Raw genomic sequence first — 144,179 nt, 5'->3', positions numbered from 1 at the left:
ATTTGTTGGGAAGATCCTGGGTTTTTTCTGGTTTGGATCCCGTAGTAATGAGGTTCCACACCGAAACAGTCAATTAAACCTGGTTGCGATTAATATTTTAGAGGATAACGCCGGTTATATCTCGGTTAGGTCTGGGATTTGCCCTCATCTGGCCCGTACTTTCGCATTTTTGCATTCTTGTTGGCCAGATCCTAGGCTTTTTGCTGATTTGGATCACGTAGTTATGTGGTACCACACTGAAACAGTCAATAGAAGATGGTTCCGAATAGTATTTTAGAGGATAACGCTGGCTATGTCTGGGTTAGTTCTGGTATTTGCAATCATCTGGCCCATACTTTCGCGTTTTTCGCATATTTGTTGGCCAGATGCTGGGTTTTTTCTGGTTTGGATCCCGTAATAATGACGTTCCACACCGAAACAGCCAATTAAACCTGGTTTCGATTAATATGTTAGAGGATAACGCCGGTTATATCTAGGTTAGATCCGGGATTTGCCCTCATCTGGCTCGTACTTTCGCATTTTTCGCATACTTGTTGGCCAGATCCTGGGCTTTTTCTGGTTTGTATCACGTAGTAATGTGGTACCACACTGAAACAGTCAATAGAAGCTAGTTCCGAATAGTATTTTAGAGGACAACGCTGGTTATGTCTCGGTTAGGTCTGGGATTGGCCCTCATCTGGCCCGTACTTTCGCATTTTTCGCATACTTGTTGGCCAGATCCTGGCCTTTTTCTGGTTTGTATCACGTAGTAATGCGGTACTACACCGAAACAGTCAATTAAACCTGGTTGCGATTAATATTTTAGAGGATAACGCTGGTTATGTCTCGGTTAGGTCTGGGATTTGCCCTCACCTGGCCCGTAGTTTCGCATTTTTGCATTCTTGTTGGCCAGATCCTAGGCTTTTTGCTGATTTGGATCGCGTAGTAATGTGGTACCACACTGAAACAGTCAATAGAATCTGGTTCCGAATAGTATTTTAGAGGATAACGCTGGCTATGTCTGGGTTAGTTCTGGTATTTGCAATCATCTGGCCCATACTTTCGCGTTTTTCGCATATTTATTGGCCAGATCCTGGGTTTTTTCTGGTTAGGATCCCGTAGTAATGAGGTTCCACACCGAAACAGTCAATTAAACCTGGTTGCGATTAATATTTTAGAGGATAACGCCGGTTTTGTCTCGGTTAGGTCTGGGATTTGCCCTCATCTGGTTCGTACTTTCGCATTTCTCGCATACTTGTTGGCCAGATCCTGGCCTTTTTCTGGTTTGTATCACGTAGTAATGCGGTACTACACCGAAACAGTCAATTAAACCTGGTTGCGATTAATATTTTAGAGGATAACGCTGGTTATGTCTCGGTTAGGTCTGGGATTTGCCCTCACCTGGCCCGTAGTTTCGCATTTTTGCATTCTTGTTGGCCAGATCCTAGGCTTTTTGCTGATTTGGATCGCGTAGTAATGTGGTACCACACTGAAACAGTCAATAGAATCTGGTTCCGAATAGTATTTTAGAGGATAACGCTGGCTATGTCTGGGTTAGTTCTGGTATTTGCAATCATCTGGCCCATACTTTCGCGTTTTTCGCATATTTATTGGCCAGATCCTGGGTTTTTTCTGGTTAGGATCCCGTAGTAATGAGGTTCCACACCGAAACAGTCAATTAAACCTGGTTGCGATTAATATTTTAGAGGATAACGCCGGTTATGTCTCGGTTAGGTCTGGGATTTGCCCTCATCTGGCCCGTACTTTCGCATTTTTGCATTCTTGTTGGCCAGATCCTAGGCTTTTTGCTGATTTGGATCACGTAGTTATGTGGTACCACACTGAAACAGTCAATAGAAGCTGGTTCCGAATAGTATTTTAGAGGATAACGCTGGTTATGTCTGGGTTAGTTCTGGTATTTGCAATCATCTGGCTCATACTTTCGCGTTTTTCGCATATTTGTTGGGAAGATCCTGGGTTTTTTCTGGTTTGGATCCCGTAGTAATGAGGTTCCACACCGAAACAGTCAATTAAACCTGGTTGCGATTAATATTTTAGAGGATAACGCCGGTTATATCTCGGTTAGGTCTGGGATTTGCCCTCATCTGGCCCGTACTTTCGCATTTTTGCATTCTTGTTGGCCAGATCCTAGGCTTTTTGCTGATTTGGATCACGTAGTTATGTGGTACCACACTGAAACAGTCAATAGAAGATGGTTCCGAATAGTATTTTAGAGGATAACGCTGGCTATGTCTGGGTTAGTTCTGGTATTTGCAATCATCTGGCCCATACTTTCGCGTTTTTCGCATATTTGTTGGCCAGATGCTGGGTTTTTTCTGGTTTGGATCCCGTAATAATGACGTTCCACACCGAAACAGCCAATTAAACCTGGTTTCGATTAATATGTTAGAGGATAACGCCGGTTATATCTAGGTTAGATCCGGGATTTGCCCTCATCTGGCTCGTACTTTCGCATTTTTCGCATACTTGTTGGCCAGATCCTGGGCTTTTTCTGGTTTGTATCACGTAGTAATGTGGTACCACACTGAAACAGTCAATAGAAGCTAGTTCCGAATAGTATTTTAGAGGACAACGCTGGTTATGTCTCGGTTAGGTCTGGGATTGGCCCTCATCTGGCCCGTACTTTCGCATTTTTCGCATACTTGTTGGCCAGATCCTGGCCTTTTTCTGGTTTGTATCACGTAGTAATGCGGTACTACACCGAAACAGTCAATTAAACCTGGTTGCGATTAATATTTTAGAGGATAACGCTGGTTATGTCTCGGTTAGGTCTGGGATTTGCCCTCACCTGGCCCGTAGTTTCGCATTTTTGCATTCTTGTTGGCCAGATCCTAGGCTTTTTGCTGATTTGGATCGCGTAGTAATGTGGTACCACACTGAAACAGTCAATAGAATCTGGTTCCGAATAGTATTTTAGAGGATAACGCTGGCTATGTCTGGGTTAGTTCTGGTATTTGCAATCATCTGGCCCATACTTTCGCGTTTTTCGCATATTTATTGGCCAGATCCTGGGTTTTTTCTGGTTAGGATCCCGTAGTAATGAGGTTCCACACCGAAACAGTCAATTAAACCTGGTTGCGATTAATATTTTAGAGGATAACGCCGGTTATGTCTCGGTTAGGTCTGGGATTTGACCTCATCTGGCCCGTACTTTCGCATTTTTGCATTCTTGTTGGCCAGATCCTAGGCTTTTTGCTGATTTGGATCACGTAGTTATGTGGTACCACACCGAAACAGTCAATAGAAGCTGGTTCCGAATAGTATTTTAGAGGATAACGCTGGCTATGTCTGGGTTAGTTCTGGTATTTGCAATCATCTGGCTCATACTTTCGCGTTTTTCGCATATTTGTTGGGAAGATCCTGGGTTTTTTCTGGTTTGGATCCCGTAGTAATGAGGTTCCACACCGAAACAGTCAATTAAACCTGGTTGTGATTAATATTTTAGAGGATAACGCCGGTTATGTCTTGGTTAGGTCTGGGATTTGCCCTCATCTGGCTCGTACTTTCGCATTTTTCGCATACTTGTTGGCCAGATCCTGGGCTTTTTCTGGTTTGTATCACGTAGTAATGTGGTACCACACTGAAACAGTCAATAGAAGCTAGTTCCGAATAGTATTTTAGAGGACAACGCTGGTTATGTCTCGGTTAGGTCTGGGATTGGCCCTCATCTGGCCCGTACTTTCGCATTTTTCGCATACTTGTTGGCCAGATCCTGGGCATTTCTGGTTTGGATCACGTAGTAATGTGGTGCCACACTGAAACAGTCAATAGAAGCTAGTTCCGAATAGTATTTTAGAGGACAACGCTGGTTATGTCTCGGTTAGGTCTGGGATTGGCCCTCATCTGGCCCGTACTTTCGCATTTTTCGCATACTTGTTGGCCAGATCCTGGGTTTTTTCTGGTTTGGACCACGTAGTAATGAGGTACCTCACTGAAACGGTCAATAAAAGCTGGTTCCGATTAGTGTTTTAGAGGATAACGCTGGTTATGTCTGGGTTAGTTCTGGTATTCACAATCATCTGGCTCATACTTTCGCTTTTTTCGCATACTTGTTTGCCAGATGCTGGGTTTTTTCTGGTTAGGATCCCGTAGTAATGCGGTACTACACCGAAACAGTCAATTAAACCTGGTTGCGATTAATATTTTAGAGGATAACGCTGGTTATGTCTCGGTTAGGTCTGGGATTTGCCCTCACCTGGCCCGTAGTTTCGCATTTTTGCATTCTTGTTGGCCAGATCCTAGGCTTCTTGCTGATTTGGATCACGTAGTAATGTGGTACCACACTGAAACAGTCAATAGAAGCTAGTTCCGAATAGTATTTTAGAGGACAACGCTGGTTATGTCTCGGTTAGGTCTGGGATTGGCCCTCATCTGGCCCGTACTTTCGCATTTTTCGCATACTTGTTGGCCAGATACTGGGTTTTTTCTGGTTTGGACCACGTAGTAATGAGGTACCTCACTGAAATGGTCAATAAAAGCTGGTTCCAATTAGTGTTTTAGAGGATAACGCTGGTTATGTCTGGGTTAGTTCTGGTATTTGCAATCATCTGGCCCATACTTTCGCGTTTTTCGCATATCTATTGGCCAGATCCTGGGTTTTTTCTGGTTAGGATCCCGTAGTAATGAGGTTCCACACCGAAACAGTCAATTAAACCTGGTTGCGATTAATATTTTAGAGGATAACGCCGGTTATATCTCGGTTAGGTCTGGGATTTGCCCTCATCTGGCCCGTACTTTCGCATTTTTGCATTCTTGTTGGCCAGATCCTAGGCTTTTTGCTGATTTGGATCACGTAGTTATGTGGTACCACACTGAAACAGTCAATAGAAGCTGGTTCCGAATAGTATTTTAGAGGATAACGCTGGCTATGTCTGGGTTAGTTCTGGTATTTGCAATCATCTGGCCCATACTTTCGCGTTTTTCGCATATTTGTTGGCCAGATGCTGGGTTTTTTCTGGTTTGGATCCCGTAATAATGACGTTCCACACCGAAACAGCCAATTAAACCTGGTTTCGATTAATATGTTAGAGGATAACGCCGGTTATATCTCGGTTAGATCCGGGATTTGCCCTCATCTGGCTCGTACTTTCGCATTTTTCGCATACTTGTCGGCCAGACCCTGGGCTTTTTCTGGTTTGTATCACGTAGTAATGTGGTACCACACTGAAACAGTCAATAGAAGCTAGTTCCGAATAGTATTTTAGAGGACAACGCTGGTTATGTCTCGGTTAGGTCTGGGATTGGCCCTCATCTGGCCCGTACTTTCGCATTTTTCGCATACTTGTTGGCCAGATCCTGGGCTTTTTCTGGTTTGGATCACGTAGTAATGTGGTACCACAGTGAAACAGTCAATAGAAGCTAGTTCCGAATAGTATTGTAGAGGACAACGCTGGTTATGTCTCGGTTAGGTCTGGGATTGGCCCTCATCTGGCCCGTACTTTCGCATTTTTCGCATACTTGTTGGCCAGATCCTGGGTTTTTTCTGGTTTGGACCACGTAGTAATGAGGTACCTCACTGAAACGGTCAATAAAAGCTGGTTCCGATTAGTATTTTAGAGGATAACGCTGGTTACGTCTGGGTTAGTTCTGGTATTCGCAATCATCTGGCTCATACTTTCGCTTTTTTCGCATACTTGTATGCCAGATGCTGGGTTTTTTCTGGTTTGGATCCCGTAGTAATGAGGTTCCACACCTGAACAGTCAATTAAACCTGGTTGCGATTAATATTTTAGAGGATAACGCCGGTTTTGTCTCGGTTAGGTCTGGGATTTGCCCTCATCTGGTTCGTACTTTTGCATTTCTCGCATACTTGTTGGCCAGATCCTGGCCTTTTTCTGGTTTGTATCACGTAGTAATGCGGTACTACACCGAAACAGTCAATTAAACCTGGTTGCGATTAATATTTTAGAGGATAACGCTGGTTATGTCTCGGTTAGGTCTGGGATTGGCCCTCATCTGGCCCGTACTTTCGCATTTTTCGCATACTTGTTGGCCAGATCCTGGGTTTTTTCTGGTTTGGACCACGTAGTAATGAGGTACCTCACTGAAACGGTCAATAAAAGCTGGTTCCGATTAGTGTTTTACAGGATAACGCTGGTTATGTCTGGGTTAGTTCTGGTATTCGCAATCATCTGGCTCATACTTTCGCTTTTTTCGCATACTTGTTTGCCAGATGCTGGGTTTTTTCTGGTTTGGATCCCGTAGTAATGAGGTTCCACACCTGAACAGTCAATTAAACCTGGTTGCGATTAATATTTTAGAGGATAACGCCGGTTTTGTCTCGGTTAGGTCTGGGATTTGCCCTCATCTGGTTCGTACTTTCGCATTTCTCGCATACTTGTTGGCCAGATCCTGGCCTTTTTCTGGTTTGTATCACGTAGTAATGCGGTACTACACCGAAACAGTCAATTAAACCTGGTTGCGATTAATATTTTAGAGGATAACGCTGGTTATGTCTCGGTTAGGTCTGGGATTTGCCCTCACCTGGCCCGTAGTTTCGCATTTTTGCATTCTTGTTGGCCAGATCCTAGGCTTTTTGCTGATTTGGATCGCGTAGTAATGTGGTACCACACTGAAACAGTCAATAGAATCTGGTTCCGAATAGTATTTTAGAGGATAACGCTGGCTATGTCTGGGTTAGTTCTGGTATTTGCAATCATCTGGCCCATACTTTCGCGTTTTTCGCATATTTATTGGCCAGATCCTGGGTTTTTTCTGGTTAGGATCCCGTAGTAATGAGGTTCCACACCGAAACAGTCAATTAAACCTGGTTGCGATTAATATTTTAGAGGATAACGCCGGTTATGTCTCGGTTAGGTCTGGGATTTGCCCTCATCTGGCCCGTACTTTCGCATTTTTGCATTCTTGTTGGCCAGATCCTAGGCTTTTTGCTGATTTGGATCACGTAGTTATGTGGTACCACACTGAAACAGTCAATAGAAGCTGGTTCCGAATAGTATTTTAGAGGATAACGCTGGTTATGTCTGGGTTAGTTCTGGTATTTGCAATCATCTGGCTCATACTTTCGCGTTTTTCGCATATTTGTTGGGAAGATCCTGGGTTTTTTCTGGTTTGGATCCCGTAGTAATGAGGTTCCACACCGAAACAGTCAATTAAACCTGGTTGCGATTAATATTTTAGAGGATAACGCCGGTTATATCTCGGTTAGGTCTGGGATTTGCCCTCATCTGGCCCGTACTTTCGCATTTTTGCATTCTTGTTGGCCAGATCCTAGGCTTTTTGCTGATTTGGATCACGTAGTTATGTGGTACCACACTGAAACAGTCAATAGAAGATGGTTCCGAATAGTATTTTAGAGGATAACGCTGGCTATGTCTGGGTTAGTTCTGGTATTTGCAATCATCTGGCCCATACTTTCGCGTTTTTCGCATATTTGTTGGCCAGATGCTGGGTTTTTTCTGGTTTGGATCCCGTAATAATGACGTTCCACACCGAAACAGCCAATTAAACCTGGTTTCGATTAATATGTTAGAGGATAACGCCGGTTATATCTAGGTTAGATCCGGGATTTGCCCTCATCTGGCTCGTACTTTCGCATTTTTCGCATACTTGTTGGCCAGATCCTGGGCTTTTTCTGGTTTGTATCACGTAGTAATGTGGTACCACACTGAAACAGTCAATAGAAGCTAGTTCCGAATAGTATTTTAGAGGACAACGCTGGTTATGTCTCGGTTAGGTCTGGGATTGGCCCTCATCTGGCCCGTACTTTCGCATTTTTCGCATACTTGTTGGCCAGATCCTGGCCTTTTTCTGGTTTGTATCACGTAGTAATGCGGTACTACACCGAAACAGTCAATTAAACCTGGTTGCGATTAATATTTTAGAGGATAACGCTGGTTATGTCTCGGTTAGGTCTGGGATTTGCCCTCACCTGGCCCGTAGTTTCGCATTTTTGCATTCTTGTTGGCCAGATCCTAGGCTTTTTGCTGATTTGGATCGCGTAGTAATGTGGTACCACACTGAAACAGTCAATAGAATCTGGTTCCGAATAGTATTTTAGAGGATAACGCTGGCTATGTCTGGGTTAGTTCTGGTATTTGCAATCATCTGGCCCATACTTTCGCGTTTTTCGCATATTTATTGGCCAGATCCTGGGTTTTTTCTGGTTAGGATCCCGTAGTAATGAGGTTCCACACCGAAACAGTCAATTAAACCTGGTTGCGATTAATATTTTAGAGGATAACGCCGGTTATGTCTCGGTTAGGTCTGGGATTTGACCTCATCTGGCCCGTACTTTCGCATTTTTGCATTCTTGTTGGCCAGATCCTAGGCTTTTTGCTGATTTGGATCACGTAGTTATGTGGTACCACACCGAAACAGTCAATAGAAGCTGGTTCCGAATAGTATTTTAGAGGATAACGCTGGCTATGTCTGGGTTAGTTCTGGTATTTGCAATCATCTGGCTCATACTTTCGCGTTTTTCGCATATTTGTTGGGAAGATCCTGGGTTTTTTCTGGTTTGGATCCCGTAGTAATGAGGTTCCACACCGAAACAGTCAATTAAACCTGGTTGCGATTAATATTTTAGAGGATAACGCCGGTTATGTCTTGGTTAGGTCTGGGATTTGCCCTCATCTGGCTCGTACTTTCGCATTTTTCGCATACTTGTTGGCCAGATCCTGGGCTTTTTCTGGTTTGTATCACGTAGTAATGTGGTACCACACTGAAACAGTCAATAGAAGCTAGTTCCGAATAGTATTTTAGAGGACAACGCTGGTTATGTCTCGGTTAGGTCTGGGATTGGCCCTCATCTGGCCCGTACTTTCGCATTTTTCGCATACTTGTTGGCCAGATCCTGGGCATTTCTGGTTTGGATCACGTAGTAATGTGGTACCACACTGAAACAGTCAATAGAAGCTAGTTCCGAATAGTATTTTAGAGGACAACGCTGGTTATGTCTCGGTTAGGTCTGGGATTGGCCCTCATCTGGCCCGTACTTTCGCATTTTTCGCATACTTGTTGGCCAGACCCTAGGCTTTTTCTGGTTTGGACCACGTAGTAATGAGGTACCTCACTGAAACGGTCAATAAAAGCTGGTTCCGATTAGTGTTTTAGAGGATAACGCTGGTTATGTCTGGGTTAGTTCTGATATTCGCAATCATCTGGCTCATTCTTTCGCTTTTTTCGCATACTTGTTTGCCAGATGCTGGGTTTTTTCTGGTTAGGATCCCGTAGTAATGCGGTACTACACCGAAACAGTCAATTAAACCTGGTTGCGATTAATATTTTAGAGGATAACGTTGGTTATGTCTCGGTTAGGTCTGGGATTTGCCCTCACCTGGCCCGTAGTTTCGCATTTTTGCATTCTTGTTGGCACGATCCTAGGCTTTTTGCTGATTTGGATCACGTAGTTATGTGGAACCACACTGAAACAGTCAATAGAAGCTAGTTCCGAATAGTATTTTAGAGGACAACGCTGGTTATGTCTCGGTTAGGTCTGGGATTGGCCCTCATCTGGCCCGTACTTTCGCATTTTTCGCATACTTGTTGGCCAGATCCTGGGTTTTTTCTGGTTTGGACCACGTAGTAATGAGGTACCTCACTGAAACGGTCAATAAAAGCTGGTTCCGATTAGTGTTTTAGAGGATAACGCTGGTTATGTCTGGGTTAGTTCTGGTATTCACAATCATCTGGCTCATACTTTCGCTTTTTTCGCATACTTGTTTGCCAGATGCTGGGTTTTTTCTGGTTTGGATCCCGTCGTAATGAGGTTCCACACCTGAACAGTCAATTAAACCTGGTTGCGATTAATATTTTAGAGGATAACGCCGGCTTTGTCTCGGTTAGGTCTGGGATTTGCCCTCATCTGGTTCGTACTTTCGCATTTCTCGCATACTTGTTGGCCAGATCCTGGCCTTTTTCTGGTTTGTATCACGTAGTAATGTGGTACTACACTGAAACAGTCAATAGAAGCTGGTTCCGATTAGTGTTTTAGAGGATAACGCTGGTTATGTCTGGGTTAGTTCTGGTATTTGCAATCATCTGGCTCGTACTTTCGCATTTCTCGCATACTTGTTGGCCAGATGCTGGGTTTTTTCTGGTTTGGATCACGTAATAGTGACGTTCCACACCGAAACAGTCAATTAAACCTAGTTTCGATTAATATTTTAGAGGATATTGCCGGTTATATCTCGGTTAGGTCTGGGACTTGCCCTCATCTGGCTCGTACCTTCGCATTTCTCGCATACTTGTTGGCCAGATCCTCGCCTTTTTCTGGTTTGTATCACGTACTAATGTGGTACTACACTGAAACAGTCAATAGAAGCTGGTTCCGATTAGTGTTTTAGAGGATAACGCTGGTTATGTCTGGGTTAGTTCTGGTATTTGCAATCATCTGGCTCGTACTTTCGCATTTCTCGCATACTTGTTGGCCAGATGCTGGGTTTTTTCTGGTTTGGATCACGTAATAATGACGTTCCACACCGAAACAGTCAATTAAACCTAGTTTCGATTAATATTTTAGAGGATATTGCCGGTTATACCTCGGTTAGGTCTGGGATTTGCCCTCATCTGGCTCGTACCTTCGCATTTCTCGCATACTTGTTGGCCAGATCCTGGCCTTGTTCTGGCTTGGACCAAGTAGTAATGTGGGACCACACTGAAACAGTCAATTAAACCTGGTTGCGATTAATATTTTAGAGGATAACGCTGGTTATGTCTCGGTTAGTTCTGGGATTTGCCCTCATCTGGCTCGTACTTTCGCATTTTTCGCATACTTGAATGGCCAGATCCTGTGTTTTTCTATTGTTAGGATCACGTAGTAATGTGGTACTACACTGAAACAGTCAATTAAACCTGGTTGCGATTAAAATTTTAGAGGATAACGCAGGTTATGTCTCGGTTAGTTCTGGTATTTGCAATCATCTGGCTCGTACCTTCGCATTTTTCGCGGACTTGTTGGCCAGATTCTGGGCTTTTTCTGGTTTGGATCACGTAGTAATGTGGTACCACACTAAAACAGTCAATAAAAGCTGGACCCGAATAGTATTTTAGAGGACAACGCTGGCTATTCCCGCGTTAGTTCTGGTATTTGCAATCATCTGGCTCATACTTTCGCGTTTTTCGCATATTTGTTGGCCAGATCCTGGGTTTTTTTCTGGTTAGGATCCCGTAGTAACGAGGTTCCACACCGAAACAGTCAATTGAACCCGGTTGCGATTAATATTTTAGAGGATAACGCCGGTTATGTCTCGGTTAGGTCTGGGATTTGCCCTCATCTGGCTCGTACTTTCGCAATTTTCGCATACTTATTGGCAAGATCCTGGCCTTTTTCTGGTTTGTATCACGTAGTAATGCGGTACTACACCGAAACAGTCAATTAAACCTGGTTGCGATTAATATTTTAGAGGATAACGCTGGTTATGTCTCGGTTAGGTCTGGGATTTGCCCTCACCTGGCCCGTAGTTTCGCATTTTTGCATTCTTGTTGGCCAGATCCTAGGCTTTTTGCTGATTTGGATCGCGTAGTAATGTGGTACCACACTGAAACAGTCAATAGAAGCTGGTTCCGAATAGTATTTTAGAGGATAACGCTGGCTATGTCTGGGTTAGTTCTGGTATTTGGAATCATCTGGCCCATACTTTCGCGTTTTTCGCATATTTATTGGCCAGATGCTGGGTTTTTTCTGGTTAGGATCCCGTAGTAATACGGTACTACACCGAAACAGTCAATTAAACCTGGTTGCGATTAATATTTTAGAGGATAACGCTGGTTATGTCTCGTTTAGGTCTGGGATTTGCCCTCACCTGGCCCGTACTTTCGCATTTTTGCATTCTTGTTGGCCAGATCCTAGGCTTTTTGCTGATTTGGATCACGTAGTAATGTGGTACCACACTGAAACAGTCAATAGGAGCTGGTTCCGAATAGTATTTTAGAGGATAACGCTGGCTATGTCTGGGTTAGTTCTGGTATTTGCAATCATCTGGCCCATACTTTCGCGTTTTTCGCATATTTATTGGCCAGATCCTGGGTTTTTTCTGGTTAGGATCCCGTAGTAATGAGGTTCGACACCGAAACAGTCAATTAAACCTGGTTGCGATTAATATTTTAGAGGATAAAGCCGGTTATGTCTCGGTTAGGTCTGGGATTTGCCCTCATCTGGCCCGTACTTTCGCATTTTTGCATTCTTGTTGGCCAGATCCTAGGCTTTTTGCTGATTTGGATCACGTAGTTATGTGGTACCACACTGAAACAGTCAATAGAAGCTGGTTCCGAATAGTATTTTAGAGGATAACGCTGGCTATGTCTGGGTTAGTTCTGGTATTTGCAATCATCTGGCCCATACTTTCGCGTTTTTCGCATATTTGTTGGCCAGATGCTGGGTTTTTTCTGGTTTGGATCCCGTAATAATGACGTTCCACACCGAAACAGCCAATTAAACCTGGTTTCGATTAATATGTTAGAGGATAACGCCGGTTATATCTCGGTTAGGTCTGGGATTGGCCCTCATCTGGCCCGTACTTTCGCATTTTTCGCATACTTGTTGGCCAGATCCTGGGCTTTTTCTGGTTTGGATCACGTAGTAATGTGGTACCACACTGAAACAGTCAATGGAAGCTAGTTCCGAATAGTATTTTAGAGGACAACGCTGGTTATGTCACGGTTAGGTCTGGGATTGGCCCTCATCTGGCCTGTACTTTCGCATTTTTCGCATACTTGTTGGCCAGATCCTGGGTTTTTTCTGGTTTGGACCACGTAGTAATGAGGTACCTCACTGAAACGGTCAATAAAAGCTGGTTCCGATTAGTGTTTTAGAGGATAACGCTGGCTATGTCTGGGTTAGTTCTGGTATTTGCAATCATCTGGCCCATACTTTCGCGTGTTTCGCATATTTATTGGCCAGATGCTGGGTTTTTTCTGGTTAGGATCCCGTAGTATTGCGGTACTACACCGAAACAGTCAATTAAACCTGGTTGTGATTAATATTTTAGAGGATAACGCTGGTTATGTCTCGTTTAGGTCTGGGATTTGCCCTCACCTGGCCCGTAGTTTCGCATTTTTGCATTCTTGTTGGCCAGATCCTAGGCTTTTTGCTGATTTGGATCACGTAGTAATGTGGTACCACACTGAAACAGTCAATAGAAGCTGGTTCCGAATAGTATTTTAGAGGATAACGCTGGCTATGTCTGGGTTAGTTCTGGTATTTGCAATCATCTGGCCCATACTTTCGCGTTTTTCGCATATTTGTTGGCAAGATCCTGGGTTTTTTCTGGTTTGGATCCCGTAGTAATGAGGTTCCACACCGAAACAGCCAATTAAACCTGGTTTCGATTAATATGTTAGAGGATAACGCCGGTTATATCTCGGTTAGATCCGGGATTTTCCCTCATCTGGCTCGCACCTGCGCATTTTTCGCATACTTGTTGGCCATATCCTGGCCTTATTCTGGTTTGTATCACGTAGTAATGTGGTACCACACTGAAGCAGTCAATAGAAGCTGGTTCCGAATAGTATTTTAGAGGATAACGCTGGCTATGTCTGGCTTAGTTCTGGTATTTGCAATCATCTGGCTCATACTTTCGCGTTTTTCGCATATTTGTTGGGAAGATCCTGGGTTTTTTCTGGTTTGGATCCCGTAGTAATGAGGTTCCACACCGAAACAGTCAATTAAACCTGGTTGCGATTAATATTTTAGAGGATAACGCCGGTTATGTCTTGGTTAGGTCTGGGATTTGCCCTCATCTGGTTCGTACTTTCGCATTTTTCGCATACTTGTTGGCCAGATCCTGGGCTTTTTCTGGTTTGTATCACGTAGTAATGTGGTACCACACTGAAACAGTCAATAGAAGCTAGTTCCGAATAGTATTTTAAAGGACAACGCTGGTTATGTCTCGGTGAGGTCTGGGATTGGCCCTCATCTGGCCCGTACTTTCGCATTTTTCGCATACTTGTTGGCCAGATTCTGGGCTTTTTCTGGTTTGGATCACGTAGTAATGTGGTACCACACTAAAACAGTCAATAAAAGCTGGACCCGAATAGTATTTTAGAGGATAACGCTGGCTATGTCTGGGTTAGTTCTGGTATTTGCAATCATCTGGCCCATACTTTCGCGTTTTTCGCATATTTGTTGGCCAGATGCTGGGTTTTTTCTGGTTTGGATCCCGTAATAATGACGTTCCACACCGAAACAGCCAATTAAACCTGGTTTCGATTAATATGTTAGAGGATAACGCCGGTTATATCTCGGTTAGGTCTGGGATTGGCCCTCATCTGGCCCGTACTTTCGCATTTTTCGCATACTTGTTGGCCAGATCCTGGGCTTTTTCTGGTTTGGATCACGTAGTAATGTGGTACCACACTGAAACAGTCAATGGAAGCTAGTTCCGAATAGTATTTTAGAGGACAACGCTGGTTATGTCACGGTTAGGTCTGGGATTGGCCCTCATCTGGCCTGTACTTTCGCATTTTTCGCATACTTGTTGGCCAGATCCTGGGTTTTTTCTGGTTTGGACCACGTAGTAATGAGGTACCTCACTGAAACGGTCAATAAAAGCTGGTTCCGATTAGTGTTTTAGAGGATAACGCTGGCTATGTCTGGGTTAGTTCTGGTATTTGCAATCATCTGGCCCATACTTTCGCGTGTTTCGCATATTTATTGGCCAGATGCTGGGTTTTTTCTGGTTAGGATCCCGTAGTATTGCGGTACTACACCGAAACAGTCAATTAAACCTGGTTGTGATTAATATTTTAGAGGATAACGCTGGTTATGTCTCGTTTAGGTCTGGGATTTGCCCTCACCTGGCCCGTAGTTTCGCATTTTTGCATTCTTGTTGGCCAGATCCTAGGCTTTTTGCTGATTTGGATCACGTAGTAATGTGGTACCACACTGAAACAGTCAATAGAAGCTGGTTCCGAATAGTATTTTAGAGGATAACGCTGGCTATGTCTGGGTTAGTTCTGGTATTTGCAATCATCTGGCCCATACTTTCGCGTTTTTCGCATATTTGTTGGCAAGATCCTGGGTTTTTTCTGGTTTGGATCCCGTAGTAATGAGGTTCCACACCGAAACAGCCAATTAAACCTGGTTTCGATTAATATGTTAGAGGATAACGCCGGTTATATCTCGGTTAGATCCGGGATTTTCCCTCATCTGGCTCGCACCTGCGCATTTTTCGCATACTTGTTGGCCATATCCTGGCCTTATTCTGGTTTGTATCACGTAGTAATGTGGTACCACACTGAAGCAGTCAATAGAAGCTGGTTCCGAATAGTATTTTAGAGGATAACGCTGGCTATGTCTGGCTTAGTTCTGGTATTTGCAATCATCTGGCTCATACTTTCGCGTTTTTCGCATATTTGTTGGGAAGATCCTGGGTTTTTTCTGGTTTGGATCCCGTAGTAATGAGGTTCCACACCGAAACAGTCAATTAAACCTGGTTGCGATTAATATTTTAGAGGATAACGCCGGTTATGTCTTGGTTAGGTCTGGGATTTGCCCTCATCTGGTTCGTACTTTCGCATTTTTCGCATACTTGTTGGCCAGATCCTGGGCTTTTTCTGGTTTGTATCACGTAGTAATGTGGTACCACACTGAAACAGTCAATAGAAGCTAGTTCCGAATAGTATTTTAAAGGACAACGCTGGTTATGTCTCGGTGAGGTCTGGGATTGGCCCTCATCTGGCCCGTACTTTCGCATTTTTCGCATACTTGTTGGCCAGATTCTGGGCTTTTTCTGGTTTGGATCACGTAGTAATGTGGTACCACACTAAAACAGTCAATAAAAGCTGGACCCGAATAGTATTTTAGAGGACAACGCTGGCTATTCCCGCGTTAGTTCTGGTATTTGCAATCATCTGGCTCATACTTTCGCGTTTTTCGCATATTTGTTGGCCAGATCCTGGGTTTTTTTCTGGTTAGGATCCCGTAGTAACGAGGTTCCACACCGAAACAGTCAATTGAACCCGGTTGCGATTAATATTTTAGAGGATAACGCCGGTTATGTCTCGGTTAGGTCTGGGATTTGCCCTCATCTGGCTCGTACTTTCGCAATTTTCGCATACTTATTGGCAAGATCCTGGCCTTTTTCTGGTTTGTATCACGTAGTAATGCGGTACTACACCGAAACAGTCAATTAAACCTGGTTGCGATTAATATTTTAGAGGATAACGCTGGTTATGTCTCGGTTAGGTCTGGGATTTGCCCTCACCTGGCCCGTAGTTTCGCATTTTTGCATTCTTGTTGGCCAGATCCTAGGCTATTTGCTGATTTGGATCGCGTAGTAATGTGGTACCACACTGAAACAGTCAATAGAAGCTGGTTCCGAATAGTATTTTAGAGGATAACGCTGGCTATGTCTGGGTTAGTTCTGGTATTTGGAATCATCTGGCCCATACTTTCGCGTTTTTCGCATATTTATTGGCCAGATGCTGGGTTTTTTCTGGTTAGGATCCCGTAGTAATACGGTACTACACCGAAACAGTCAATTAAACCTGGTTGCGATTAATATTTTAGAGGATAACGCTGGTTATGTCTCGTTTAGGTCTGGGATTTGCCCTCACCTGGCCCGTACTTTCGCATTTTTGCATTCTTGTTGGCCAGATCCTAGGCTTTTTGCTGATTTGGATCACGTAGTAATGTGGTACCACACTGAAACAGTCAATAGGAGCTGGTTCCGAATAGTATTTTAGAGGATAACGCTGGCTATGTCTGGGTTAGTTCTGGTATTTGCAATCATCTGGCCCATACTTTCGCGTTTTTCGCATATTTATTGGCCAGATCCTGGGTTTTTTCTGGTTAGGATCCCGTAGTAATGAGGTTCCACACCGAAACAGTCAATTAAACCTGGTTGCGATTAATATTTTAGAGGATAACGCCGGTTATGTCTCGGTTAGGTCTGGGATTTGCCCTCATCTGGCCCGTACTTTCGCATTTTTGCATTCTTGTTGGCCAGATCCTAGGCTTTTTGCTGATTTGGATCACGTAGTTATGTGGTACCACACTGAAACAGTCAATAGAAGCTGGTTCCGAATAGTATTTTAGAGGATAACGCTGGCTATGTCTGGGTTAGTTCTGGTATTTGCAATCATCTGGCCCATACTTTCGCGTTTTTCGCATATTTGTTGGCCAGATGCTGGGTTTTTTCTGGTTTGGATCCCGTAATAATGACGTTCCACACCGAAACAGCCAATTAAACCTGGTTTCGATTAATATGTTAGAGGATAACGCCGGTTATATCTCGGTTAGGTCTGGGATTGGCCCTCATCTGGCCCGTACTTTCGCATTTTTCGCAAACTTGTTGGCCAGATCCTGGGCTTTTTCTGGTTTGGATCACGTAGTAATGTGGTACCACACTGAAACAGTCAATGGAAGCTAGTTCCGAATAGTATTTTAGAGGACAACGCTGGTTATGTCACGGTTAGGTCTGGGATTGGCCCTCATCTGGCCTGTACTTTCGCATTTTTCGCATACTTGTTGGCCAGATCCTGGGTTTTTTCTGGTTTGGACCACGTAGTAATGAGGTACCACACTGAAACAGTCAATGGAAGCTAGTTCCGAATAGTATTTTAGAGGACAACGCTGGTTATGTCTCGGTTAGGTCTGGGATTGGCCCTCATCTGGCCCGTACTTTCGCATTTTTCGCATACTTGTTGGCCAGATCCTGGGTTTTTTCTGGTTTGGACCACGTAGTAATGAGGTACCTCACTGAAACGGTCAATAAAAGCTGGTTCCGATTAGTGTTTTAGAGGATAACGCTGGCTATGTCTGGGTTAGTTCTGGTATTTGCAATCATCTGGCCCATACTTTCGCGTGTTTCGCATATTTATTGGCCAGATGCTGGGTTTTTTCTGGTTAGGATCCCGTAGTATTGCGGTACTACACCGAAACAGTCAATTAAACCTGGTTGTGATTAATATTTTAGAGGATAACGCTGGTTATGTCTCGTTTAGGTCTGGGATTTGCCCTCACCTGGCCCGTAGTTTCGCATTTTTGCATTCTTGTTGGCCAGATCCTAGGCTTTTTGCTGATTTGGATCACGTAGTAATGTGGTACCACACTGAAACAGTCAATAGAAGCTGGTTCCGAATAGTATTTTAGAGGATAACGCTGGCTATGTCTGGGTTAGTTCTGGTATTTGCAATCATCTGGCCCATACTTTCGCGTTTTTCGCATATTTATTGGCCAGATCCTGGGTTTTTTCTGGTTAGGATCCCGTAGTAATGAGGCTCCACACCGAAACAGTCAATTAAACCTGGTTGCGATTAATATTTTAGAGGATAACGCCGGTTATGTCTCGGTTAGGTCTGGGATTTGCCCTCATCTGGCCCGTACTTTCACATTTTTGCATTCTTGTTGGCCAGATCCTAGGCTTTTTGCTGATTTGGATCACGTAGTTATGTGGTACCACACTGAAACAGTCAATAGAAGCTGGTTCCGAATAGTATTTTAGAGGATAACGCTGGCTATGTCTGGGTTAGTTCTGGTATTTTCAATCATCTGGCCCATACTTTCGCGTTTTTCGCATATTTGTTGGCAAGATCCTGGGTTTTTTCTGGTTTGGATCCCGTAGTAATGAGGTTCCACACCGAAACAGCCAATTAAACCTGGTTTCGATTAATATGTTAGAGGATAACACCGGTTATGTCTTGGTTAGGTCTGGGATTTGCCCTCATCTGGTTCGTACTTTCGCATTTTTCGCATACTTGTTGGCCAGATCCTGGGCTTTTTCTGGTTTGTATCACGTAGTAATGTGGTACCACACTGAAACAGTCAATAGAAGCTAGTTCCGAATAGTATTTTAAAGGACAACGCTGGTTATGTCTCGGTGAGGTCTGGGATTGGCCCTCATCTGGCCCGTACTTTCGCATTTTTCGCATACTTGTTGGCCAGATCCTGGGCTTTTTCTGGTTTGGATCACGTAGTAATGTGGTACCACACTGAAACAGTCAATGGAAGCTAGTTCCGAATAGTATTTTAGAGGACAACGCTGGTTATGTCTCGGTTAGGTCTGGGATTGGCCCTCATCTGGCCCGTACTTTCGCATTTTTCGCATACTTGTTGGCCAGATCCTGGGTTTTTTCTGGTTTGGACCACGTAGTAATGAGGTACCTCACTGAAACGGTCAATAAAAGCTGGTTCCGATTAGTGTTTTAGAGGATAACGCTGGTTATGTCTGGGTTAGTTCTGGTATTCGCAATCATCTGGCTCATACTTTCGCTTTTTTCGCATACTTGTTTGCCAGATGCTGGGTTTTTTCTGGTTAGGATCCCGTAGTAATGCGGTATTACACCGAAACAGTCAATTAAACCTGGTTGCGATTAATATTTTAGAGGATAACGCTGGTTATGTCTCGGTTAGGTCTGGGATTTGCCCTCACCTGGCCCGTAGTTTCGCATTTTTGCATTCTTGTTGGCCAGATCCTAGGCTTTTTGCTGATTTGGATCACGTAGTAATGTGGTACCACACTGAAACAGTCAATAGATGCTGGTTCCGAATATTATTTTAGAGGATTACGCTGGCTATGTCTGGGTTAGTTCTGGTATTTGCAATCATCTGGCCCATACTTTCGCGTTTTTCGCATATTTATTGGCCAGATCCTGGGTTTTTTCTGGTTAGGATCCCGTAGTAATGAAGTTCCACACCGACGAAGGCGGATCGTCTCGCCCAGAGGCTCCGGGAGCAGCTGGGCGAGCGAGGTGTCCGGGTCGCCCGGCCCACGAAGCGCACGGAGATGCGCATTTGTGGGTTGGACGACTCGGTCAGCGCACAGGATGTGTCCCGTGCCCTTGCGAGGGCGGGGGACTGTCCTGTGGAGGACCTGCGGATCGGAGAGATCCGCAGGTCGCCCTCCGGCCTCGGGTCGGTGTGGGCCCGGTGCCCCCTCTCCGCCGCCCGTAAGGTGGCGGAATCCGGGAGGGTGTTGGTGGGGTGGGTTTCGGCGCGAGTGGAAATCCTCGCGCCGCGCCCGCTCCAGTGTCACCGCTGCCTCGAATTGGGGCACGTGAGGCAGTGGTGCACCTCGCCGGTGGACCGCAGCGGTCAGTGTTACCGCTGCGGTGCCAAAGAGCACCGTGCGAGCCAGTGCTCGGCGGCCCCCCACTGCCCGCTGTGTGCGGACATGGGGAGGCCAGCCGATCACAGGGTGGGGAGCAAGAAGTGCTCCCCCCCCTCCCGGAAGGAGAGGAAGAGGCGGGCTGCACCGGCTCCGGTGCCGAGGGCGGTGGCATCGTCCTCCATGGAGGTGGACGGTGCTACGGGGACGGACGGCCGGGAGGAGGCTGGCGCGGCCATTAATTAATGCCGCCCCGCCTCCTCCTCCAGGCCAACCTCAACCACTGCCGCGCGGCACAGGACTTGATGTCCCAAGTCCTCGCGGAGTGGGGGGTTGGCCTGGCGGTCGCCGCCGAGCCGTACCGCGTCCCTGATCACCCTCATTGGGTGGGCGACGCGGACGGCTTGGTGGCGACGGTATGGGGAGGGGGCGACGGGTCCCCACCGTTCTCCTTGTTGGAGCGCGGTCGGGGATTCGTCGCCGTGGACTGGGGGGGAGTCGCTGTGGTGGGGTGCTACATTTCGCCCCGTAGCGGTCACGCTGCGTTCGAGCTGTACTTGGCCGAGGTCGCGGCATGCGTGCAGCGCTACGCGGCCCGGCCGGTGCTGGTCCTGGGGGATTTTAATGCCAAGTCGGTGGCTTGGGGATCCCCCAGGACCTCCGTTCGCGGCGGGATCCTGGGCGATTGGGCGGCGGGGCTCGACCTCCGGGTATTGAACCGGGGGTCGGAGAACACATGCGTGCGGCGATATGGGGGGTCCATCGTGGATGTTGGATTCGCGACCCCCAACGCCGTGCGCATGGTGTCGTGTTGGCACGTGGTCGCGGGGGCAGAGACACTCTCCGATCACCGGTACATCCGGATGGAGGTCTCTGCCGCCGCGAGTGCATCCCGACACGGCCGCCTGCGTGGCACCCCACCACGCCGCTGGGCGCTTCGGCGCCTGGACAAGGACGCCCTGATGGCAGCTGCCCTCGCTGCAACTTGGCCGCAGGGAGCGGCCGAGTTGCCGAGCATAGAGGGGGAGGTCGCCCGGCTCGGAGCATTGGTCGCGGGTATTTGCGACGCGGCGATGCCTCGGGTCGGGCGGGCTTCTCCTCGCCGGGCGGTGTACTGGTGGTCGGACGCGATCGCGGAGTTGCGAGTCGCGACTGTCCGCGCCCGACGCCAGTACACCCGCGCGCGCCGTCGTCAACGTACAGGCGACGGCGTGGCGCGAGCGAGGGCAGCTGATGACCTGTATGGAGCATACCGCGTGGCGCGGGTTGCTCTGCAGGTCGCCATCAAACGGGCCAAGACCCAGGCATGGAAGGAGCTCCTCCAGACCCTTGATGACGATCCATGGGGGCGCCCATATAAGGTGGTGCTGAATAAGCTCCGCCCGTGGGCGCCCCCCGTCACCGAGGGTCTTGACCCCCGGCTGCTGGAGGACGTGGTCAATACACTCTTCCCAATTGGGGAGAGGGGACCGCGTCCTCCGGCGGCGGCGGCTGTCCCAGTGGAGTGGACGGCCGAGCTGGGGGTCACGCAGGAGGAGCTGGCAGCGGCCATCAGACGGCTCGGGGTTCGTAACACGGCCCCGGGTCCGGATGGTGTGCCCGGCCGGGTTTGGGTCTTGACCCAGGGCGTCCTTGGGGCCGACCTCAGGCGGTTGTTCGACCGCTGCCTGAGGGACGGGCGATTCCCCCCCAGTTGGAAGGTGGCGAGGATGGTCCTCCTCCGGAAGGAGGGTCGGCCCGCGGAGTCTCCCTCCGCATACCGGCCCATTTGTCTCCTCGACGAGGTGGGCAAGCTCTTCGAGCGTGTGATTGCTGCCCGCCTCGTCGAGCACCTGTCGCGGGGTGATCCCGGTCTGGCCGACTGCCAGTTCGGTTTCCGGGGGGGCCGATCGACTATCGACGCGATAGGTCGTGTGAGGGCCCTCTCGGAGGCGGCCGTCTCCCGGGGAGGGGTGGCATTGGCAATATCCTTGGATATTGCCAATGCCTTTAACACCCTCCCCTGGGAAGAGATAAGGAGGGGACTCGAATATCATCGAGTCCCCCCTTGTCTCAGGGCGGTCGTCGGGGATTATCTCCGCGGCAGGTGGATCGAGTATCCGGGCCGGGATGGTGATATGCGGAGGGAGGTGTACTGCGGTGTTCCGCAGGGGTCGGTCCTCGGGCCACTCCTGTGGAACATCGCGTACGACTCGGTGTTGCGGGCCGGCCTCCCCGACGGCGTCAGCACGGTGTGTTATGCGGATGACACACTGGTGCTGGCCGTCGGGGCGCACTGGGGGAGGGCCATGCGTCGCGCGGAGGAGGGGTCGCAACGCGTCGTCGACCGGATCAGGGGGATGGGGATGACGGTGGCGGTCCATAAGACCGAGGTGATTGCGTTTCATTCACCTCGGCAGGATCCGCCACCCCCTCTGATTCGGGTGGGTGGGGCTGACATCGAGGTGAAGCCCCAGATCAGGTATCTAGGGCTGATCCTCGATAGCCACTGGCGTTTCGAGAAGCATTTCCGCTGCCTGGTCCCCCGGTTGGAAAGGATGGTTGCGGCTCTGGGCCGGATCCTGCCCAACCTGGGGGGCCCGGCGGGCCGAGTTCGTCGCCTCTATGTGGCAATGGTCCAGTCGGTGGCCCTATACGGGGCCCCCGTCTGGGCGGACGACCTGGCTGCCTCCCGGCGCAGCATGACTATGCTGCGTCGGGTGCAGAGGCGCATGGCGCTCAGGGTCGTCCGCGGGTATCGGACCGTGTCACATGAGGCGGCGACGGTTCTAGCGGGGATGCCGCCCATGGACCTGCTCGCGCGGTCGCACGCGGTGATGTACCGGCACCGCGTCGACCGTCGCGCGGGGGTGGGGGCGGTCCCGGGCGGGCAGGAACCTGCTTGGGGCGATTTGAAGCGCCAGGCCCGGCAGTCCGTGTTGCTCGCGTGGCAGGAGCGGCTGGCTCTGCCAACCGCGGGGCACCGAACTGTCGGGGCTGTTCGGCCACTCCTGAAGGAGTGGCTGGACAGAGGCCATGGCAGCCTCACCTACCGGCTGGCACAGGTATTTTCCGGGCATGGCAGCTTCGGAAGATACCTGTGCCGGATAGGGAAGGAGCCGACGGCGCGTTGCTGCCACTGCGACGCTGAGCAGGACACGGCGGATCATACCCTGGAGGTATGCCCCGCGTGGGAGGGGGAGCGCCGTGTCCTGGTCGGCGTCGTCGGGCGGGATGTCTCGCTGCCGGGCGTGGTGCGCGCCATGCTCGGCAGCGAGGAGAAGTGGAGGGCCGTGGCCTCCTTCTGCGAGAACGTAATGTTGCAGAAGGAGGCCGCGGGGAGGGAGCGCGAGCTTCAGCGGCGTGCTGAAGCGCGCGCTCGTGCGGTGGCCCGAGGTCGTCGCCCGGTCGCGAGGCGTCGCGGGCGGCCGCCTCGGCGTGGCGGATGACCTAGGCTGGGAGGGGGGTCCTGAGGGGACCCTCCTCCCGCCAGGCGGCGCCGGGTCGGACCGGTTGGGGGTAGGAGTGTCTTCCCCTACCGGTCCGACGCAAGGGGAGGCACCCTCGGCGGTCTGGTGCGGCCATGAACGCCCGACCGCCGAGGGATGGAAACGGGGTCGCGGGCGGTTGCGAGTTGGGGCTCGCAGCCGCCACTAAACGCGGCCCCGGGACGGATAGCGGCGGGATGGAGTGGCCCCGTCCCGCCGCTATGAGGCAGTGTGTCTACTGGGGGGACCGATTGTCCCCCCGGGGGATGGGCGCGAAAGCGCGGGCACGGGGAGGATACCGGAAGAATGCTTCGAGCGATTCCCGGTATCCTCCCAAAGCGTGCCGAAGGGTCACCGTGGGGTTTTTAGTGGGTAGGTCCGGCGCCTGTCGTTGTACGGGCGCGGGGAATCCCACACACGCCTCCCACCTCTCCCCAAGGAGGTGGGAGGGAGTCTTTCGAAGATTTTCCCCACGACAAAAAAAAAAAAAAAAAAAAAAAAGTTCCACACCGAAACAGTCAATTAAACCTGGTTGCGATTAATATTTTAGAGGATAACGCCGGTTATATCTCGGTTAGGTCTGGGATTTGCCCTCATCTGGCCCGTACTTTCGCTTTTTTGCATTCTTGTTGGCCAGATCCTAGGCTTTTTGCTGATTTGGATCACGTAGTTATGTGGTACCACACTGAAACAGTCAATAGAAGCTGGTTCCGAATAGTATTTTAGAGGATAACGCTGGCTATGTCTGGGTTAGTTCTGGTATTTGCAATCATCTGGCCCATACTTTCGCGTTTTTCGCATATTTGTTGGCCAGATGCTGGGTTTTTTCTGGTTTGGATCCCGTAATAATGACGTTCCACACCGAAACAGCCAATTAAACCTGGTTTCGATTAATATGTTAGAGGATAACGCCGGTTATATCTCGGTTAGATCCGGGATTTGCCCTCATCTGGCTCGTACCTGCGCATTTTTCGCATACTTGTTGGCCATATCCTGGCCTTATTCTGGTTTGTATCACGTAGTAATGTGGTACCACACTGAAACAGTCAATAGAAGCTGGTTCCGAATAGTATTTTAGAGGATTACGCTGGCTATGTCTGGGTTAGTTCTGGTATTTGCAATCATCTGGCCCATACTTTCGCGTTTTTCGCATATTTATTGGCCAGATCCTGGGTTTTTTCTGGTTAGGATCCCGTAGTAATGAAGTTCCACACCGAAACAGTCAATTAAACCTGGTTGCGATTAATATTTTAGAGGATAACGCCGGTTATATCTCGGTTAGGTCTGGGATTTGCCCTCATCTGGCCCGTACTTTCGCATTTTTGCATTCTTGTTGGCCAGATCCTAGGCTTTTTGCTGATTTGGATCACGTAGTTATGTGGTACCACACTGAAACAGTCAATAGAAGCTGGTTCCGAATAGTATTTTAGAGGATAACGCTGGCTATGTCTGGGTTAGTTCTGGTATTTGCAATCATCTGGCCCATACTTTCGCGTTTTTCGCATATTTGTTGGCCAGATGCTGGGTTTTTTCTGGTTTGGATCCCGTAATAATGGCGTTCCACACCGAAACAGCCAATTAAACCTGGTTTCGATTAATATGTTAGAGGATAACGCCGGTTATATCTCGGTTAGATCCGGGATTTGCCCTCATCTGGCTCGTACCTGCGCATTTTTCGCATACTTGTTGGCCATATCCTGGCCTTATTCTGGTTTGTATCACGTAGTAATGTGGTACCACACTGAAACAGTCAATAGAAGCTGGTTCCGAATAGTATTTTAGAGGATAACGCTGGCTATGTCTGGGTTAGTTCTGGTATTTGCAATCATCTGGCTCATACTTTCGCGTTTTTCTCATATTTGTTGGGAAGATCCTGGGTTTTTTCTGGTTTGGATCCCGTAGTAATTAGGTTCCACACCGAAACAGTCAATTAAACCTGGTTGCGATTAATATTTTAGAGGATAACGCCGGTTATGTCTTGGTTAGGTCTGGGATTTGCCCTCATCTGGCTCGTACTTTCGCATTTTTCGCATACTTGTTGGCCAGATCCTGGGCTTTTTCTCGTTTGTATCACGTAGTAATGTGGTACCACACTGAAGCAGTCAATAGAAGCTAGTTCCGAATAGTATTTTAGAGGACAACGCTGGTTATGTCTCGGTTAGGTCTGGGATTGGCCCTCATCTGGCCCGTACTTTCGCATTTTTCGCATACTTGTTGGCCAGATCCTGGGCTTTTTCTGGTTTGGATCACGTAGTAATGTGGTACCACACTGAAACAGTCAATAGAAGCTAGTTCCGAATAGTATTTTAGAGGACAACGCTGGTTATGTCTCGGTTAGGTCTGGGATTGGCCCTCATCTGGCCCGTACTTTCGCATTTTTCGCATACTTGTTGGCCAGATCCTGGGTTTTTTCTGGTTTGGACCACGTAGTAATGAGGTACCTCACTGAAACGGTCAATAAAAGCTGGTTCCGATTAGTGTTTTAGAGGATAACGCTGGTTATGTCTGGGTTAGTTCTGGTATTCGCAATCATCTGGCTCATACTTTCGCTTTTTTCGCATACTTGTTTGCCAGATGCTGGGTTTTTTCTGGTTTGGATCCCGTAGTAATGAGGTTCCACACCTGAACAGTCAATTAAACCTGGTTGCGATTAATATTTTAGAGGATAACGCCGGTTTTGTCTCGGTTAGGTCTGGGATTTGCCCTCATCTGGTTCGTACTTTCGCATTTCTCGCATACTTGTTGGCCAGATCCTGGCCTTTTTCTGGTTTGTATCACGTAGTAATGTGGTACTACACTGAAACAGTCAATAGAAGCTGGTTCCGAATAGTATTTTAGAGGATAACGCTGGCTATGTCTGGGTTAGTTCTGGTATTTGCAATCATCTTGCTCATACTTTCGCTTTTTTCGCATACTTGTTGGCCAGATGCTGGGTTTTTTCTGGTTTGGATCACGTAATAATGACGTTCCACACCGAAACAGTCAATTAAACCTAGTTTCGATTAATATTTTAGAGGATATTGCCGGTTATATCTCGGTTAGGTCTGGGATTTGCCCTCATCTGGCCCGTACTTTCGCATTTTTGCATTCTTGTTGGCCAGATCCTAGGCTTTTTGCTGATTTGGATCACGTAGTTATGTGGTACCACACTGAAACAGTCAATAGAAGCTGGTTCCGAATAGTATTTTAGAGGATAACGCTGGCTATGTCTGGGTTAGTTCTGGTATTTGCAATCATCTGGCCCATACTTTCGCGTTTTTCGCATATTTGTTGGCCAGATGCTGGGTTTTTTCTGGTTTGGATCCCGTAATAATAACGTTCCACACCGAAGCAGCCAATTAAACCTGGTTTCGATTAATATGTTAGAGGATAACGCCGGTTATATCTCGGTTAGATCCGGGATTTGCCCTCATCTGGCTCGTACCTGCGCATTTTTCGCATACTTGTTGGCCATATCCTGGCCTTATTCTGGTTTCTATCACGTAGTAATGTGGTACCACACTGAAACAGTCAATAGAAGCTGGTTCCGAATAGTATTTTAGAGGATAACGCTGGCTATGTCTGGGTTAGTTCTGGTATTTGCAATTATCTGGCTCATACTTTCGCGTTTTTCGCATATTTGTTGGCAACATCCTGGGTTTTTTCTGGTTTGGATCCCGTAGTAATGAGGTTCTACACCGAAACAGTCAATTAAACCTGGTTGCGATTAATATTTTAGAGGATAACGCCGGTTTTGTCTTGGTTAGGTCTGGGATTTGCCCTCATCTGGCTCGTACTTTCGTATTTTTCGCATACTTGTTGGCCAGATCCTGGGCTTTTTCTGGATTGTATCACGTAGTAATGTGGTACCACACTGAAACAGTCAATAGAAGCTAGTTCCGAATAGTATTTTAGAGGACAACGCTGGTTATGTCTCGGTTAGGTCTGGGATTTGCCCTCATCTGGCCCGTACTTTCGCATTTTTCGCATACTTGTTGGCCAGATCCTGGGCTTTTTCTGGTTTGGATCACGTAGTAATGTGGTACCACACTGAAACAGTCAATAAAAGCCGGTTCCGATTAGTGTTTTAGAGGATAACGCTGGTTATGTCTGGGTTAGTTCTGGTATTCGCAATCATCTGGCTCATACTTTCGCATTTTTCGCATACTTGTTTGCCAGATGCTGGGTTTTTTCTGGTTTGGATCCCGTAGTAATGAGGTTCCACACCTGGACAGTCAATTAAACCTGGTTGCGATTAATATTTTAGAGGATAACGCCGGTTTTGTCTCGGTTAGGTCTGGGATTTGCCCTCATCTGGTTCGTACTTTCGCATTTCTCGCATACTTGTTGGCCAGATCCTGTCCATTTTCTGGTTTGTATCACGTAGTAATGTGGTACTACACTGAAACAGTCAATAGAAACTGGTTCCGAATAGTATTTTAGAGGATAACGCTGGCTATGTCTGGGTTAGTTCTGGTATTTGCAATCATCTTGCTCATACTTTCGTTTTTTTCGCATACTAGTTGGCCAGATGCTGGGTTTTTTCTGGTTTGGATCACGTAATAATGACGTTCCACACCGAAACAGTCAATTAAACCTAGTTTCGATTAATATTTTAGAGGATATTGCCGGTTATATCTCGGTTAGGTCTGGGATTTGCCCTCATCTGGCTCGTACCTTCGCATTTCTCGCATACTTGTTGGCCAGATCCTGGCCTTTTTCTGGTTTGTATCACGTAGTAATGTGGTACTACACTGAAACAGTCAATAGAAGCTGGTTCCGAATAGTATTTTAGTGGATAACGCTGGCTATGTCTGGGTTAGTTCTGGTATTTGCAATCATCTTGCTCATACTTTCGCTTTTTTCGCATACTTGTTGGCCAGATGCTGGGTTTTTTCTAGTTTGTACCACGTAGTAATGAGGTACCTCACTGAAACAGTCAATAAAAGCTGGTTCCGATTAGTGTTTTAGAGGATAACGCTGGCTATGTCTGGGTTAGTTCTGGTATTTGCAATCATCTTGCTCATACTTTCGCTTTTTTCGCATACTTGTTGGCCAGATGCTGGGTTTTTTCTGGTTTGGATCACGTAATAATGACGTTCCACACCGAAACAGTCAATTAAACCTAGTTTCGATTAATACTTTAGAGGATATTGCCCGTTATATCTCGGTTAGGTCTGGGATTTGCCCTCATCTGGCTCGTACCTTCGCATTTCTCGCATACTTGTTGGCCAGATCCTGGGCTTTTTCTGGTTTGTATCACGTAGTAATGTGGTACTACACTGAAACAGTCAATAGAAGCTGGTTCCGAATGGTATTTTAGAGGATAACGCTGGCTATGTCTGGGTTAGTTCTGGTATTTGCAATCATCTCGCACATACTTTCGCTTTTTTCGCATACTTGTTGGCCAGATGCTGGGTTTTTTCTAGTTTGGACCACGTAGTAATGAGGTACCTCACTGAAGCAGTCAATAATAGCTGGTTCCGATTAGTGTTTTAGAGGATAACGCTGGCTATGTCTGGGTTAGTTCTGGTATTTGCAATCATCTTGCTCATACTTTCGCATTCTTCACATACTTGTTGAACGGATCCTGGGTTTTTTCTGGTTTGGATCACGTAGTAATGTGGTACCTCACTGAAACATTCAATTAAACCTGGTCTTGATAAATATTTTAGAGGATAACGCAAGTTAGGTCTGGGATAGGTCTAGGATTTGCCCTCATCAGGCTCTTACTATCGCATATTACTCATACTTCGTGGCTAGATCCTGGGCTATTTCTGGATTGGATCACGTAGTAAAGTGGTACCACACTGGAACATTCAATGAAACCTGTTCTGGATAAATATTTTAGAGGATAACGCATCTTAGGTCTGGGTTAGGTCTAAGATTTGCCCTCATCAGGCTCACAGTTTCGCGTTTTTCACATACTTGTTAAACAGATCCTGGGTTTTTTCTGGTTTGGATCACGTAGTAATGTGGTACCACACTAAAACAGTCAATTAAACCTGGTTTCGATCTATATTTTACAGGATCACGCAAGCTCGGTCTGGGATAGGTCTGGGATTAGCCCTCATCAGACTCATACTTTCGCACACTTCACATACTCGTTGACAAGATCCTGGGTTTTTTTCTGGCTTGGATCACGTAGTAATGTGGTTCCACACTGAAACAGTCGATTAAACTTGGCTTCGATCAATATTTTAGAGGATAACGCAAGTTAGGTCTGGGACAGGTCTGGGATTTGCCCTCATCAGGCTCATACTTTCGCGTTTTTCACATACTTGTTGAACGGATCCTAGGTTTTTTTCTGGTTTGGTTCACGTAGTAATGTGGGTCCACACTGAAACAATCAATTAAACCTGGTCTTGATAAATATTTTAGAGGATAACGCATGTTAGGTCCGTGATAGGTCTGGGATTTGCCCTCATCAGACTCACACTTTCGCACACTTCACATACTCGTTGAACAGATCCTGCATTATTTTCTGGTTTGGATCACATAGTAATGTGGTACCACACTGAAACATTCAATTGAACCTGGCCTTGATAAATATTTTGGAGGATAACACAAGTTAGGTCTGGGATAGGTCTGGGATTTGCTCTCATCAGGCTCATTCTTTCGCATATTTCTCATACTTGATGGCTAGATCCTGAGCTTTTTCTGGATTGCATCACGTAGTAATGTAGTACCACACTGAAACAGTCAATGAAACCTGGTTTCCATCAATATTTTAGAGGACAACGCAAGTTAGGTTTAGGTAAGGCCTGAGATTTTCACTGATCAGACTCATACATTCGCATTCTTCACATACTTGTTGAACGGATCCTGGGTTTTTTCTGGTTTGGATCACGTAGTTATGTGGGTCCACACTGAAACAATCAATTAAACCTGGTCTTGATAAATATTTTAGAGGATAACGCGTGTTAGGTCTGGGATAGGTCTGGGATTTGCCCACATCAGACTCATACTTTCGCACACTTCACATACTCGTTGAACAGATCCTGGGTTATTTTCTGGTTTGGATCACATAGTAATGTGGTACCACACTGAAACAGTCGATTAAACCAGGTTTCGATCAATATTTTTGAGGATAACGCATGTTAGGTCTAGGTTAGGCCTGGGATTTTCACTCATCAGACTCATACTTTCGCATTCTTCACATACTTGTTGAACGGATCCTGGGTTTTTTCTGGTTTGGATCACGTAGTAATGTGGGTCCACACTGAAACAATCAATTAAACCTGGTCTTGATAAATATTTTAGAGGATAACGCATGTTAGGTCTGTGATAGGTCTGGGATTTGCCCTCATCAGACTCATACTTTCGCACACTTCACATACTCGTTGAACAGATCCTGGGTTATTTTCTGGTTTGGATCACATAGTAATGTGGTACCACACTGAAACAGTCGATTAAACCAGGTTTCGATCACTATTTTTGAGGACAACGCATGTTAGGTCTAGGTTAGGCCTGGGATTTTCACTCATCAGACTCATACCTACGCACACTTCACATTCTCGTTGAACAGATCCTGGGTTTTTTCTGGAGTGGATCACGTAGTAATGAAGTACAACACTGAAACAGTCAATTAAACCTGGTTTCCATCAATATTTTAGAGGACAGCGCATGTTAGGACTAGGTTAGGCCGGGGATTTGCCCTGATCAGGGTCATACTTTCGCAGTTTTAACATACATGTTGACCTGATCGAGGGTTTTTTCTGCTTTGGATCACATAGTAATGTGGTACCACACTGAAACATTCAATTGAACCTGGCCTTGATAAATATTTTGGAGGATAACGCAAGTTAGGTCTGGGATAGGTCTGGGATTTGCCCCCATCAGGCTCATACTTTCGCGTTCTTCACATACTTGTTGAACAGATCCTGGGTTTTTTCTGGTTTTGATCCCGTAGTAGTGTGGTACCACAATAAAACAGTCAATTAAACCTGGTTTCGATCAATATTTTAGAGGATATCGCAAGTTAGGTCTGGGATAGGTCTGGGGTTTGCCCTCATCAGACTCATACTTTTGCACACTTGACATACTCGTTGATCAAATCCTGGGTTTTTTTCTGGTTTGGATCACGTAGTAATGTGGTACCACACTGAAACATTCAATGAAACCAGGTCTGGATAAATATTTTAGAGGATAACGCAAGTTAGGTCTGGGATAGGTCTGGGATTAGCCCTCATCAGACTCATACTTTCGCTTTCTTCACATACTCGTTGAACAGATCCTGTGTTATTTTCTGGTTTGGATCACATAGTAATGTGGTACCACACTGAAACAGTCGATTAAACCAGGTTTCGATCAATATTTTTGAGGATAACGCATGTTAGGTCTAGGTTTGGTCTGGGATTTTCACTCATCAGACTCATACTTTCGCATTCTTCACATACTTGTTGAACGGATCCTGGGTTTTTTCTGGATTGGATCACGTAGTAATGTGGTACCACACTGAAACATTCAATGAAACCTGGTCTGGATAAATATTTTAGAGGATAACGCAAGTTAGGTCTGGGGTAGGTCTGGGATTAGCCCTCATCAGACCCATACTTTCGCACACTTCACATACTCGTTGAACAGATCCTGGGTTTTTTTCTGGTTTGGATCACGTAGTAATGTGGTAACACACTGAAACAGTCGATTAAACCTGGTTTCGATCAGTATTATTGAGGATAACGCATGTTAGGTCTAGGTCAGGTCTAGGATTTGCCCTCATCAGGCTCATACTTTCTCATATTTCTCATACTTCATGGCTGGATCCTGGGCTATTTCTGCTTTGGATCACGTAGTAAAGTGGTACCACACTGAGACAGTCCATTAAACCTGGTTTGCATCAATATTTTAGAGGATAACGCATGTTAGGTCTAGGTTAGCCCCGAGATTTTCACTCATCAGACTCACACTTTCGCACACTTCACATACTCGTTGAACAGATCCTGGGTTTTTTCTGGTTAGGATCCCGTAGTAATGAGGTTCCACACCGAAACAGTCAATTAAACCTGGTTGCGATTAATATTTTAGAGGATAACGCCGGTTATGTCTCGGTTAGGTCTGGGATTTGACCTCATCTGGCCCGTACTTTCGCATTTTTGCATTCTTGTTGGCCAGATCCTAGGCTTTTTGCTGATTTGGATCACGTAGTTATGTGGTACCACACCGAAACAGTCAATAGAAGCTGGTTCCGAATAGTATTTTAGAGGATAACGCTGGCTATGTCTGGGTTAGTTCTGGTATTTGCAATCATCTGGCTCATACTTTCGCGTTTTTCGCATATTTGTTGGGAAGATCCTGGGTTTTTTCTGGTTTGGATCCCGTAGTAATGAGGTTCCACACCGAAACAGTCAATTAAACCTGGTTGCGATTAATATTTTAGAGGATAACGCCGGTTATGTCTTGGTTAGGTCTGGGATTTGCCCTCATCTGGCTCGTACTTTCGCATTTTTCGCATACTTGTTGGCCAGATCCTGGGCTTTTTCTGGTTTGTATCACGTAGTAATGTGGTACCACACTGAAACAGTCAATAGAAGCTAGTTCCGAATAGTATTTTAGAGGACAACGCTGGTTATGTCTCGGTTAGGTCTGGGATTGGCCCTCATCTGGCCCGTACTTTCGCATTTTTCGCATACTTGTTGGCCAGATCCTGGGCATTTCTGGTTTGGATCACGTAGTAATGTGGTACCACACTGAAACAGTCAATAGAAGCTAGTTCCGAATAGTATTTTAGAGGACAACGCTGGTTATGTCTCGGTTAGGTCTGGGATTGGCCCTCATCTGGCCCGTACTTTCGCATTTTTCGCATACTTGTTGGCCAGACCCTAGGCTTTTTCTGGTTTGGACCACGTAGTAATGAGGTACCTCACTGAAACGGTCAATAAAAGCTGGTTCCGATTAGTGTTTTAGAGGATAACGCTGGTTATGTCTGGGTTAGTTCTGATATTCGCAATCATCTGGCTCATTCTTTCGCTTTTTTCACATACTTGTTTGCCAGATGCTCGGTTTTTTCTGGTTAGGATCCCGTAGTAATGCGGTACTACACCGAAACAGTCAATTAAACCTGGTTGCGATTAATATTTTAGAGGATAACGCTGGTTATGTCTCGGTTAGGTCTGGGATTTGCCCTCACCTGGCCCGTAGTTTCGCATTTTTGCATTCTTGTTGGCACGATCCTAGGCTTTTTGCTGATTTGGATCACGTAGTTATGTGGTACCACACTGAAACAGTCAATAGAAGCTAGTTCCGAATAGTATTTTAGAGGACAACGCTGGTTATGTCTCGGTTAGGTCTGGGATTGGCCCTCATCTGGCCCGTACTTTCGCATTTTTCGCATACTTGTTGGCCAGATCCTGGGTTTTTTCTGGTTTGGACCACGTAGTAATGAGGTACCTCACTGAAACGGTCAATAAAAGCTGGTTCCGATTAGTGTTTTAGAGGATAACGCTGGTTATGTCTGGGTTAGTTCTGGTATTCACAATCATCTGGCTCATACTTTCGCTTTTTTCGCATACTTGTTTGCCAGATGCTGGGTTTTTTCTGGTTTGGATCCCGTAGTAATGAGGTTCCACACCTGAACAGTCAATTAAACCTGGTTGCGATTAATATTTTAGAGGATAACGCCGGCTTTGTCTCGGTTAGGTCTGGGATTTGCCCTCATCTGGTTCGTACTTTCGCATTTCTCGCATACTTGTTGGCCAGATCCTGGCCTTTTTCTGGTTTGTATCACGTAGTAATGTGGTACTACACTGAAACAGTCAATAGAAGCTGGTTCCGATTAGTGTTTTAGAGGATAACGCTGGTTATGTCTGGGTTAGTTCTGGTATTTGCAATCATCTGGCTCGTACTTTCGCATTTCTCGCATACTTGTTGGCCAGATGCTGGGTTTTTTCTGGTTTGGATCACGTAATAGTGACGTTCCACACCGAAACAGTCAATTAAACCAAGTTTCGATTAATATTTTAGAGGATATTGCCGGTTATATCTCGGTTAGGTCTGGGACTTGCCCTCATCTGGCTCGTACCTTCGCATTTCTCGCATACTTGTTGGCCAGATCCTCGCCTTTTTCTGGTTTGTATCACGTACTAATGTGGTACTACACTGAAACAGTCAATAGAAGCTGGTTCCGATTAGTGTTTTAGAGGATAACGCTGGTTATGTCTGGGTTAGTTCTGGTATTTGCAATCATCTGGCTCGTACTTTCGCATTTCTCGCATACTTGTTGGCCAGATGCTGGGTTTTTTCTGGTTTGGATCACGTAATAATGACGTTCCACACCGAAACAGTCAATTAAACCTAGTTTCGATTAATATTTTAGAGGATATTGCCGGTTATATCTCGGTTAGGTCTGGGATTTGCCCTCATCTGGCTCGTACCTTCGCATTTCTCGCATACTTGTTGGCCAGATCCTGGCCTTGTTCTGGCTTGGACCAAGTAGTAATGTGGGACCACACTGAAACAGTCAATTAAACCTGGTTGCGATTAATATTTTAGAGGATAACGCTGGTTATGTCTCGGTTAGTTCTGGGATTTGCCCTCATCTGGCTCGTACTTTCGCATTTTTCGCATACTTGAATGGCCAGATCCTGTGTTTTTCTATTGTTAGGATCACGTAGTAATGTGGTACTACACTGAAACAGTCAATTAAACCTGGTTGCGATTAAAATTTTAGAGGATAACGCAGGTTATGTCTCGGTTAGTTCTGGTATTTGCAATCATCTGGCTCGTACCTTCGCATTTTTCGCGGACTTGTTGGCCAGATTCTGGGCTTTTTCTGGTTTGGATCACGTAGTAATGTGGTACCACACTAAAACAGTCAATAAAAGCTGGACCCGAATAGTATTTTAGAGGACAACGCTGGCTATTCCCGCGTTAGTTCTGGTATTTGCAATCATCTGGCTCATACTTTCGCGTTTTTCGCATATTTGTTGGCCAGATCCTGGGTTTTTTTCTGGTTAGGATCCCGTAGTAACGAGGTTCCACACCGAAACAGTCAATTGAACCCGGTTGCGATTAATATTTTAGAGGATAACGCCGGTTATGTCTCGGTTAGGTCTGGGATTTGCCCTCATCTGGCTCGTACTTTCGCAATTTTCGCATACTTATTGGCAAGATCCTGGCCTTTTTCTGGTTTGTATCACGTAGTAATGCGGTACCACACCGAAACAGTCAATTAAACCTGGTTGCGATTAATATTTTAGAGGATAACGCTGGTTATGTCTCGGTTAGGTCTGGGATTTGCCCTCACCTGGCCCGTAGTTTCGCATTTTTGCATTCTTGTTGGCCAGATCCTAGGCTTTTTGCTGATTTGGATCGCGTAGTAATGTGGTACCACACTGAAACAGTCAATAGAAGCTGGTTCCGAATAGTATTTTAGAGGATAACGCTGGCTATGTCTGGGTTAGTTCTGGTATTTGGAATCATCTGGCCCATACTTTCGCGTTTTTCGCATATTTATTGGCCAGATGCTGGGTTTTTTCTGGTTAGGATCCCGTAGTAATACGGTACTACACCGAAACAGTCAATTAAACCTGGTTGCGATTAATATTTTAGAGGATAACGCTGGTTATGTCTCGTTTAGGTCTGGGATTTGCCCTCACCTGGCCCGTACTTTCGCATTTTTGCATTCTTGTTGGCCAGATCCTAGGCTTTTTGCTGATTTGGATCACGTAGTAATGTGGTACCACACTGAAACAGTCAATAGGAGCTGGTTCCGAATAGTATTTTAGAGGATAACGCTGGCTATGTCTGGGTTAGTTCTGGTATTTGCAATCATCTGGCCCATACTTTCGCGTTTTTCGCATATTTATTGGCCAGATCCTGGGTTTTTTCTGGTTAGGATCCCGTAGTAATGAGGTTCCACACCGAAACAGTCAATTAAACCTGGTTGCGATTAATATTTTAGAGGATAACGCCGGTTATGTCTCGGTTAGGTCTGGGATTTGCCCTCATCTGGCCCGTACTTTCGCATTTTTGCATTCTTGTTGGCCAGATCCTAGGCTTTTTGCTGATTTGGATCACGTAGTTATGTGGTACCACACTGAAACAGTCAATAGAAGCTGGTTCCGAATAGTATTTTAGAGGATAACGCTGGCTATGTCTGGGTTAGTTCTGGTATTTGCAATCATCTGGCCCATACTTTCGCGTTTTTCGCATATTTGTTGGCCAGATGCTGGGTTTTTTCTGGTTTGGATCCCGTAATAATGACGTTCCACACCGAAACAGCCAATTAAACCTGGTTTCGATTAATATGTTAGAGGATAACGCCGGTTATATCTCGGTTAGGTCTGGGATTGGCCCTCATCTGGCCCGTACTTTCGCATTTTTCGCATACTTGTTGGCCAGATCCTGGGCTTTTTCTGGTTTGGATCACGTAGTAATGTGGTACCACACTGAAACAGTCAATGGAAGCTAGTTCCGAATAGTATTTTAGAGGACAACGCTGGTTATGTCACGGTTAGGTCTGGGATTGGCCCTCATCTGGCCTGTACTTTCGCATTTTTCGCATACTTGTTGGCCAGATCCTGGGTTTTTTCTGGTTTGGACCACGTAGTAATGAGGTACCACACTGAAACAGTCAATGGAAGCTAGTTCCGAATAGTATTTTAGAGGACAACGCTGGTTATGTCTCGGTTAGGTCTGGGATTGGCCCTCATCTGGCCCGTACTTTCGCATTTTTCGCATACTTGTTGGCCAGATCCTGGCTTTTTTCTGGTTTGGACCACGTAGTAATGAGGTACCTCACTGAAACGGTCAATAAAAGCTGGTTCCGATTAGTGTTTTAGAGGATATCGCTGGCTATGTCTGGGTTAGTTCTGGTATTTGCAATCATCTGGCCCATACTTTCGCGTTTTTCGCATATTTATTGGCCAGATCCTGGGTTTTTTCTGGTTAGGATCCCGTAGTAATGAGGCTCCACACCGAAACAGTCAATTAAACCTGGTTGCGATTAATATTTTAGAGGATAACGCCGGTTATGTCTCGGTTAGGTCTGGGATTTGCCCTCATCTGGCCCGTACTTTCACATTTTTGCATTCTTGTTGGCCAGATCCTAGGCTTTTTGCTGATTTGGATCACGTAGTTATGTGGTACCACACTGAAACAGTCAATAGAAGCTGGTTACGAATAGTATTTTAGAGGATAACGCTGGCTATGTCTGGGTTAGTTCTGGTATTTGCAATCATCTGGCCCATACTTTCGCGTTCTTCGCATATTTGTTGGCAAGATCCTGGGTTTTTTCTGGTTTGGATCCCGTAGTAATGAGGTTCCACACCGAAACAGCCAATTAAACCTGGTTTCGATTAATATGTTAGAGGATAACGCCGGTTATATCTCGGTTAGATCCGGGATTTTCCCTCATCTGGCTCGCACCTGCGCATTTTTCGCATACTTGTTGGCCATATCCTGGCCTTATTCTGGTTTGTATCACGTAGTAATGTGGTACCACACTGAAACAGTCAATAGAAGCTGGTTCCGAATAGTATTTTAGAGGATAACGCTGGCTATGTCTGGCTTAGTTCTGGTATTTGCAATCATCTGGCTCATACTTTCGCGTTTTTCGCATATTTGTTGGCAAGATCCTGGGTTTTTTCTGGTTTGGATCCCGTAGTAATGAGGTTCCACACCGAAACAGTCAATTAAACCTGGTTGCGATTAATATTTTAGAGGATAACGCCGGTTATGTCTTGGTTAGGTCTGGGATTTGCCCTCATCTGGTTCGTACTTTCGCATTTTTCGCATACTTGTTGGCCAGATCCTGGGCTTTTTCTGGTTTGTATCACGTAGTAATGTGGTACCACACTGAAACAGTCAATAGAAGCTAGTTCCGAATAGTATTTTAAAGGACAACGCTGGTTATGTCTCGGTGAGGTCTGGGATTGGCCCTCATCTGGCCCGTACTTTCGCATTTTTCGCATACTTGTTGGCCAGATCCTGGGCTTTTTCTGGATTGGATCACGTAGTAATGTGGTACCACACTGAAACAGTCAATGGAAGCTAGTTCCGAATAGTATTTTAGAGGACAACGCTGGTTATGTCTCGGTTAGGTCTGGGATTGGCCCTCATCTGGCCCGTACTTTCGCATTTTTCGCATACTTGTTGGCCAGATCCTGGGTTTTTTCTGGTTTGGATCACGTAGTAATGAGGTACCTCACTGAAACGGTCAATAAAAGCTGGTTCCGATTAGTGTTTTAGAGGATATCGCTGGCTATGTCTGGGTTAGTTCTGGTATTTGCAATCATCTGGCCCATACTTTCGCGTGTTTCGCATATTTATTGGCCAGATGCTGGGTTTTTTCTGGTTAGGATCCCGTAGTATTGCGGTACTACACCGAAACAGTCAATTAAACCTGGTTGTGATTAATATTTTAGAGGATAACGCTGGTTATGTCTCGTTTAGGTCTGGGATTTGCCCTCACCTGGCCCGTAGTTTCGCATTTTTGCATTCTTGTTGGCCAGATCCTAGGCTTTTTGCTGATTTGGATCACGTAGTAATGTGGTACCACACTGAAACAGTCAATAGAAGCTGGTTCCGAATAGTATTTTAGAGGATAACGCTGGCTATGTCTGGGTTAGTTCTGGTATTTGCAATCATCTGGCCCATACTTTCGCGTTTTTCGCATATTTATTGGCCAGATCCTGGGTTTTTTCTGGTTAGGATCCCGTAGTAATGAGGCTCCACACCGAAACAGTCAATTAAACCTGGTTGCGATTAATATTTTAGAGGATAACGCCGGTTATGTCTCGGTTAGGTCTGGGATTTGCCCTCATCTGGCCCGTACTTTCACATTTTTGCATTCTTGTTGGCCAGATCCTAGGCTTTTTGCTGATTTGGATCACGTAGTTATGTGGTACCACACTGAAACAGTCAATAGAAGCTGGTTCCGAATAGTATTTTAGAGGATAACGCTGGCTATGTCTGGGTTAGTTCTGGTATTTGCAATCATCTGGCCCATACTTTCGCGTTTTTCGCATATTTGTTGGCAAGATCCTGGGTTTTTTCTGGTTTGGATCCCGTAGTAATGAGGTTCCACACCGAAACAGCCAATTAAACCTGGTTTCGATTAATATGTTAGAGGATAACGCCGGTTATATCTCGGTTAGATCCGGGATTTTCCCTCATCTGGCTCGCACCTGCGCATTTTTCGCATACTTGTTGGCCATATCCTGGCCTTATTCTGGTTTGTATCACGTAGTAATGTGGTACCACACTGAAACAGTCAATAGAAGCTGGTTCCGAATAGTATTTTAGAGGAAAACGCTGGCTATGTCTGGCTTAGTTCTGGTATTTGCAATCATCTGGCTCATACTTTCGCGTTTTTCGCATATTTGTTGGCAAGATCCTGGGTTTTTTCTGGTTTGGATCCCGTAGTAATGAGGTTCCACACCGAAACAGTCAATTAAACCTGGTTGCGATTAATATTTTAGAGGATAACGCCGGTTATGTCTTGGTTAGGTCTGGGATTTGCCCTCATCTGGTTCGTACTTTCGCATTTTTCGCATACTTGTTGGCCAGATCCTGGGCTTTTTCTGGTTTGTATCACGTAGTAATGTGGTACCACACTGAAACAGTCAATAGAAGCTAGTTCCGAATAGTATTTTAAAGGACAACGCTGGTTATGTCTCGGTGAGGTCTGGGATTGGCCCTCATCTGGCCCGTACTTTCGCATTTTTCGCATACTTGTTGGCCAGATCCTGGGCTTTTTCTGGATTGGATCACGTAGTAATGTGGTACCACACTGAAACAGTCAATGGAAGCTAGTTCCGAATAGTATTTTAGAGGACAACGCTGGTTATGTCTCGGTTAGGTCTGGGATTGGCCCTCATCTGGCCCGTACTTTCGCATTTTTCGCATACTTGTTGGCCAGATCCTGGGTTTTTTCTGGTTTGGACCACGTAGTAATGAGGTACCTCACTGAAACGGTCAATAAAAGCTGGTTCCGATTAGTGTTTTAGAGGATAACGCTGGTTATGTCTGGGTTAGCTCTGGTATTCGCAATCATCTGGCTCATACTTTCGCTTTTTTCGCATACTTGTTTGCCAGATGCTGGGTTTTTTCTGGTTAGGATCCCGTAGTAATGCGGTATTACACCGAAACAGTCAATTAAACCTGGTTGCGATTAATATTTTAGAGGATAACGCTGGTTATGTCTCGGTTAGGTCTGGGATTTGCCCTCACCTGGCCCGTAGTTTCGCATTTTTGCATTCTTGTTGGCCAGATCCTAGGCTTTTTGCTGATTTGGATCATGTAGTAATGTGGTACCACACTGAAACAGTCAATAGATGCTGGTTCCGAATATTATTTTAGAGGATTACGCTGGCTATGTCTGGGTTAGTTCTGGTATTTGCAATCATCTGGCCCATACTTTCGCGTTTTTCGCATATTTATTGGCCAGATCCTGGGTTTTTTTCTGGTTAGGATCCCGTAGTAATGAAGTTCCACACCGAAACAGTCAATTAAACCTGGTTGCGATTAATATTTTAGAGGATAACGCCGGTTATATCTCGGTTAGGTCTGGGATTTGCCCTCATCTGGCCCGTATTTTCGCATTTTTGCATTCTTGTTGGCCAGATCCTAGGCTTTTTGCTGATTTGGATCACGTAGTTATGTGGTACCACACTGAAACAGTCAATAGAAGCTGGTTCCGAATAGTATTTTAGAGGATAACGCTGGCTATGTCTGGGTTAGTTCTGGTATTTGCAATCATCTGGCCCATACTTTCGCGTTTTTCGCATATTTGTTGGCCAGATGCTGGGTTTTTTCTGGTTTGGATCCCGTAATAATGACGTTCCACACCGAAACAGCCAATTAAACCTGGTTTCGATTAATATGTTAGAGGATAACGCCGGTTATATCTCGGTTAGATCCGGGATTTGCCCTCATCTGGCTCGTACCTGCGCATTTTTCGCATACTTGTTGGCCATATCCTGGCCTTATTCTGGTTTGTATCACGTAGTAATGTGGTACCACACTGAAACAGTCAATAGAAGCTGGTTCCGAATAGTATTTTAGAGGATTACGCTGGCTATGTCTGGGTTAGTTCTGGTATTTGCAATCATCTGGCCCATACTTTCGCGTTTTTCGCATATTTATTGGCCAGATCCTGGGTTTTTTCTGGTTAGGATCCCGTAGTAATGAAGTTCCACACCGAAACAGTCAATTAAACCTGGTTGCGATTAATATTTTAGAGGATAACGCCGGTTATATCTCGGTTAGGTCTGGGATTTGCCCTCATCTGGCCCGTACTTTCGCATTTTTGCATTCTTGTTGGCCAGATCCTAGGCTTTTTGCTGATTTGGATCACGTAGTTATGTGGTACCACACTGAAACAGTCAATAGAAGCTGGTTCCGAATAGTATTTTAGAGGATAACGCTGGCTATGTCTGGGTTAGTTCTGGTATTTGCAATCATCTGGCCCATACTTTCGCGTTTTTCGCATATTTGTTGGCCAGATGCTGGGTTTTTTCTGGTTTGGATCCCGTAATAATGACGTTCCACACCGAAACAGCCAATTAAACCTGGTTTCGATTAATATGTTAGAGGATAACGCCGGTTATATCTCGGTTAGATCCGGGATTTGCCCTCATCTGGCTCGTACCTGCGCATTTTTCGCATACTTGTTGGCCATATCCTGGCCTTATTCTGGTTTGTATCACGTAGTAATGTGGTACCACACTGAGACAGTCAATAGAAGCTGGTTCCGAATAGTATTTTAGAGGATAACGCTGGCTATGTCTGGGTTAGTTCTGGTATTTGCAATCATCTGGCTCATACTTTCGCGTTTTTCTTATATTTGTTGGGAAGATCCTGGGTTTTTTCTGGTTTGGATCCCGCAGTAATTAGGTTCCACACCGAAACAGTCAATTAAACCTGGTTGCGATTAATATTTTAGAGGATAACGCCGGTTATGTCTTGGTTAGGTCTGGGATTTGCCCTCATCTGGCTCGTACTTTCGCATTTTTCGCATACTTGTTGGCCAGATCCTGGGCTTTTTCTCGTTTGTATCACGTAGTAATGTGGTACCACACTGAAGCAGTCAATAGAAGCTAGTTCCGAATAGTATTTTAGAGGACAACGCTGGTTATGTCTCGGTTAGGTCTGGGATTGGCCCTCATCTGGCCCGTACTTTCGCATTTTTCGCATACTTGTTGGCCAGATCCTGGGCTTTTTCTGGTTTGGATCACGTAGTAATGTGGTACCACACTGAAACAGTCAATAGAAGCTAGTTCCGAATAGTATTTTAGAGGACAACGCTGGTTATGTCTCGGTTAGGTCTGGGATTGGCCCTCATCTGGCCCGTACTTTCGCATTTTTCGCATACTTGTTGGCCAGATCCTGGGTTTTTTCTGGTTTGGACCACGTAGCAATGAGGTACCTCACTGAAACGGTCAATAAAAGCTGGTTCCGATTAGTGTTTTAGAGGATAACGCTGGTTATGTCTGGGTTAGTTCTGGTATTCGCAATCATCTGGCTCATACTTTCGCTTTTTTCGCATACTTGTTTGCCAGATGCTGGGTTTTTTCTGGTTTGGATCCCGTAGTAATGAGGTTCCACACCTGAACAGTCAATTAAACCTGGTTGCGATTAATATTTTAGAGGATAACGCCGGTTTTGTCTCGGTTAGGTCTGGGATTTGCCCTCATCTGGTTCGTAATTTCGCATTTCTCGCATACTTGTTGGCCAGATCCTGGCCTTTTTCTGGTTTGTATCACGTAGTAATGTGGTACTACACTGAAACAGTCAATAGAAGCTGGTTCCGAATAGTATTTTGGAGGATAACGCTGGCTATGTCTGGGTTAGTTCTGGTATTTGCAATCATCTTGCTCATACTTTCGCTTTTTTCGCATACTTGTTGGCCAGATGCTGGGTTTTTTCTGGTTTGGATCACGTAATAATTACGTCCCACACCGAAACAGTCAATTAAACCTAGTTTCGATTAATATTTTAGAGGATATTGCCGGTTATATCTCGGTTAGGTCTGGGACTTGCCCTCATCTGGCTCGTACCTTCGCATTTCTCGCATACTTGTTGGCCAGATCCTGGGCTTTTTCTGGTTTGTATCACGTAGTAATGTGGTACTACACTGAAACAGTCAATAGAAGCTGGTTCCGATTAGTGTTTTAGAGGATAACGCTGGTTATGTCTGGGTTAGTTCTGGTATTTGCAATCATCTGGCTCGTACTTTCGCATTTCTCGCATACTTGTTGGCCAGATGCAGGGTTTTTTCTGGTTTGGATCACGTAATAATGACGTTCCACACCGAAACAGTCAATTAAACCTAGTTTCGATTAATATTTTAGAGGATATTGCCGGTTATATCTCGGTTAGGTCTGGGATTTGCCCTCATCTGGCCCGTACTTTCGCATTTTTGCATTCTTGTTGGCCAGATCCTAGGCTTTTTGCTGATTTGGATCACGTAGTTATGTGGTACCACACTGAAACAGTCAATAGAAGCTGGTTCCGAATAGTATTTTAGAGGATAACGCTGGCTATGTCTGGGTTAGTTCTGGTATTTGCAATCATCTGGCCCATACTTTCGCGTTTTTCGCATATTTATTGGCCAGATCCTGGGTTTTTTCTGGTTAGGATCCCGTAGTAATGAAGTTCCACACCGAAACAGTCAATTAAACCTGGTTGCGATTAATATTTTAGAGGATAACGCCGGTTATATCTCGGTTAGGTCTGGGATTTGCCCTCATCTGGCCCGTACTTTCGCATTTTTGCATTCTTGTTGGCCAGATCCTAGGCTTTTTGCTGATTTGGATCACGTAGTTATGTGGTACCACACTGAAACAGTCAATAGAAGCTGGTTCCGAATAGTATTTTAGAGGATAACGCTGGCTATGTCTGGGTTAGTTCTGGTATTTGCAATCATCTGGCCCATACTTTCGCGTTTTTCGCATATTTGTTGGCCAGATGCTGGGTTTTTTCTGGTTTGGATCCCGTAATAATGACGTTCCACACCGAAACAGCCAATTAAACCTGGTTTCGATTAATATGTTAGAGGATAACGCCGGTTATATCTCGGTTAGATCCGGGATTTGCCCTCATCTGGCTCGTACCTGCGCATTTTTCGCATACTTGTTGGCCATATCCTGGCCTTATTCTGGTTTGTATCACGTAGTAATGTGGTACCACACTGAGACAGTCAATAGAAGCTGGTTCCGAATAGTATTTTAGAGGATAACGCTGGCTATGTCTGGGTTAGTTCTGGTATTTGCAATCATCTGGCTCATACTTTCGCGTTTTTCTTATATTTGTTGGGAAGATCCTGGGTTTTTTCTGGTTTGGATCCCGCAGTAATTAGGTTCCACACCGAAACAGTCAATTAAACCTGGTTGCGATTAATATTTTAGAGGATAACGCCGGTTATGTCTTGGTTAGGTCTGGGATTTGCCCTCATCTGGCTCGTACTTTCGCATTTTTCGCATACTTGTTGGCCAGATCCTGGGCTTTTTCTCGTTTGTATCACGTAGTAATGTGGTACCACACTGAAGCAGTCAATAGAAGCTAGTTCCGAATAGTATTTTAGAGGACAACGCTGGTTATGTCTCGGTTAGGTCTGGGATTGGCCCTCATCTGGCCCGTACTTTCGCATTTTTCGCATACTTGTTGGCCAGATCCTGGGCTTTTTCTGGTTTGGATCACGTAGTAATGTGGTACCACACTGAAACAGTCAATAGAAGCTAGTTCCGAATAGTATTTTAGAGGACAACGCTGGTTATGTCTCGGTTAGGTCTGGGATTGGCCCTCATCTGGCCCGTACTTTCGCATTTTTCGCATACTTGTTGGCCAGATCCTGGGTTTTTTCTGGTTTGGACCACGTAGTAATGAGGTACCTCACTGAAACGGTCAATAAAAGCTGGTTCCGATTAGTGTTTTAGAGGATAACGCTGGTTATGTCTGGGTTAGTTCTGGTATTCGCAATCATCTGGCTCATACTTTCGCTTTTTTCGCATACTTGTTTGCCAGATGCTGGGTTTTTTCTGGTTTGGATCCCGTAGTAATGAGGTTCCACACCTGAACAGTCAATTAAACCTGGTTGCGATTAATATTTTAGAGGATAACGCCGGTTTTGTCTCGGTTAGGTCTGGGATTTGCCCTCATCTGGTTCGTACTTTCGCATTTCTCGCATACTTGTTGGCCAGATCCTGGCCTTTTTCTGGTTTGTATCACGTAGTAATGTGGTACTACACTGAAACAGTCAATAGAAGCTGGTTCCGAATAGTATTTTGGAGGATAACGCTGGCTATGTCTGGGTTAGTTCTGGTATTTGCAATCATCTTGCTCATACTTTCGCTTTTTTCGCATACTTGTTGGCCAGATGCTGGGTTTTTTCTGGTTTGGATCACGTAATAATTACGTCCCACACCGAAACAGTCAATTAAACCTAGTTTCGATTAATATTTTAGAGGATATTGCCGGTTATATCTCGGTTAGGTCTGGGACTTGCCCTCATCTGGCTCGTACCTTCGCATTTCTCGCATACTTGTTGGCCAGATCCTGGGCTTTTTCTGGTTTGTATCACGTAGTAATGTGGTACTACACTGAAACAGTCAATAGAAGCTGGTTCCGATTAGTGTTTTAGAGGATAACGCTGGTTATGTCTGGGTTAGTTCTGGTATTTGCAATCATCTGGCTCGTACTTTCGCATTTCTCGCATACTTGTTGGCCAGATGCAGGGTTTTTTCTGGTTTGGATCACGTAATAATGACGTTCCACACCGAAACAGTCAATTAAACCTAGTTTCGATTAATATTTTAGAGGATATTGCCGGTTATATCTCGGTTAGGTCTGGGATTTGCCCTCATCTGGCCCGTACTTTCGCATTTTTGCATTCTTGTTGGCCAGATCCTAGGCTTTTTGCTGATTTGGATCACGTAGTTATGTGGTACCACACTGAAACAGTCAATAGAAGCTGGTTCCGAATAGTATTTTAGAGGATAACGCTGGCTATGTCTGGGTTAGTTCTGGTATTTGCAATCATCTGGCCCATACTTTCGCGTTTTTCGCATATTTGTTGGCCAGATGCTGGGTTTTTTCTGGTTTGGATCCCGTAATAATAACGTTCCACACCGAAGCAGCCAATTAAACCTGGTTTCGATTAATATGTTAGAGGATAACGCCGGTTATATCTCGGTTAGATCCGGGATTTGCCCTCATCTGGCTCGTACCTGCGCATTTTTCGCATACTTGTTGGCCATATCCTGGCCTTATTCTGGTTTGTATCACGTAGTAATGTGGTACCACACTGAAACAGTCAATAGAAGCTGGTTCCGAATAGTATTTTAGAGGATAACGCTGGCTATGTCTGGGTTAGTTCTGGTATTTGCAATTATCTGGCTCATACTTTCGCGTTTTTCGCATATTTGTTGGCAACATCCTGGGTTTTTTCTGGTTTGGATCCCGTAGTAATGAGGTTCCACACCGAAACAGTCAATTAAACCTGGTTGCGATTAATATTTTAGAGGATAACGCCGGTTTTGTCTTGGTTAGGTCTGGGATTTGCCCTCATCTGGCTCGTACTTTCGTATTTTTCGCATACTTGTTGGCCAGATCCTGGGCTTTTTCTGGATTGTATCACGTAGTAATGTGGTACCACACTGAAACAGTCAATAGAAGCTAGTTCCGAATAGTATTTTAGAGGACAACGCTGGTTATGTCTCGGTTAGGTCTGGGATTTGCCCTCATCTGGCCCGTACTTTCGCATTTTTCGCATACTTGTTGGCCAGATCCAGGGCTTTTTCTGGTTTGGATCACGTAGTAATGTGGTACCACACTGAAACAGTCAATAAAAGCCGGTTCCGATTAGTGTTTTAGAGGATAACGCTGGTTATGTCTGGGTTAGTTCTGGTATTCGCAATCATCTGGCTCATACTTTCGCATTTTTCGCATACTTGTTTGCCAGATGCTGGGTTTTTTCTGGTTTGGATCCCGTAGTAATGAGGTTCCACACCTGGACAGTCAATTAAACCTGGTTGCGATTAATATTTTAGAGGATAACGCCGGTTTTGTCTCGGTTAGGTCTGGGATTTGCCCTCATCTGGTTCGTACTTTCGCATTTCTCGCATACTTGTTGGCCAGATCCTGTCCATTTTCTGGTTTGTATCACGTAGTAATGTGGTACTACACTGAAACAGTCAATAGAAACTGGTTCCGAATAGTATTTTAGAGGATAACGCTGGCTATGTCTGGGTTAGTTCTGGTATTTGCAATCATCTTGCTCATACTTTCGTTTTTTTCGCATACTAGTTGGCCAGATGCTGGGTTTTTTCTGGTTTGGATCACGTAATAATGACGTTCCACACCGAAACAGTCAATTAAACCTAGTTTCGATTAATATTTTAGAGGATATTGCCGGTTATATCTCGGTTAGGTCTGGGATTTGCCCTCATCTGGCTCGTACCTTCGCATTTCTCGCATACTTGTTGGCCAGATCCTGGCCTTTTTCTGGTTTGTATCACGTAGTAATGTGGTACTACACTGAAACAGTCAATAGAAGCTGGTTCCAAATAGTATTTTAGTGGATAACGCTGGCTATGTCTGGGTTAGTTCTGGTATTTGCAATCATCTTGCTCATACTTTCGCTTTTTTCGCATACTTGTTGGCCAGATGCTGGGTTTTTTCTAGTTTGTACCACGTAGTAATGAGGTACCTCACTGAAACAGTCAATAAAAGCTGGTTCCGATTAGTGTTTTAGAGGATAACGCTGGCTATGTCTGGGTTAGTTCTGGTATTTGCAATCATCTTGCTCATACTTTCGCTTTTTTCGCATACTTGTTGGCCAGATGCTGGGTTTTTTCTGGTTTGGATCACGTAATAATGACGTTCCACACCGAAACAGTCAATTAAACCTAGTTTCGATTAATATTTTAGAGGATATTGCCGGTTATATCTCGGTTAGGTCTGGGATTTGCCCTCATCTGGCTCGTACCTTCGCATTTCTCGCATACTTGTTGGCCAGATCCTGGCCTTTTTCTGGTTTGTATCACGTAGTAATGTGGTACTACACTGAAACAGTCAATAGAAGCTGGTTCCAAATAGTATTTTAGTGGATAACGCTGGCTATGTCTGGGTTAGTTCTGGTATTTGCAATCATCTTGCTCATACTTTCGCTTTTTTCGCATACTTGTTGGCCAGATGCTGGGTTTTTTCTAGTTTGTACCACGTAGTAATGAGGTACCTCACTGAAACAGTCAATAAAAGCTGGTTCCGATTAGTGTTTTAGAGGATAACGCTGGCTATGTCTGGGTTAGTTCTGGTATTTGCAATCATCTTGCTCATACTTTCGCTTTTTTCGCATACTTGTTGGCCAGATGCTGGGTTTTTTCTGGTTTGGATCACGTAATAATGACGTTCCACACCGAAACAGTCAATTAAACCTAGTTTCGATTAATACTTTAGAGGATATTGCCCGTTATATCTCGGTTAGGTCTGGGATTTGCCCTCATCTGGCTCGTACCTTCGCATTTCTCGCATACTTGTTGGCCAGATCCTGGGCTTTTTCTGGTTTGTATCACGTAGTAATGTGGTACTACACTGAAACAGTCAATAGAAGCTGGTTCCGAATGGTATTTTAGAGGATAACGCTGGCTATGTCTGGGTTAGTTCTGGTATTTGCAATCATCTCGCACATACTTTCGCTTTTTTCGCATACTTGTTGGCCAGATGCTGGATTTTTTCTAGTTTGGACCACGTAGTAATGAGGTACCTCACTGAAGCAGTCAATAATAGCTGGTTCCGATTAGTGTTTTAGAGGATAACGCTGGCTATGTCTGGGTTAGTTCTGGTATTTGCAATCATCTTGCTCATACTTTCGCATTCTTCACATACTTGTTGAACGGATCCTGGGTTTTTTCTGGTTTGGATCACGTAGTAATGTGGTACCTCACTGAAACATTCAATTAAACCTGGTCTTGATAAATATTTTAGAGGATAACGCAAGTTAGGTCTGGGATAGGTCTAGGATTTGCCCTCATCAGGCTCTTACTATCGCATATTACTCATACTTCGTGGCTAGATCCTGGGCTATTTCTGGATTGGATCACGTAGTAAAGTGGTACCACACTGGAACATTCAATGAAACCTGTTCTGGATAAATATTTTAGAGGATAACGCATCTTAGGTCTGGGTTAGGTCTAAGATTTGCCCTCATCAGGCTCACAGTTTCGCGTTTTTCACATACTTGTTAAACAGATCCTGGGTTTTTTCTGGTTTGGATCACGTAGTAATGTGGTACCACACTAAAACAGTCAATTAAACCTGGTTTCGATCTATATTTTACAGGATCACGCAAGCTCGGTCTGGGATAGGTCTGGGATTAGCCCTCATCAGACTCATACTTTCGCACACTTCACATACTCGTTGACAAGATCCTGGGTTTTTTTCTGGCTTGGATCACGTAGTAATGTGGTTCTACACTGAAACAGTCGATTAAACTTGGCTTCGATCAATATTTTAGAGGATAACGCAAGTTAGGTCTGGGACAGGTCTGGGATTTGCCCTCATCAGGCTCATACTTTCGCGTTTTTCACATACTTGTTGAACGGATCCTAGGTTTTTTCTGGTTTGGTTCACGTAGTAATGTGGGTCCACACTGAAACAATCAATTAAACCTGGTCTTGATAAATATTTTAGAGGATAACGCATGTTAGGTCCGTGATAGGTCTGGGATTTGCCCTCATCAGACTCACACTTTCGCACACTTCACATACTCGTTGAACAGATCCTGCATTATTTTCTGGTTTGGATCACATAGTAATGTGGTACCACACTGAAACATTCAATTGAACCTGGCCTTGATAAATATTTTGGAGGATAACACAAGTTAGGTCTGGGATAGGTCTGGGATTTGCTCTCATCAGGCTCATTCTTTCGCATATTTCTCATACTTGATGGCTAGATCCTGAGCTTTTTCTGGATTGCATTACGTAGTAATGTAGTACCACACTGAAACAGTCAATGAAACCTGGTTTCCATCAATATTTTAGAGGACAACGCAAGTTAGGTTTAGGTAAGGCCTGAGATTTTCACTGATCAGACTCATACATTCGCATTCTTCACATACTTGTTGAACGGATCCTGGGTTTTTTCTGGTTTGGATCACGTAGTTATGTGGGTCCACACTGAAACAATCAATTAAACCTGGTCTTGATAAATATTTTAGAGGATAACGCGTGTTAGGTCTGGGATAGGTCTGGGATTTGCCCACATCAGACTCATACTTTCGCACACTTCACATACTCGTTGAACAGATCCTGGGTTATTTTCTGGTTTGGATCACATAGTAATGTGGTACCACACTGAAACAGTCGATTAAACCAGGTTTCGATCAATATTTTTGAGGATAACGCACGTTAGGTCTAGGTTAGGCCTGGGATTTTCACTCATCAGACTCATACTTTCGCATTCTTCACATACTTGTTGAACGGATCCTGGGTTTTTTCTGGTTTGGATCACGTAGTAATGTGGGTCCACACTGAAACAATCAATTAAACCTGGTCTTGATAAATATTTTAGAGGATAACGCATGTTAGGTCTGTGATAGGTCTGGGATTTGCCCTCATCAGACTCATACTTTCGCACACTTCACATACTCGTTGAACAGATCCTGGGTTATTTTCTGGTTTGGATCACATAGTAATGTGGTACCACACTGAAACAGTCGATTAAACCAGGTTTCGATCACTATTTTTGAGGACAACGCATGTTAGGTCTAGGTTAGGCCTGGGATTTTCACTCATCAGACTCATACCTACGCACACTTCACATTCTCGTTGAACAGATCCTGGGTTTTTTCTGGAGTGGATCACGTAGTAATGAAGTACAACACTGAAACAGTCAATTAAACCTGGTTTCCATCAATATTTTAGAGGACAGCGCATGTTAGGACTAGGTTAGGCCGGGGATTTGCCCTGATCAGGGTCATACTTTCGCAGTTTTAACATACATGTTGACCTGATCGAGGGTTTTTTCTGCTTTGGATCACATAGTAATGTGGTACCACACTGAAACATTCAATTGAACCTGGCCTTGATAAATATTTTGGAGGATAACGCAAGTTAGGTCTGGGATAGGTCTGGGATTTGCCCCCATCAGGCTCATACTTTCGCGTTCTTCACATACTTGTTGAACAGATCCTGGGTTTTTTCTGGTTTTGATCCCGTAGTAGTGTGGTACCACAATAAAACAGTCAATTAAACCTGGTTTCGATCAATATTTTAGAGGATATCGCAAGTTAGGTCTGGGATAGGTCTGGGATTTGCCCTCATCAGACTCATACTTTTGCACACTTGACATACTCGTTGATCAAATCCTGGGTTTTTTTCTGGTTTGGATCACGTAGTAATGTGGTACCACACTGAAACATTCAATGAAACCAGGTCTGGATAAATATTTTAGAGGATAACGCAAGTTAGGTCTGGGATAGGTCTGGGATTAGCCCTCATCAGACTCATACTTTCGCTTTCTTCACATACTCGTTGAACAGATCCTGTGTTATTTTCTGGTTTGGATCACATAGTAATGTGGTACCACACTGAAACAGTCGATTAAACCAGGTTTCGATCAATATTTTTGAGGATAACGCATGTTAGGTCTAGGTTTGGTCTGGGATTTTCACTCATCAGACTCATACTTTCGCATTCTTCACATACTTGTTGAACGGATCCTGGGTTTTTTCTGGATTGGATCACGTAGTAATGTGGTACCACACTGAAACATTCAATGAAACCTGGTCTGGATAAATATTTTAGAGGATAACGCAAGTTAGGTCTGGGGTAGGTCTGGGATTAGCCCTCATCGGACCCATACTTTCGCACACTTCACATACTCGTTGAACAGATCCTGGGTTTTTTTCTGGTTTGGATCACGTAGTAATGTGGTAACACACTGAAACAGTCGATTAAACCTGGTTTCGATCAGTATTATTGAGGATAACGCATGTTAGGTCTAGGTCAGGTCTAGGATTTGCCCTCATCAGGCTCATACTATCTCATATTTCTCATACTTCATGGCTGGATCCTGGGCTATTTCTGCTTTGGATCACGTAGTAAAGTGGTACCACACTGAGACAGTCCATTAAACCTGGTTTGCATCAATATTTTAGAGGATAACGCATGCTAGGTCTAGGTTAGCCCCGAGATTTTCACTCATCAGACTCACACTTTCGCATTCTTCACATACTTGTTGAACGGATCCTGGGTTCTTTCTGGTTTGGATCACGTAGTAATGTGGGACCACACTGAAACAATCAATTAAACCTGGTCTTGATAAATATTTTAGAGGACAACGTATGTTAGGTCTGGGTTAGGTCTAGGATTTGCCCCCATCAGGCTCATACTTTCGCATATTTGTCATACTTCATGGCTAGATCCTGGGCTATTTCTGGATTGGATCACGTAGTAATGTGGTACTACACTGAAACAGTCAATTAAACCTGGTTTCGCTCAATATTTTAGAAGATAACGCATGTTAGGCCTAGGTTAGGCCTGGGATTTGCCTTATCAGGGTCATACTTTCGCAGTTTTAACATACATGTTGACGTGATCGAGGGTTTTTTCTGCTTTGGATCACGTAGTAAAGTGGTACCACATTGAATCAGTCCATTAAACCTTGTTTGGATCAATATTCTTGAGGATAAAGCATGTTAGGTCTCGGTTAGGCCTGGGATTTTCACTCATCAGACTCATACTTTCGCATTCTTCACATACTTGTTGAACGGATCCTGGGTTTTTCTGGTTTCGATCACGTAGTAATGTGGGGCCACACTGAAACAATCAATTAAACCTGGTCTTGATAAATATTTTAGAGGACAACCCATGTTAGGTCTGGGTTAGGTCTAGGATTTGCTCTCATCAGGCTCATACTTTCGCATATTTCTCATACTTCATGGCTAGATCCTGGGATATTTCTGGATTGGATCACGTAGTAATGTGGTACCACACTGAAACAGTCAATTAAACCTGGTTTCGCTCAATATTTTAGAAGATAACGCATGTTAGGTCTAGGTTAGGCCTGGGATTTGCCCTCATCAGGGTCATACTTTCGCAGTTTTAACATGCATGTTGACCTGATCGAGGGTTTTTTCTGCTTTGGATCACGTAGCAAAGTGGTACCACAACTAAAACAGTCAATTAAACCTGGTTTCGATCACTATTTTAGAGGATAACGCAAGTTAGGTCTGGGATAGGTCTGGGATTATCCCTCATCAGACTCATACTTTCGCACACTTCACATACTCGTTGACAAGATCCTGGGTTTTTTTCTGGCTTGGATCACGTAGTAATGTGGTTCCACACTGAAACAGTCGATTAAACTTGGCTTCGATCAATATTTTAGAGGATAACGCATGTTAGGTCTAGGTTAGGCCTGGGATTTTCACTCATCAGACTCATACTTTCGCATTCTTCACATACTTGTTGAACGGATCCTGGGTTTTTTCTGGTTTGGATCACGTAGTAATGTGGGTCCACACTGAAACAATCAATTAAACCTGGTCTTGATAAATATTTTAGAGGATAACGCATGTTAGGTCTGTGATAGGTCTGGGATTTGCCCTCATCAGACTCATACTTTCGCACACTTCACATACTCGTTGAACAGATCCTGGGTTATTTTCTGGTTTGGATCACATAGTAATGTGGTACCACACTGAAACAGTCGATTAAACCAGGTTTCGATCACTATTTTTGAGGACAACGCATGTTAGGTCTAGGTTAGGCCTGGGATTTTCACTCATCAGACTCATACCTACGCACACTTCACATTCTCGTTGAACAGATCCTGGGTTTTTTCTGGAGTGGATCACGTAGTAATGAAGTACAACACTGAAACAGTCAATTAAACCTGGTTTCCATCAATATTTTAGAGGACAGCGCATGTTAGGACTAGGTTAGGCCGGGGATTTGCCCTGATCAGGGTCATACTTTCGCAGTTTTAACATACATGTTGACCTGATCGAGGGTTTTTTCTGCTTTGGATCACATAGTAATGTGGTACCACACTGAAACATTCAATTGAACCTGGCCTTGATAAATATTTTGGAGGATAACGCAAGTTAGGTCTGGGATAGGTCTGGGATTTGCCCTCATCAGGCTCATACTTTCGCGTTCTTCACATACTTGTTGAACAGATCCTGGGTTTTTTCTGGTTTTGATCCCGTAGTAGTGTGGTACCACAATAAAACAGTCAATTAAACCTGGTTTCGATCAATATTTTAGAGGATATCGCAAGTTAGGTCTGGGATAGGTCTGGGATTTGCCCTCATCAGACTCATACTTTCGCACACTTGACATACTCGTTGATCAAATCCTGGGTTTTTTTCTGGTTTGGATCACGTAGTAATGTGGTACCACACTGAAACATTCAATGAAACCAGGTCTGGATAAATATTTTAGAGGATAACGCAAGTTAGGTCTGGGATAGGTCTGGGATTAGCCCTCATCAGACTCATACTTTCGCTTTCTTCACATACTCGTTGAACAGATCCTGTGTTATTTTCTGGTTTGGATCACATAGTAATGTGGTACCACACTGAAACAGTCGATTAAACCAGGTTTCGATCAATATTTTTGAGGATAACGCATGTTAGGTCTAGGTTTGGTCTGGGATTTTCACTCATCAGACTCATACTTTCGCATTCTTCACATACTTGTTGAACGGATCCTGGGTTTTTTCGGGATTGGATCACGTAGTAATGTGGTACCACACTGAAACATTCAATGAAACCTGGTCTGGATAAATATTTTAGAGGATAACGCAAGTTAGGTCTGGGGTAGGTCTGGGATTAGCCCTCATCAGACTCATACTTTCGCACACTTCACATACTCGTTGAACAGATCCTGGGTTTTTTTCTGGTTTGGATCACGTAGTAATGTGGTAACACACTGAAACAGTCGATTAAACCTGGTTTCGATCAATATTATTGAGGATAACGCATGTTAGGTCTAGGTCAGGTCTAGGATTTGCCCACATCAGGCTCATACTTTCTCATATTTCTCATACTTCATGGCTGGATCCTGGGCTATTTCTGCTTTGGATCACGTAGTAAAGTGGTACCACACTGAAACAGTCCATTAAACCTGGTTTGCATCAATATTTTAGAGGATAACGCATGTTAGGTCTAGGTTAGCCCCGAGATTTTCACTCATCAGACTCACACTTTCGCATTCTTCACATACTTGTTGAACGGATCCTGGGTTCTTTCTGGTTTGGATCACGTAGTAATGTGGGACCACACTGAAACAATCAATTAAACCTGGTCTTGATAAATATTTTAGAGGACAACGTATGTTAGGTCTGGGTTAGGTCTAGGATTTGCCCCCATCAGGCTCATACTTTCGCATATTTCTCATACTTCATGGCTAGATCCTGGGCTATTTCTGGATTGGATCACGTAGTAATGTGGTACTACACTGAAACAGTCAATTAAACCTGGTTTCGCTCAATATTTTAGAAGATAACGCATGTTAGGCCTAGGTTAGGCCTGGGATTTGCCTTATCAGGGTCATACTTTCGCAGTTTTAACATACATGTTGACGTGATCGAGGGTTTTTTCTGCTTTGGATCACGTAGTAAAGTGGTACCACATTGAAACAGTCCATTAAACCTTGTTTGGATCAATATTCTTGAGGATAAACCATGTTAGGTCTAGGTTAGGCCTGGGATTTTCACTCATCAGACTCATACTTTCGCATTCTTCACATACTTGTTGAACGGATCATGGGTTTTTCTGGTTTGGATCACGTAGTAATGTGGGACCACACTGAAACAATCAATTAAACCTGGTCTTGATAAATATTTTAGAGGACAACCCATGTTAAGTCTGGGCTAGGTCTAGGATTTGCTCTCATCAGGCTCATACTTTCGCATATTTCTCATACTTCATGGCTAGATCCTGGGATATTTCTGGATTGGATCACGTAGTAATGTGGTACCACACTGAAACAGTCAATTAAACCTGGTTTCGCTCAATATTTTAGAAGATAACGCATGTTAGGTCTAGGTTAGGCCTGGGATTTGCCCTCATCAGGGTCATACTTTCGCAGTTTTAACATGCATGTTGACCTGATCGAGGGTTTTTTCTGCTTTGGATCACGTAGTAAAGTGGTACCACAACTAAAACAGTCAATTAAACCAGGTTTCGATCACTATTTTAGAGGATAACGCATGTTAGGTCTGGGATAGGTCTGGGATTATCCCTCATCAGACTCATACTTTCGCACACTTCACATACTCGTTGACAAGATCCTGGGTTTTTTTCTGGTTTGGATCACGTAGTAATGTGGTACCACACTGAAACTGTCGATTAAACCTGGTTTCGAACACTATTTTAGAAGACAATGCAAGTTAGGTCTGGGATAGGTCTGGGATTTGCCCTCATCAGGCTCATACTTTCGCGTTTTTCACATACTTGTTGAACAGATCCTGGTTTTTTTCTGGTTTGGATCACGTAGTAATGTGGTACCACACTGAAACAGTCAATTAAACCTGGTTTCGCTCAATATTTTAGAAGATAACGCATGTTAGGTCTAGGTTAGGCCTGGGATTTGCCCTCATCAGGGTCATTCTTTCGCAGTTTTAACATACATGTTGACCTGATCGAGGGTTTTTTCTGCTTTGGATCACGCAGTAAAGTGGTACCACACTGAAACAGTCCATTAAACCTGGTTTGGATCAATATTTTTGAGGATAACGCATGTCAGGTCTAGGTTAGGCCTGGGATTTTCACTCTTCAGACTCACACTTTCGCATTCTTCACGTACTTGTTGAACGGATCCTGGGTTTTTTCTGGTTTGGATCACGTAGTAATGTGGTACCACACTGAAACATTCAATTAAACCTGGTCTTGATAAATATTTTAGAGGATAACGCATGTTAGGTTTGGGTTAGGTCTTGGATTTGCCCTCATCAGGCTCATACTTTCGCATATCTCTCATACTTCATGGCTAGACCCTGGGCTGATTCTGGATTGTATCACGTAGTAATGTGGTACCACGCTGAAACAGTCAATTAAACCTGATTTCGATCAATATTTTAGAGGATAACGCAAGTTAGGTCTGGGATAGGTCTGGGATTCGCCCTCATCAGGCTCATACTTTCGCATATTTCTCATACTTGATGGCTAGATCCTGGGTTTCTTCCGGTTTGGGTCACGTAGTAGTGTGGTACCACACTGAAACAGTCGATTAAACCTGGTTTCGAACAATATTTTTTAGGATAACGCATGTTAGGTCTAGGTTAGGCCGGGGATTTTCACTCATCAGACTCATACTTTCGCACTCTTCACATACTTGTCGAACGGATGCTGGGTTTTTACTGGTTTGGATCACGTAGTAATGTGGTACCACACTGAAACATTCAATTAAACCTGGTCTTGATAAATATTTTAGAGGATAACGCATGTTAGGTCTGGGATAGGTCTGGGATTTGCATTCATCAGACTCATACTTTCGCACGCCTCACATACTCTTTGACAAGATCCTGGGTTTTTTTCTGGTTTGGATCACGTAGTAATGTGGTACCACACTGAAACTGTCGATTAAACCTGGTTTCGAACACTATTTTAGAAGACAATGCAAGTTAGGTCTGGGATAGGTCTGGGATTCGCCCTCATCAGGCTCATACTTTCGCATATTTCTCATACTTGATGGCTAGATCCTGGGTTCCTTCCGGTTTGGGTCACGTAGTAGTGTGGTACCACACTGAAACAGTCGATTAAACCTGGTTTCGAACAATATTTTTTAGGATAACGCATGTCAGGTCTAGGTTAGGCCTGGGATTTTCACTCTTCAGACTCATACTTTCGCATTCTTCACATACTTGTTGAACGGATCCTGGGTTTTTTCTGGTTTGGATCACGTAGTAATGTGGGACCACACTGAAACAATCAATTAAACCTGGTCTTGATAAATATTTTAGAGGATAACGCATGTTAGGTCTGGGTTTGGTCTAGGATTTGCCCTCGTCAGGCTCATACTTTCGCATATTTCTCATACTTCATGGCTAGATCCTGGGCTATTTCTGGATTGGATCACGTAGTAATGTGGTACCACACTGAAACAGTCGATTTAACCAGGTTTCTATCAATATTTTTGAGGATAACGCAAGTTAGGCCTAGGTTAGGCCTGGATTTGCCCTCATCAGGGTCATACTTTCGCAGTTTTAACATGCATGTTGACCTGATCGAGTGTTTTTTCTGCTTTGGATCACGTAGTAAAGTGGTACCACAACTAAAACAGTCAATTAAACCTGGTTTCGATCACTATTTTAGAGGATAACGCAAGTTAGGTCTGGGATAGGTCTGGGATTTGCCCTCATCAGGCTCATACTTTCGCAGTTTTAACATGCATGTTGACCTGATCGAGGGTTTTGTCTGCTTTGGATCACGTAGTAAAGTGGTACCACAACTAAAACAGTCAATTAAACCTGGTTTCGATCAATATTTTAGAGAATAATTCATGTTAGGTCTAGGTTAGGTCTGGGATTAGCCCTCATCAGACTCATACTTTCGCACACTTCACATACTCGTTGACAAGATCCTGGGTTTTTTTCTTGTTAGGATCACGTAGTAATGTGGTACCACACTGAAACAGTCGATTAAACCTGGTTTCGATTAATATTTTAGAGGATAACGCATGTTAGGTCTGGGATAGGTCTGGGATTCGCCCTCATCAGGCTCATACTTTCGCATATTTCTCATACTTGATGGCTAGATCCTGGGCTTTTTCTGGATTGCATCATGTAGTAATGAAGTACAACACTGAAACAGTCAATTAAACCTGGTTTCCATCAATATCTTAGAGGACAACGCAAGTTAGGTCTGGGATAGGTCTGGGATTTGCCCTCATCAGGCTCATACTTTCGCGTTTTTCACATACTTGTTGAACAGATCCTGGGTTTTTTCTGGTTTCGATCACGTAGTAGTGTGGTACCACACTGAAACAGTACATTAAACCTGGTTTATATCAATATTTTTGAGGATAACGCATGTTAGGTCTAGGTTAGGCCGGGGATTTTCACTCATCAGACTCATACTTTCGCATTCTTCGCATACTTGTTGAACGGATCCTGGGTTTTGTCTGGTTTGGATCACGTAGTAATGTGGTACCACACTGAAACAGTCGATTAAACCAGGTTTCGATCAATATTTTTGAGGACAACGCAAGTTAGGTCTAGGTTAGGTCTGGGATTTGCCCTCATCAGGCTCATACTTTCGCGTTTTTCACATACTTGTTGAACAGATCCTGGGTTTTTTCTGGTTTGGATCACGTAGTCGTGTGGTACCACACTGAAACAGTACATTAAACCTGGTTTCGATCAATATTTTTAAGGATAACGCATGTTAGGTCTAGGTTAGGCCGGGGATTTTCACTCATCAGACTCATACTTTGGCATTCTTCACATACTTGTTGCACGGATCCTGGGTTTTTTCTGGTTTGGTTCACGTAGTAATGTGATACCACACTGGAACATTCAATTAAACCTGGTCTTGATAAATATTTTAGAGGATAACGCATGTTAGGTTTGGGTTAGGTCTAGGATTTGCCCTCATCAGGCTCATACTTTCGCATATTTCTCATACTTCATGGCTAGATCCTGGGCTGTTTCTGGATTGTATTACGTAGTAATGTGGTACCACGCTGAAACAGTCAATTAAACCTGGTTTCGATCAATAGTTTTGAGGATAACGCGTGTTAGGTCTAGGTTAGCCCAGGGATTTTCACTCATCAGACTCATACTTTCGCATTCTTCACATACTTGTTGAACGGATCCTGGGTTTTTTCTGGTTTGGATCACGTAGTAATGTGGGACCACACTGAAACAATCAATTAAACCTGGTCATGATAATTATTTTAGAGGATAACGCATGTTAGGTCTGGGTTAGGACTAGGATTTGCCCCCATCAGGCTCATACTTTCGCATATTTCTCATACTTCATGGCTGGATCCGGGGCTATTTCTGGATTGGATCACGTGGTAATGTGGTACCACACTGAAACAGTCAATTAAACCTGGTTTCCATCAATATTTTAGAGGAAAACGCATGTTAGGTCTAGGTTAGGCCTGGGATTTGCCCTCATCAGGGTCATACTTCCGCAGTTTTAACATACATGTTGGCCTGATCGAGGGTTTTTTCTGCTTTGGATCACGTAGTGAAGTGGTACCGCACTGAAGCAGACCATTAAACCTGGTTTGGATCAATATTTTAGAGGATAACGCATGTTAGGTTTGGGTTAGGTCTAGGATTTGCACTCATCAGGCACATACTTTCGCATATTTCTCATACTTCATGGCTAGATCCTGGGCTGTTTCAGGATTGTATCACGTAGTAATGTGGTACCACGCTGAAACAGTCAATTAAAACTGATTTCGATCAATATTTTAGAGGATAACGCAAGTTTGGTCTGGGATAGGTCTGGGATTTGCCCTCATCAGGCTCATACTTTCGCGTTTTTCACATAATTGTTGAACAGATCCTGGTTTTTTTCTGGTTTGGATCACGTAGTAGTGTGGTACCACACTGAAACAGTCAATTAAACCTGGTTTCGGTCACTATTTTAGTGGATAACGCAAGTTAGGTCTGGGATAGGTCTGGGATTTGCCCTCATCAGACTCATACCTACGCACACTTCACATACTCGGTGAACAGATCCTGGGTTATTTTCTGGTTTGGATCACATAGTAATGTGGTACCATACTGAAACAGTCAATTAAACCTGGTTTCCATCAATAGTTTAGAGGACAACGCATGTTAGGTCTAGGTTAGGCCTGGGATTTGCCCACATCAGGGTCATACTTTCGCAGTTTTAACATACATGTTGACCTGATCGAGGGTTTTTTCTGCTTTGGATCACGCAGTAAAGTGGTACCACACTGAAACAGTCCATTAAACCTGGTTTGGATCAATATTTTTGAGGATAACGCATGTTAGGTCTAGGTTAGGCCTGGGATTTTCACTCATCAGGCTCATACTTTCGCATTCTTCACATACTTGTTGGACAGATACTGGGTTTTTTCTGGTTTGGTTCACGCAGTAATGTGGTACCACACTGAAACATTCAATTAAACCTGGTCTTGATAAATATTTTAGAGGATGACTCATGTTAGGTTTGGGTTAGGTCTTGGATTTGCCCTCATCAGGCTCATACTTTCGCATATCTCTCATACTTCATGGCTAGACCCTGGGCTGTTTCTGGATTGTATCACGTTGTAATGTGGTACCACGCTGAAACGGTCAATTAAACCTGATTTCGATCAATATTTTAGGGGATAACGCAAGTTAGGTCTGGGATAGGTCTGGGATTCGCCCTCATCAGGCTCATACTTTCGCATATTTCTCATACTTGATGGCTAGATCCTGGGTTTCTTCCGGTTTGGGTCACGTAGTAGTGTGGTACCACACTGAAACAGTCGATTAAACCTGGTTTCGAACAATATTTTTTAGGATAACGCATGTTAGGTCTAGGTTAGGCCGGGGATTTTCACTCATCAGACTCATACTTTCGCATTCTTCACATACTTGTCGAACGGATGCTGGGTTTTTACTGGTTTGGATCACGTAGTAATGTGGTACCACACTGAAACATTCAATTAAACCTGGTCTTGATAAATATTTTAGAGGATAACGCATGTTAGGTCTGGGATAGGTCTGGGATTTGCATTCATCAGACTCATACTTTCGCACGCCTCACATACTCGTTGAACAGATCCTGGGTTATTTTCTGGTTTGGATCACATAGTAATGTGGTACCACACTGAAACAGTCGATTAAACCAGGTTTCGATCAATATTTTTGAGGATAACGCATGTCAGGTCTAGGTTAGGCCTGGGATTTTCACTCTTCAGATTCATTCTTTTGCATTCTTCACATACTTGTTGAACGGATCCTGGGTTTTTTCTGGTTTGGATCACGTAGTAATGTGGGACCACACTGAAACAATCAATTAAACCTGGTCTTGATAAATATTTTAGAGGATAACGCATGTTAGGTCTGGGTTAGGACTAGGATTTGCCCCCATCAGGCTCATACTTTCGCATATTTCTCATACTTCATGGCTGGATCCTGGGCTATTTCTGGATTGGATCACGTGGTAATGTGGTACCACACTGAAACAGTCAATTAAACCTGGTTTCGATTAATATTTTAGAGGAAAACGCATGTTAGGTCTAGGTTAGGCCTGGGATTTGCCCTCATCAGGGTCATACTTCCGCAGTTTTAACATACATGTTGGCCTGATCGAGGGTTTTTTCTGCTTTGGATCACGTAGTGAAGTGGTACCGCACTGAAGCAGACCATTAAACCTGGTTTGGATCAATATTTTAGAGGATAACGCATGTTAGGTTTGGGTTAGGTCTAGGATTTGCACTCATCAGGCACATACTTTCGCATATTTCTCATACTTCATGGCTAGATCCTGGGCTGTTTCAGGATTGTATCACGTAGTAATGTGGTACCACGCTGAAACAGTCAATTAAAACTGATTTCGATCAATATTTTAGAGGATAACGCAAGTTTGGTCTGGGATAGGTCTGGGATTTGCCCTCATCAGGCTCATACTTTCGCGTTTTTGACATACTTGTTGAACTGGTCCTCGGTTTTTTCTGGTTTGGATCACGTAGCAATGTGGTACCACACTGAAGCAGTCGATTAAACCTGGTTTCGATCACTATTTTAGAGGATAACGCAAGTTTGGTCTGGGATAGGTCTGGGATTTGCCCTCATCAGGCTCATACTTTCGCATTCTTCACATACTTGTTGAACGGATCCTGGGTTTTTTCTGGTTTGGATCACGTTGTAATGTGGGACCACACTGAAACAATCAATTAAACCTGGTCATGATCAATATTTTAGAGAATAATTCATGTTATGTCTAGGTTAGGTCTGGGATTTGCTCTCATCAGGCTCATTCTTTCGCATATTTCTCATACTTGATGGCTAGATCCTGGGCTTTTTCTGGATTGCATCACGTAGTAATGAAGTACAACACTGAAACAGCCAATTAAACCTGGTTTCCATCAATATTTTTTAGGATAACGCATGTTAGGTCTAGGTTAGGCCGGGGATTTTCACTCATCAGACTCATACTTTCGCATTCTTCACATACTTGTTGAACGGATCCTGGGTTTTTTCTGGTTTGGATCACGTAGTAATGTGGGACCACACTGAAACAATCAATTAAACCTGGTCATGATCAATATTTTAGAGAATAATCCATATTATGTCTAAGTTAGGTCTGGGATTTGCTCTCATCAGGCTCATTCTTTCGCATATTTCTCATACTTCATGGCTAGATCCTGGGCTTTTTCTGGATTGCATCACGTAGTAATGAAGTACAACACTGAAACAGTCAATTAAACCTGGTTTCCATCAATATTTTAGAGGACAACGCATGTTAGGTCTAGGTTAGGCTTGGGGTTTACCCTCATCAGGGTCATACTTCCGCAGTTTTAACATACATGTTGACCTGATCGAGGGTTTTTTCTGCTTTGGATCACGTAGTAAAGTGGTACCACACTGAAACAGTCCATTAAACCTGGTTTGGATCAATATTTTAGAGGATAACGCATGGTAGGTCTAGGTTTGCCCTGGGATTTTCACTCATCAGACCCATACTTTCGCATTCTTCACATACTTGTTGACCGGATCCTGGGTTTTTACTGGTTTGGTTCACGTAGTAATGTGGTACCACACTGAAACATTCAATTAAACCTGGTCTTGACAAATATTTTAGAGGATAACGCATGTTAGGTTTGGGTTAGGTCTAGGATTTGCCCTCATCAGGCTCATACTTTCGCATATTTCTCATACTTCATGGCTAGATCCTGGGCTGTTTCTGGATTGTATCACGTAGTAATGTGGTACCACGCCGAAACAGTCAATTAAAACTGGTTTCGATCAATATTTTAGAGGATCACGCAAGTTAGGTCTGGGATAGGTCTGGGATTCGCCCTCATCAGGCTCATACTTTTGCGTTTTTCACATACTTGTTGAACTGATCCTGGGTTTTTTCTGGTTTGGATCACGTAGCAATGTGGTACCACACTGAAACAGTCGATTAAACCTGGTTTCGATCACTATTTTAGAGGATAACGCAAGTTAGGTCTGGGATAGGTCTGGGATTAGCCCTCATCAGACTCATACTTTCGCATATTTCTCATACTTGATGACTAGATCCTGGGCTTTTTCTGGATTGCATCACGTAGTAATGAAGTACAACACTGAAACTGTCAATTAAACCTGGTTTCCATCAATATTTTAGAGGACAACGCATGTTAGGTCTAGGTTAGGCCTGGGATTTGCCCTCATCAGGGTCATACTTTCGCAGTTTTAACATACATGTTGACGTGATCGAGGGTTTTTTCTGCTTTGGATCACGTAGTAAAGTGGTACCACATTGATACAGTCCATTAAACCTTGTTTGGATCAATATTTTTGAGGATAACGCATGTTAGGTCTAGGTTAGGCCTGGGATTTTCACTCATCAGACTCATACTTTCGCATTCTTCACATACTTGTTGAACGGATCCTGGGTTTTTTCTGGTTTGGATCACGTAGTAATGTGGGACCACACTGAAACAATCAATTAAACCTGGTCTTGATAAATATTTTAGAGGATAACGCATGTTAGGTCTGGGTTTGGTCTAGGATTTGCCCTCGTCAGGCTCATACTTTCGCATATTTCTCATACTTCATGGCTAGATCCTGGGCTATTTCTGGATTGGATTACGTAGTAATGTGGTGCCACACTGAAACAGTCGATTAAACCAGGTTTCTATCAATATTTTTGAGGATAACGCAAGTTAGGTCTGGGATAGGTCTGGGATTTGCCCTCATCAGGCTCATACTTTCGCGTTTTTCACATACTTGTTGAACAGATCCTGGGTTTTTTCCTGTTTGGGTCACGTAGTAGTGTGGTACCACACTGAAACAGTCGATTAAACCTGGTTTCGAACAATATTTTTGAGGATAACGCATGTTAGGTCTAGGTTAGGTCTGGGATTTTCACTCATCAGGCTCATACTTTCGCATTTTTCTCATACTTCATGGCTAGATCCTTGGCTATTTCTGGATTGTATCACGTAGTAATGTGGTACCACACTGAAACAGTCAATTAAACCTGGTTTCCATCAATAGTTTAGAGGACAACGCATGTTAGGTCTAGGTTAGGCCTGGGATTTGCCCACATCAGGGTCATACTTTCGCAGTTTTAACATACATGTTGACCTGATCGAGGGTTTTTTCTGCTTTGGATCACGCAGTAAAGTGGTACCACACTGAAACAGTCCATTAAACCTGGTTTGGATCAATATTTTTGAGGATAACGCATGTTAGGTCTAGGTTAGGCCTGGGATTTTCACTCATCAGGCTCATACTTTCGCATTCTTCACATACTTGTTGGACAGATACTGGGTTTTTTCTGGTTTGGGTCACGCAGTAATGTGGTACCACACTGAAACATTCAATTAAACCTGGTCTTGATAAATATTTTAGAGGATAACGCATGTTAGGTTTGGGTTAGGTCTTGGATTTGCCCTCATCAGGCTCTTACTTTCGCATATCTCTCATACTTCATGGCTAGACCCTGGGCTGTTTCTGGATTGTATCACGAAGTAATGTGGTACCACGCTGAAACAGTCAATTAAACCTGATTTCGATCAATATTTTAGAGGATAACGCAAGTTAGGTCTGGGATAGGTCTGGGATTCGCCCTCATCAGGCTCATACTTTCGCATATTTCTCATACTTGATGGCTAGATCCTGGGTTTCTTCCGGTTTGGGTCACGTGGTAGTGAAGTACCACACTGAAACAGTCGATTAAACCTGGTTTCGAACAATATTTTTTAGGATAACGCATGTTAGGTCTAGGTTAGGCCGGGGATTTTCACTCATCAGACTCATGCTTTCGCATTCCTCACATACTTGTTGAACGGATCCTGGGTTTTTACTGGTTTGGATCACGTAGTAATGTGGTACCACACTGAAACATTCAATTAAACCTGATCTTGATAAATATTTTAGAGGACCACGCAAGTTAGGTCTGGGATAGGTCTGGGATTCGCCCTCATCAGGCTCATACTTTCGCGTTTTTCACATACTTGTTGAACTGATCCTGGGTTTTTTCTGGTTTGGATCACGTAGCAATGTGGTACCACACTGAAACAGTCGATTAAACCTGGTTTCGATCACTATTTTAGAGGATAACGCAAGTTAGGTCTGGGATAGGTCTGGGATTAGCCCTCATCAGACTCATACTTTCGCATATTTCTCATACTTGATGACTAGATCCTGGGCTTTTTCTGGATTGCATCACGTAGTAATGAAGTACAACACTGAAACAGTCAATTAAACCTGGTTTCCATCAATATTTTAGAGGACAACGCATGTTAGGTCTAGGTTAGGCCTGGGATTTGCCCTCGTCAGGGTCATACTTTCGCAGTTTTAACATACATGTTGACGTGATCGAGGGTTTTTTCTGCTTTGGATCACGTAGTAAAGTGGTACCACATTGAAACAGTCCATTAAACCTTGTTTGGATCAATATTTTTGAGGATAACGCATGTTAGGTCTAGGTTAGGCCTGGGATTTTCACTCATCAGACTCATACTTTCGCATTCTTCACATACTTGTTGAACGGATCCTGGGTTTTTCTGGTTTGGATCACGTAGTAATGTGGGGCCACACTGAAGCAATCAATTAAACCTGGTCTTGATAAATATTTTAGAGGACAACCCATGTTAGGTCTGGGTTAGGTCTAGGATTTGCTCTCATCAGGCTCATACTTTCGCATATTTCTCATACTTCATGGCTAGATCCTGGGATATTTCTGGATTGGATCACGTAGTAAAGTGGTACCACAACTAAAACAGTCAATTAAACCTGGTTTCGGTCACTATTTTAGAGGATAACGCAAGTTAGGTCTGGGATTATCCCTCATCAGACTCATACTTTCGCACACTTCACATACTCGTTGACAAGATCCTGGGTTTTTTTCTGGTTTGGATCACGTAGTAATGTGGTACCACACTGAAACTGTCGATTAAACCTGGTTTCGAACACTATTTTAGAAGACAATGCAAGTTAGGTCTGGGATAGGTCTGGGTTTTGCCCTCATCAGGCTCATACTTTCGCGTTTTTCACATACTTGTTGAACAGATCCTGGTTTTTTTCTGGTTTGGATCATGTAGTAGTGTGGTACCACACTGAAACAGTCAATTAAACCTGGTTTCGATCACTATTTTACAGGATAACGCAAGTTAGGTCTGGGATAGGTCCGGGATTATCCCTCATCAGACTCATACTTTCGCACACTTCACATACTCGTTGACAAGATCCTGGGTTTTTTTCTGGTTTGGATCACGTAGTAATGTGGTACCACACTGAAACTGTCGGTTAAACCTGGTCTCGATCAATATTTTAGTGGATAACGCAAGTTAGGTCTGGGATAGGTCTGGGATTTGCCCTCATCAGACTCATACCTACGCACACTTCACATACTCGGTGAACAGATCCTGGGTTATTTTCTGGTTTGGATCACATAGTAATGTGGTACCAATCTGAAACAGTCAATTAAACCTGGTTTCCATCAATAGTTTAGAGGACAACGCATGTTAGGTCTAGGTTAGGCCTGGGATTTGCCCACATCAGGGTCATACTTTCGCAGTTTTAACATACATGTTGACCTGATCGAGGGTTTTTTCTGCTTTGGATCACGCAGTAAAGTGGTACCACACTGAAACAGTCCATTAAACCTGGTTTGGATCAATATTTTTGAGGATAACGCATGTTAGGTCTAGGTTAGGCCTGGGATTTTCACTCATCAGGCTCATACTTTCGCATTCTTCACATACTTGTTGGACAGATACAGGGTTTTTTCTGGTTTGGTTCACGCAGTAATGTAGTACCACACTGAAACATTCAATTAAACCTGGTCTTGATAAATATTTTAGAGGATAACGCATGTTAGGTTTGGGTTAGGTCTTGGATTTGCCCTCATCAGGCTCATACTTTCGCATATCTCTCATACTTCATGGCTAGACCCTGGGCTGTTTCTGGATTGTATCACGAAGTAATGTGGTACCACGCTGAAACAGTCAATTAAACCTGATTTCGATCAATATTTTAGAGGATAACGCAAGTTAGGTCTGGGATAGGTCTGGGATTCGCCCTCATCAGGCTCATACTTTCGCATATTTCTCATACTTGATGGCTAGATCCTGGGTTTCTTCCGGTTTGGGTCACGTGGTAGTGTGGTACCACACTGAAACAGTGGATTAAACCTGGTTTCGAACAATATTTCTTAGGATAACGCATGTTAGGTCTAGGTTAGGCCGTGGATTTTCACTCATCAGACTCATACTTTCGCATTCTTCACATACTTGTTGAACGGATCCTGGGTTTTTACTGGTTTGGAACACGTAGTAATGTGGTACCACACTGAAACATTCAATTAAACCTGGTCTTGATAAATATTTTAGAGGATAACGCATGTTAGGTCTGGGATAGGTCTGGGATTTGCATTCATCAGACTCATACTTTCGGACGCCTCACATACTCGTTGAACAGATCCTGGGTTATTTTTGCTGGTTTGGATCACATAGTAATGTGGTACCACACTGAAACAGTCGATTAAACCAGGTTTCGATCAATATTTTGGAGGATAACGCATGTCAGGTCTAGGTTAGGCCTGGGATTTTCACTCTTCGGACTCATACTTTCGCATTCTTCACATACTTGTTGAACGGATCCTGGGTTTTTTCTGGTTTGGATCACGTAGTAATGTGGGACCACACTGAAACAATCAATTAAACCTGGTCTTGATAAATATTTTAGAGGATAACGCATGTTAGGTCTGGGTTTGGTCTAGGATTTGCCCTCGTCAGGCTCATACTTTCGCATATTTCTCATACTTCATGGCTAGATCCTGGGCTATTTCTGGATTGGATTACGTGTTAATGTGGTGCCACACTGAAACAGTCGATTAAACCAGGTTTCTATCAATATTTTTGAGGATGACGCAAGTTAGGTCTGGGATAGGTCTGGGATTTGCCCTCATCAGGCTCATACTTTCGCGTTTTTCACATACTTGTTGAACAGATCCTGGGTTTTTTCCTGTTTGTGTCACGTAGTAGTGTGGTACCACACTGAAACAGTCGATTGAACCTGGTTTCGAACAATATTTTTGAGGATAACGCATGTTAGGCCTAGGTTAGGCCTGGGATTTGCCCTCATCAGGGTCATACTTTCGCAGTTTTAACATGCATGTTGACCTGATCGAGGGTTTTTTCTGCTTTGGATCACGTAGTAAAGTGGTACCACAACTAAAACAGTCAATTAAACCTGGTTTCGATCAATATTTTAGAGAATAATTCATGTTAGGTCTAGGTTAGGTCTGGGATTAGCCCTCATCAGACTCATACTTTCGCATTCTTCACATACTTGTTGACCGGATCCTGGGTTTTTTCTGGTTTGGTTCACGTAGTAATGTGGTACCACACTGAAACATTAAATTAAACCTGGTCTTGATAAATATTTTAGAGGATAACGCATGTTAGGTTTGGGTTAGGTCTAGGATTTGCCCTCATCAGGCTCATACTTTCGCATATTTCTCATACTTCATGGCTAGATCCTGGGCTGTTTCTGGATTGTATCACGTAGTAATGTGGTACCACGCCGAAACAGTCAATTAAAACTGGTTTCGATCAATATTTTAGAGGATCACGCAAGTTAGGTCTGGGACAGGTCTGGGATTCGCCCTCATCAGGTTCATACTTTCGCGTTTTTCACATACTTGTTGAACTGATCCTGGGTTTTTTCTGGTTTGGATCACGTAGCAATGTGGTACCACACTGAAACAGTCGATTAAACCTGGTTTCGATCACTATTTTAGAGGATAACACAAGTTAGGTCTGGGATAGGTCTGGGATTAGCCCTCATCAGACTCATACTTTCGCATATTTCTCATACTTGATGGCTAGATCCTGGGCTTTCTCTGGATTGCATCACGTAGTAATGAAGTACAACACTGAAACAGTCAATTAAACCTGGTTTCCATCAATATTTTAGAGGACAACGCATGTTAGGTCTAGGTTAGGCCTGGGATTTGCCCTCATCAGGGTCATACTTCCGCAGTTTTAACATACATGTTGATCTGATCGAGGGTTTTTTCTGCTTTGGATCACGTAGCAATGTGGTACCACACTGAAGCAGTCGATTAAACCTGGTTTCGATCAATATTTTAGAGGGTAACGCAAGTTTGGTCTGGGATAGGTCTGGGATTTGCCCTCATCAGGCTCATACTTTCGCGTTTTTCACATACTTGTTGAACTGATCCTGGGTTTTTTCTGGTTTGGATCACGTAGCAATGTGGTACCACACTGAAACAGTCGATTAAACCTGGTTTCGATCACTATTTTAGAGGATAACGCAAGTTAGGTCTGGGATAGGTCTGCGATTAGCCCTCATCAGACTCATACTTTCGCATATTTCTCATACTTGATGACTAGATCCTGGGCTTTTTCTGGATTGCATCACGTAGTAATGAAGTACAACACTGAAACAGTCAATTAAACCTGGTTTCCATCAATATTTTAGAGGACAACGCATGTTAGGTCTAGGTTAGGCCTGGGATTTGCCCTCATCAGGGTCATACTTTCGCAGTTTTAACATACATGTTGACGTGATCGAGGGTTTTTTCTGCTTTTGATCACGTAGTAAAGTGGTACCACAACTAAAACAGTCAATTAAACCTGGTTTCGATCAATATTTTAGAGAATAATTCATGTTAGGTCTAGGTTAGGTCTGGGATTAGCCCTCATCAGACTCATACTTTCGCATTCTTCACATACTTGTTGAACGGATCCTGGGTTTTTACTGGTTTGGATCACGTAGTAATGTGGGGCCACACTGAAACAATCAATTAAACCTGGTCTTGATAAATATTTTAGAGGACAACCCATGTTAGGTCTGGGTTAGGTCTAGGATTTGCTCTCATCAGGCTCATACTTTCGCATATTTCTCATACTTCATGAATAGATCCTGGGATATTTCTGGATTGGATCACGTAGTAAAGTGGTACCACAACTAAAACAGTCAATTAAGCCTGGTTTCGATCACTATTTTAGAGGATAACGCAAGTTAGGTCTGGGATAGGTCTGGGATTATCCCTCATCAGACTCATACTTTCGCACACTTCACATACTCGTTGACAAGATCCTGGGTTTTTTTCTGGTTTGGATCACGTAGTAATGTGGTACCACACTGAAACTGTCGATTAAACCTGGTTTCGAACACTATTTTAGAAGACAATGCAAGTTAGGTCTGGGATAGGTCTGGGTTTTGCCCTCATCAGGCTCATACCTACGCACACTTCACATACTCGGTGAACAGATCCTGGGTTATTTTCTGGTTTGGATCACATAGTAATGTGGTACCAAACTGAAACAGTCAATTAAACCTGGTTTCCATCAATAGTTTAGAGGACAACGCATGTTAGGTCTAGGTTAGGCCTGGGATTATCCCTCATGAGACTCATACTTTCGCACACTTCACATACTCGTTGACAAGATCCTGGGTTTTTTTCTGGTTTGGATCACGTAGTAATGTGGTACCACACTGAAACTGTCGGTTAAACCTGGTTTCGATCAATATTTTAGTGGATAACGCAAGTTAGGTCTGGGATAGGTCTGGGATTTGCCCTCATCAGACTCATACCTACGCACACTTCACATACTCGGTGAACAGATCCTGGGTTATTTTCTGGTTTGGATCACATAGTAATGTGGTACCAAACTGAAACAGTCAATTAAACCTGGTTTCCATCAATAGTTTAGAGGACAACGCATGTTAGGTCTAGGTTAGGCCTGGGATGTGCCCACATCAGGGTCATACTTTCGCAGTTTTAACATACATGTTGACCTCATCGAGGGTTTTTTCTGCTTTGGATCACGCAGTAAAGTGGTACCACACTGAAACAGTCCATTAAACCTGGTTTGGATCAATATTTTAGAGGATAACGCATGTTAGGTCTAGGTTAGGCCTGGGATTTTCACTCATCAGGCTCATACTTTCGCATTCTTCACATACTTGTTGGACAGATACTGGGTTTTTTCTGGTTTGGTTCACGCAGTAATGTGGTACCACACTGAAACATTCAATTAAACCTGGTCTTGATAAATATTTTAGAGGATAACGCATGTTAGGTTTGGGTTAGGTCTTGGATTTGCCCTCATCAGGCTCATACTTTCGCATATCTCTCATACTTCATGGCTAGACCCTGGGCTGTTTCTGGATTGTACCACGTAGTAATGTGGTACCACGCTGAAACAGTCAATTAAACCTGATTTCGATCAATATTTTAGAGGATAACGCAAGTTAGGTCTGGGATAGGTCTGGGATTCGCCCTCATCAGGCTCATACTTTCGCATATTTCTCATACTTGATGCCTAGATCCTGGGTTTCTTCCGGTTTGGGTCACGTGGTAGTGTGGTACCACACTGAAACAGTCGATTAAACCTGGTTTCGAACAATATTTTTTAGGATAACGCATGTTAGGTCTAGGTTAGGCCGGGGATTTTCACTCATCAGACTCATACTTTCGCATTCTTCACATACTTGTTGAACGGATCCTGGGTTTTTACTGGTTTGGATCACGTAGTAATGTGGTACCACACTGAAACATTCAATTAAACCTGGTCTTGATAAATATTTTAGAGGATAACGCATGTTAGGTCTGGGATAGGTCTGGGATTTGCATTCATCAGACTCATACTTTCGCACGCCTCACATACTCGTTGAACAGATCCTGGGTTATTTTCTGGTTTGGATCACATAGTAATGTGGTACCAAACTGAAACAGTCAATTAAACCTGGTTTCCATCAATAGTTTAGAGGACAACGCATGTTAGGTCTAGGTTAGGCCTGGGATTATCCCTCATGAGACTCATACTTTCGCACACTTCACATACTCGTTGACAAGATCCTGGGTTTTTTTCTGGTTTGGATCACGTAGTAATGTCGTACCACGCTGAAACAGTCAATTAAACCTGGTTTCGATCAATAGTTTTGAGGATAACGCGTGTTAGGTCTAGGTTAGCCCAGGGATTTTCACTCATCAGACTCATACTTTCGCATTCTTCACATACTTGTTGAACGGATCCTGGGTTTTTTCTGGTTTGGATCACGTAGTAATGTGGGACCACACTGAAACAATCAATTAAACCTGGTTTCCATCAATAGTTTAGAGGAAAACGCATGTTAGGTCTAGGTTAGGCCTGGGATTTGCCCTCATCAGGGTCATACTTCCGCGTTTTTGACATACTTGTTGAACTGGTCCTCGGTTTTTTCTGGTTTGGATCACGTAGCAATGTGGTACCACACTGAAGCAGTCGATTAAACCTGGTTTCGATCAATATTTTAGAGGATAACGCAAGTTTGGTCTGGGATAGGTCTGGGATTTGCCCTCATCAGGCTCATACTTTCGCGTTTTTGACATACTTGTTGAACTGGTCCTCGGTTTTTTCTGGTTTGGATCACGTAGCAATGTGGTACCACACTGAAGCAGTCGATTAAACCTGGTTTCGATCAATATTTTAGAGGATAACGCAAGTTTGGTCTGGGATAGGTCTGGGATTTTCCCTCATCAGGCTCATACTTTCGCATTCTTCACATACTTGTTGAACGGATCCTGGGTTTTTTCTGGTTTGGATCACGTTGTAATGTGGGACCACACCGAAACAATCAATTAAACCTGGTCATGATCAATATTTTAGAGAATAATTCATGTTATGTCTAGGTTAGGTCTGGGATTTGCTCTCATCAGGCTCATTCTTTCGCATATTTCTCATACTTGATGGCTAGATCCTGGGCTTTTTCTGGATTGCATCACGTAGTAATGAAGTACAACACTGAAACAGTCAATTAAACCTGGTTTCCATCAATATTTTAGAGGACAACGCATGTTAGGTCTAGGTTAGGCCTGGGATTTGCCCTCATCAGGGTCATACTTCCGCAGTTTTAACATACATGTTGACCTGATCGAGGGTTTTTTCTGCTTTGTATCACGTAGCAATGTGGTACCACACTGAAGCAGTCGATTAAACCTGGTTTCGATCAATGTTTTAGAGGATAACGCAAGTTTGGTCTGGGATAGGTCTGGGATTTGCCCTCATCAGGCTCATACTTTCGCATTCTTAACATACTTGTTGAACGGATCCTGGGTTTTTTCTGGTTTGGATCACGTAGTAATGTGGGACCACACTGAAACAATCAATTAAACCTGGTCATGATCAATATTTTAGAGAATAATTCATGTTATGTCTAGGTTAGGTCTGGGATTTGCTCTCATCAGGCTCATTCTTTCGCATATTTCTCATACTTGATTGCTAGATCCTGGGCTTTTTCTGGATTGCATCACGTAGTAATGAAGTACAACACTGAAACAGTCAATTAAACCAGGTTTCCATCAATATTTTAGAGGACAACGCATGTTAGGTCTAGGTTAGGCCTGGGATTTGCCCTCATCAGGGTCATACTTCCGCAGTTTTAACATACATGTTGACCTGATCGAGGGTTTTTTCTGCTTTGTATCACGTAGTAAAGTGGTTCCACACTGAAACAGTCCATTAAACCTGGTTTGGATCAATATTTTAGAAGATAACGCATGTTAGGTCTAGGTTTGCCCTGGGATTTTCACTCATCAGACTCATACTTTCGCATTCTTCACATACTTGTTGACCGGATCCTGGGTTTTCTCTGGTTCGGTTCACGTAGTAATGTGGTACCACACTGAAACATTCAACTAAACCTGGTCTTGATAAATATTTTAGAGGATAACGCATGTTAGGTTTGGGTTAGGTCTAGGATTTGCCCTCATCAGGCTCATACTTTCGCATATTTCTCATACTTCATGGCTAGATCCTGGGCTGTTTCTGGATTGTATCACGTAGTAATGTGGTACCACGCTGAAACAGTCAATTAAACCTGATTTCGATCAATATTTTAGAGGATAACGCAAGTTAGGTCTGGGATAGGTCTGGGATTCGCCCTCATCAGGCTCATACTTTCGCATATTTCTCATACTTGATGGCTAGATCCTGGGTTTCTTCCGGTTTGGGTCACGTGGTAGTGTGGTACCACACTGAAACAGTCGATTAAACCTGGTTTCGAACAATATTTTTTAGGATAACACATGTTAGGTCTAGGTTAGGCCGGGGATTTTCACTCATCAGACTCATACTTTCACATTCTTCACATACTTGTTGAACGGATCCTGGGTTTTTACTGGTTTGGATCACGTAGTAATGTGGTACCACACTGAAACATTCAATTAAACCTGGTCTTGATAAATATTTTAGAGGATAACGCATGTTAGGTCTGGGATAGGTCTGGGATTTGCATTCATCAGACTCATACTTTCGCACGCCTCACATACTCGTTGAACAGATCCTGGGTTATTTTCTGGTTTGGATCACATAGTAATGTGGTACCACACTGAAACAGTCGATTAAACCAGGTTTCGATCAATATTTTTGAGGATAACGCATGTCAGGTCTAGGTTAGGCCTGGGATTTTCACTCTTCAGACTCATACTTTCGCATTCTTCACATACTTGTTGAACGGATCCTGAGTTTTTTCTGGTTTGGATCACGTAGTAGTGTGGTACCACACTGGAACATTCAATTAAACCTGGTCTTGATAAATATTTTAGAGGATAACGCATGTTAGGTTTGGGTTAGGTCTAGGATTTGCCCTCATCAGGCTCATACTTTCGCATATTTCTCATACTTCATGGCTAGATCCTGGGCTGTTTCTGGATTGTATTACGTAGTAATGTCGTACCACGCTGAAACAATCAATTAAACCTGGTTTCGATCAATAGTTTTGAGGATAACGCGTGTTAGGTCTAGGTTAGCCCAGGGATTTTCACTCATCAGACTCATACTTTCGCATTCTTCACATACTTGTTGACCGGATCCTGGGTTTTTTCTGGTTTGGTTCACGTAGTAATGTGGTACCACACTGAAACATTAAATTAAACCTGGTCTTGATAAATATTTTAGAGGATAACGCATGTTAGGTTTGGGTTAGGTCTAGGATTTGCCCTCATCAGGCTCATACTTTCGCATATTTCTCATACTTCATGGCTAGATCCTGGGCTGTTTCTGGATTGTATCACGTAGTAATGTGGTACCACGCCGAAACAGTCAATTAAAACTGGTTTCGATCAATATTTTAGAGGATCACGCAAGTTAGGTCTGGGACAGGTCTGGGATTCGCCCTCATCAGGTTCATACTTTCGCGTTTTTCACATACTTGTTGAACTGATCCTGGGTTTTTTCTGGTTTGGATCACGTAGCAATGTGGTACCACACTGAAACAGTCGATTAAACCTGGTTTCGATCACTATTTTAGAGGATAACACAAGTTAGGTCTGGGATAGGTCTGGGATTAGCCCTCATCAGACTCATACTTTCGCATATTTCTCATACTTGATGGCTAGATCCTGGGCTTTCTCTGGATTGCATCACGTAGTAATGAAGTACAACACTGAAACAGTCAATTAAACCTGGTTTCCATCAATATTTTAGAGGACAACGCATGTTAGGTCTAGGTTAGGCCTGGGATTTGCCCACATCAGGGTCATACTTCCGCAGTTTTAACATACATGTTGATCTGATCGAGGGTTTTTTCTGCTTTGGATCACGTAGCAATGTGGTACCACACTGAAGCAGTCGATTAAACCTGGTTTCGATCAATATTTTAGAGGGTAACGCAAGTTTGGTCTGGGATAGGTCTGGGATTTGCCCTCATCAGGCTCATACTTTCGCGTTTTTCACATACTTGTTGAACTGATCCTGGGTTTTTTCTGGTTTGGATCACGTAGCAATGTGGTACCACACTGAAACAGTCGATTAAACCTGGTTTCGATCACTATTTTAGAGGATAACGCAAGTTAGGTCTGGGATAGGTCTGCGATTAGCCCTCATCAGACTCATACTTTCGCATATTTCTCATACTTGATGACTAGATCCTGGGCTTTTTCTGGATTGCATCACGTAGTAATGAAGTACAACACTGAAACAGTCAATTAAACCTGGTTTCCATCAATATTTTAGAGGACAACGCATGTTAGGTCTAGGTTAGGCCTGGGATTTGCCCTCATCAGGGTCATACTTTCGCAGTTTTAACATACATGTTGACGTGATCGAGGGTTTTTTCTGCTTTTGATCACGTAGTAAAGTGGTACCACAACTAAAACAGTCAATTAAACCTGGTTTCGATCAATATTTTAGAGAATAATTCATGTTAGGTCTAGGTTAGGTCTGGGATTAGCCCTCATCAGACTCATACTTTCGCATTCTTCACATACTTGTTGAACGGATCCTGGGTTTTTACTGGTTTGGATCACGTAGTAATGTGGGGCCACACTGAAACAATCAATTAAACCTGGTCTTGATAAATATTTTAGAGGACAACCCATGTTAGGTCTGGGTTAGGTCTAGGATTTGCTCTCATCAGGCTCATACTTTCGCATATTTCTCATACTTCATGAATAGATCCTGGGATATTTCTGGATTGGATCACGTAGTAAAGTGGTACCACAACTAAAACAGTCAATTAAGCCTGGTTTCGATCACTATTTTAGAGGATAACGCAAGTTAGGTCTGGGATAGGTCTGGGATTATCCCTCATCAGACTCATACTTTCGCACACTTCACATACTCGTTGACAAGATCCTGGGTTTTTTTCTGGTTTGGATCACGTAGTAATGTGGTACCACACTGAAACTGTCGATTAAACCTGGTTTCGAACACTATTTTAGAAGACAATGCAAGTTAGGTCTGGGATAGGTCTGGGTTTTGCCCTCATCAGGCTCATACCTACGCACACTTCACATACTCGGTGAACAGATCCTGGGTTATTTTCTGGTTTGGATCACATAGTAATGTGGTACCAAACTGAAACAGTCAATTAAACCTGGTTTCCATCAATAGTTTAGAGGACAACGCATGTTAGGTCTAGGTTAGGCCTGGGATTATCCCTCATGAGACTCATACTTTCGCACACCTCACATACTCGTTGACAAGATCCTGGGTTTTTTTCTGGTTTGGATCACGTAGTAATGTGGTACCACACTGAAACTGTCGGTTAAACCTGGTTTCGATCAATATTTTAGTGGATAACGCAAGTTAGGTCTGGGATAGGTCTGGGATTTGCCCTCATCAGACTCATACCTACGCACACTTCACATACTCGGTGAACAGATCCTGGGTTATTTTCTGGTTTGGATCACATAGTAATGTGGTACCAAACTGAAACAGTCAATTAAACCTGGTTTCCATCAATAGTTTAGAGGACAACGCATGTTAGGTCTAGGTTAGGCCTGGGATGTGCCCACATCAGGGTCATACTTTCGCAGTTTTAACATACATGTTGACCTCATCGAGGGTTTTTTCTGCTTTGGATCACGCAGTAAAGTGGTACCACACTGAAACAGTCCATTAAACCTGGTTTGGATCAATATTTTAGAGGATAACGCATGTTAGGTCTAGGTTAGGCCTGGGATTTTCACTCATCAGGCTCATACTTTCGCATTCTTCACATACTTGTTGGACAGATACTGGGTTTTTTCTGGTTTGGTTCACGCAGTAATGTGGTACCACACTGAAACATTCAATTAAACCTGGTCTTGATAAATATTTTAGAGGATAACGCATGTTAGGTTTGGGTTAGGTCTTGGATTTGCCCTCATCAGGCTCATACTTTCGCATATCTCTCATACTTCATGGCTAGACCCTGGGCTGTTTCTGGATTGTACCACGTAGTAATGTGGTACCACGCTGAAACAGTCAATTAAACCTGATTTCGATCAATATTTTAGAGGATAACGCAAGTTAGGTCTGGGATAGGTCTGGGATTCGCCCTCATCAGGCTCATACTTTCGCATATTTCTCATACTTGATGCCTAGATCCTGGGTTTCTTCCGGTTTGGGTCACGTGGTAGTGTGGTACCACACTGAAACAGTCGATTAAACCTGGTTTCGAACAATATTTTTTAGGATAACGCATGTTAGGTCTAGGTTAGGCCGGGGATTTTCACTCATCAGACTCATACTTTCGCATTCTTCACATACTTGTTGAACGGATCCTGGGTTTTTACTGGTTTGGATCACGTAGTAATGTGGTACCACACTGAAACATTCAATTAAACCTGGTCTTGATAAATATTTTAGAGGATAACGCATGTTAGGTCTGGGATAGGTCTGGGATTTGCATTCATCAGACTCATACTTTCGCACGCCTCACATACTCGTTGAACAGGTCCTGGGTTATTTTCTGGTTTGGATCACATAGTAATGTGGTACCAAACTGAAACAGTCAATTAAACCTGGTTTCCATCAATAGTTTAGAGGACAACGCATGTTAGGTCTAGGTTAGGCCTGGGATTATCCCTCATGAGACTCATACTTTCGCACACTTCACATACTCGTTGACAAGATCCTGGGTTTTTTTCTGGTTTGGATCACGTAGTAATGTCGTACCACGCTGAAACAGTCAATTAAACCTGGTTTCGATCAATAGTTTTGAGGATAACGCGTGTTAGGTCTAGGTTAGCCCAGGGATTTTCACTCATCAGACTCATACTTTCGCATTCTTCACATACTTGTTGAACGGATCCTGGGTTTTTTTCTGGTTTGGATCACGTAGTAATGTGGGACCACACTGAAACAATCAATTAAACCTGGTTTCCATCAATAGTTTAGAGGAAAACGCATGTTAGGTCTAGGTTAGGCCTGGGATTTGCCCTCATCAGGGTCATACTTCCGCGTTTTTGACATACTTGTTGAACTGGTCCTCGGTTTTTTCTGGTTTGGATCACGTAGCAATGTGGTACCACACTGAAGCAGTCGATTAAACCTGGTTTCGATCAATATTTTAGAGGATAACGCAAGTTTGGTCTGGGATAGGTCTGGGATTTGCCCTCATCAGGCTCATACTTTCGCGTTTTTGACATACTTGTTGAACTGGTCCTCGGTTTTTTCTGGTTTGGATCACGTAGCAATGTGGTACCACACTGAAGCAGTCGATTAAACCTGGTTTCGATCAATATTTTAGAGGATAACGCAAGTTTGGTCTGGGATAGGTCTGGGATTTTCCCTCATCAGGCTCATACTTTCGCATTCTTCACATACTTGTTGAACGGATCCTGGGTTTTTTCTGGTTTGGATCACGTTGTAATGTGGGACCACACCGAAACAATCAATTAAACCTGGTCATGATCAATATTTTAGAGAATAATTCATGTTATGTCTAGGTTAGGTCTGGGATTTGCTCTCATCAGGCTCATTCTTTCGCATATTTCTCATACTTGATGGCTAGATCCTGGGCTTTTTCTGGATTGCATCACGTAGTAATGAAGTACAACACTGAAACAGTCAATTAAACCTGGTTTCCATCAATATTTTAGAGGACAACGCATGTTAGGTCTAGGTTAGGCCTGGGATTTGCCCTCATCAGGGTCATACTTCCGCAGTTTTAACATACATGTTGACCTGATCGAGGGTTTTTTCTGCTTTGTATCACGTAGCAATGTGGTACCACACTGAAGCAGTCGATTAAACCTGGTTTCGATCAATGTTTTAGAGGATAACGCAAGTTTGGTCTGGGATAGGTCTGGGATTTGCCCTCATCAGGCTCATACTTTCGCATTCTTCACATACTTGTTGAACGGATCCTGGGTTTTTTCTGGTTTGGATCACGTAGTAATGTGGGACCACACTGAAACAATCAATTAAACCTGGTCATGATCAATATTTTAGAGAATAATTCATGTTATGTCTAGGTTAGGTCTGGGATTTGCTCTCATCAGGCTCATTCTTTCGCATATTTCTCATACTTGATTGCTAGATCCTGGGCTTTTTCTGGATTGCATCACGTAGTAATGAAGTACAACACTGAAACAGTCAATTAAACCAGGTTTCCATCAATATTTTAGAGGACAACGCATGTTAGGTCTAGGTTAGGCCTGGGATTTGCCCTCATCAGGGTCATACTTCCGCAGTTTTAACATACATGTTGACCTGATCGAGGGTTTTTTCTGCTTTGTATCACGTAGTAAAGTGGTTCCACACTGAAACAGTCCATTAAACCTGGTTTGGATCAATATTTTAGAAGATAACGCATGTTAGGTCTAGGTTTGCCCTGGGATTTTCACTCATCAGACTCATACTTTCGCATTCTTCACATACTTGTTGACCGGATCCTGGGTTTTCTCTGGTTTGGTTCACGTAGTAATGTGGTACCACACTGAAACATTCAACTAAACCTGGTCTTGATAAATATTTTAGAGGATAACGCATGTTAGGTTTGGGTTAGGTCTAGGATTTGCCCTCATCAGGCTCATACTTTCGCATATTTCTCATACTTCATGGCTAGATCCTGGGCTGTTTCTGGATTGTATCACGTAGTAATGTGGTACCACGCTGAAACAGTCAATTAAACCTGATTTCGATCAATATTTTAGAGGATAACGCAAGTTAGGTCTGGGATAGGTCTGGGATTCGCCCTCATCAGGCTCATACTTTCGCATATTTCTCATACTTGATGGCTAGATCCTGGGTTTCTTCCGGTTTGGGTCACGTGGTAGTGTGGTACCACACTGAAACAGTCGATTAAACCTGGTTTCGAACAATATTTTTTAGGATAACACATGTTAGGTCTAGGTTAGGCCGGGGATTTTCACTCATCAGACTCATACTTTCACATTCTTCACATACTTGTTGAACGGATCCTGGGTTTTTACTGGTTTGGATCACGTAGTAATGTGGTACCACACTGAAACATTCAATTAAACCTGGTCTTGATAAATATTTTAGAGGATAACGCATGTTAGGTCTGGGATAGGTCTGGGATTTGCATTCATCAGACTCATACTTTCGCACGCCTCACATACTCGTTGAACAGATCCTGGGTTATTTTCTGGTTTGGATCACACAGTAATGTGGTACCACACTGAAACAGTCGATTAAACCAGGTTTCGATCAATATTTTTGAGGATAACGCATGTCAGGTCTAGGTTAGGCCTGGGATTTTCACTCTTCAGACTCATACTTTCGCATTCTTCACATACTTGTTGAACGGATCCTGAGTTTTTTCTGGTTTGGATCACGTAGTAGTGTGGTACCACACTGGAACATTCAATTAAACCTGGTTTCCATCAATAGTTTAGAGGAAAACGCATGTTAGGTCTAGGTTAGGCCTGGGATTTGCCCTCATCAGGGTCATACTTCCGCGTTTTTGACATACTTGTTGAACTGGTCCTCGGTTTTTTCTGGTTTGGATCACGTAGCAATGTGGTACCACACTGAAGCAGTCGATTAAACCTGGTTTCGATCAATATTTTAGAGGATAACGCAAGTTTGGTCTGGGATAGGTCTGGGATTTGCCCTCATCAGGCTCATACTTTCGCGTTTTTGACATACTTGTTGAACTGGTCCTCGGTTTTTTCTGGTTTGGATCACGTAGCAATGTGGTACCACACTGAAGCAGTCGATTAAACCTGGTTTCGATCAATATTTTAGAGGATAACGCAAGTTTGGTCTGGGATAGGTCTGGGATTTGCCCTCATCAGGCTCATACTTTCGCATTCTTCACATACTTGTTGAACGGATCCTGGGTTTTTTCTGGTTTGGATCACGTTGTAATGTGGAACCACACCGAAACAATCAATTAAACCTGGTCATGATCAATATTTTAGAGAATAATTCATGTTATGTCTAGGTTAGGTCTGGGATTTGCTCTCATCAGGCTCATTCTTTCGCATATTTCTCATACTTGATGGCTAGATCCTGGGCTTTTTCTGGATTGCATCACGTAGTAATGAAGTACAACACTGAAACAGTCAATTAAACCTGGTTTCCATCAATATTTTAGAGGACAGCGCATGTTAGGTCTAGGTTAGGCCTGGGATTTGCCCTCATCAGGGTCATACTTCCGCAGTTTTAACATACATGTTGACCTGATCGAGGGTTTTTTCTGCTTTGTATCACGTAGCAATGTGGTACCACACTGAAGCAGTCGATTAAACCTGGTTTCGATCAATGTTTTAGAGGATAACGCAAGTTTGGTCTGGGATAGGTCTGGGATTTGCCCTCATCAGGCTCATACTTTCGCAATCTTCACATACTTGTTGAACGGATCCTGGGTTTTTTCTGGTTTGGATCACGTAGCAATGTGGGACCACACTGAAACAATCAATTAAACCTGGTCATGATCAATATTTTAGAGAATTATTCATGTTATGTCTAGGTTAGGTCTGGGATTTGCTCTCATCAGGCTCATTCTTTCGCATATTTCTCATACTTGATGGCTAGATCCTGGGCTTTTTCTGGATTGCATCACGTAGTAATGAAGTACAACACTGAAACAGTCAATTAAACCAGGTTTCCATCAATATTTTAGAGGACAACGCATGTTAGGTCTAGGTTAGGCCTGGGATTTGCCCTCATCAGGGTCATACTTCCGCAGTTTTAACATACATGTTGACCTGATCGAGGGTTTTTTCTGCTTTGTTTCACGTAGTAAAGTGGTTCCACACTGAAACAGTCCATTAAACCTGGTTTGGATCAATATTTTAGAAGATAACGCATGTTAGGTCTAGGTTTGCCCTGGGATTTTCACTCATCAGACTCATACTTTCGCATTCTTCACATAGTTGTTGACCGGATCCTGGGTTTTCTCTGGTTTGGTTCACGTAGTAATGTGGTACCACACTGAAACATTCAACTAAACCTGGTCTTGATAAATATTTTAGAGGATAACGCATGTTAGGTTTGGGTTAGGTCTAGGATTTGCCCTCATCAGGCTCATACTTTCGCATATTTCTCATACTTCATGGCTAGATCCTGGGCTGTTTCTGGATTGTATCACGTAGTAATGTGGTACCACGCCGAAACAGTCAATTAAAACTAGTTTCGATCAATATTTTAGAGGATAACGCAAGTTAGGTCTGGGATAGGTCTGGGATTCGCCCTCATCAGGCTCATACTTTCGCGTTTTTCACATTGTTTAAATATGTTAAAAAACTATTTAAAATCGCGTTAGTCTGAAAACATTAAATTCTCGGCTGCGATTCCCGTATCCGTTTGTGTACGTGACACTGCGGAAGGTTAAGCGTTCGTCAGGTTCGTTGAACGTTCGGACGATTTAAAACCGCAGCCGTTTACGTGTTTTTGTACGCCGACCTCACGCGAAGATTCGCTTCGCACCGGTTTAAACGGTATCGTGACGTCAGCGTCGAGAGAGAGAACCGTATAATATATTGAAAAGAGATCGACAGCTGAATTCGGCAGCGCCGCATCGCGACGACAAGGCGCGACCGAGTCTTCGTCTGTCGATCCGCGACAATATTCGTAATTATTCACGAGCCGACTGCCAACGGGAGCGGATCCCAGAAGATCTCGCTCCTCAAGTACGGACTCGCACATAATATTCGGACTTGTATAAAAAAGAATTCTCTCCGTTGCTGCGGTTAGAGTTTCCCAGAACAATCTACCTGCGACAAAAGGGAGGTCGTAATACACGCAACGCGTGGCGCGACCGCCTTCGCTAGGAAGGATTGTACGTTGCAGTCGTTGCCGCGACCGCGACGTAAGGGACTCAGGGTGCACCCACCCAGAATCCCTTTAAAGCTATACGGCTTTGGAGCCTCCCAAAGGTCATACCGTTGAATCGGTACCGCCTCGTGGAGTGCTCTTCGTGCAAAGGTCGCCAAAAAACCCTCTCCAAAAACCCGTCGGTGTACGAGTCGACCGTACACCCTACGGAGGAGTTCGGGTTCAAGGTCGCCTCACCTTCCGTCACGCCGCCTACCAAATACGGTCCCCGTGCAACACGGTCGCCGGGTAGGCTTTATAGTGCGGTTGGACCCGCGAGGGATTTTTTGCAAAGGACACTTTACTGTCACGGTCCCCGGTAGAAACGGTCGCCGTGCAGTAATTTTACAGTGTCGCAGGAAATCACCTCGCACGACGTTCCTACGTCACCCGCACGGAGAGCGTGCTCACGGGATCCACCCATTTGGAGCTTTACGACCTCCATTTGGTGACCCGTCCGTGGCTAAGTCGCCCCCGACAGATACGAGTGAATTCTCTTCTGTTCAGGGCAAACGTATCGCTGATAGTTTCAATAAATAATTATCAGCGTACAAGTACAAATTTACAGTCCACTGATTCACGTTGAACGACAGCCGATTCCCCCCTCCCAGCGCACAGCTAGCCGCTAGGAGAGCGAGGCGAACAGCTGACGAGCGTGTTTACGATACGTGTACGCACGTATTTAATCTGAACAAACCTTTGTTACAGCAACCAAGGTTCATCCCAACCGGGGCAACGCCGGTGAATCTCCACCCCCGGCTGGATTATAAAATAATTCTCGTTTTTTTGTAATTTATATTTTTTTTATTTTTTTCATTTTTTTTTGTTAAAATTAAATAAAAGGCTTGTCGCAAAGCGACAAGCGAAAATTACAAAATAAAAAACTTATCAATCACTCTCCCTAGTATTTCCCTCGTCCGGACCCCGGTTAGAACCCTTAGTTTCTAACAAACGGTCCTTCGAGCCGGATTGAGGTTGAAAGAACAGGAAAGAGTTGCAGTACGTTCACGTAAGTCGCTGCTTACGGAACCACTTAATTTCGAGTAGATTGTAAAATCCTCGAATTAGAGATCACCATGTCTGTCGCCAAGGATGAAGGTCGAAGCGAGTTCGAAGGCGATCTCGACGACCTGATCACCCGGTTCGACATGATGTCAAGGTCGATCTCTTACTTAAAGAAACGTGGCCGAGCTCAGTTCACTGAGGAGCTCCTCAGGACAAAGCTCGCCACCGTATCCGAACAATACAAGGAAGCTATTGAGCAGTACTTGTCGATTCGGAGAAAATATGCCCCTGCGAAACGCAACACGTGCGACTTCCTCGCAAAAGGTGGCGTAGAGAATAAGGAGACGGAATATATGGAATTCCAGGCGTACGTTACCACGGAGCTGACCAGACTGGCCGCTGAATCAAAAGCGGCACCCACGTCGGTCAGCCCCCATGACGTCGCTATCGAACTTCCAAAACAACGGCTCCCCAAGTTCGGAGGTGACCCACGTAAATGGAGACATTTCGCGGATCTGTTCACCTCCGGCATAATAAATAATCCGAGGCTTGCAGATGTGCATCGATTGCAATATCTGAACGCCTGTCTGGAGGATAAAGCGTTGGCAGCGATCGCGCACCTCGAAGTTACCGATGAGAATTTCGAAGTGGCGTGGAAAACCCTGAAAGAACAATTCGGGTTACCACGTATCGTGACCGCCAAATTGCTTAATCAACTGACCAAACTGAAAACGATTAAAAGAGATGATCTCGATAGCCTAAATCAGGTCGTCGTCGTTTTCAAACAGGCCCTTGCGGCATTCGAAAAACGGGCACGATTTTACAGCAGCGAAACTGGCTGCTTGCCCATACTATTCGAAGCCATTTAGAAGGGCCTCTGAAAGCTGAGTGGGAACGGTCGCAACGTCTCACCCCGGACTATCCCTCGCATGTCGAGCTGATAGAGTTCCTGGAGGGGCATGCAAGGGCTCTAACTATGTTAGATGAAGGTCCGAGCAAGCCTACGACCGAACACCCACCGAAACATAAAGTACGGAGTCACAACTCCGTTCTAGAAAGTCCAGCTGAGAAAACTGTGACCTGCGGATTTTGCGGCCTTGAGCACAGAATGACCAAATGTGGTGCATTCAGAAACTTGACCCCGAACCGCCGCTATCAGTTTATAAAAGATAGCCAGCGGTGCATTCTCTGCTTGTCACCTCAGCATGGAAACGCGCGTTGTCCATCCGAGGAGGGGTGCCCGAAGTGCAAGGGCAGACATCATGCTCTGCTGCATTTTGAGACCTTTCGTAGCGAAACCGAAAGTCGTAAACCTGCGACAACGGTTTCGTCGGACAAACGCCCGAAAAAGCGGTATACGGCTCCATCGAGCCGGCCGCAACCTGCCGAACGAGCAGCTCGTACCACGACGTCACAGGCAACGACGTCACAGCCCGGTACGTCACATTGTATCGCGCTCGGTGCAGACGTACCGAAGGCTGTGCTGTTAGCCACGGCGAGCGTGCGTGTGTACGGAGAGAACGGTGCGTCGCGAATCGCGCGCGCACTGATCGATCAGGGTTCCGAGTCGTCTTTCATCTCCGCGAATTTGACAAATGACCTCAAATTCTCGCGGAGGAAATCCCCAGCCACAGTGACGGGCTTGGGGGGCGGCCGAACCCAACAAATTAAATACAGCGTGCAGATGCATTTGGGAACGGTACAAGATACCGCGCCGTTAGTCGAGACGAGAGCGTACATCGTACACAAAATTACGAGCTACGCCTCGCCCTTGGCCGGTGCACTCAAATGCGACGCGCTGCGGGATCTGCCGCTTGCAGATCCAAATCCAGCTTCCGGTCAACCGATTGAAGTGTTGACCGGTGCGGACCTGTACGCGCAAATTATTCGACCGGGTTTCCGTCGAATAAGCAGTACAGGTCCAATCGCCCAAGAAACTGCATTTGGCTGGATTCTTTCCGGCCCAATAAATGCTAAGGGCAGTAAAAACAAAACTTTGCGGACGTTGCACTGTAACGTCCTCGAATCGCTGGACACGGCGATTCGCAAGTTTTGGGAAGTCGAAGAACTCCCTTCGACCTCGGTACACACCAAGGCGGAGGAGGAGTGTGAAATGCACTTCCAAAAAACCGTCGCTCGAGATGCGACAGGACGGTTTGTCGTCCGATTGCCTTTTTCTTACCCGAGACCGGACGAAGCGTTAGGAAACTCCTATCGAATCGCTCTCTCCGCCCTTGGGAGGTTGAGGAAAAAATTGGACACCGACCAGACCCTCGTAAGAGAATATACGACGTTTCTCGAGGAATATGAGGAGCTGGGTCATATGACTCGCATAGAGCCTATTGACGAGACCAGACTCTATATTCCGCATCGAGCGGTCATACGCACCGAGAGTGCAACGACTAAATTAAGAGTCGTATTTAACGCGACAAGCCGAACTACCGGCGGTCGTTCATTAAATGACATCCTACACGTAGGTCCAAAATTGCAGAACGACATCACGTCAGTCTTGACCCGATGGCGTCTGTATGAATACGTGTTGGTGGCTGACATTGAGAAAATGTTCCGACAGATTCTCGTCGCCCCGCAGGATCGTCGTTTTCAATGCATCCTATGGCGCACACCCGAAAACGAACAGCTCAATGCGTTCGAATTAAATACCGTAACGTACGGTACGGCGTGTGCACCATACCTGTCGATGCGAACCCTCCTTGAGTTAAAAAATCAGGACGGGCACAGGTACCCCCTTGCCGCCCCGATTCTCGAGCAGGACATTTATGTAGACGACGTTTTTATGGGAGCACCCGATACGTCTTTGTTGGAGAAAATTCGCAACCAAGTTTGCGAGCTCCTACAAAGAGGTGGGTTTAAGCTGCGAAAATGGGTAGGAAATTCGCCATTGTTATTGCGAAATATCCCCCAAAGCGCTCACTCCCACGCCGTCGACCTTACCTTGTTCGATGACAGCGAATTAAAGGTATTAGGTTTACGCTGGATACCGTCCGGCGATTATTTTTATTTCAATCTGCAACGGTTTCAGCCGTCTGCCTTGCCGATGACAAAACGGAATTTGTTTTCGGAGATTGCTAAGTTGTTCGATCTGCTCGGCTGGTTATCACCAGTCGTGATTCGCGCAAAGATTCTGATGCAATCCCAATGGCTGGAAAAAATCCAGTGGGATGATCAAATCTCAGCGAATACGCTCAATACGTGGAATACGTTTTGCGTGGATTGGAGCAGCTTAAATAAGCTAAAAATCCCCAGATGGATTAATTATGGAGCCGACACAATTTCCGTGGAAATTCATGGATTTTGTGACGCTTCGCTCGCAGCCTACTTAGCGGTCACTTACTTACGAGTGACCACAATGAGCAATGTCACCTCCTCGACATTGATAATGGCAAAAACGCGAGTGGCTCCAATTAAAACGCAGTCAATTTCTGTACTGGAATTGAACGGCGCCGTGCTGCTCGCCGAGCTTATTGTGCACGTGGAGAAGTCACTTTCATTGAAGGTCGACAGAATAATCTGCTGGACAGATTCCACGATCGCATTGGCATGGTTGAGAAAGCACGCCTCCACATGGAAGGTTTTAATCGCCAACCGTGTGTCAAAGGTCCAAACGTTACTTCCGAATGCTGAATGGAGGCACGTTCCCACCCGCTTCAATCCCGCGGATCTGAATTCGCGCGGAGTGGAAGCTGCGGAACTCCTTCAATCTAAGCTGTGGATTTCAGGACCAAGTTGGCTAACGGAATCGAAAGATTGTTGGCCGAAAACGCCTTCGTCCATCGAGACCGAAGAAGGGAAGCGCAAAGTGCACGCCCACGTAGCAATTCCGGAGAAAGAATGGGAATTTGTATTTCGATTCTCGACCTGGAATAAGCTACTTCGCGTAACCGCATACTGTCTCCGACTGAGGGGACCGATGCAAGGTGAGCGAAGGTCGTATGATGCGAAGATCGTTGACGCGTCTGAGATGCAGCTCGCAAGCGAGAGAATTGTCCGCTACATCCAGCGCACGCATTTTGCAAAGGAGTACCGGTGTTTGAAAAACCACCGAAAAATCCCAGCAAAATCAACATTAAAAAGTCTGAACCCTTTTCTCGATGACAAAGATGTCTTGAGAGTCGGAGGCAGACTGGAAAATACAACACTGTCATGGGAAACCAAGCACCCCATAATTTTGCCGAAACATCACGTTTCTACGATGATAATTCGGCAGTGCCACATTGACACGTTGCACGGGGGATTGCAGTTGACCATGTACACAGTAAGACAAAGATTTTGGATTCTCGGCTGTCGAAATGCAGCGCGAACGGTAATCCATGGATGCATGCGATGCGTTAGATGGAGGGTAAAAACCTCCACGTAAATCATGCAGGATTTAATACCTGAGCGTTGCCGCGAGGCGAGAGCATTTTCGAACTGCGGAGTGGATTATGCGGGACCTTTTCTTGTCCGCGACTCCGCCGGTCGAGGAAAAACCGCCCACAAAGCGTACATAGCAGTTTTTGTCTGTTACGCGACACGGGCCATCCACATCGAACTCGTCCACGATTATACGACGAGTGCCTTTTTGGCAGCATTAGATCGATTCATTGCACGAAGGGGAGTTCCGTCCTGCATTTTCAGTGACAATGGAACGAACTTTGTCGGGGCAGATCGAGAATTACGCGAAAATTTCGAAGCAGTGTACAACACGCAAGAAATGCGTAATAAATGCAGTCAAAAAGGAATTAGATGGAAATTTAACCCACCGAGTGCACCGCACTTCGGTGGCATGCAAGAGGCCGGTGTGAAATCGGTGAAATTTCACCTGAAGCGGACTCTGGGCGAATTCACTCCCACAAGCGAAGAGTTACAAACATTGCTTTGTTAAATCGAAGCGAGTTTAAACTCGCGACCGATTGCCGCTTTGAGTGATAGCCCGGACGATTACGCGCCGCTCACACCGGGGCATTTCTTAGTCGGAAGTCCGCTGAACGCGCTTCCGACACAATCAGTGGAAACTGAAAAACTCTCCCGTTTGACACGATGGAGGGCGATTCAAAAATTCCACGAACAAATCTGGAGGCATTGGACACGTGATTATCTCACGCACCTCCAGAATCGTTATAAGTGGCGTACAGCCCAAAAAACATTAAAACTAAACGACTTAGTTTTAGTGCAAAATCCTCTCCTCCCCCCGAATCAATGGGAAATGGGACGAGTAGAGGAGGTATTCACCGGCAGGGATGGAAATGCACGTGTTGTTAAAATACGCACGGAAAAATCCATTTTTACGCGACCTATTACGCGGTTGTGTAAGCTGCCTGTGGAAGAAACCGAGTCGGCAACGGTTAGCGACGCCGACGAGGTCACATAAAAACCATAACATCCAACGGCCGAAAGTGATCGAAAGGTGAGAAACGACCGTTTCTAGAAATAAACGGTGTTGATTCTCACCTGACCGTTGTCACTGAAAGTTCAAACGGATTAGTGGGGGTTACGAATCCACCAATCTGAGTTGGATTATTGGTAGGGCGTAACGAATAATCCGAGCGCCCCCGAATCGTAACGGAATTCGCGGAATCGAAAACCGCTCAGTTCCTAAACGACAGCATCATGAGTGACACCGCGTCCAACATATCTTGCGAGAGTAGTGCGGTATCCTTTTCCGGGGACCCGGAAATCGATGAGCGATTCGGGCGCATTTTGCAGCTCGGGGAAAGGCCCATATCCCCGAGAGGCAATAAAGAGGAGCCTACCACCGTACAGGCGCCAGGAGAACCGGAGGTGACCCTCAATTTCGGGGTCGACTCATTCAGGATTCCGGCCAGGGTTATAACGACAACCCGAAAATACCACTACCGGGCCCCCGGAGGCCAATACGTCCTCCGATGGGACAAGGACGGACACATGCGGTCCTGTGCGTGGCGGGCCGACAAACCGGAGGAATCGACCCCGCCGCCACCACCAGCAGTGCCAGGGTCGACTTTGGCTGCCCCCACCGACCGAGCTCCGCAACAAAAGCGGAAACGGAGGAAACAGGCGAAACTCGCCCCGGCCACCCCTGGACCGTCCACCAGCGGCCTGCAGCCGCAGACCCCAGCGGCCCCGGCAAAGAAAAAAAGAAGGACCTGGCAGCCGGCGTTCGGTCAGATCGCCATGGCTTTCGCCATGGCGGACCAGATGCTGACCACGTCCATGAGATTCCTTCAACAGGCTGCAGCTGGTCAATAGTAAGTACTTTTGATTTTTTACAATTAAAAGTGCGCGAGTTCTCTCTCTCCGCGTAAAAAAGTGACCGTACGGGACTACCGCGTTCTCCGGGTATTGCACAATTCGTGCAAGGGGGGGCGGTATGTTTAAATATGTTAAAAAACTATTTAAAATCGCGTTAGTCTGAAAACATTAAATTCTCGGCTGCGATTCCCGTATCCGTTTGTGTACGTGACACTGCGGAAGGTTAAGCGTTCGTCAGGTTCGTTGAACGTTCGGACGATTTAAAACCGCAGCCGTTTACGTGTTTTTGTACGCCGACCTCACGCGAAGATTCGCTTCGCACCGGTTTAAACGGTATCGTGACGTCAGCGTCGAGAGAGAGAACCGTATAATATATTGAAAAGAGATCGACAGCTGAATTCGGCAGCGCCGCATCGCGACGACAAGGCGCGACCGAGTCTTCGTCTGTCGATCCGCGACAATATTCGTAATTATTCACGAGCCGACTGCCAACGGGAGCGGATCCCAGAAGATCTCGCTCCTCAAGTACGGACTCGCACATAATATTCGGACTTGTATAAAAAAGAATTCTCTCCGTTGCTGCGGTTAGAGTTTCCCAGAACAATCTACCTGCGACAAAAGGGAGGTCGTAATACACGCAGCGCGTGGCGCGACCGCCTTCGCTAGGAAGGATTGTACGTTGCAGTCGTTGCCGCGACCGCGACGTAAGGGACTCAGGGTGCACCCACCCAGAATCCCTTTAAAGCTATACGGCTTTGGAGCCTCCCAAAGGTCATACCGTTGAATCGGTACCGCCTCGTGGAGTGCTCTTCGTGCAAAGGTCGCCAAAAAACCCTCTCCAAAAACCCGTCGGTGTACGAGTCGACCGTACACCCTACGGAGGAGTTCGGGTTCAAGGTCGCCTCACCTTCCGTCACGCCGCCTACCAAATACGGTCCCCGTGCAACACGGTCGCTGGGTAGGCTTTATAGTGCGGTTGGACCCGCGAGGGATTTTTTGCAAAGGACACTTTACTGTCACGGTCCCCGGTAGAAACGATCGCCGTGCAGTAATTTTACAGTGTCGCAGGAAATCACCTCGCACGACGTTCCTACGTCACCCGCACGGAGAGCGTGCTCACGGGATCCACCCATTTGGAGCTTTACGACCTCCATTTGGTGACCCGTCCGTGGCTAAGTCGCCCCCGACAGATACGAGTGAATTCTCTTCTCTTCAGGGCAAACGTATCGCTGATAGTTTCCATAAATAATTATCAGCGTACAAGTACAAATTTACAGTCCACTGATTCACGTTGAACGACAGCCGATTCCCCCCTCCCAGCGCACAGCTAGCCGCTAGGAGAGCGAGGCGAACAGCTGACGAGCGTGTTTACGATACGTGTACGCACGTATTTAATCTGAACAAACCTTTGTTACAGCAACCAAGGTCCATCCCAACCGGGGCAACGCCGGTGAATCTCCACCCCCGGCTGGATTATAAAATAATTCTCGTTTTTTTGTAATTTATATTTTTTTTATTTTTTTCATTTTTTTTTGTTAAAATTAAATAAAAGGCTTGTCGCAAAGCGCCAAGCGAAAATTACAAAATAAAAAACTTATCAATCACTCTCCCTAGTATTTCCCTCGTCCGGACCCCGGTTAGAACCCTTAGTTTCTAACACACATACTTGTATCTGGGATTATGGGACACACATACTGATCCTGGATTTTTTCTGGTTTGGATCACGTAGTAAAGTGGTACCACACTAAAACAGTCGATTAAACCTGGTTCCGATCAGTATTTTAGAGGATAACGCATGTTAGGTCTAGGTTAGCCCTGGGATTTTCACTCATCAGACTCATACTTTCGCATCCTTCACATACCTGTTGAACGGATCCTGGGTTTTTTCTGGTTTGGATCACGTAGTAATGTGGTACCAAACTGAAACGGTCAATTAAACCTGGTTTCGATCAATATTTTAGAGGATAACGCAAGTTAGGTCTGGGATAGGTCTGGGATTTGCTCTCATCAGGCTCATTCTTTCGCATATTTCTCATACTTGATGGCTAGATCCTGGGCTTTTTCTGGATTGCATCACGTAGTAATGAAGTACAACACTGAAACAGTCAATTAAACCTGGTTTCCATCAATATCTTAGAGGACAACGCAAGTTAGGTCTGGGATATGTCTGGGATTTGCCCTCATCAGGCTCATACTTTCGCGTTTTTCACATACTTGTTAAACAGATCCTGGGTTTTTTCTGGTTTGGATCACGTAGTAGTGTGGTACCACACTGAAACAGTCCATTAAACCTGGTTTGGATCAATATTTTAGGGGATAATGCATGTTAGGTCTAGGTTAGGTCTGGGATTTTCACTCATCAGACTCATACTTTCGCATTCTTCACATACTTGTTGAACGGATCCTGGGTTTTTTCTGGTTTGGATCACGTAGTAATGTGGTACCACACTGAAACAGTCGATTAAACCTGGTTTCGAGCAAAATTTTAGAGGATAACACAAGTTAGGTCTGGGATAGGTCTGGGATTTTCTCTCATCAGACTCATACTTTCGCAGTTTTAACATACATGTTGACCTGATCGAGGGTTTTTCTGCTTTGGATCACGTAGTAAAGTGGTATCACACTAAAACAGTCGATTAAACCTGGTTCCGATCAGTATTTTAGAGGATAACGCATGTTAGGTCTAGGTTAGCCCTGGGATTTTCACTCATCAGACTCATACTTTCGCATCCTTCACATACCTGTTGAACGGATCCTGGGTTTTTTCTGGTTTGGATCACGTAGTAATGTGGTACCAAACTGAAACGGTCAATTAAACCTGGTTTCGATCAATATTTTAGAGGATAACGCAAGTTAGGTCTGGGATAGGTCTGGGACTTGCCCTGATCAGGCTCATACTTTCGCGTTTTTCACATACTTGTTGAACAGATGCTGGGTTTTTTCTGGTTTGGATCACGTAGTAGTGTCGTACCACACTGAAACATTCCATTAAACCTGGTTTAGATCAATATTTTAGAGGATAACGCATGTTAGGTCTAGGTTAGGTCTGGAATTTTCACTCATCAGACTCATACTTTCGCATTCTTCACATACTTGTTGAACGGATCCTGAGTTTTTTCTGGTTTGGATCACGTAGTAATGTGGGTCCACACTGAAACAATCAATTAAACCTGGTCTTGATAAATACTATAGAGGATAACGCATGTTAGGAAAAGGATAGGTCTGGGATTTGCACTCATCAGACTCATCCTTTCGCACACCTCACATACTCGTTGAACAGATCCTGGGTTTTTTCTGGTTTGGAACACGTAGTAATGTGGTACCACAATGAAACAGTCGATTGAACCAGGTTTCGCTCAATATTTTAGAGGATAACGCATGTTAGGTCTAGGTTAGGTCTGGGATTCGCTCTCATCAGGCTGATTCTTTCGCATATTTCTCATACTTGATGGCCAGATCCTGGGCTCTTTCTGGATTGCATCACGTTGTAATGTAGTACCACAGTGAAACAGTTAATGTAACCTGGTTTCGATCAATATTTTAGAGAATAATTCATGTTAGGTCTAGGTTAGGTCTGGGATTTGCTCTCATCAGGCTCATTCTTTCGCATATTTCTCATACATGTTGAACAGATCCTGGGTTTTTTCTGGTTTGGATCACGTAGTAATGTGGGACCACACTGAAACAATCAATTAAACCTGGTCTTGATAAATATTTTAGAGGATAACGCATGTTAGATCTGGGTTAGGTCTAGGATTTGCCCTCATCAGGCTCATACTTTCGCATATTTCTCATACTTCATGGCTAGATCCTCGGCTGTTTCTGGATTGTATCACGCAGTAATGTGGTACCACGCTGAAACAGTCAATCAAACCTGGTTTCCATCAATATTTTAGAGGATAACGCAAGTTAGGTCTGGGATAGGTCTAGGATTTGCCCTCATCAGGCTCTTACTTTCGCATATTTCTCATACTTCATGGCTAGATCCTGGGCTAGTTCTGGAGTGGATCACGTAGTAATGTGGTACCACGCTGAAACAGTCAATCAAACCTGGTTTCCATCAATATTTTAGAGGATAACGCAAATTAGGTCTAGGTTAGGTCTGGGATTTGCTCTCATCAGGCTCATTCTTTCGCATATTTCTCATACTTGATGGCTAGATCCTGGGCTTTTTCTGGATTGCATCACGTAGTAATGTAGTACCACACTGAAACAGTCAATGAAACCTGATTTCCATCAATATTATAGAGGACAACGCAAGTTAGGTCTAGGTAAGTCCTGGGATTTTCACTCATCAGTCTCATACTTTCGCATTCTTCACATACTTGTTGAACTGATCCTGGGTTTTTACTGGTTTGGATCACGTAGTAATGTGGTACCACACTGAAACGGTCAATTAAACCTGGTTTCGATCAATATTTTAGAGGATAACGCAAGTTAGGTCTGGGATAGGTCTGGGATTTGCCCTCATCAGGCTCATACTTTCGCGTTTTTCACATACTTGTTGAACAGATCATGGGTTTTTTCTGGTTTGGGTCACGTAGTAGTGTGACACCACACTGAAACAGTCGATTACACCTGGTTTCGATCAATATTTTAGAGGATAACGCATGTTAGGTCTAGGATAGCCCTGGGATTTTCACTCATCAGACTCATACTTTCGCATTCTTCACATACTTGTTGAACTGATCCTGGGTTTTTTTCTGGTTTGGATCACGTAGTAATGTGGTACCACACTGAAACAGTCGATTAAACCTGGTTCCGATCAATATTTTAGAGGATAACGCATGTTAGGTCTAGGTTAGCCCTGGGATTTTCACTCATCAGTCTCATACTTTCGCATTCTTCACATACTTGTTGAACTGATCCTGGGTTTTTACTGGTTTGGATCACGTAGTAATGTGGTACCACACTGAAACAGTCGATTAAACCTAGTCTCGATCAATATTTTAGTGAATAATTCATGTTAGGTCTAGGTTAGGTCTGGGATTTGCTCTCATTAGGCTCATTCTTTCGCATATTACTCATACTTGATGGCTAGATCCTGGGCTATTTCTGGATTGGATCACGTAGTAAAGTGGTACCACACTGAAACATTCAATGAAACCTGGTCTGGATAACTATTTTAGAGGATAACGCATCTTAGGTCTGGGTTAGGTCTAAGATTTGCCCTCATCAGGCTCACAGTTTCGCGTTTTTCACATACTTGTTGAACAGATAATGGGTTTTTTCTGGTTTGGTTCACGTAGTAGTGTGATACCACACTCAAACAGTCGATTAAACCTGGCTTCGATCAATATTTTAGTGGATAACGCATGTTAGGTCTAGGTTAGCACTGGGATTTTCACTCATCAGACTCATACTTTCGCATTCTTCACAAACTTGTTAAACTGATCCTGGGTTTTTTCTGGTTTGGATCACGTAGTAATGTGGTACCACACTGAAACAGTAGATTAAACCTGGTTTCGATCAATATTTTAGAGGATAACGCATGTTAGGTCTAGGTTAGCCCTGGGATTTTCACTCATCAGACTCATACTTTCGCATTCTTCACATACTTGTTGAACTGATCCTCGGTTTTTTCTGGTTTGGATCACGTAGTAATGTGGTACCACACTGAAACAGTCGATTAAACCTGGTCTCGATCAATATTTTAGAGAATAATTCATGTTAGGTCTAGGTTAGGTCTGGGATTTGCTCTCATCAGGCTCATTCTTTTGCATATTTCTCAGACTTGATGGCTAGATCCTGGGTTATTTTCTGGTTTGGATCACATAGTAATGTGGTACCACACTGAAACAGTCGATTAAACCATGTTTCGATCAATATTTTAGAGTATAACTCATGTTAGGTCTAGGTTAGGCCTGGGATTTTCACTGATCAGACTCATACTTTCGCATTCTTCACATACCTGTAAACGGATCCTGGGTTTTTTCTGGTTTGGATCACGTAGTAATGTGGTACCACACTGAAACAGTCGATTAAACCTGGTTTCGATCAATATTTTAGAGGATAACGCAAGTTAAGTCTGGGATTGGTCTGGGATTTGACATCATCAGACTCATACTTTCGCACACTTCACATACTCGTTGAACAGATCCTGGGTTATTTTCTGGTTTGGATCACATAGTAATGTGGTACCACACTGAAGCATTCGATTAAACCAGATTTCGATCAATATTTTAGAGTATAACTCACGTTAGGTCTAGGTTAGGCCTGGGATTTTCACTGATCAGACTCATACTTTCGCATTCTTCACATACTTGTTGAACGGATCCTGGGTTTTTTCTGGTTCGGATCACGTAGTAATGTGGTACCACACTGAAACGGTCAATTAAACCTGGTTTCGATAAATATTTTAGAGGATAACGCAAGTTAGGTCTGGGATAGGTCTGGGATTTGCCCTCATCAGACTCATACTTTCGCATTCTTCACATACTTGTTGAACAGATCCTGGGTTTTTTCTGGTTTGGATCACGTAGTAATGTGGGACCACACTGAGACAATCAATTAAACCTGGTCTTGATAAATATTTTAGAGGATAACGCATGTTAGGTCTGGCTTAGGACTAGGATTTGCCCTCATCAGGCTCATACTTTCGCATATTTCTCATACTTGATGGCTAGATCCTGGGCTGTTTCTGGATTGTATCACGTAGTAATGCGGTACCACACTGAAACAGTCGGTTAAACCAGGTTTCGATCAATATTTTAGTGGATAACGCATGTTAGGTCTAGGTTGGCACTGGGATTTTCACTCATCAGACTCATACTTTCGCATTCTTCACATACTTGTTGAACTGATCCTGGGTTTTTTCTGGTTTGGATCACGTAGTAATGCGGTACCACACTGAAACAGTCGATTAAACCTGGTTTCGATCAATATTTTAGAGGATAACGCATGTTAGGTCTAGGTTAGCCCTGGGATTTTCACTCATCAGACTCATACTTTCGCATTCTTCACATACTTGTTGAACTGATCCTCGGTTTTTTCTGGTTTGGATCACGTAGTAATGTGGTGCCACACTGAAACAGTCGACTAAACCTGGTCTCGATCAATATTTTAGAGAATAATTCATGTTAGGTCTAGGTTAGGTCTGGGATTTGCTCTCATCAGGCTCATTCTTTCGCATATTTCTCATACTTCATGGCTAGATCCTGGGCTATTTCTGGATTGGATCACGTAGTAAAGTGGTACCACACTGAAACATTCAATGAAACCTGGTCTGGATAAATATTTTAGAGGATAACGCATCTTAGGTCTGGGTTAGGTCTAAGATTTGCCCTCATCAGGCTCACAGTTTCGCGTTTTTCACATACTTGTTGAACAGATAATGGGTTTTTTCTGGTTTGGTTCACGTAGTAGTGTGATACCACACTGAAACAGTCGATTAAACCTGGCTTCGATCAATATTTTAGTGGATAACGCATGTTAGGTCTAGGTTAGCCCTGGGATTTTCACTCATCAGACTCATACTTTCGCATCCTTCACATACCTGTTGAACGGATCCTGGGTTTTTTCTGGTTTGGATCACGTAGTAATGTGGTACCAAACTGAAACGGTCAATTAAACCTGGTTTCGATCAATATTTTAGAGGATAACGCAAGTTAGGTCTGGGATAGGTCTGGGATTTGCTCTCATCAGGCTCATTCTTTCGCATATTTCTCATACTTGATGGCTAGATCCTGGGCTTTTTCTGGATTGCATCACGTAGTAATGAAGTACAACACTGAAACAGTCAATTAAACCTGGTTTCCATCAATATCTTAGAGGACAACGCAAGTTAGGTCTGGGATATGTCTGGGATTTGGCCTCATCAGGCTCATACCTTCGCGTTTTTCACATACTTGTTAAACAGATCCTGGGTTTTTTCTGGTTTGGATCACGTAGTAGTGTGGTACCACACTGAAACAGTCCATTAAACCTGGTTTGGATCAATATTTTAGGGGATAACGCATGTTAGGTCTAGGTTAGGTCTGGGATTTTCACTCATCAGACTCATACTTTCGCATTCTTCACATACTTGTTGAACGGATCCTGGGTTTTTTCTGGGTTGGATCACGTAGTAATGTGGTACCACACTGAAACAGTCGATTAAACCTGGTTTCGATCAAAATTTTAGAGGATAACGCAAGTTAGGTCTGGGATAGGTCTGGGATTTTCACTCATCAGACTCATACTTTCGCATTCTTCACATACTTGTTGAACGGATCATGGGTTTTTTCTGGTTTGGATCACGTAGTAATGTGGGATCACACTGAAACAGTCAATTAAACCTGGTTTCGATCAATATTTTAGAGAATAATTCATGTTAGGTCTAGGTTAGGTCTGGGATTTGCTCTCATCAGGCTCATTCTTTCGCATATTTCTCATACTTGATGGCTAGATCCTGCGCTTTTTCTGGATTCCATCACGTAGTAATGAAGTACAACACTGAAACAGTCAATTAATCCTGGTTTCCATCAATATTTTAGAGGACAACGCATGTTAGGTCTAGGTTAGGTCTGGGATTTTCTCTCATCAGACTCATACTTTCGCAGTTTTAACATACATGTTGACCTGATCGAGGGTTTTTCTGTTTTGGATCACGTAGTAAAGTGGTATCACACTGGAGCTGTCCATTAAACCTGGTTTGGATCAATATTTTAGAGGATAACGCATGTTAGGTTTGGGTTAGGTCTAGGTTTGCTCTCATCAGGCTCATTCTTTCGCATATTTCTCATACTTGATGGCTAGATCCTGGGCTTTTTCAGGATTGCATCACGTAGTAATGAAGTACAACACTGAAACAGTCAATTAAACCTGGTTTCCATCAATATCTTAGAGGACAACGCAAGTTAGGTCTGGGATAGGTCTGGGACTTGCCCTGATCAGGCTCATACTTTCGCGTTTTTCACATACTTGTTGAACAGATGCTGGGTTTTTTCTGGTTTGGATCACGTAGTAGTGTCGTACCACACTGAAACATTCCATTAAACCTGGTTTAGATCAATATTTTAGAGGATAACGCATGTTAGGTCTAGGTTAGGTCTGGAATTTTCACTCATCAGACTCATACTTTCGCATTCTTCACATACTTGTTGAACGGATCCTGAGTTTTTTCTGGTTTGGATCACGTAGTAATGTGGGTCCACACTGAAACAATCAATTAAACCTGGTCTTGATAAATATTATAGAGGATAACGCATGTTAGGAAAAGGATAGGTCTGGGATTTGCACTCATCAGACTCATCCTTTCGCACACCTCACATACTCGTTGAACAGATCCTGGGTTTTTTCTGGTTTGGAACACGTAGTAATGTGGTACCACAATGAAACAGTCGATTGAACCAGGTTTCGCTCAATATTTTAGAGGATAACGCATGTTAGGTCTAGGTTAGGTCTGGGATTCGCTCTCATCAGGCTGATTCTTTCGCATATTTCTCATACTTGATGGCCAGATCCTGGGCTCTTTCTGGATTGCATCACGTTGTAATGTAGTACCACAGTGAAACAGTTAATGAAACCTGGTTTCGATCAATATTTTAGAGAATAATTCATGTTAGGTCTAGGTTAGGTCTGGGATTTGCTCTCATCAGGCTCATTCTTTCGCATATTTCTCATACATGTTGAACAGATCCTGGGTTTTTTCTGGTTTGGATCACGTAGTAATGTGGGACCACACTGAAACAATCAATTAAACCTGGTCTTGATAAATATTTTAGAGGATAACGCATGTTAGGTCTGGGTTAGGTCTAGGATTTGCCCTCATCAGGCTCATACTTTCGCATATTTCTCATACTTCATGGCTAGATCCTCGGCTGTTTCTGGATTGTATCACGTAGTAATGTGGTACCACGCTGAAACAGTCAATCAAACCTGGTTTCCATCAATATTTTAGAGGATAACGCAAGTTAGGTCTGGGATAGGTCTAGGATTTGCCCTCATCAGGCTCTTACTTTCGCATATTTCTCATACTTCATGGCTAGATCCTGGGCTAGTTCTGGAGTGGATCACGTAGTAAAGTGGTACCACACTGAAACATTCAATGATACCTGGTCTGGATAAATATTTTAGTGGATAACGCATCTTAGGTCTGGGTTAGGTCTAAGATTTGCCCTCATCAGGCTCACAGTTTCGCGTTTTTCACACACTTGATGGCTAGATCCTGGCCTTTTTCTGGATTGCATCACGTAGTAATGTAGTACCACACTGAAACAGTCAATGAAACCTGGTTTCCATCAATATTATAGAGGACAACGCAAGTTATGTCTAGGTAAGGCCTGGGATTTTCACTCATCAGTCTCATACTTTCGCATATTTCTCATACTTCATGGCTAGATCCTGGGCTGTTTCTGGATTGTATCACGTAGTAATGTGGTACCACGCTGAAACAGTCAATCAAACCTGGTTTCCATCAATATTTTAGAGGATAACGCAAGTTAGGTCTAGGTTAGGTCTGGGATTTGCTCTCATCAGGCTCATTCTTTCGCATATATCTCATACTTGATGGCTAGATCCTGGGCTTTTTCTGGATTGCATCACGTAGTAATGTAGTACCACACTGAAACAGTCAATGAAACCTGATTTCCATCAATATTATAGAGGACAACGCAAGTTAGGTCTAGGTAAGTCCTGGGATTTTCACTCATCAGTCTCATACTTTCGCATTCTTCACATACTTGTTGAACTGATCCTGGGTTTTTACTGGTTTGGATCACGTAGTAATGTGGTACCACACTGAAACGGTCAATTAAACCTGGTTTCGATCAATATTTTAGAGGATAACGCAAGTTAGGTCTGGGATAGGTCTGGGATTTGCCCTCATCAGGCTCATACTTTCGCGTTTTTCACATACTTGTTGAACGGATCATGGGTTTTTTCTGGTTTGGATCACGTAGTAGTGTGGTACCACACTGAAACAGTCCATTAAACCTGGTTTGGATCAATATTTTAGGGGATAACGCATGTTAGGTCTAGGTTAGGTCTGGGATTTTCACTCATCAGACTCATACTTTCGCATTCTTCACATACTTGTTGAACGGATCCTGGGTTTTTTCTGGTTTGGATCACGTAGTAATGTGGTACCACACTGAAACAGTCGATTAAACCTGGTTTCGATCAAAATTTTAGAGGATAACGCAAGTTAGGTCTGGGATAGGTCTGGGATTTTCACTCATCAGACTCATACTTTCGCATTCTTCACATACTTGTTGAACGGATCATGGGTTTTTTCTGGTTTGGATCACGTAGTAATGTGGGATCACACTGAAACAGTCAATTAAACCTGGTTTCGATGAATATTTTAGAGAATAATTCATGTTAGGTCTAGGTTAGGTCTGGGATTTGCTCTCATCAGGCTCATTCTTTCGCATATTTCTCATACTTGATGGCTAGATCCTGGGCTTTTTCTGGATTCCATCACGTAGTAATGAAGTACAACACTGAAACAGTCAATTAATCCTGGTTTCCATCAATATTTTAGAGGACAACGCATGTTAGGTCTAGGTTAGGTCTGGGATTTTCTCTCATCAGACTCATACTTTCGCAGTTTTAACATACATGTTGACCTGATCGAGGGTTTTTCTGCTTTGGATCACGTAGTAAAGTGGTATCACACTGGAGCTGTCCATTAAACCTGGTTTGGATCAATATTTTAGAGGATAACGCATGTTAGGTTTGGGTTAGGTCTAGGTTTGCTCTCATCAGGCTCATTCTTTCGCATATTTCTCATACTTGATGGCTAGATCCTGGGCTTTTTCTGGATTGCATCACGTAGTAATGAAGTACAACACTGGAACAGTCAATTAAACCTGGTTTCCATCAATATCTTAGAGGACAACGCAAGTTAGGTCTGGGATAGGTCTGGGACTTGCCCTGATCAGGCTCATACTTTCGCGTTTTTCACATACTTGTTGAACAGATGCTGGGTTTTTTCTGGTTTGGATCACGTAGTAGTGTCGTACCACCCTGAAACATTCCATTAAACCTGGTTTAGATCAATATTTTAGAGGATAACGCATGTTAGGTCTAGGTTAGGTCTGGAATTTTCACTCATCAGACTCATACTTTCGCATTCTTCACATACTTGTTGAACGGATCCTGAGTTTTTTCTGGTTTGGATCACGTAGTAATGTGGGTCCACACTGAAACAATCAATTAAACCTGGTCTTGATAAATATTATAGAGGATAACGCATGTTAGGAAAAGGATAGGTCTGGGATTTGCACTCATCAGACTCATCCTTTCGCACACCTCACATACTCGTTGAACAGATCCTGGGTTTTTTCTGGTTTGGAACACGTAGTAATGTGGTACCACAATGAAACAGTCGATTGAACCAGGTTTCGCTCAATATTTTAGAGGATAACGCATGTTAGGTCTAGGTTAGGTCTGGGATTCGCTCTCATCAGGCTGATTCTTTCGCATATTTCTCATACTTGATGGCCAGATCCTGGGCTCTTTCTGGATTGCATCACGTTGTAATGTAGTACCACAGTGAAACAGTTAATGTAACCTGGTTTCGATCAATATTTTAGAGAATAATTCATGTTAGGTCTAGGTTAGGTCTGGGATTTGCTCTCATCAGGCTCATTCTTTCGCATATTTCTCATACATGTTGAACAGATCCTGGGTTTTTTCTGGTTTGGATCACGTAGTAATGTGGGACCACACTGAAACAATCAATTAAACCTGGTCTTGATAAATATTTTAGAGGATAACGCATGTTAGATCTGGGTTAGGTCTAGGATTTGCCCTCATCAGGCTCATACTTTCGCATATTTCTCATACTTCATGGCTAGATCCTCGGCTGTTTCTGGATTGTATCACGTAGTAATGTGGTACCACGCTGAAACAGTCAATCAAACCTGGTTTCCATCAATATTTTAGAGGATAACGCAAGTTAGGTCTGGGATAGGTCTAGGATTTGCCCTCATCAGGCTCTTACTTTCGCATATTTCTCATACTTCATGGCTAGATCCTGGGCTAGTTCTGGAGTGGATCACGTAGTAAAGTGGTACCACACTGAAACATTCAATGATACCTGGTCTGGATAAATATTTTAGTGGATAACGCATCTTAGGTCTGGGTTAGGTCTAAGATTTGCCCTCATCAGGCTCACAGTTTCGCGTTTTTCACACACTTGATGGCTAGATCCTGGCCTTTTTCTGGATTGCATCACGTAGTAATGTAGTACCACACTGAAACAGTCAATGAAACCTGGTTTCCATCAATATTATAGAGGACAACGCAAGTTATGTCTAGGTAAGGCCTGGGATTTTCACTCATCAGTCTCATACTTTCGCATGTTTCTCATACTTCATGGCTAGATCCTGGGCTGTTTCTGGATTGTATCACGTAGTAATGTGGTACCACGCTGAAACAGTCAATCAAACCCGGTTTCCATCAATATTTTAGAGGATAACGCAAGTTAGGTCTAGGTTAGGTCTGGGATTTGCTCTCATCAGGCTCATTCTTTCGCATATTTCTCATACTTGATGGCTAGATCCTGGGCTTTTTCTGGATTGCATCACGTAGTAATGTAGTACCACACTGAAACAGTCAATGAAACCTGATTTCCATCAATATTATAGAGGACAACGCAAGTTAGGTCTAGGTAAGTCCTGGGATTTTCACTCATCAGTCTCATACTTTCGCATTCTTCACATACTTGCTGAACTGATCCTGGGTTTTTACTGGTTTGGATCACGTAGTAATGTGGTACCACACTGAAACGGTCAATTAAACCTGGTTTCGATCAATATTTTAGAGGATAACGCAAGTTAGGTCTGGGATAGGTCTGGGATTTGCCCTCATCAGGCTCATACTTTCGCGTTTTTCACATACTTGTTGAACGGATCATGGGTTTTTTCTGGTTTGGATCACGTAGTAGTGTGGTACCACACTGAAACAGTCCATTAAACCTGGTTTGGATCAATATTTTAGGGGATAACGCATGTTAGGTCTAGGTTAGGTCTGGGATTTTCATTCATCAGACTCATACTTTCGCATTCTTCACATACTTGTTGAACGGATCCTGGGTTTTTTCTGGTTTGGATCACGTAGTAATGTGGTACCACACTGAAACAGTCGATTAAACCTGGTTTCGATCAAAATTTTAGAGGATAACGCAAGTTAGGTCTGGGATAGGTCTGGGATTTTCACTCATCAGACTCATACTTTCGCATTCTTCACATACTTGTTGAACGGATCATGGGTTTTTTCTGGTTTGGATCACGTAGTAATGTGGTATCACACTGAAACAGTCAATTAAACCTGGTTTCGATCAATATTTTAGAGAATAATTCATGTTAGGTCTAGGTTAGGTCTGGGATTTGCTCTCATCAGGCTCATTCTTTCGCATATTTCTCATACTTGATGGCTAGATCCTGGGCTTTTTCTGGATTCCATCACGTAGTAATGAAGTACAACACTGAAACAGTCAATTAATCCTGGTTTCCATCAATATTTTAGAGGACAACGCATGTTAGGTCTAGGTTAGGTCTGGGATTTTCTCTCATCAGACTCATACTTTCGCAGTTTTAACATACATGTTGACCTGATCGAGGGTTTTTCTGCTTTGGATCACGTAGTAAAGTGGTATCACACTGGAGCTGTCCATTAAACCTGGTTTGGATCAATATTTTAGAGGATAACGCATGTTAGGTTTGGGTTAGGTCTAGGTTTGCTCTCATCAGGCTCATTCTTTCGCATATTTCTCATACTTGATGGCTAGATCCTGGGCTTTTTCAGGATTGCATCACGTAGTAATGAAGTACAACACTGAAACAGTCAATTAAACCTGGTTTCCATCAATATCTTAGAGGACAACGCAAGTTAGGTCTGGGATAGGTCTGGGACTTGCCCTGATCAGGCTCATACTTTCGCGTTTTTCACATACTTGTTGAACAGATGCTGGGTTTTTTCTGGTTTGGATCACGTAGTAGTGTCGTACCACACTGAAACATTCCATTAAACCTGGTTTAGATCAATATTTTAGAGGATAACGCATGTTAGGTCTAGGTTAGGTCTGGAATTTTCACTCATCAGACTCATACTTTCGCATTCTTCACATACTTGTTGAACGGATCCTGAGTTTTTTCTGGTTTGGATCACGTAGTAATGTGGGTCCACACTGAAACAATCAATTAAACCTGGTCTTGATAAATATTATAGAGGATAACGCATGTTAGGAAAAGGATAGGTCTGGGATTTGCACTCATCAGACTCATCCTTTCGCACACCTCACATACTCGTTGAACAGATCCTGGGTTTTTTCTGGTTTGGAACACGTAGTAATGTGGTACCACAATGAAACAGTCGATTGAACCAGGTTTCGCTCAATATTTTAGAGGATAACGCATGTTAGGTCTAGGTTAGGTCTGGGATTCGCTCTCATCAGGCTGATTCTTTCGCATATTTCTCATACTTGATGGCCAGATCCTGGGCTCTTTCTGGATTGCATCACGTTGTAATGTAGTACCACAGTGAAACAGTTAATGAAACCTGGTTTCGATCAATATTTTAGAGAATAATTCATGTTAGGTCTAGGTTAGGTCTGGGATTTGCTCTCATCAGGCTCATTCTTTCGCATATTTCTCATACATGTTGAACAGATCCTGGGTTTTTTCTGGTTTGGATCACGTAGTAATGTGGGACCACACTGAAACAATCAATTAAACCTGGTCTTCATAAATATTTTAGAGGATAACGCATGTTAGGTCTGGGTTAGGTCTAGGATTTGCCCTCATCAGGCTCATACTTTCGCATATTTCTCATACTTCATGGCTAGATCCTCGGCTGTTTCTGGATTGTATCACGTAGTAATGTGGTACCACGCTGAAACAGTCAATCAAACCTGGTTTCCATCAATATTTTAGAGGATAACGCAAGTTAGGTCTGGGATAGGTCTAGGATTTGCCCTCATCAGGCTCTTACTTTCGCATATTTCTCATACTTCATGGCTAGATCCTGGGCTAGTTCTGGAGTGGATCACGTAGTAAAGTGGTACCACACTGAAACATTCAATGATACCTGGTCTGGATAAATATTTCAGTGGATAACGCATCTTAGGTCTGGGTTAGGTCTAAGATTTGCCCTCATCAGGCTCACAGTTTCGCGTTTTTCACACACTTGATGGCTAGATCCTGGCCTTTTTCTGGATTGCATCACGTAGTAATGTAGTACCACACTGAAACAGTCAATGAAACCTGGTTTCCATCAATATTATAGAGGACAACGCAAGTTATGTCTAGGTAAGGCCTGGGATTTTCACTCATCAGTCTCATACTTTCGCATATTTCTCATACTTCATGGCTAGATCCTGGGCTGTTTCTGGATTGTATCACGTAGTAATGTGGTACCACGCTGAAACAGTCAATCAAACCTGGTTTCCATCAATATTTTAGAGGATAACGCAAGTTAGGTCTAGGTTAGGTCTGGGATTTGCTCTCATCAGGCTCATTCTTTCGCATATTTCTCATACTTGATGGCTAGATCCTGGGCTTTTTCTGGATTGCATCACGTAGTAATGTAGTACCACACTGAAACAGTCATTGAAACCTGATTTCCATCAATATTATAGAGGACAACGCAAGTTAGGTCTAGGTAAGTCCTGGGATTTTCACTCATCAGTCTCATACTTTCGCATTCTTCACATACTTGTTGAACTGATCCTGGGTTTTTACTGGTTTGGATCACGTAGTAATGTGGTACCACACTCAAACGGTCAATTAAACCTGGTTTCGATCAATATTTTAGAGGATAACGCAAGTTAGGTCTGGGATAGGTCTGGGATTTGCCCTCATCAGGCTCATACTTTCGCGTTTTTCACATACTTCTTGAACAGATCATGGGTTTTTTCTGGTTTGGGTCACGTAGTAGTGTGACACCACACTGAAACAGTCGATTACACCTGGTTTCGATCAATATTTTAGAGGATAACGCATGTTAGGTCTAGGATAGCCCTGGGATTTTCACTCATCAGACTCATACTTTCGCATTCTTCACATACTTGTTGAACTGATCCTGGGTTTTTTTCTGGTTTGGATCACGTAGTAATGTGGTACCACACTGAAACAGTCGATTAAACCTGGTTCCGATCAATATTTTAGAGGATAACGCATGTTAGGTCTAGGTTAGCCCTGGGATTTTCACTCATCAGTCTCATACTTTCGCATTCTTCACATACTTGTTGAACTGATCCTGAGTTTTTACTGGTTTGGATCACGTAGTAATGTGGTACCACACTGAAACAGTCGATTAAACCTAGTCTCGATCAATATTTTAGTGAATAATTCATGTTAAGTCTAGGTTAGGTCTGGGATTTGCTCTCATTAGGCTCATTCTTTCGCATATTTCTCATACTTGATGGCTAGATCCTGGGCTTTTTCTGGATTGCATCACGTAGTAATGTAGTACCACACTGAAACAGTCAATGAAACCTGGTCTCGATCAATATTTTAGAGAATAATTCATGGTAGGTCTAGGTTAGGTCTGGGATTTGCTCTCATCAGGCTCATTCTTTCGCATATTTCTCGTACTTCATGGCTAGATCCTGTGCTATTTCTGGATTGGATCACGTAGTAAAGTGGTACCACACTGAAACATTCAATGAAACCTGGTCTGGATAAATATTTTAGAGGATAACGCATCTTAGGTCTGGGTTAGGTCTAAGATTTGCCCTCATCAGGCTCACAGTTTCGCGTTTTTCACATACTTGTTGAACAGATAATGGGTTTTTTCTGGTTTGGTTCACGTAGTAGTGTGATACCACACTCAAACAGTCGATTAAACCTGGCTTCGATCAATATTTTAGTGGATAACGCATGTTAGGTCTAGGTTAGCACTGGGATTTTCACTCATCAGACTCATACTTTCGCATTCTTCACAAATTTGTTAAACTGATCCTGGGTTTTTTCTGGTTTGGATCACGTAGTAATGTGGTACCACACTGAAACAGTAGATTAAACCTGGTTTCGATCAATATTTTAGAGGATAACGCATGTTAGGTCTAGGTTAGCCCTGGGATTTTCACTCATCAGACTCATACTTTCGCATTCTTCACATACTTGTTGAACTGATCCTCGGTTTTTTCTGGTTTGGATCACGTAGTAATGTGGTACCACACTGAAACAGTCGATTAAACCTGGTCTCGATCAATATTTTAGAGAATAATTCATGTTAGGTCTAGGTTAGGTCTGGGATTTGCTCTCATCAGGCTCATTCTTTCGCATATTTCTCATACATGTTGAACAGATCCTGGGTTTTTTCTGGTTTGGATCACGTAGTAATGTGGGACCACACTGAAACAATCAATTAAACCTGGTCTTCATAAATATTTTAGAGGATAACGCATGTTAGGTCTGGGTTAGGTCTAGGATTTGCCCTCATCAGGCTCATACTTTCGCATATTTCTCATACTTCATGGCTAGATCCTCGGCTGTTTCTGGATTGTATCACGTAGTAATGTGGTACCACGCTGAAACAGTCAATCAAACCTGGTTTCCATCAATATTTTAGAGGATAACGCAAGTTAGGTCTGGGATAGGTCTAGGATTTGCCCTCATCAGGCTCTTACTTTCGCATATTTCTCATACTTCATGGCTAGATCCTGGGCTAGTTCTGGAGTGGATCACGTAGTAAAGTGGTACCACACTGAAACATTCAATGATACCTGGTCTGGATAAATATTTCAGTGGATAACGCATCTTAGGTCTGGGTTAGGTCTAAGATTTGCCCTCATCAGGCTCACAGTTTCGCGTTTTTCACACACTTGATGGCTAGATCCTGGCCTTTTTCTGGATTGCATCACGTAGTAATGTAGTACCACACTGAAACAGTCAATGAAACCTGGTTTCCATCAATATTATAGAGGACAACGCAAGTTATGTCTAGGTAAGGCCTGGGATTTTCACTCATCAGTCTCATACTTTCGCATATTTCTCATACTTCATGGCTAGATCCTGGGCTGTTTCTGGATTGTATCACGTAGTAATGTGGTACCACGCTGAAACAGTCAATCAAACCTGGTTTCCATCAATATTTTAGAGGATAACGCAAGTTAGGTCTAGGTTAGGTCTGGGATTTGCTCTCATCAGGCTCATTCTTTCGCATATTTCTCATACTTGATGGCTAGATCCTGGGCTTTTTCTGGATTGCATCACGTAGTAATGTAGTACCACACTGAAACAGTCATTGAAACCTGATTTCCATCAATATTATAGAGGACAACGCAAGTTAGGTCTAGGTAAGTCCTGGGATTTTCACTCATCAGTCTCATACTTTCGCATTCTTCACATACTTGTTGAACTGATCCTGGGTTTTTACTGGTTTGGATCACGTAGTAATGTGGTACCACACTGAAACGGTCAATTAAACCTGGTTTCGATCAATATTTTAGAGGATAACGCAAGTTAGGTCTGGGATAGGTCTGGGATTTGCCCTCATCAGGCTCATACTTTCGCGTTTTTCACATACTTCTTGAACAGATCATGGGTTTTTTCTGGTTTGGGTCACGTAGTAGTGTGACACCACACTGAAACAGTCGATTACACCTGGTTTCGATCAATATTTTAGAGGATAACGCATGTTAGGTCTAGGATAGCCCTGGGATTTTCACTCATCAGACTCATACTTTCGCATTCTTCACATACTTGTTGAACTGATCCTGGGTTTTTTTCTGGTTTGGATCACGTAGTAATGTGGTACCACACTGAAACAGTCGATTAAACCTGGTTCCGATCAATATTTTAGAGGATAACGCATGTTAGGTCTAGGTTAGCCCTGGGATTTTCACTCATCAGTCTCATACTTTCGCATTCTTCACATACTTGTTGAACTGATCCTGAGTTTTTACTGGTTTGGATCACGTAGTAATGTGGTACCACACTGAAACAGTCGATTAAACCTAGTCTCGATCAATATTTTAGTGAATAATTCATGTTAAGTCTAGGTTAGGTCTGGGATTTGCTCTCATTAGGCTCATTCTTTCGCATATTTCTCATACTTGATGGCTAGATCCTGGGCTTTTTCTGGATTGCATCACGTAGTAATGTAGTACCACACTGAAACAGTCAATGAAACCTGGTCTCGATCAATATTTTAGAGAATAATTCATGGTAGGTCTAGGTTAGGTCTGGGATTTGCTCTCATCAGGCTCATTCTTTCGCATATTTCTCGTACTTCATGGCTAGATCCTGTGCTATTTCTGGATTGGATCACGTAGTAAAGTGGTACCACACTGAAACATTCAATGAAACCTGGTCTGGATAAATATTTTAGAGGATAACGCATCTTAGGTCTGGGTTAGGTCTAAGATTTGCCCTCATCAGGCTCACAGTTTCGCGTTTTTCACATACTTGTTGAACAGATAATGGGTTTTTTCTGGTTTGGTTCACGTAGTAGTGTGATACCACACTCAAACAGTCGATTAAACCTGGCTTCGATCAATATTTTAGTGGATAACGCATGTTAGGTCTAGGTTAGCACTGGGATTTTCACTCATCAGACTCATACTTTCGCATTCTTCACAAACTTGTTAAACTGATCCTGGGTTTTTTCTGGTTTGGATCACGTAGTAATGTGGTACCACACTGAAACAGTAGATTAAACCTGGTTTCGATCAATATTTTAGAGGATAACGCATGTTAGGTCTAGGTTAGCCCTGGGATTTTCACTCATCAGACTCATACTTTCGCATTCTTCACATACTTGTTGAACTGATCCTCGGTTTTTTCTGGTTTGGATCACGTAGTAATGTGGTACCACACTGAAACAGTCGATTAAACCTGGTCTCGATCAATATTTTAGAGAATAATTCATGTTAGGTCTAGGTTAGGTCTGGGATTTGCTCTCATCATGCTCATTCTTTCGCATATTTCTCAGACTTGATGGCTAGATCCTGGGTTATTTTCTGGTTTGGATCACATAGTAATGTGGTACCACACTGAAACAGTCGATTAAACCATGTTTCGATCAATATTTTAGAGTATAACTCATGTTAGGTCTAGGTTAGGCCTGGGATTTTCACTGATCAGACTCATACTTTCGCATTCTTCACATACCTGTAAACGGATCCTGGGTTTTTTCTGGTTTGGATCACGTAGTAATGTGGTACCACACTGAAACAGTCGATTAAACCTGGTTTCGATCAATATTTTAGAGGATAACGCAAGTTAAGTCTGGGATTGGTCTGGGATTTGACATCATCAGACTCATACTTTCGCACACTTCACATACTCGTTGAACAGATCCTGGGTTATTTTCTGGTTTGGATCACATAGTAATGTGGTACCACACTGAAGCATTCGATTAAACCAGATTTCGATCAATATTTTAGAGTATAACTCACGTTAGGTCTAGGTTAGGCCTGGGATTTTCACTGATCAGACTCATACTTTCGCATTCTTCACATACTTGTTGAACGGATCCTGGGTTTTTTCTGGTTCGGATCACGTAGTAATGTGGTACCACACTGAAACGGTCAATTAAACCTGGTTTCGATAAATATTTTAGAGGATAACGCAAGTTAGGTCTGGGATAGGTCTGGGATTTGCCCTCATCAGACTCATACTTTCGCATTCTTCACATACTTGTTGAACAGATCCTGGGTTTTTTCTGGTTTGGATCACGTAGTAATGTGGGACCACACTGAGACAATCAATTAAACCTGGTCTTGATAAATATTTTAGAGGATAACGCATGTTAGGTCTGGCTTAGGACTAGGATTTGCCCTCATCAGGCTCATACTTTCGCATATTTCTCATACTTGATGGCTAGATCCTGGGCTGTTTCTGGATTGTATCACGTAGTAATGCGGTACCACACTGAAACAGTCGGTTAAACCAGGTTTCGATCAATATTTTAGTGGATAACGCATGTTAGGTCTAGGTTGGCACTGGGATTTTCACTCATCAGACTCATACTTTCGCATTCTTCACATACTTGTAAACGGATCCTGGGTTTTTTCTGGTTTGGATCACGTAGTAATGTGGTACCACACTGAAACGGTCAATTAAACCTGGTTTCGATAAATATTTTAGAGGATAACGCAAGTTAGGTCTGGGATAGGTCTGGGATTTGACCTCATCAGACTCATACTTTCGCACACTTCAGATACTCGTTGAACGGATCCTGGGTTATTTTCTGGTTTGGATCACATACTAATGTGGTACCACACTGAAACAGTCGATTAAACCAGGTTTCGATCAATATTTTTGCAGATAACGCATGTTAGGTCTAGGTTAGGCCTGGGATTTTCACTCATCAGACTCATACTTTCGCATTCTTCACATACTTGTTGAACGGATCCTGTGTTTTTTCTGGTTTGGATCACGTAGTGATGTGGTACCACACTGAAACAGTCGATTAAACCTGGTTTCGATCAAAATTTTAGAGGATAACGCAAGTTAGGTCTGGGATAGGTCTGGGATTTGACCTCATCAGACTCATACTTTCGCACACTTCACATACTCCTTGAACAGATCCTGGATTATTTTCTGGTTTGGATCACATAGTAATGTGGAACCACACTGAAACAGTCGATTAAACCAGGTTTCGATCAATATTTTAGAGGATAACGCATGTTAGGTCTAGGTTAGGCCTGGAATTTTCAATCATCAGACTCATACTTTCGCATTCTTTAAATACTTGTTGTACGGATCCTGGGCTGCTTCTCGATTGTATCACGTAGTAATGTGGTACCACGCTGAAACAGTCAATTAAACCTGGTTTCGATCAATATTTTAGAGGATAACGCAAGTTAGGTCTGGGATAGGTCTAGGATATGCCCTCATCAGGCTCCTACTGTCGCATATTTCTCATACTTCATGGCTAGATCCTGGGCTATTTCTGGATTGGATCCCGTAGTAAAGTGGTACCACACTGAAACATTCAATGAAACCTGGCCTGGATATATATTTTAGAGGATAATGCATCTTAGGTCTGGGTTAGGTGTAAGATTTGCCCTTATCAGGCTCACAGTTTCGCGTTTTTCACATTCTTGATGAACAGATCCTGGGTTTTGTCTGGTTTAGATCACGAAGTAGTGTGGTACCACACTGAAACAGTCCATTAAACCTGGTTTCGCTCAATATTTTAGAGGATAACGCATGTTAGGTCTAGGTTAGGTCTGGGATTTGCTCTCATCAGGCTCATTCTTTCGCATATTTCTCATACTTGATGGCTAGATCCTGGGCTTTTTCTGGATTGCGTCACGTAGTAATGTAGTACCACACTGAAACAGTCAATGAAACCTGGTTTCCATCACTATTTTAGAGGACAACGCAAGTTAGGTGTAGGTAAGGCCTGAGATTTTCAGTGATCAGACTCATACTTTCGCATTCTTCACATACTTGTTGAACGGATCCTGGGTTTTTTCTGGTTTGGATCACGTAGTAATGAGGTACCACACTGAAACGGTCAACTAAACCTGGTTTCGATCAATATTTTAGAGGATAACACAAGTTAGGTCTGGGATAGGTCTGGGATTTGCCCTCATCAGGCTCATACTTTCGCGTTTTTCACATACTTGTTGAACAGATCATGGGTTTCTTCTGGTTTGGGACACGTAGTAATGTGGTACCACACTGAAACAGTCGATTAAACCTGGTTTCGATCAATATTTTAGAGGATAACGCAAGCTAGGTCTAGGTTAGGCCTGGGATTTTCACTGATCAGACTCATACTTTCGCATTCTTCACATACTTGTTGAACTGATCCTGGGTTTTTTCTGGTTTGCATCACGTAGTAATGTGGTACCACACTGAAACAGTCGATTAAACCTGGTTTCGATCAATATTTTAGAGGATAACGCATGTTAGGTCTAGGTTAGCCCTGGGATTTTCACTCATCAGACACATACTTTCGCATTCTTCACATACTTGTTGAACAGATCCTGGGTTTTTTCTGGTTTGGAACACGTAGTAATGTGGTACCACACTGAAACAGTCGATTAAACCTGGTTTCGATCAATATTTTAGAGGATAACGCAAGTTAAGTCTGGGATTGGTCTGGGATTTGACCTCATCAGACTCATACTTTCGCACACTGCACATACTCGTTGAACAGATCCTGGGTTATTTTCTGGTTTGGATAACATAGTAATGCGGTACCACACTGAAACAGTCGATTAAACCAGGTTTCGATCAATATCTTAGAGTATAACTCATGTTAGGTCTAGGTTAGGCCTGGGATTTGCTCTCATCAGGCTCATTCTTTCGCATATTTCTCATACTTGACGGCTAGATCCTGGGCTTTTTCTGGATTGCATCACGTAGTAGTGAAGTACAACACTGAAACAGTCAATTAAACCTGGTTTCCATCAATATCTTAGAGGACAACGCAAGTTAGGTCTGGGATATGTCTGGGATTTGCCCTCATCAGACTCATACTTTCGCACACTTCACATACTCCTTGAACAGATCCTGGGTTATTTTCTGGTTTGGATCACATAGTAATGCGGTACCACACTGAAACAGTCGATTAAACCAGGTTTCGATCAATATTTTAGAGTATAACTCATGTTAGGTCTAGGTTAGGCCTGGGATTTTCACTCATCAGACTCATACTCTCGCATTCTTCACATACTTGTTGGACGGATCCTGGGTTTTTTCTGGTTTGGATCACGTAGTAGTGTGGTACCACACTGAAACAGTCGATTAAACCTGGTTTCGATCAAAATTTTAGAGGATAACGCAAGTTAGGTCTGGGATAGGTCTGGGATTTGATCTCATCAGACTCATACTTTCGCACACTTCACATACTCGTTGAACAGATCCTGGGTTATTTTCTGGTTTGGATCACATAGTAATGCGGTACCACACTGAAACAGTCGATTAAACCAGGTTTCGATCAATATTTTAGAGTATAACTCATGTTAGGTCTAGGTTAGGCCTGGGATTTTCACTCATCAGACTCATACTTTCGCATTCTTCACATACTTGTTGGACGGATCCTGGGTTTTTTCTGGTTTGGATCACGTAGTAGTGTGGTACCACACTGAAACAGTCGATTAAACCTGGTTTCGATCAAAATTTTAGAGGATAACGCAAGTTAGGTCTGGGATAGGTCTGGGATTTGACCTGATCAGACACATACTTTCGCACACTTCACATACTCCTTGAACAGATCCTGGGTTATTTTCTGGTTTGGATCACATAGTAATGCGGTACCACACTGAAACAGTCGATTAAACCAGGTTTCGATGAATATTTTAGAGTATAACTCATGTTAGGTCTAGGTTAGGCCTGGGATTTTCACTCATCAGACTCATACTTTCGCATTCTTCACATACTTGTTGAACAGATCCTGGGTTTTTTCTCGTTTGGATCACGTAGTAATGTGGGACCACACTGAAACAGTCAATTAAACCTGGTTTCGATCAATATTTTAGAGAATAATTCATGTTAGGTCTAGGTTAGGTCTGGGATTTGCTCTCATCAGGCTCATTCTTTCGCATATTTCTCATACTTGACGGCTAGATCCTGGGCTTTTTCTGGATTGCATCACGTAGTAGTGAAGTACAACACTGAAACAGTCAATTAAACCTGGTTTCCATCAATATCTTAGAGGACAACGCAAGTTAGGTCTGGGATATGTCTGGGATTTGCCCTCATCAGACTCATACTTTCGCACACTTCACATACTCCTTGAACAGATCCTGGGTTATTTTCTGGTTTGGATCACGTAGTAATGTGGTACCACACTGAAACAGTCGATTAAACCTAGTTTCGATCAATATTTTAGAGAATAATTCATGTTAGGTCTAGGTTAGGTCTGGGATTTGCTCTCATCAGGCCCTTTCTTTCGCATATTTCTCATACATGTTGAACAGATCCTGGGCTGTTTCTGGATTGTATCACGTAGTAATGTGGTACCACGCTGAAACAGGCAATTAAACCTGGTTTCGATCAATATTTTAGAGGATAACGCAAGTTAGGTCTGGGATAGGTCTAGGATTTGCCCTCATCAGGCTCTTACTTTCGCATATTTCTCATACTTCATGGCTAGATCCTGGGCTATCTCTGGATTGGATCACGTAGTAATGTGGGACCACACTGAAACAGTCAATTAAACCTGGTTTCACTGAATATTTTAGAGAATAATTCATGTTAGGTCTACGTTTGGTCTGGGATTTGCTCTCATCAGGCTCATTCTTTCGCATATTTCTCATACTTGATGGCTAGATCCTGGGCTTTTTCTGGATTGCAACACGTAGTAATGAAGTACAACACTGAAACAGTCAATTAAACCTGGTTTCCATCAATATCTTAGAGGACAACGCAAGTTAGGTCTGGGATATGTCTGGGATTTGCCCTCATCAGGCTCATACTTTCGCGTTTTTCACATACTTGTTAAACAGATCCTGGGTTTTTTCTGGTTTGGATCACGTAGTAGTGTGGTACCACACTGAAACAGTCCATTAAACCTGGTTTGGATCAATATTTTAGGGGATAACGCATGTTAGGTCTAGGTTAGGTCTGGGATTTTCACTCATCAGACTCATACTTTCGCATTCTTCACATACTTGTTGAACGGATCCTGGGTTTTTTCTGGTTTGGATCACGTAGTAATGTGGTACCACACTGAAACAGTCGATTAAACCTGGTTTCGATCAAAATTTTAGAGGATAACGCAAGTTAGGTCTGGGATACGTCTGGGATTTGACCTCATCAGACTCATACTTTCGCACACTTCACATACTCCTTGAACAGATCCTGGGTTATTTTCTGGTTTGGATCACATAGTAATGTGGTACCACACTGAAACAGTCGATTAAACCAGGTTTCGATCAATATTTTAGAGGATAACGCGTGTTAGGTCTAGGTTAGGCCTGGGATTTTCACTCGTCAGGCTCATACTTTCGCACACTCACATACTCCTTGAGCAGATCCTGGGTTATTTTCTGGTTTGGATCACGTAGTAATGTGGTACCACACTGAAACAGTCGATTAAACCTGGGTTCGACCAATACTTTAGAGAATAATTCACGTTAGGTCTAGGTTAGGTCTGGGATTTGCTCTCATCAGGCCCTTTCTTTCGCATATTTCTCATACATGTTGAACAGATCCTGGGCTGTTTCTGGATTGTATCACGTAGTAATGTGGTACCACGCTCAAACAGGCAATTAAACCTGGTTTCGATCAATATTTTAGAGGATAACGCAAGTTAGGTCTGGGATAGGTCTAGGATTTGCCCTCATCAGGCTCCTACTTTCGCATATTTCTCATACTTCGTGGCTAGATCCTGGGCTATGTCTGGATTGGATCACGTAGTAAAGTGGTACCACACTGAAACATTCAATGAAACCTGGTCTGGATAAATATTTTAGAGGATAACGCATCTTAGGTCTGGGTTAGGTCTTAGATTTGCCCTCATCAGGCTCAGAGTTTCGCGTTTTTCACATTCTTGTTGAACAGATCCTGGGTTTTGTCTGGTTCGGATCACGAAGTAGTGTGGTACCACACTGAAACAATCCATTAAACCTGGTTTCGCTCAATATTTTAGAGGATAACGCATGTTAGGCCTAGGTTAGGTCTTGGATTTGCTCTCATCAGGCTCATTCTTTCGCATATTTCTCATACTTGATGGCTAGATCCTGGGCTTTTTCTGGTTTGGATCACGTAGTAATGAGGTACCACACTGAAACGGTCAACTAAACCTGGTTTCGATCAATATTTTAGAGGATAACACAAGTTAGGTCTGGGATAGGTCTGGGATTTGCCCTCATCAGGCTCATACTTTCGCGTTTTTCACATACTTGTTGAACAGATCATGGGTTTCTTCTGGTTTGGGACACGTAGTAATGTGGTACCACACTGAAACAGTCGATTAAACCTGGTTTCGATCAATATTTTAGAGGATAACGCAAGCTAGGTCTAGGTTAGGCCTGGGATTTTCACTGATCAGACTCATACTTTCGCATTCTTCACATACTTGTTGAACTGATCCTGGGTTTTTTCTGGTTTGCATCACGTAGTAATGTGGTACCACACTGAAACAGTCGATTAGACCTGGTTTCGATCAAAATTTTAGAGGATAACGCAAGTTAGGTCTGGGATAGGTCTGGGATTTGATCTCATCAGACTCATACTTTCGCACACTTCACATACTCGTTGAACAGATCCTGGGTTATTTTCTGGTTTGGATCACATAGTAATGCGGTACCACACTGAAACAGGCAATTAAACCTGGTTTCGATCAATATTTTAGAGGATAACGCAAGTTAGGTCTGGGATAGGTCTAGGATTTGCCCTCATCAGGCTCTTACTTTCGCATATTTCTCATACTTCATGGCTAGATCCTGGGCTATCTCTGGATTGGATCACGCAGTAATGTGGGACCACACTGAAACAGTCAATTAAACCTGGTTTCACTCAATATTTTAGAGAATAATTCATGTTAGGTCTACGTTTGGTCTGGGATTTGCTCTCATCAGGCTCATTCTTTCGCATATTTCTCATACTTGATGGCTAGATCCTGGGCTTTTTCTGGATTGCAACACGTAGTAATGAAGTACAACACTGAAACAGTCAATTAAACCTGGTTTCCATCAATATCTTAGAGGACAACGCAAGTTAGGTCTGGGATATGTCTGGGATTTGCCCTCATCAGGCTCATACTTTCGCGTTTTTCACATACTTGTTAAACAGATCCTGGGTTTTTTCTGGTTTGGATCACGTAGTAGTGTGGTACCACACTGAAACAGTCCATTAAACCTGGTTTGGATCAATATTTTAGGGGATAACGCATGTTAGGTCTAGGTTAGGTCTGGGATTTTCACTCATCAGACTCATACTTTCGCATTCTTCACATACTTGTTGAACGGATCCTGGGTTTTTTCTGGTTTGGATCACGTAGTAATGTGGTACCACACTGAAACAGTCGATTAAACCTGGTTTCGATCAAAATTTTAGAGGATAACGCAAGTTAGGTCTGGGATACGTCTGGGATTTGACCTCATCAGACTCATACTTTCGCACACTTCACATACTCCTTGAACAGATCCTGGGTTATTTTCTGGTTTGGATCACGTAGTAATGTGGTACCACACTGAAACAGTCGATTAAACCTGGTTTCGATCAATATTTTAGAGGATAACGCAAGTTAAGTCTGGGATTGGTCTGGGATTTGACCTCATCAGACTCATACTTTCGCACACTGCACATACTCGTTGAACAGATCCTGGGTTATTTTCTGGTTTGGATAACATAGTAATGCGGTACCACACTGAAACAGTCGATTAAACCAGGTTTCGATCAATATCTTAGAGTATAACTCATGTTAGGTCTAGGTTAGGCCTGGGATTTTCACTCATCAGACTCATACTCTCGCATTCTTCACATACTTGTTGGACGGATCCTGGGTTTTTTCTGGTTTGGATCACGTAGTAGTGTGGTACCACACTGAAACAGTCGATTAAGCCTGGTTTCGATCAAAATTTTAGAGGATAACGCAAGTTAGGTCTGGGATAGGTCTGGGATTTGATCTCATCAGACTCATACTTTCGCACACTTCACATACTCGTTGAACAGATCCTGGGTTATTTTCTGGTTTGGATCACATAGTAATGCGGTACCACACTGAAACAGTCGATTAAACCAGGTTTCGATCAATATCTTAGAGTATAACTCATGTTAGGTCTAGGTTAGGCCTGGGATTTTCACTCATCAGACTCATACTCTCGCATTCTTCACATACTTGTTGGACGGATCCTGGGTTTTTCCTGGTTTGGATCACGTAGTAGTGTGGTACCACTCTGAAACAGTCGATTAAACCTGGTTTCGATCAAAATTTTAGAGGATAACGCAAGTTAGGTCTGGGATAGGTCTGGGATTTGATCTCATCAGACTCATACTTTCGCACACTTCACATACTCGTTGAACAGATCCTGGGTTATTTTCTGGTTTGGATCACATAGTAATGCGGTACCACACTGAAACAGTCGATTAAACCAGGTTTCGATCAATATTTTAGAGTATAACTCATGTTAGGTCTAGGTTAGGCCTGGGATTTTCACTCATCAGACTCATACTTTCGCATTCTTCACATACTTGTTGAACAGATCCTGGGTTTTTTCTGGTTTGGATCACGTAGTAGTGTGGTACCACACTGAAACAGTCGATTAAACCTGGTGTCGATCAAAATTTTAGAGGATAACGCAAGTTAGGTCTGGGATAGGTCTGGGATTTGACCTGATCAGACACATACTTTCGCACACTTCACATACTCCTTGAACAGATCCTGGGTTATTTTCTGGTTTGGATCACATAGTAATGCGGTACCACACTGAAACAGTCGATTAAACCAGGTTTCGATGAATATTTTAGAGTATAACTCATGTTAGGTCTAGGTTAGGCCTGGGATTTTCACTCATCAGACTCATACTTTTGCATTCTTCACATACTTGTTGAACAGATCCTGGGTTTTTTCTGGTTTGGATCACGTAGTAATGTGGGACCACACTGAAACAGTCAATTAAACCTGGTTTCGATCAATATTTTAGAGAATAATTCATGTTAGGTCTAGGTTAGGTCTGGGATTTGCTCTCATCAGGCTCATTCTTTCGCATATTTCTCATACTTGACGGCTAGATCCTGGGCTTTTTCTGGATTGCATCACGTAGTAGTGAAGTACAACACTGAAACAGTCAATTAAACCTGGTTTCCATCAATATCTTAGAGGACAACGCAAGTTAGGTCTGGGATATGTCTGGGATTTGCCCTCATCAGACTCATACTTTCGCACACTTCACATACTCCTTGAACAGATCCTGGGTTATTTTCTGGTTTGGATCACGTAGTAATGTGGTACCACACTGAAACAGTCGATTAAACCTGGTTTCGATCAATATTTTAGAGAATAATTCATGTTAGGTCTAGGTTAGGTCTGGGATTTGCTCTCATCAGGCCCTTTCTTTCGCATATTTCTCATACATGTTGAACAGATCCTGGGCTGTTTCTGGATTGTATCACGTAGTAATGTGGTACCACGCTGAAACAGGCAATTTGTTTAAAGATCGAGTTAATTCGAATTTATTTAAACCCGTAATTAGCCGTTAATCCGCTTTGTTTTTAACATACGCGACCGACCAGAACATTCTAGGTCGACGCGTCCGCGACTCGAAACAGAAGGCAGCAGAAAAACTCTCGCTCCTTGAGTTTTTCTGTAAGTCACGCGAGCAGTACAGTAACGTTCGATTTCGAACTTTTCGGTTAAACGCTCGACCATAGAGAAGGTGCGATAATTACATGTTAGAAAAAGACGGACGAGAGCCACGGCGACAGCGCCGCGCGTCGGAGGATTCCCCCTCTCTTACGCGTACTTTTCGGCAGCGCGTGCTCGTCCGTCACTTGCTAACGAGAGCCTGCCAAGCGCGGATCGATAAACGATCACGCTTTCCCTAATTTAACATATTCCGAATTGCTTCGAGTTATTCGAGCATTCGTTGAAATTCAACAGGCCCTCACAATATTCGAATTGCTTCGAGTTATTCGAGCATTCGAACAAATTAAGAAAAAAAAGGCATAAAGAAAATTCTCGGGTTCTAGCGGTTGATTCCCACGCGACGTTGAAAGTTCGAGTTATTCGAATTTTCACAAAGCGGGCAACCGACGTATAGCCGCAGCTTTACGGGATTAGCTTGCGTAAGCAAACTGCCCCCAGTAAACTGCGTGTAATTCCGGTTGTCGAATCAAACCAGTTAATCGATTCGGTCGTGAGTACGACCCGATTAAAGACTGCGGGAAACTCTTTGGTATCATCGAGTTCCCGAATTTTCCGCGTATCGCTGCAAACAGCGGTCGTGCGAGAGGTATCGAGATTAAGACTCGATCCTCCCTTGATTCAATCGAACGGTCTTACAACCATCTAAAGGGGCCTTATTGGCGTAAATACCTTGGGTGGACTTGCCGCCTTCCAGTCGGAGCGTGGGACGAGTTATTCTAAGCCCAGCTTCCGGCGAATGCCAGAGCGTTGTTCTCTGATCGCCAGTCTTGTACGGTCACTGCGCGTAGAACGCGACTCACAAGGCGTCGTGGTGCCAGTCTCAATAGTAAGACGTCCTATACGCCATTGAAAGACTGCACCGCATCGTGTTCCGTACACACGCATACGAAGACGGTAAGGGGCCGAGGACCGGGTGACGGTTGGAGCCTTACAACCTCCCTCTAGGCACCCTCTCCTGCGACAATCAAGTGTTGCAGTCGAACAGAAAACCGAGAGGAAATTCCCTAATTGGAAGAAAGCGAGCGATTCCCGGTTTAAAGGGAACGCTCACACACGTACAGTCCACTAGCTTAGCTGCGTATCGCGGCGGCAGAGATTCCCGCTCCTAGGTGCGACAAGCACCGACCAGGAGCGTACCAAAGAGAGAAAGACAAGCGACGTGACTCACGTCGACAGGTATTTAACGCCTAGTCGTATCTCTTTCTGTTTCAGGGTAACAACACAGACCACACTGATCGTCTGGCAGACGTCGGCCGATTCTCAAACCTTTATTGACTAAATAAACGGCTTGGTCGCATAAGGCGATCCGGCGAAAATAAAATTATAATTGTATCGCTTACTCTCCGTCCGTTCCTTCCCTCGAGATCCGGACCCCCGTTAGGCGAGGTATTTTCAAACCTCCTCCCCCTAACACAATTAAACCTGGTTTCGATCAATATTTTAGAGGATAACGCAAGTTAGGTCTGGGATAGGTCTAGGATTTGCCCTCATCAGGCTCTTACGTTCGCATATTTCTCATGCTTCATGGCTAGATCCTGGGCTATCTCTGGATTGGATCACGTAGTAATGTGGGACCACACTGAAACAGTCAATTAAACCTGGTTTCACTCAATATTTTAGAGAATAATTCATGTTAGGTCTACGTTTGGTCTGGGATTTGCTCTCATCAGGCTCATTCTTTCGCATATTTCTCATACTTGATGGCTAGATCCTGGGCTTTTTCTGGATTGCATCACGTAGTAATGAAGTACAACACTGAAACAGTCAATTAAACCTGGTTTCCATCAATATCTTAGAGGACAACGCAAGTTAGGTCTGGGATATGTCTGGGATTTGCAATCATCAGGCTCATACTTTCGCGTTTTTCACATACTTGTTAAACAGATCCTGGGTTTTTTCTGGTTTGGATCACGTAGTAGTGTGGTACCACACTGAAACAGTCCATTAAACCTGGTTTGGATCAATATTTTAGGGGATAACGCATGTTAGGTCTAGGTTAGGTCTGGGATTTTCACTCATCAGACTCATACTTTCGCATTCTTCACATACTTGTTGAACGGATCCTGGGTTTTTTCTGGTTTGGATCACGTAATAATGTGGTACCACACTGAAACAGTCGATTAAACCTGGTTTCGATCAAAATTTTAGAGGATAACGCAAGTTAGGTCTGGGATAGGTCTGGGATTTGACCTCATCAGGCCCTTTCTTTCGCATATTTCTCATACATGTTGAACAGATCCTGGGCTGTTTCTGGATTGTATCACGTAGTAATGTGGTACCACGCTCAAACAGGCAATTAAACCTGGTTTCGATCAATATTTTAGAGGATAACGCAAGTTAGGTCTGGGATAGGTCTAGGATTTGCCCTCATCAGGCTCCTACTTTCGCATATTTCTCATACTTCGTGGCTAGATCCTGGGCTATCTCTGGATTGGATCACGTAGTAAAGTGGTACCACACTGAAACATTCAATGAAACCTGGTCTGGATAAATATTTTAGAGGATAACGCATCTTAGGTCTGGGTTAGGTCTAAGATTTGCCCTCATCAGGCTCAGAGTTTCGCGTTTTTCACATTCTTGTTGAACAGATCCTGGGTTTTGTCTGGTTCGGATCACGAAGTAGTGTGGTACCACACTGAAACAATCCATTAAACCTGGTTTCGCTCAATATTTTAGAGGATAACGAATGTTAGGCCTAGGTTAGGTCTTGGATTTGCTCTCATCAGGCTCATTCTTTCGCATATTTCTCATACTTGATGGCTAGATCCTGGGCTTTTTCTGGTTTGGATCACGTAGTAATGTGGTACCACACTGAAACAGTCGATTAAACCTGGTTTCGATCAAAATCTTAGAGGATAACGCAAGTTAGGTCTGGGATAGGTCTGGGATTTGACCTCATCAGACTCATACTTTCGCACACTTCACATACTCCTTGAACAGATCCTGGGTTATTTTCTGGTTTGGATCACATAGTAATGTGGAACCACACTGAAACAGTCGTTTAAACCAGGTTTCGATCAATATTATAGAGGATAACGCATGTTAGGTCTAGGTTAGGCCTGGGATTTTCACTCATCAGACTCATACTTTCGCATTCTTCAAATACTTGTTGAACGGATCCTGGGCTGTTTCTCGATTGTATCACGTAGTAATGTGGTACCACGCTGAAACAGTCAATTAAACCTGGTTTCGATCAATATTTTACAGGATAACGCAAGTTAGGTCTGGGATAGGTCTAGGATTTGCCCTCATCAGGCTCAGAGTTTCGCGTTTTCCACATTCTTGTTGAACAGATCCTGGGTTTTGTCTGGTTCGGATCACGAAGTAGTGTGGTACCACACTGAAACAATCCATTAAACCTGGTTTCGCTCAATATTTTAGAGGATAACGCATGTTAGGTCTAGGTTAGGTCTGGGATTTGCTCTCATCAGGCTCATTCTTTCGCATATTTCCCATACTTGATGGCTAGATCCTGGGCTTTTTCTGGATTGCGTCACGTAGTAATGTAGTACCACACTGAAACAGTCAATGAAACCTGGTTTCCATCACTATTTTAGGGGACAACGCAAGTTAGGTGTAGGTAAGGCCTGAGATTTTCACTGATCAGTCGCATACTTTCGCATTCTTACCATACTTGTTGAACGGATCCTGGGTTTTCTCTGGTTTGGATCACGTAGTAATGAGGTACCACACTGAAACGGTCAATTAAACCTGGTTTCGATCAATATTTGAGAGGATAACGCAAGTTAGGTCTGGGATAGGTCTGGGATTTGCCCTCATCAGGCTCATACTTTCGCGATTTCACATACTTGTTGAACAGATCATGGGTTTTTTTCTCGTTTGGATCACGTAGTAATGTGGTACCACACTGAAACAGTCGATTAAACCTGGTTTCGATCAATATTTCAGAGGATAACGCATGTTAGGTCTAGGTTAGCCCTGGGATTTTCACTCATCAGACTCATACTTTCGCATTCTTTACATACTTGTTGAACGGATCCTGGGTTTTTTCTGGTTTGGATCACGTAGTAATGTGGGACCACACTGAAACAGTCAATTAAACCTGGTTTCGATCAATATTTTAGAGAATAATTCATGGTAGGTCTAGGTTAGGTCTGGGATTTGCTCTCATCAGGCTCATTCTTTCGCATATTTCTCATACTTGATGGCTAGATCCTGGGCTTTTTCTGGATTGCATCACGTAGTAATGTAGTACCACACTGAAGCAGTCAATGAAACCTGGTTTCCATCACTATTTTAGAGGACAACGCAAGGTAGGTCTAGGTAAGGCATGAGATTTTCACTGATCAGACTCATACTTTCGCATTCTTCACATACTTGTTGAACGGATCCTGGGTTTTTTCTGGTTTGGATCACGTAGTAATGTGGTACCACACTGAAACAGTCGATTAAACCTGGTTTCGATCAATATTTTAGAGAATAATTCATGTTAGGTCTAGGTTAGGTCTGGGATTTGCTCTCATTAGGCTCATTCTTTCGCATGTTTCTCATACTTGATGGCTAGATCCTGGGCTTTTTCTGGATTGCATCACGTAGTAATGAAGTACAACACTGAAGCAGTCAATTAAACCTGGCTTCCATCAATATCTTAGAGGACAACGCAAGTTAGGTCTGGGATATGTCTGGGATTTGCCCTCATCAGGCTCATACTTTCGCATATTTCTCATACTTCATGGCTAGATCCTGGGCTATTTCTGGATTGGATCACGTAGTAAAGTGGTACCACACTGAAACATTCAATGAAACCTGGTCTGGATAAATATTTTAGAGGATAACGCATCTTAGGTCTGGGTTAGGTCTAAGATTTGCCCTCATCAGGCCCACAGTTTCGCGTTTTTCACATTCTTGTTGAACAGATCCTGGGTTTTGTCTGGTTTGGATCACGTAGTAATGAGGTACCACACTGAAACGGTCAATTAATCCTAGTTTCGATCAATATTTTAGAGGATAACGCAAGTTAGGTCTGGGATAGGTCTGGGATTTGCCCTCATCAGGCTCATACTTTCGCGTTTTTCACATACTTGTTGAAAAGATCATGGGTTTTTTCTGGTTTGGGTCACGTAGTAGTGTGATACCACACTGAAAGAGTCGATTAAACCTGGTTTCGATCAATATTTTAGAGGATAACGCATGTTAGGTCTAGGTTAGCCCTGGGATTTTCACTCATCAGGCTCATTCTTTCGCATATTTCTCATACTTGATGGCTAGATCCTGGGCTTTTTCTGGATTGCATCACGTAGTAATGTAGTACAACACTGAAACATTCAATGAAACCTGGTCTGGATAAATATTTTAGAGGATAACGCATCTTAGGTCTGGGTTAGGTCTAAGATTTGCCCTCATCATGCCCACAGTTTCGCGTTTTTCACATTCTTGTTGAACAGATCCTGGGTTTTGTCTGGTTTGGATCACGTAGTAATGAGGTACCACACTGAAACGGTCAATTAAACCTAGTTTCGATCAATATTTTAGAGGATAACGCAAGTTAGGTCTGGGATAGGTCTGGGATTTGCCCTCATCAGGCTCATATTTTCGCGTTTTTCACATACTTGTTGAACAGATCATGGGTTTGTTCTGGTTTGGGTCACGTAGTAGTGTGATACCACACTGAAACAGTCGATTAAACCTGGTTTCGATCAATATTTTAGAGGATAACGCATCTTAGGTCTGGGTTAGGTCTAAGATTTGCCCTCATCAGGCCCACAGTTTCGCGTTTTTCACATTCTTGTTGAACAGATCCTGGGTTTTGTCTGGTTTGGATCACGTAGTAATGAGGTACCACACTGAAACGGTCAATTAAACCTAGTTTCGATCAATATTTTAGAGGATAACGCATGTTAGGTCTGGGATAGGTCTGGGATTTGACCTCATCAGACTCATACTTTCGCACACTTCACATACTCCTTGAACAGATCCTGGGTTATTTTCTGGTTTGGATCACATAGTAATGTGGTACCACACTGAAACAGTCGATTAAACCAGGTTTGGATCAATATTTTTGAGGATAACGCATGTTAGGTCTAGGTTAGGCCTGGAATTTTCACTCATCAGACTCATACTTTCGCATTCTTCACATACTTGTTGAACGGATCCTGGGTTTTTTCTGGTTTAGATCACGAAGTAATGTGGGACCACACTGAAACAGACAATTAAACCTGGTTTCGCTCAATATTTTAGAGGATAACGCATGTTAGGTCTAGGTTAGGTCTGGGATTTGCTCTCATCAGGCTCATTCTTTCGCATATTTCTCATACTTGATGGCTAGATCCTGGGCTTTTTCTGGATTGCATCAGGTAGTAATGAAGTACAGCACTGAAACAGTCAATTAAACCTGGTTTCGATCAATATTTTAGAGAATAATTCATGTTAGGTCTAGGTTAGGTCTGGGATTTGCTCTCATCCGGCTCATTCTTTCGCATATTTCTCATACTTCATGGCTAGATCCTGGGCTGTTTCAGGATTGTATCACGTAGTAATGTGGTACCACACTGAAACATTCAGTTAAACCTGGTCTTGATAAATATTTTTGAGGATAACGCTTGTTAGGTCTGGGTTAGGTCTAGGATTTGCCGTCATCAGGCTCATACTTTCGCATATTTCTTATACTTCATGGATAGATCCTGGGCTATTTTCTGGTTTGGATCACATACTAATGTGGTACCACACTGAAACAGTCGATTAAACCAGGTTTCGATCAATATTGTTGAGGATAACGCATGTTAGGTCTAGGTTAGGCCTGGGATTTTCACTCATCAGACTCAATCTTTCGCATTCTTCACATACTTGTTGAACGGATCCTGGGTTTTTTGTGGTTTGGATCACGTAGTAATGTGGGACCACACTGAAACTATCAATTAAACCTGGTCTTGATAAATATTTTAGAGGATAACGCATGTTAGGTCTGGGTTAGGTCTAGGATTTGCTCTCGTCAGGCTCATACTTTCGCATATTTCTCATACCTCATGGCTAGATCCTGGGCTATTTCTGGATTGGATCACGTAGTAATGTGGTACCACACTGAAACAGTCAATTAAACCTGGTTTCGATCAATATTTTAGAGGATAACGCAAGTTAGGTCTGGGATCGGTCTGCGATTTGCCCTCATCAGGCTCATACTTTCGCGTTTTTCACATACTGGTTGAACAGATCCTGGGTTTTTTGCTGGTTTGGATCACGTAGTAGTGTGGTACCACACTGAAACTGTCCATTAAACCTGGTTTCGATCAATATTTTTCAGGATAACGCATGTTAGGTCTAGGTTAGGCCGAGCATTTTCACTCATCAGACTCATACTTTCGCATTATTCACATACTTGTTGAACGGATCCTGGGGTTTTACTGGTTTGGATCACGTAGTAATGTGGTACCACACTGAAACAGTCAATTAAACCTGGTTTCGATCAATATTTTAGGGAATAATCCATGTTAGGTCTAGGTTAGGTCTGGGATTTGCTCTCATCAGGCTCATTCTTTCGCATATTTCCCATACTTGATGGCTAGATACTGGGGTTTCTGGATTGCATCACGTAGTAATGAAGTACAACACTGAAACAGTCAATTAAACCAAGTTTCCATCAATATTTTAGAGGACAACCCATGTTAGGTCTAGGTTAGGCCTGGGATTTGCCCTCATCAGGGTCATACTTTCGCAGTTTTAACATACATGTTGACCTGATCGAGGGTTTTTTCTCCTTTGGATCACATAGTAATGTGGTACCACACTGAAACAGTCCATTAAACCTGGTTTGGATCAATATTTTAGTGGATAACGCATGTTAGGTCTGGCGTAGGCCTGGGATTTTCACTGATCAGACTCATACTTTCGCATTCTTCACATACTTGTTGAACTGATCCCGGGTTTTTTTCTGGTTTGGATCACGTAGTAATGTGGTACCACACTGAAACAGTCCATTAAACCTGGTTTGGATCAATATTTTAGGGGATAACGCATGTTAGGTCTACGCTAGGCCTGGGATTTTCACTCATCAGACTCATACTTTCGCATTCTTCACATACTTGTTGAACGGATCTTGGGTTTTTTCTGGTTTGGATCACATAGTAATGTGGTACCACACTGAAACAGTCCATTAAACCTGGTTTGGATCAATATTTTAGTGGATAACGCATGTTAGGTCTACGCTAGGCCTGGGATTTTCACTCATCAGACTCATACTTTCGCATTCTTCACATACTTGTTGAACGGATCCTGGGCTGTTTCTGGATTGTATCACGTAGTAATGTGGTACCACGCTGAAACAGGCAATTAAACCTGGTTTCGATCAATATTTTAGAGGATAACGCAAGTTAGGTCTGGGATAGGTCTAGGATTTGCCCTCATCAGGCTCTTACTTTCGCATATTTCTCATATTTCATGGCTAGATCCTGGGCTATTTCTGGATTGGATCACGTAGTAAAGTGGTACCACACTGAAACATTCAATGAAACCTGGTCTGGATAAATATTTTAGAGGATAACGCATCTTAGGTCTGGGTTAGGTCTAAGATTTGCCCTCATCAGGCTCACATTTTCGCGTTTTTCACATTCTTGTTGAACAGATCCTGGGTTTTTTCTGGTTGGGGTCACGTAGTAATGAGGTACCACACTGAAACGGTCAATTAAACCTGGTTTCCATCACTATTTTAGAGGACAACGCAAGTTAGGTGTAGGTAAGGCCTGAGATTTTCACTGATCAGACTCATACTTTCGCATTCTTCACATACTTGTTGAACGGATCCTGGGTTTTTTCTGGTTTGGATCACGTAGTAATGAGGTACCACACTGAAACGGTCAATTAAACCTGGTTTCGATCAATATTTTAGAGGATAACGCAAGTTAGGTCTGGGATAGGTCTGGGATTTGCCCTCATCAGGCTCATACTTTCGCGTTTTTCACATACTTGCTGAACAGATCATGGGTTTTTTCTGGTTTGGGTCACGTAGTAATGTGGTACCACACTGAAACAGTCGATTAAACCTGGTTTCGTTCAATATTTTAGAGGATAACGCATGATAGGTCTGGCGTAGGCCTGGGATTTTCACTGATCAGACTCATACTTTCGCATTCTTCACATACTTGTTGAACTGATCCTGGGTTTTTTTCTGGTTTGGATCACGTAGTAATGTGGTACCACACTGAAACAGTCGATTAAACCTGGTTTCGATCAATATTTTAGAGGATAACGCATGTTAGGTCTAGGTTAGCCCTGGGATTTTCACTCATCAGACTCATACTTTCGCATTCTTCACATACTTGTTGAACGGATCCTGGGTTTTTTCTGGTTTGGATCACGTAGTAATGTGGGACCACACTGAAACAGTCAATTAAACCTGGTTTCGATCAATATTTTAGAGAATAATTCATGTTAGGTCTAGGTTAGGTCTGGGATTTGCTCTCATCAGGCTCATTCTTTCGCATATTTCTCATGCTTGATGGCTAGATCCTGGGCTTTTTCTGGATTGCATCACGTAGTAATGAAGTACAATACTGAAACAGTCAATTAAACCTGGTTTCCATCAATATCTTACAGGACAACGCAAGTTAGGTCAGGGATATGTCTGGGATTTGCCCTCATCAGGCTCATACTTTCGCGTTTTTCACATACTTGTTAAACAGATCCTGGGTTTTTTCTGGTTTGGATCACGTAGTAGTGTGGTACCACACTGAAACAGTCGATTAAACCTGGTTTGGATCAATATTTTAGGGGATAACGCATGTTAGGTCTGGGATAGGTCTGGGATTTGACCTCATCAGGCTCCTACTTTCGCATATTTCTCATACTTCATGGCTAGATCCTGGGCTATCTCTGGATTGGATCACGTAGGAAAGTGGTACCATACTGACACATTCAATGAAACCTGGTCTGGATAAATATTTTAGAGGATAACGCATCTTAGGTCTGGGTTAGGTCTAAGATTTGCCCTCATCAGGCTCATAGTTTCGCGTTTTTCACATTCTTGTTGAACAGATCCTGGGTTTTGTCTGGTTTGGATCACATAGTAATGTGGTACCACACTGAAACAGTCGATTAAACCAGGTTTCGATCAATATTTTAGAAGATAACGCGTGTTAGGTCTAGGTTAGGCCTGGGATTTTCACTCATCAGACTCATACTTTCGCATTCTTCACATACTTGTTGAACGGATCCTGGGTTTTTTCTGGTTTGGATCACGTAGTAATGTGGGACCACACTGAAACAGTCAATTAAACCTGGTTTCGATCAATATTTTAGAGAATAATTCATGTTAGGTCTAGGTTAGGTCTGGGATTTGCTCTCATCAGGCTCTTTCTTTCGCATATTTCTCATGCATGTTGAACAGATCCTGGGCTGTTTCTGGATTGTATCACGTAGTAATGTGGTACCACGCTGAAACAGGCAATTAAACCTGGTTTCGATCAATATTTTAGAGGATAACGCAAGTTAGGTCTGGGATAGGTCTAGGATTTGCCCTCATCAGGCTTTTACTTTCGCATATTTCTCATACTTCATGGCTAGATCCTGGGCTATTTCTGGATTGGATCACGTAGTAAAGTGGTACCACACTGAAACATTCAATGAAACCTGGTCTGGATAAATATTTTAGAGGATAACGCATCTTAGGTCTGGGTTAGGTCTAAGATTTGCCCTCATCAGGCTCACATTTTCGCGTTTTTCACATTCTTGTTGAACAGATCCTGGGTTTTGTCTGGTTTGGATCACGAAGTAGTGTGGTACCACACTGAAACAGTCCATTAAACCTGGTTTCCATCACTATTTTAGAGGACAACGCATGTTTGGTCTAGGTTAGGCCTGGGATTTGCCCTCATCAGGGGCATTCTTTCGCAGTTTTAACATACATGTCGACCTGATCGAGGGTTTTTTCTGCTTTGGATCACGTAGTAAAGTGGTGCCACACTGAAACAGTCCATTAAACCTGGTTTGGATCAATATTTTAGAGGATAACGCATGTTAGGTCTAGGTTAGCCCTGGGATTATCACTCATCAGACTCATACCTTCGCATTCTTCACATACTTGTTGAACGGATCCTGGGTTTTTTCTGGTTTGGTTCACGTAGTAATGTGGTACCACACTGAAACATTCAATTAAACCTGATCTTGATAAATATTTAAAGAGGATAACGCATGTTAGGTTTGGGTTAAGTCTAGGATTTGCCCTCATCAGGCTCATACTTTCGCATATTTCTCATACTTGATGGCTAGATCCTGGGCTGTTTCTACATTGTATCACGTAGTAATGTGGTACCACGCTGAAACAGTCAATTAAACCTGGTTTCGATCAATATTTTAGAGGATAACGCAAGTTAGGTCTGGGATAGGTCTGGGATTCGCCCTCATCAGACTCATACTTTCGCGTTTTTCACATACTTGTTGACCTGATCGAGGGTTTTTTCTGCTTTGGATCACGTAGTAAAGTGGTACCACACTGAAACAGTCCATTAAACCTGGTTTGGATCAATATTTTAGAGGATAACGCATGTCAGGTCTAGGTTAGCCCTGGGATTATCACTCATCAGACTCATACCTTCGCATTCTTCACATACTTGTTGAACGGATCCTGGGTTTCTTCTGGTTTGGTTCACGTAGTAATGTGGTACCACACTAAAACATTCAATTAAACCTGGTCTTGATAAATATTTTAAAGGATAACGCATGTTAGGTCTGGGTTAGGTCTGGGATTTGCCCTCATCAGACTCATACTCTCGCATTCTTCACATACTTGTTGAACTGATCCTGGGTTTTTGCTGGTTTGGATCACGTAGTAATGTGGTACCACACTGAAACAGTCGATTAAACCTGGTTTCGATCAATATTTTAGAGGATAACGCAAGTTAGGTTTGGGATAGGTCTGGGATTTGACCTCATCAGACTCATACTTTCGCACACTTCACATACTCGTTGAACAGATCCTGGGTTTTTTCTGGTTTGGATCACGTAGTAATGTGGTACCACACTAAAACATTCAATTAAACCTGGTCTTGATAAATATTTTAGAGGATAACGCATGTTAGGTCTGGGTTAGGTCTAGGATTTGCCCTCATCAGGCTTATACTTTCGCATATTTCACATACTTCATGGCTAGATCCTTTGCTTTTTCTGGATTGTATCACGTAGTAATGTACAACACTGAAACAGTCAATTAAACCTGGTTTCCATCAATATCTTAGAGGACAACGCAAGTTAGGTCTGGCATAGGTCTGGGATTTGCCCTCATCAGGCTCATACTTTCGCGTTTTTCACATACTTGTTGAACAGATCCTGGGTTTTTTCTGGTTTGTATCACGTAGTAGTGTGGTACCACACTGAAACAGTCGATTAAACCTGGTTTCGATCAATATTTTAGAGGATAACGCAAGTTAGGTCTGGGAAAGGTCTGGGATTTGACCTCATCAGACTCATACTTTCGCACACTTCACATACTCGTTGAACAGATCCTGGGTTATTTTCTGGTTTGGATCAGGTAGTAATGTGGTACCACACTAAAACATTCAATTAAACCTGGTCTTGATAAATATTTTAGAGGATAACGCATGTTAGGTCTGGGTTAGGTCTAGGATTTGCCCTCATCAGGCTCATTCTTTCGCATATTTCTCAAACTTGATGGCTAGATCCTGGGCTTTTTCTCGATTGCATCACGTAGTAATGTGGTACCACACTAAACACATTCAATTAAACCTGGTCTTGATAAATATTTTACAGGATAACGCATGTTAGGTCTGGGTTAGGTCTTGGATTTGCCCCCATCAGGCTCATACTTTTGCATATTTCTCATATTTCATGGCTAGATCCTTTGCTTTTTCTGGATTGTATCACGTAGTAATGAAGTACAACACTGAAACAGTCAATTAAACCTGGTTTCCATCAATATCTTAGAGGACAACGCAAGTTAGGTCTGGGATAGGTCTGGGACTTGCCCTCATCAGGCTCATACTTTCGCGTTTTTCACATACTTTTTGAACAGATCCTGGGCTTTTTCTGGATTGCATCACGTAGTAATGAAGTACAACACTGAAACAGTAAATTAAACCTGGTTTCCATCAATATCTTAGAGGACAACGCAAGTTAGGTCTGGCATAGGTCTGGGATTTGCCCTCATCAGGCTCATACTTTCGCGTTTTTCACATACTTGTTGAACAGATCCTGGGTTTTTTCTGGTTTGTATCACGTAGTAGTGTTGTACCACACTGAAACAGTCCATTAAACCTGGTTTGGATCAATATTTTAGAGGATAACGCATGTTAGGTCTAGGTTAGCCCTGGGATTTTCACTCATCAGACTCATACTTTCGCATTCTTCACATACTTGTAGAACTGATCCGGGGTTTTTTCTGGTTTGGATCACGTAGTAATGTGGTACCACACTGAAACAGTCAATGAAACCTGGTTTCCATCAATATTTTAGAGGACAACGCAAGTTAGGTCTAGGTAAGGCCTGTGATTTCCACTGATCAGACTCATACTTTCTCATCCTTCACATACTTGTTGAACGGATCCTGGGTCTTTTCTGGTTTCGATCACGTAGTAATGTCGTACCACACTGAAACGGTCAATTAAACCTGGTTTCGATCAATATTTTAAAGGACAACGCAAGTTACGTCTGGGATAGGTCTAGGATTTGCCCTCATCAGGCTCTTACTTTCGCATATTTCTCATACTTCATGGCTAGATCCTGGGCTGTTTCTGGATTGTATCACGCAGTAATGTGGTACCACGCTGAAACAGTCAATTAAACCTGGTTTCGATCAATATTTTAGAGAATAATTCATGTTAGGTCTGGGTTAGGTCTAGGATTTGCCCTCATCAGGCTCATACTTTCGCATATTTCTCATACTTCATGGCTAGATCCTGGGCTGTTTCTGGATTGTATCACGTAGTAATGTGGTACCACGCTGAAACAGTCAATTAAACCTGGTTTCGATCAATATTTTAGAGGACAACGCAAGTTACGTCTGGGATAGGTCTAGGATTTGCCCTCATCAGGCTCTTACTTTCGCATATTTCTCATACTTCATGGCTAGATCCTGGGCTGTTTCTGGATTGTATCACGTAGTAATGTGGTACCACGCTGAAACAGTCAATTAAACCTGGTTTCGATCAATATTTTAGGGAATAATTCATGTTAGGTCAGGGATAGGTCTGGGATTTGCTCTCATCAGGCTCATTCCTTCGCATATTTCTCATACTTGATGGCTAGATCCTGGGCTTTTTCTGGATTGCATCACGTAGTAATGTAGTACCACACTGAAACAGTCAATGAAACCCGGTTTCCATCAATATTTTAGAGGTCAACGCAAGTTAGGTCTAGGTAAGGCCTGTGATTTCCACTGATCAGACTCATACTTTCGCATCCTTCACATACTTGTTGAACGGATCCTGGGTTTTTTCTGGTTTGGATCACGTAGTAATGTGGTACCACACTGAAACGGTCAATTAAACCTGGTTTCGATCAGTATTTTAGAGGACAACGCAAGTTACGTCTGGGATAGGTCTAGGATTTGCCCTCATCAGGCTCTTACTTTCGCATATTTCTCATACTTCATGGCTAGCTCCTGGGCTATTTCTGGATTGGTTCACGTAGTAAAGTGGTACCACACTGAAACATTCAATGAAACCTGGTCTGGATAAATATTTTAGAGGATAACGCATCTTAGGTCTGGGTTAGGTCTAAGATTTGCCCTCATCAGGCTCACCGTTTCGCGTTTTTCACACACTTGCTGAACAGATCATGGGTTTTTTCTGGTTTGGGTCACGTAGTAGTGTGATACCACACTGAAACAGTCGATTAAACCTGGCTTCGATCAATATTTTAGTGGATAACGCATGTTAGGTCTAGGTTAGCACTGGGATTTTCACTCATCAGACTCATACTTTCGCATTCTTCACATACTTGTTGAACGGATCCTGGGTTTTTTCTGGTTTGGATCACGTGGTAATGTGGGTCCACACTGAAACAATCAATTAAACCTGGTCTTGATAAATATTTTAGAGGATAACGCATGTTAGGTCTGGGATAGGTCTGGGATTTGCGCACATCAGACTCATACTTTCGCATTCTTCACATACTTGTTGAACGGATCCTGGGTTTTTTCTGGTTTGGATCACGTAGTAATGTGGGACCACACCGAAACAGTCAATTAAACCTGGTTTCGATCAATATTTTAGAGAATAATTCATGTTAGGTCTAGGTTAGGTCTGGGATTTGCTCTCATCAGGCTCATTCTTTCGCATATTTCTCATACTTGATGACTAGATCCTGGGCTTTTTCTGGATTGCATCACGTAGTAATGAAGTACAACACTGAAACAGTCAATTAAACCTGGTTTCCATCAATATCTTAGAGGACAACGCAAGTGAGGTCTGGGATAGGTCTGGGATTTGCCCTCGTCAGGCTCATACTTTCGCGTTTTTCACATACTTGTTGAACAGATCCTGGGTTTTTTCTGGTTTGTATCACGTAGTAGTGTGGTACCACACTGAAACAGTCCATTAAACCTGGTTTGGATCAATATTTTAGAGGATAACGCATGTTAGGTCTAGGTTAGCCCTGGGATTTTCACTCATCAGACTCATACTTTCGCATTCTTCACATACTTGTAGAACTGATCCTGGGTTTTTTCTGGTTTGGATCACGTAGTAATGTGGTACCACACTGAAACAGTCAATGAAACCTGGTTTCCATCAATATTTTAGAGGACAACGCAAGTTAGGTCTAGGTAAGGCCTGTGATTTCCACTGATCAGACTCATACTTTCTCATCCTTCACATACTTGTTGAACGGATCCTGGGTTTTTTCTGGTTTCGATCACGTAGTAATGTGGTACCACACTGAAACGGTCAATTAAACCTGGTTTCGATCAATATTTTAAAGGACAACGCAAGTTACGTCTGGGATAGGTCTAGGATTTGCCCTCATCAGGCTCTTACTTTCGCATATTTCTCATACTTCATGGCTAGATCCTGGGCTGTTTCTGAATTGTATCACGTAGTAATGTGGTACCACGCTGAAACAGTCAATTAAACCTGGTTTCGATCAATATTTTAGGGAATAATTCATGTTAGGTCTGGGATAGGTCTGGGATTTGCTCTCATCAGGCTCATTCCTTCGCATATTTCTCATACTTGATGGCTAGATCCTGGGCTGTTTCTGGATTGTATCACGTAGTAATGTGGTACCACGCTGAAACAGTCAATTAAACCTGGTTTCGATCAATATTTTAGAGGACAACGCAAGTTACGTCTGGGATAGGTCTAGGATTTGCCCTCATCAGGCTCTTACTTTCGCATATTTCTCATACTTCATGGCTAGATCCTGGGCTGTTTCTGGATTGTATCACGTAGTAATGTGGTACCACGCTGAAACAGTCAATTAAACCTGGTTTCGATCAATATTTTAGAGAATAATTCATGTTAGGTCTGGGATAGGTCTGGGATTTGCTCTCATCAGGCTCATTCCTTCGCATATTTCTCATACTTGATGGCTAGATCCTGGGCTTTTTCTGGATTGCATCACGTAGTAATGTAGTACCACACTGAAACATTCAATGAAACCTGGTTTCCATCAATATTTTAGAGGACAACGCAAGTTAGGTCTGGGATAGGTCTGGGATTTGACCTCATCAGACTCATACTTTCGCACACTTCACATACTCCTCGAACAGATCCTGGGTTATTTTCTGGTTTGGATCACATAGTAATGTGGTACCACACTGAAACAGTCGATTAGACCAGGTTTCGATCAATATTTTAGAGGATAACGCGTGTTAGGTCTAGGTTAGGCCTGGGATTTTCACTCATCAGACTCATACTTTCGCATTCTTCACATACTTGTTGAACGGATCCTGGGTTTTTTCTGGTTTGGATCACGTAGTAATGTGGGACCACACTGAAACAGTCAATTAAACCTGGTTTCGATCAATATTTTAGAGAATAATTCATGTTAGGTCTATGTTAGGTCTGGGATTTGCTCTCATCAGGCTCTTTCTTTCGCATATTTCTCATACATGTTGAACAGATCCTGGGCTGTTTCTGGATTGTATCACGTAGTAATGTGGTACCACGCTGAAACAGGCAATTAAACCTGGTTTCGATCAATATTTTGGAGGATAACGCAAGTTAGGTCTGGGATAGGTCTAGGATTTGCCCTCATCAGGCTCTTACTTTCGCATATTTCTCATACTTCATGGCTAGATCCTGGGCTATTTCTGGATTGGATCACGTAGTAAAGTGGTACCACACTGAAACATTCAATGAAACCTGGTCTGGATAAATATTTTAGAGGATAACGCATCTTAGGTCTGGGTTAGGTCTAAGATTTGCCCTCATAAGGCTCACAGTTTCGCGTTTTTCACATTCTTGTTGAACAGATCCTGGGTTTTGTCTGGTTTGGATCACGAAGTAGTGTGATACCACACTGAAACAGTCGATTAAACCTGGTTTCGATGAATATTTTAGAGGATAACGCATGTTAGGTCTAGGTTAGGCCTGGGATTTTCACTCATCAGGCTCATACTTTCGCATTCTTCACATACTTGTTGAACGGATCATGGGTTTTTTCTGGTTTGGATCACGACGTAACGTGGGACCACACTGAAACAGTCAATTAAACCTGGTTTCGATCAATATTTTAGAGAATAATTCATGTTAGGTCTGGGTTAGGTCTAGGATTTGCCCTCATCAGGCTCACAGTTTCGCGTTTTTCACATACTTGTTGAACAGATCCTGGGCTTTTTCTGGATTGCATCACGTAGTAATGAAGTACAACACTGAAACACTCAATTAAACCTGCTTTCCATCAATATTATTGAGGATAACGCATGTTAGGTCTAGGTTAGGCCTGGGATTTTCACTCATCAGACTCATACTTTCGCATTCTTCACATACTTGTTGAACCGATCTTGGGTTTTTTCTGGTGTGGATCACGTAGAAGTGTGGTACCACACTGAAACAGTCCATTAAACCTGGTTTGGATCAATATTTTAGAGGATAACGCATGTTAGGTCTAGGTTAGGTCTGGGATTTTCACTCATGAGACTCATACTTTCGCATACTTCACATACTTGTTGAACGGATCCTGGGCTATTTCTGGATTGGATCACGTAGTAATGTGGTACCACACTGAAACAGTCAATTAAACCTGGTTTTGATCAATATTTTAGAGAATAATTCATGTTAGGTCTAGGTTAGGTCTGGGATTTGCTCTCATCAGGCTCATTCTTTCGCATATTTCTCATACTTGACGGCTAGATCCTGGGCTTTTTCTGGATTGCATCACGTAGTAATGATGTACAACACTGAAACAGTCAATAAAACCTGGTTTCGATCAATATTTTAGAGAATAATTCATGTTAGGTCTAGGTTAGGTCTGGGATTTGCTCTCATCAGGCTCATTCTTTCGCATATTTCTCATACTTGATGGATAGATCCTGGGCTTTCTCTGGATTGCATCACGTAGTAATGAAGTACAACACTGAAACAGTCAATTAAACCTGGTTTCCATCTTTATTTTAGAGGACAACACATGTTATGTCTAGGTTAGGCCTGGGATTTGCTCCCATCAGGGTCATACTTTTGCAGTTTTAACATACATGTGGACCTGATCGAGGGTTTTTTCAGCTTTGGATCACGTAGTAAAGTGGTACCACACTGAAACAGTCCATTAAACCTGGTTGCGATCAATATTTTAGAGGATAACGCATGTTAGGTCTGGGTTAGGTCTAGGATTTGCCCTCATCAGGCTCATACTTTCGCATATTTCTCATACTTCATGGCTAGATCCTGGGCTATTTCTGGATTGGATCACGTAGTAATGTGGTACCACACTGAAACAGTCAATTAAACCTGGTTTCCATCAATATTTTAGAGGACAACGCATGTTTGGTCTAGGTTAGGCCTGGGATTTGCCCTCATCAGGGGCATTCTTTCGCAGTTTTAACATACATGTCGACCTGATCGAGGGTTTTTTCTGCTTTGGATCACGTAGTAAAGTGGTGCCACACTGAAACAGTCCATTAAACCTGGTTTGGATCAATATTTTAGAGGATAACGCATGTTAGGTCTAGGTTAGCCCTGGGATTATCACTCATCAGACTCATACCTTCGCATTCTTCACATACTTGTTGAACGGATCCTGGGTTTTTTCTGGTTTGGTTCACGTAGTAATGTGGTACCACACTGAAACATTCAATTAAACCTGATCTTGATAAATATTTGAGAGGATAACGCATGTTAGGTTTGGGTTAAGTCTAGGATTTGCCCTCATCAGGCTCATACCTTCGCATATTTCTCATACTTGATGGCTAGATCCTGGGCTGTTTCTACATTGTATCACGTAGTAATGTGGTACCACGCTGAAACAGTCAATTAAACCTGGTTTCGATCAATATTTTAGAGGATAACGCAAGTTAGGTCTGGGATAGGTCTGGGATTCGCCCTCATCAGACTCATACTCTCGCATTCTTCACATACTTGTTGAACTGATCCTGGGTTTTTTCTGGTTTGGATCACGTAGTAATGTGGTACCACACTGAAACAGTCGATTAAACCTGGTTTCGATCAATATTTTAGAGGATAACGCAAGTTAGGTCTGGGATAGGTCTGGGATTTGACCTCATCAGACTCATACTTTCGCACACTTCACATACTCGTTGAACAGATCCTGGGTTTTTTCTGGTTTGGATCACGTAGTAATGTGGTACCACACTAAAACATTCAATTAAACCTGGTCTTGATAAATATTTTAGAGGATAACGCATGTTAGGTCTGGGTTAGGTCTAGGATTTGCCCTCATCAGGCTTATACTTTCGCATATTTCTCATACTTCATGGCTAGATCCTTTGCTTTTTCTGGATTGTATCACGTAGTAATGTACAACACTGAAACAGTCAATTAAACCTGGTTTCCATCAATATCTTAGAGGACAACGCAAGTTAGGTCTGGCATAGGTCTGGGATTTGCCCTCATCAGGCTCATACTTTCGCGTTTTTCACATACTTGTTGAACAGATCCTGGGTTTTTTCTGGTTTGTATCACGTAGTAGTGTGGTACCACACTGAAACAGTCGATTAAACCTGGTTTCGATCAATATTTTAGAGGATAACGCAAGTTAGGTCTGGAATAGGTCTGGGATTTGACCTCATCAGACTCATACTTTCGCACACTTCACATACTCGTTGAACAGATCCTGGGTTATTTTCTGGTTTGGATCAGGTAGTAATGTGGTACCACACTAAAACATTCAATTAAACCTGGTCTTGATAAATATTTTAGAGGATAACGCATGTTAGGTCTGGGTTAGGTCTAGGATTTGCCCTCATCAGGCTCATTCTTTCGCATATTTCTCAAACTTGATGGCTAGATCCTGGGCTTTTTCTCGATTGCATCACGTAGTAATGTGGTACCACACTAAAACATTCAATTAAACCTGGTCTTGATAAATATTTTAGAGGATAACGCATATTAGGTCTGGGTTAGGTCTTGGATTTGCCCCCATCAGGCTCATACTTTTGCATATTTCTCATATTTCATGGCTAGATCCTTTGCTTTTTCTGGATTGTATCACGTAGTAATGAAGTACAACACTGAAACAGTCAATTAAACCTGGTTTCCATCAATATCTTAGAGGACAAC

The sequence above is a fragment of the Colletes latitarsis genome, unplaced genomic scaffold (genome assembly GCF_051014445.1).
Source record: "Colletes latitarsis isolate SP2378_abdomen unplaced genomic scaffold, iyColLati1 scaffold0006, whole genome shotgun sequence".
NCBI lineage: Eukaryota > Metazoa > Arthropoda > Insecta > Hymenoptera > Colletidae > Colletes > Colletes latitarsis.
The sequence above is the reverse complement of the archived record's forward strand: the minus strand, read 5'-3'. Positions refer to the sequence as shown.